Source organism: Gymnodraco acuticeps, unplaced genomic scaffold (assembly GCF_902827175.1).
Source record: "Gymnodraco acuticeps unplaced genomic scaffold, fGymAcu1.1, whole genome shotgun sequence".
In the NCBI taxonomy this organism is placed as follows: Eukaryota; Metazoa; Chordata; class Actinopteri; order Perciformes; family Bathydraconidae; genus Gymnodraco; species Gymnodraco acuticeps.
The window spans coordinates 193,603-337,781 of record NW_022989949.1 but is presented as its reverse complement, the minus strand read 5'-3'; the positions used below and the strand labels follow the sequence as shown (position 1 = coordinate 337,781).

General features: G+C 40.8%; 5 protein-coding genes, 1 long non-coding RNA gene and 3 other non-coding genes across 11 annotated transcripts; 7 read left to right on the top strand and 2 right to left on the bottom strand.

Annotated features, from left to right (window-relative positions):
- The first annotated feature begins 1,608 nt into the window (after positions 1–1,608).
- On the top strand, positions 1,609–1,690 carry trnas-uga. The gene has a single exon. It is a non-coding gene; the product is annotated as a tRNA-Ser (tRNA).
- Positions 1,691–10,125: 8,435 nt separating this feature from the next.
- On the bottom strand, positions 10,126–10,199 carry trnat-agu. Its single transcript has one exon. It is a non-coding gene; the product is annotated as a tRNA-Thr (tRNA).
- Positions 10,200–31,621: 21,422 nt separating this feature from the next.
- On the top strand, positions 31,622–37,338 carry serpine1 (serpin peptidase inhibitor, clade E (nexin, plasminogen activator inhibitor type 1), member 1). The gene is made up of 9 exons (XM_034210573.1): positions 31,622–31,735; positions 33,590–33,828; positions 34,327–34,551; positions 34,635–34,829; positions 35,334–35,532; positions 35,682–35,782; positions 35,908–35,994; positions 36,620–36,703; positions 36,809–37,338. Exons 2-9 carry the CDS (start codon positions 33,591–33,593, stop codon positions 36,844–36,846), a joined length of 1,167 nt encoding a protein of 388 aa, XP_034066464.1. The 5' UTR covers positions 31,622–31,735; position 33,590; the 3' UTR covers positions 36,847–37,338.
- A 4,364-nt stretch (positions 37,339–41,702) lies between these two features.
- ap1s1 (adaptor related protein complex 1 subunit sigma 1) lies at positions 41,703–52,148 on the top strand. Its single transcript, XM_034210553.1, has 7 exons — positions 41,703–41,710; positions 42,299–42,571; positions 43,606–43,615; positions 44,221–44,363; positions 47,086–47,194; positions 47,335–47,472; positions 47,686–52,148. Exons 1-7 carry the CDS (start codon positions 41,703–41,705, stop codon positions 47,731–47,733), a joined length of 729 nt encoding a protein of 242 aa, XP_034066444.1. The 3' UTR covers positions 47,734–52,148.
- Positions 52,149–55,102: 2,954 nt separating this feature from the next.
- On the top strand, positions 55,103–62,039 carry vgf (VGF nerve growth factor inducible). Its single transcript, XM_034210520.1, has 2 exons — positions 55,103–55,366; positions 57,375–62,039. The coding sequence occupies exon 2, from the start codon at positions 57,426–57,428 to the stop codon at positions 59,550–59,552; it is 2,127 nt and encodes a 708-aa protein (XP_034066411.1). The 5' UTR covers positions 55,103–55,366; positions 57,375–57,425; the 3' UTR covers positions 59,553–62,039.
- A 2,036-nt stretch (positions 62,040–64,075) lies between these two features.
- On the top strand, positions 64,076–67,959 carry LOC117542771 (keratin-associated protein 5-3-like). 2 transcript variants are annotated; one of them, XM_034210620.1, is made up of 7 exons: positions 64,076–64,198; positions 65,417–65,569; positions 65,679–65,765; positions 65,881–66,426; positions 66,539–66,622; positions 66,688–66,774; positions 67,028–67,959. In XM_034210620.1, exons 3-6 carry the CDS (start codon positions 65,687–65,689, stop codon positions 66,759–66,761), a joined length of 783 nt encoding a protein of 260 aa, XP_034066511.1. In that variant the 5' UTR covers positions 64,076–64,198; positions 65,417–65,569; positions 65,679–65,686; the 3' UTR covers positions 66,762–66,774; positions 67,028–67,959. The 2 variants fall into 2 exon arrangements, 1 of the variants encoding a protein (XP_034066511.1); XR_004568482.1 differs by lacking the exon at positions 65,679–65,765.
- Positions 67,960–68,431: 472 nt separating this feature from the next.
- On the top strand, positions 68,432–68,513 carry trnal-aag. The gene has a single exon. It is a non-coding gene; the product is annotated as a tRNA-Leu (tRNA).
- Positions 68,514–68,869: 356 nt separating this feature from the next.
- snapc2 (small nuclear RNA activating complex, polypeptide 2) lies at positions 68,870–80,427 on the top strand. 2 transcript variants are annotated; one of them, XM_034210618.1, is made up of 7 exons: positions 68,870–69,735; positions 73,822–73,992; positions 74,482–74,605; positions 75,080–75,222; positions 76,159–76,447; positions 77,224–77,312; positions 80,003–80,427. In XM_034210618.1, the coding sequence occupies exons 1-7, from the start codon at positions 69,529–69,531 to the stop codon at positions 80,306–80,308; spliced, it is 1,329 nt and encodes a 442-aa protein (XP_034066509.1). In that variant the 5' UTR covers positions 68,870–69,528; the 3' UTR covers positions 80,309–80,427. The 2 variants fall into 2 exon arrangements, with proteins under 2 accessions (XP_034066509.1, XP_034066510.1); XM_034210619.1 differs by having other exon boundaries at positions 68,872–69,735; positions 76,162–76,447.
- Positions 80,428–121,747: 41,320 nt separating this feature from the next.
- On the bottom strand, positions 121,748–123,963 carry LOC117542703. The gene is made up of 4 exons (XR_004568476.1): positions 123,837–123,963; positions 123,051–123,176; positions 122,105–122,332; positions 121,748–121,865 (listed from the first exon to the last, which is right to left on the bottom strand). It is a non-coding gene; the product is annotated as an uncharacterized LOC117542703 (long non-coding RNA).
- Between the last annotated feature and the right edge of the window lie 20,216 nt (positions 123,964–144,179).

The window sequence follows — 144,179 nt, the reverse complement described above, 5'->3', positions numbered from 1 at the left end:
AATGCTGGCCAGATTGGCAAAGACCGGACGATACATAACAGAGAAGATAATGGATATTAACAAGAAAAAGAAAAAAAAATGTTTATAATTTCTTTGTTGCTGTTTACATTTTGAATTATATTTGTTATTTTTAAATCAAATGCATCTATTTTAGATGATATATTTATTTAGATGTAGGTTTTTTTTGTAATATTATTGTATTAAGTATAATTTATTAAATAAAAATACTGTTATGAACACTATACAATGTCTTTATTTTGATAGTTACCAGAATACATTGTATATTTAATACTAACATAAACTGGTGATAGATAAATGCTGGTCTGCTGGTATGCCAGTAGACACATATTTATAAAGAAAGAAACAGAAGGGAGGAAATGATGATAGCTAGACTCAGAATGAATCACACAGCATTGAATGGTACGCTGCATGTCATGGGGAAAAGTAACAGTGACAAGTGTAGGAACTGTGGAGTTAAAGAAAATGTGGAACATCTATAAAGCTGAAAGAGAAAAGCTAAAGGATAACGTTTTAGAGGCAGAGAGGGAATGGAGTGTGGTTGGTATTTTGGGAACAAAAGGAGAGGGAGAAAGAGCTACCAGAAAGGCACTGTTTACCTTTAGTGAAACTGGGGTAGGTACAATTATCTAACATTAGGTCAGGAAAGATCATAGATTGTTGTTTTGTTTTATTTATTATGTTTTTTATTTATTTATTTTTGGATTAGATCATAGATCCGTCCATGAGTTAAGAGATGGAATGATATGATGATTCACACTCATGTACAGTAGGTGGCGGTATGCACCTTAAAGTTGTTTGTTATCCGCCAAAAAACCGAGAGAAGAAGAAGTCAACTGGTTTGCCAACGGACAATTTACACCAAAGAAGAAGAAGCGAACATTTCTGGCGGGTGACATTTAGAGTATCAGATTACATGCGATGTCTGACTCTGAGAATTTAGTAGTTTGCCTTATAGTCCTTCTCCTCCATTTTCTTCCTCTTCTCGAGTAGTCAGTGTGGTGCTGTTGCTTTGGTCTGGGTCTCTGGACCTGTGAGCTAACCACGCCCCGTTCATTTGCATATAAGGAATGGAAATGTCTCATCATGAAATGCAAGTCACCTGAAATAAATAAATGCGTCATTATGAAATACAAGTCATCTGAAATAAATAAATATGTCATTATGAAATACGAGTCTCTTGAAATAAATAAATGTTTCATTATGAAATACAAGTCTCTTGAAATAAAGAAATGTGTCATTATGAAATAAAAGTCTCTTGAAAGTCTCTGCCTCATTTATTTATTTCAGAATTTATTTCATTGGCATATTTATATATATGTATTTATTTAATTATGCAAATATTTATTTATTTATTTAATTTTGGCTTAAATGGCATTCCATAGCTGTTGTCCATGAACTTCCACTGACTGGTGACTGAGTGCAGCTAGAAAATGAAATCTATATAATTCTTAAAATGTGTTAGGTGACCAAAATAGTCCATAGTTCAACTAAACAATTGACAAGTGATATCTAAGAAGAAGACGCAGGTATTTGTGTTAGTTTAAAAATATGTTTAAATTGACAAGGACTAACTATACACCCTCACTAGCTGCGATGGCCGAGTGGTTAAGGCGTTGGACTTGAAATCCAATGGGATCTTCCCGCGCAGGTTCGAACCCTGCTCGCAGCGAATCTTTTCGTGTGTTAATTTGCAGCGGAGTAGACTGCACAGACCGTGTTCCGGGCAAACATTTACTGATAAACTGCAGAACAAGATATAAATGTAATATTGACATAACATCCTAACAACTTCATTGTTACCTTGTATTTGTTCAACTTTGGATCATATACCCGTGTTTAGTCTAGAAAAAACGGTGTGCATTTGATTGTAAAGTGTTGTGTAACAGGGACTGTTGCAAAAACTAAGCAATTTATAAACATCAGATGTTAAAACAAAAAGAGGTGTTCCGTATGTTATTATTTCAACACACATCCAAACGATTCCTAACAATTCCTAACAGCTTTCCTACCAATTCCTACCCATTCCTAACACTTTAGCGACCAAGTCCTAACAGGTAACCGACCAATGACAGGGCAGTGCATCATCAAGTGACGTAGGGCAAAAATGATGGTACCGCCCACTCCATCTCCGAAAGTGTTGACAAGGAAGTAACAGAAGAAATGAGGTATTTTCAAGCAAATTACAATAAACATGTATGCATTTCAGGGTTATTGTTAGGGACACAAACTTGACTTCGCGGAATAGATTATGTTTATGCGCACTTTGCGGCTCGTATAGTTTAGTAACGATATAGCGGACAATGTTAACTTGTTAGTTAATACAGCTCGAAACCGTGGATTTGCTCGGCGGAATATTACAGCGTATTCTTAGGTTTGTACCGGTTTGTACACACGCATTATTTTATGGACAAAAACAAGTCTAAAAAGTGTCCGGACTTGAGAACATAGTCTACAACGTTAGTGCTCCGGTGCCATTACTGTAATCGACTGTAAAGGTATTTTAAATGTTTTGGTCACGTAGTATTCAGCTATTCTTGGAGAAACAAACACAGCATCGTTGAAGCTATACTGTGTACTGTGTACATTTCTACATAAAGCATGTATTGTACCAGGGTCGGCGTCATGGGGGGTCATTCGCGGGCCATGCCCCCCCAAATGAGTCACTGTGCCCCCCCAACGCAGGGTGGGCAAGCCTTGTCACTTTGCCGATTTTTTCTTTTTTTTTAATCATATAGGCTAAGTGAAAACGTTTCCACTAAAGGTTTTTTGTGTGAAATACATCAGAAATAAATAATACAAATATAAAACACAGCCTGAGGTGTGCTCACTGCTGCTCTCTGATTGGTGTGTTGCTTGACCAATGACCCCCGACCTTTTTTTTGTTATCATTACGTGGCTGAGTGTTTAGATGAAAGCCCAGTGGCGATCTGTTAATCTGTTACACTGATTATACAGTAAAGCCATCAAAAATAATATGATATACAGTACAGTACAAGTACATGGGTCTCTGTGTTTCATTCAAGCTCTGTGTGTGTGTGGCACGAGCGCATTGTGTGAGTGCGCGAGCGGTAACGTGGAATGTTGTGGTTAGCATCTGGTTAGCTAGCTATGCTAACGGATATAAAGGGCTGTTTCTACACCAAGGTGGAGGACAGTCCTCTCCTGTCAGACTGAGAGGATCTTATAACGTCAGCTCAGTGAGGTAAGGACTCTCAGTGTTTAGATAGTTCACTTTAGTGTAAGTTATCTCAGTGGGTCTCAAACGGTTTGGTCACCATTTATGTAAGTATTTTCGAGGAATACCTTTATATGATCATTATAGTTATTAAAGAGAGACTAAATGAAAAACGGGTATGAAATACTATAGGACAGTAACACAAGAATACAGTTTAAAAGGGGAATGATTAGTGAAATATCCATAAAGAAAAAGTAAATCTGTGTACAGTTCTGTTTCATATGGATGCTGAGAGATGTAGGCTATCCATAGATCTCTTCACTTTGCTCTCAAAGTGCACCAGATTGATGCATTTAACTTCAATATTTTAAAAATAATCTTCCCGAGGGAGCATGCCCCCAGACCCTCCTAGAGGAGGTTAGGTCCACCCCCACCTAAAACACGTTCACATGGATAGGATACTAAATACATTTGCACACTTTTTATATGGTGGCCTATGTCCATATCAAATCAGATCAAGTTTTATTTATATAGCACATTTTTCAACGATTTTTGGTCGAGCCAAAGTGCTGTATATACAGTATAATACAAAAATAACCTACAGTAAAGACACTTTACAGCAAATACAACAGCACAGTTTGTGCAGAATATCAGTATGAGAAAACGACACCCTCTGTCCTTATATGTTTCTGTTTTGGTGGTCGTGCCACAACCGTGCATGTATGCACAAGTCATAGGTGCACTATACAATAGTACTACACCCCTGCAATGTGTGTGAAAGACAATAGACTTTACAGCATGTTTTTTTAAATTGAAGTTGGTGTTTGTGTGTTGGTTGTTGACGGCAGTGTGTGCCCCCCCTTGGTAAATGATTTCCCCCCCATTCAAGTTGTTCTAGAGCCGACCCTGTATTGTACTACAGTATTGTTGTACAATTTGCAGAAACACTCTGACTTTGTTGTTTCTTTGTGGAAAAGTAGTACTCAGATATTTTAATTGAGTAAAAGTAATAACATCACTACTCTGTTACAAGTAAAAGTACTTAAATAAATGTAAAGTACATGAGCATTCCCATCACATTAATGTGTTTTAGTGTATCAAAAGTGTTCGTTATGTAGTATGCCCCATTTTACAACGATTTAAATGAAATTACGGCATTATAACTCCTGAGACCCAGAAACAAAAAGGTTTCAAATTTCATTTTTTGTTTAGATCACACAAGTCTTTAGGGTGGTATTATGGAGCTATTTCAGGGTCATAAGTTTTGATCATTCAAAAAAATACAATTTATTTGAAAGTTCAAGTTTTTATCCTGAACTTTGAAAAATACAATGATGTATTCAAAAATAAAAATAAGTATTTGAAATTATTTTTCAGGTTGAATATTATTTTGATTCAGTTCAGCAATTTTTTTGAATAAAATATTTATTTTCAGATTTCACTTTTATACATATTTTGATATTTGAATCCTTCTTTTTTTCAGTTGCAGATTTTTCATTTTGAAAAAACAAGATTTGAAACTGAAAAAATTGTTGTTTTGAATCTGAAAACGAAAAATCTGCAACTGATAAGGTTTCAAATATCAAAATATGTATAAAAGTGAAATCTGAAAATAAATTGTATTTTTTTGAATGATCAAAACTTATGACACTGAAATAGCTCCATATGGTATTAGCATAATGACTAACACAAAGCATTTATTTCAGCAGGAAATGTGCAACGTAGGTGACATTTACCAACACAGACTATAGGGCTGCACGATATTGGAAAAAACTGAAATGTTTTCCCCCTGCGAATTGCGATATGAAAATATACAGGAATTGAAGAAAAGACCGTTTTTTATCCGCAAACCATCCTTTCTTGAACTTTGATGCTATACAATTGGTATTTTTTAAACTATATTTCACCGGATGAAGGATTTTAGTCACGGACGTCTGGATCTTAAGTTATCAGAGCAACAAGCTGAGCTAGCTCGGTTAGCAGCGCCGAACTGCCCTGGAGAAACACATGAAACTACTTTATTCAGTGTTTTTACCTTTAATCACCGGGTCCGTTTGCTTTGGAGATTTGATTGTGATTGGTGGTTGGCTGTGCATGCAGAGCCTGCATGTCACTCACTCAAGTAACCCTGACATGAGAGCCGTGCAAGTTTTCCTTTTGTAGCAAGCAGCAAAATAATTGTAACATGACGTGTTTGAGTTATTTTGCCTACTTAATATCGCAAGTCCTAAAAAAAAAAAAACCGCACGTCCGGCGATGTGAATATCGCGATTATCGTCACGACACGATATATCGTGCAGCCCTACTATATAGAAATATTTGTAAAAGTTGTTCATGCGTTATTCAGTGAATATGGCATTAAAACACCTATGCTTTTTGACGGTCACATTTTTACATTTCAGCATTGTGTTGCAGCTGCCAAATGTGCACCATATTTTTATTAGGCGTGTGGCGCAGTGGAATAGTGCGTTGGTGTTCGGATCACGGGAGCACAGGTTTATGGCAAGCCATTTGAGTATTTATTCAATTTCCTTGATATCAGACGACAGCGGACTACACTAGTTGGCTCTTTGATTTCACTTGTTAGATATATGGTCAAACTAGTTAGGCACTCTGCTTTACTAGTTAAATAAAACATTTCACTAGTCGCTCTTTTTCAGCAACTAGTGGCACTTTTGTCCGACTAGTTAACACGTATGCCTTACTAGTGACGCCAGGAGCAGCACTAGTAGCGCCAAAGTCCCAACGTGTAAGCTTTTTGATGAACTAGTGACCCTCTGACCGTACTAGTGACCCTAAAAGTCTTACTAGTTAACTAGTGCACTGCAAAAGCTCTGACATGTTAACTAGTCACACAAAAGAAGCACAACTAGTTAACATGTCAGAGATTTTGCAGCGCACTAGTTAACTAGTCGCACCCAGAATCACTCACTAGTTAACTAGTAAAGGCAAAATGTTCACTAGTTAACTAGTTGACGCCTCTTTTGATCTTACTAGTTAACTAGTGGGGCTCAAAATGTCTACACGTTAACTAGTGAACCCTTTGCCCTTTACTAGTTAACTAGTGAGATGCGTTTAAATTTCACTAGTGAACTAGTGAGGCTTAAAATGTTCACTAGTTAACTAGTGGATCCCAAATGCGCACTAGTCGCACTAGTTGCACAGAATGCTAATGAGGAGGAGGGGAAAGAACGCATAGAGGTTTCCTATTGGCCCTAAGCTATAGAGCGCCACCCAGCCCAAATAGTTTATTTAAGAGCTTAAATACACTGTGTTTTAAAATATGACCATATTTACAAAAATATAAAACAAAAGTATTTGTGTAATTATGATCATTGTATATCAAATTAGGTAAGAACATTGAAGACTTTCTTAAAATTAAAAAGTTGCCTTATGACTGCAGACACGAATATAGATCCTCTTTAAAACATTTTATTAAGCTGCAATTTGAAAGGTGCTTGGATTAGATTAGCATTGTGATAACAGAGGGACATTATTGATGGATAGAAAGAGGAAGTAACCCTCTTCGGATCACAGCTTTGAGAGATCGCCGTGACTTCCGTAAATATTAGTCTTGGCAAATATGGAGAGGTTGTTTATCTTCATACGGATCTATCGTTACCCTGATTTTAAGATCTGTCCAGTGTTTCTGATTTATTAATGAGCACCGCTTATAAAATGTCCCACGTTCATATACGTTTGTGTCTCGAGTACCGGTGTTCTCACACACAAGCGTGCGCACATTCGCACCAACAAAAACACACACACAAAGCGGAATATAGCAGAAGCAGAAACATGTATATTTCTAGGTAAAACACACACTGACTGACTTCCCACGGACAATATGTTAACAGTAGGCACTAAATACCCGACTGATGCACCTCACGTCTTCAAGACCTTGCTAAAAACATCGCAGAAGAACGCCCCCTCAGGCTCTCCCTCACAGAGCTGAACTGACCAATCAGAATCTGGGTCCCGCCTGCTTCATTTGCCTATGGCTGACTAGTTAACGTGTTGGCCATATGAACGGCAACTAGTTAACTAGTGGATACATATTGCAGCTTACACGTTAACTAGTGAAGGCAAAATGTTCACTAGTTAACTAGTTGAATCCTGTTTTGGTCTTCTAAGCTGACTAGTGAGGCTCAAAATGTGCACTAGTTAACTAGTGAGGTCCAAATTGTCCACTAGATGCACTAGTACAATTGTTTTGACCTTACTAGTTAACTAGTTACACACACTTTAGCTCACTAGTGAACTAGTGAAGCCTTAGAGGAGTCACTAGTAAACTAGTGACACAGATGTTTTTCTTACTAGTTAACTAGTGGAGGGTATTTTTTCTCACTAGTCAGGTTTTGTCATAAACATGTTAGACTTTGACCTGACATGTTACACATTTTTCTTACATGTAAGGCCTTTCCTTCAACTAGTTTGGCTTTTTTTTGCACTAGTGAGCAACTGTATGCAACTAGTTTGCTATTGATTCAACATGTATGGCTTTTTCCAGAACTAGTGGATATTTAGAGCCCACTAGTTGTGCTTTTGTTCTCTCTAGTTCAACACAATGACTTACTAGTTGACGTGTACGTGCAACTAGTTAACTAGTGAATTGTTTAAAAGTCATACATGTTGACTAGTGCATTTGTTGACACATCACTAGTAAACTAGTTGTACGTACACGTCAACTAGTAAGTCATTGTGTTGAACTAGAGAGAACAAAAGCACAACTAGTGGGCTGAAAATATCCACTAGTTCTGGAAAAAGCCATACATGTTGAATCAATAGCAAACTAGTTGCATACAGTTGCTCACTAGTGCAAAAAAAGCCAAACTAGTTGAAGGAAAGGCCTTACATGTAAGAAAAATATGTAACATGTCAGGTCAAAGTCTAACATGTTTATGACAACCTGACTAGTGAGAAAAAATACCCTCCACTAGTTAACTAGTAAGAAAAACATCTGTGTCACTAGTTTACTAGTGACTCCTCTAAGGCTTCACTAGTTCACTAGTGAGCTAAAGTGTGTGTAACTAGTTAACTAGTAAGGTAAAAACAATTGTACTAGTGCATCTAGTGGACAATTTGGACCTCACTAGTTAACTAGTGCACATTTTGAGCCTCACTAGTCAGCTTAGAAGACCAAAACAGGATTCAACTAGTTAACTAGTGAACATTTTGCCTTCACTAGTTAACGTGTAAGCTGCAATATGTATCCACTAGTTAACTAGTTGCCGTTCATATGGCCAACACGTTAACTAGTCAGCCATAGGCAAATGAAGCAGGCGGGACCCAGATTCTGATTGGTCAGTTCAGCTCTGTGAGGGAGAGCCTGAGGGGGCGTTCTTCTGCGATGTTTTTAGCAAGGTCTTGAAGACGTGAGGTGCATCAGTCGGGTATTTAGTGCCTACTGTTAACATATTGTCCGTGGGAAGTCAGTCAGTGTGTGTTTTACCTAGAAATATACATGTTTCTGCTTCTGCTATATTCCGCTTTGTGTGTGTGTTTTTGTTGGTGCGAATGTGCGCACGCTTGTGTGTGAGAACACCGGTACTCGAGACACAAACGTATATGAACGTGGGACATTTTATAAGCGGTGCTCATTAATAAATCAGAAACACTGGACAGATCTTAAAATCAGGGTAACGATAGATCCGTATGAAGATAAACAACCTCTCCATATTTGCCAAGACTAATATTTACGGAAGTCACGGCGATCTCTCAAAGCTGTGATCCGAAGAGGGTTACTTCCTCTTTCTATCCATCAATAATGTCCCTCTGTTATCACAATGCTAATCTAATCCAAGCACCTTTCAAATTGCAGCTTAATAAAATGTTTTAAAGAGGATCTATATTCGTGTCTGCAGTCATAAGGCAACTTTTTAATTTTAAGAAAGTCTTCAATGTTCTTACCTAATTTGATATACAATGATCATAATTACACAAATACTTTTGTTTTATATTTTTGTAAATATGGTCATATTTTAAAACACAGTGTATTTAAGCTCTTAAATAAACTATTTGGGCTGGGTGGCGCTCTATAGCTTAGGGCCAATAGGAAACCTCTATGCGTTCTTTCCCCTCCTCCTCATTAGCATTCTGTGCAACTAGTGTGACTAGTGCGCATTTGGGATCCACTAGTTAACTAGTGAACATTTTAAGCCTCACTAGTTCACTAGTGAAATTTAAACTTCTCTCACTAGTTAACTAGTAAAAGGCAAAGGGTTCACTAGTTAACGTGTAGACATTTTGAGCCCCACTAGTTAACTAGTAAGGTCAAAAGAGGCGTCAACTAGTTAACTAGTGAACATTTTGCCTTTACTAGTTAACTAGTGAGTGATTCTGGGTGCGACTAGTTAACTAGTGCGCTGCAAAATCTCTGACATGTTAACTAGTTGTGCTTCTTTTGTGTGACTAGTTAACATGTCAGAGCTTTTGCAGTGCACTAGTTAACTAGTAAGACTTTTAGGGTCACTAGTACGGTCAGAGGGTCACTAGTTCATCAAAAAGCTTACACGTTGGGACTTTGGTGCTACTAGTGGTGCTCCTGGCGTCACTAGTAAGGCATACGTGTTAACTAGTCGGACAAAAGTGCCACTAGTTGCTGAAAAAGAGCGACTAGTGAAATGTTTTATTCAACTAGTAAAGCAGAGTGCCTGACTAGTTTGACCATATATCTAACAAGTGAAATCAAAGAGCCAACTAGTGTAGTCCGCTGCCGTCTGATATCAAGGAAATTGAATAAATACTCAAATGGCTTGCCATACAGGTTCAAACCCCACTGCAGTCAGCATGTCGTTCTGTCCCTGGGCAAGACATTTCACCCCAAATTGCTCCTGTAGGGGTTGCCCACAGTATTGAGTATGTAAGTAATGTAACATGTAATGTATTATCTTTACATACTACTCGGTAAATGATTGTTTTCCATATACAAAAGGCACCGCTGGGAGTTGAACCCAGGATCTCCTGTTTACTAGACAGGCGCTTTAACCAACTAAGCCACGGCGCCACCCCCCGCTTTTGGCCGGCAATACATTTTATATAGGATCCATAAGTGCGGTAGTGATATTGTTTGTTTCCACTGGCCTTGGTGTGCATATCACCCAAAAACACTTCAAAAAGATCGGGATTGGCTTGAAAAGCTTACAGTGAATGTTCTGTAGTACCTACCTGCTACCACAGAGTGGCGCTAAGGAACCATAAGATGAACATTGGAATGATTAGCAGATGTTTGTTTTGATGGCTTCTGGAAAAAGTCAATGGTCTTACAAGAGATGGAATAAATAATATATGTTCATGTTTAAAAAATCCCTGTAATAAATACAACGTTATTAATGATAAGATGAATCCAATTCTTGACCTTGGTATGATATGTGTGTATCAAGTCAAACTCTCAACACCTGAGCCATTTCCAATTCCTGATTCCTTAATAAGACGATGTTGTTTTCAAGCTGAGAAATGCTTAGTTCAAGATGTACATGTTTTGTCAAAACACAAAACCTCACAAAAAACAGCTTGACCTATAATAGACCTTTATGGTTCTTTTATTTAATTTATTGATTTGATTTATTTTTGGCAAAAGCAGAAGATGTGCCCGGCATATTGCCTTGGAATATCTTATCAAAAACAAGTTGGATGATTGCATAAGGCCCATGCTTTCACAATCCATAATGATGCTTCGGAATCGGAAATCATATCATTCAGTGACTGCATTAAGTTGAGTAGTGAAAATATTCTGAATTTAGAACATTTCTTATTTTTCTATAAATAGGCCTAGAAGATTCACTCACATTTTTCTCCTGCGTGTAACTTTCATTTTCCATGAGTTACTTCCTGTTACTAATCGTCCCTAAGCACCAGGGCACTTCACTTCCCCCGCTTTAACCACACTAAGTCTCTATTTTTAGAACATTCCCTGTTGGGAATTAATCATGTAGTGAACATGATTAATTCCCAACAGGGAATTTTCCTGCCATGGTAGACTTTTCCAGTATTAACAGAGAGTGACTCTGTTAATACTGGAAAAGTCTACCATGGCACGAAAAAAATCTCCTGCAAAAAAACAGAAGAATTCAATGGCAGTTCTGAATCTTTAGTCATATCACAGGGTGGAGTCGTGTTGTTGTCAAAGAGTTGTAGAGGGTTAAATGGTGATCACATCTGGGCTCCTTAGTGCTCACAAATATGGAATTATAAAAATCTTTCCAAGGTTTATTCGTTGTATTTGAGCAAACTCCACATTATTTATGTTATAAAATACACTTACGGCAGGTGTGGTCCATCCACATGTAAATATGTATATTTGTACTAATATTCTGGCAGATAGAATTAGAAATCACATTTCACACTTGCAAAGCTGCTATTAATTCAACCTGAAAACCCACAAGCCAATGTTGAACCCCCCATACTCAAGCCTCCTCTTCAACATTCATAATGTTGGAAAATATCCATATATACACAACATCATCTTACGGCCCGTCCACACACAGGCATGAAACAAATCTTTCAAAGCTTCGCCCATTCACTTGAATGGAGTGACGTAGAAGATTTTGAATCTTCGCCGAACTGCATTGTGGGGAGCGGAGCATGGCTTTGCAAGCATCGTGAGCATCAAAAGTTGAGCAATGTTCAACTTTTGATGCTCCCGATGCTTTCGAAGCTGGCATCAGCCAATCAAATCCTGTTTATGCAAATCCCGCCAGTACAAGCGCTAGCCAATCAAACCGCGTGCAAGCTGGGAGAGCCAGACCGCAGTTCATTTCCTCATATTCCAAACGAGAAATTACGGTAGCAAATCACCCGGTTCTTTCCGACCAGAACTATTTACCGGGATACAAACCGGAGGAACCAGGCATGGAGGGAGGTGGCAGAGACAGTGGGTGAAACTGGTAGGTTTTCGCCTGTTTGGGGAGTTTATATCCAGTTTACTTAGTTTTAACATTGCTATTGCTTTGTATGTCGGGGGCGGGAGATTCATGTGATTGGTTGTTGGTCGCGTTGCTCGCAAAAAATCACCAAGCTTCAGACACGCCCAGCATAAAAAAAAATGTCATGCCCAAATGCCCAAATCAGGCCCTTGGTGGATTTAATTTCGGCCCACAGGATAATGTTTGATTACTATTAGATCTGGCCCGCCGGTATATTGCACGCACACCTTCACTCAATCCTGAGGGTTTCCTCTGCTCAGAGCCTGAGCCCAAACATTAGGCGCATTCACACCGCAGTACTTTTCCTACAAAGGTTCATGAGAACTCTTTAGTTCTCATGAACTAAGTACAGATCGCGTTCACACCGGAATAAGTCCCTGGGGAGTAACGGCCCGTCTACACTACAGGCATCAAAAAATCTTGAAGCTGGGCGTGTCTGAAGCTTGGCGATTTTTTGCGAGCAACGCGACCAACAACCAATCACATGAATCTCCCGCCCCCGACATACAAAGCAATAGCAATGTTAAAACGAAGTAAACTGGATATAAAATCCCCAGACAGGCGAAAACCTACCAGTTTCACCCACTGTCTCTGCCACCTCCCTCCATGCCTGGTTCCTCCGGTTTGTATCCCGGTAAATAGTTCTGGTCGGAAAGAACCGGGTGATTTGCTACCGTAATTTCTCGTTTGGAATATGAGGAAATGAACTGCGGTCTGGCTCTCCCAGCTTGCACGCGGTTTGATTGGCTAGCGCTTGTACTGGCGGGAATTGCAAAAACGGGATTTGATTGGCTGATGCCAGCTTCGAGCAAGCATCGAGCCTCAAAAGTTGAACATTGTTCAACTTTTGACGCCGATAGACGCTCGCGATGCTTGCAACGCCTTGCCATGCTACCCACAATGCAGTTCGGCGAAGTTTGAAAATATCCTACGTCACCCCATTCAAATGAATGGGCGAAGCGTTGAAAGCATTTTTTGACGCCTGTAGTGTAGACGGGCCGTAACAGGCAAATGAAGCCGCTGACGTCACTTCTTCTTCTTCTGCTTTGGGTTTACTGGCAGGCCGCAAACCACTTCACGGCGTATACTGCCGCCCAAAGTCCCCGGCCGGAAGTCCCCGGAGTTGGGGACTGGCTTCAGTAGAAGCTGCTGCGACTCCCAGCAGCGCCTTCCGAGTAAATCGCCAGAACACCGACACCTCCTCATCTCCACCGCTCCCATGTTTTATTTTGTGTTGCCATAAGTTAGTCTCTCTGCGTTTCTGCGCTGGGCTAATGTTAATAATGCTAATGCTAATGCTAATAATGCTAATGCGAGGATAATAAAATGGCGGCTTCACAAAACATTTTGGGAGTACGGGTCGTGGTTTGCAATCCGCCCAGCCAATCAGACATAGGAACCTTTTTCTCCCACGAAAGTCCCTGCTCTCTAGCAGGGACGGAAAAGGGGGTGAAAAGGTTCTCATGAACTAATTTTAGTTCGCAACATTTTGGAACTATATCGGAACTAAAGTGGGAAAAGTACTGCGGTGTGAACGCGGCTAAGGATGAACTTGCACCCGAGATGAGATGGCTTGAGCTAGCATCACAGAGCAGCACACTGAGTTTACATAGATGTTTCCTTCTGCACTTTTTCTCTCACAACAGCAGGGCATGTTTGGTTTTTTCTTTGAGGGGAATAGTTTTGTTGAAGCTGTTGTTGGCCTGTGGAAAAATGTAATCATAAGAAATGACTCCGGAAAAGCTGCAGATAGAGCCATAAGAAATGAATGCAACTGATTATTTAATGTTGTTTTTATAGGCAATAATTTAAGCTTTGCAATATTTCAATAAGTTTTGCAATAAACATTGAACCAGTCCGGCCCTCGACTAGTACCGTTTTTTTTATTTTGGCCCACTGTGTATTTGAGTTTGACACCCCTGATCTAAGGTGTAGCAATTCACTTTATATGTTGTTCTTTCCATATTTATGGAAGTTTGAACATACAATGCCAGTGCATTAATAGTACTTTACTAGATAAATAGTTTCCTTTATGTATACCTGAGCATCTGGTGTTCCTCTCCAACCCCAGTGTCTCATAAACATGATATGTCCATAGCAAAACTGCAATTTGTAATACATTTAAAGGGAAACAGATTTAGTCCCGAGTTACAGTCACAGTTTTAAACATGTGGTAACATTTGTGAATTGAAACAAAAACACTTGGATTAGTAGGATCAAGATTTGGGCTCAAACAAGAATGTGTTTGTATAAATCTGACGTTAGTAGTAAGAGTTTCATTTAAAACAAATAAAACATATATTTGAAATATAGAAATAAAAAAACATGAAATCATTTATTTGATATGATGGGGTTTGTGTGTTGGGGAAACATACTGTAGACCACAGTGTATCTGAAAATCCTGGCTATGGCCCAACAAGGTGACATGTGTTCATTCTAAAAACATTCAATGTATTAAAAAAAGCTGGATCCAATTGTAAGGCATGCAGTGATTCAATGTGTGTTTTTGGTGTGCACAAATGTTTCATTTCTCACTTGTTCCCCAGTGAAGCCCAAGTTATTTCCTGCATATGCATCAAGGAATATGCTATATACTGTAAAACATCATATGTTTTCAAATCAATCCCTCACCTCCAATGGGAGCTGATGAGTCATATCTGTCAGACACTCAGTAAAAATCCTGTGTCATGTTTAATACAGACAGGGGAGATATAAATGGTGACCCAGCACATTTCTGGCTCAACTTTAAATCATGGTATGACCCACGTCTTCATCATCCCTCATTCTTCTTCTGGGTCTTCTTCTTTGGTCTACAGTTTACTTGAATTGCTTTAAGTGTTTATTATGTGTAATGTTAATTTTCAGTAATGACTGACATGGAATCAATACTGATTCACCCAATATATATTGAATACATTTTATACTTGAATGCTATGAGAAATCACATATCAAATGGACATTTTTAGAAGTGTTCCTTTCATAAAAAAGCAAGCAATATTTCAATCTTTCCAAAAACTAAATAATGTTTTATTTGTGCTAAAAACCAAGATGGCTCAGCTAAAACTAGCAGCAATTTCAAATGTCTGTTAAATCCTGAGAAATAATCGATAACAATTTTCCCTTTAACGGAAATAATTACTTTAAAAAAAGTCAATCTGATTTGTTTTTGCTAGACATATCCATTTGTATCTCTTAGATTGGAAGTATACATGTATAACATAGATTGTTGTCTCTTACAGATCAAGGAATTTTAGCTTTTAGCTTTTTTCTCTGCTTTTTTTCTTTGTATTCTGATTATTTTGTGTTTTGACTGGCTAATTGGTTTTTAATTTCTTTATTTCATCACACAATACAAGTATGATCCATACATATCATGTGGTTTGGAAATGGGACACATCTGGTGGTGTAATGGCTTCCTCCCTGCTGCTCCTGTCTCTAGGTGATATCTAATATGAAGCCCAGCTGGATTTGATTTCAGGTGCTTTACAATTGTTTTCCCTTCATCTTTCCTTTCTTTTTCCACGTTTGGTGCTCATATGAATGGTCAAGGGGGGAGGAACTGTTGAGAAAGTCAGAGGGGTATTCCTCAGAAAAGTGCTGTATGGGAGAAGTGAGTAAGACTTTATAAATACATGGTGTTCTCTGACTTTAATACTTTTTTCCAAGGCATGCCCAGAGGAACAAGCTTGCACAGTTGTGTAACGTGCTTTTGTCAGGGCTGGGTTAGCACATACCCTTCAACTGCATGTCTGTTTATCAGAAGCAGCATTGTTTTTGTGGTAAAACTCTCACTTTACTGGAAGGGTGTGAGGTTTGTTGAGCCTTCATGTGAAACACGCATAAGCAAGAATGCTCACAAGGTCGAGTCTTGACTTGAACCTTCACCGGGGCGCAGAGGAAGATAGGAACCTCAGCGGGGGAAAGCTGACTGTGGTCAAAGGGGCATGTTTGTCAAAGTGCTGTGAGAAGGGAATCACTGCAGGGAGGTGGCCAGAGTTCACACTTGTAGTTTTTGTAATTAAAAGTCCAGTTCACGTTAGAATTCAAATCAGAGTTGTTTGAGGGTCCTGTAGAGCTTTAAAAACATGGACTCTCTCTGATGAATCTTTTGATAGGACCGTAACCAGGAGTCATGATCCCTCACATTTATTCTACACAAAGCCCCACATTTCATTATGAAACCTGTTGAAAGTGCTTATTAAAACATCAAGATTTCCAGTAATGATTGCCACTGTTTAATTTATTTATTGATGTAATTATTGAAATATAATTAGGATTGTAAAAAATATTGATATCTTTCAATAAAAAAAATGGTATTAGGGTTGGCAAATTCCCGGAAAAATACAGACGAAATAACATCTGTACTCCAGGCTGTTATCACTCTGTCTGCCTTCTGTTGAGTCTATCGTCTTATCAGGCCTTTTTCTGTAACAGTGTTATGCTGCTGTCACTGGAGCCACAACAGCAGCAGGTCTAAGTCCGATATCAGAGAGAATAGGAACAAGTGATGACAAATAAAAGGCTGAAACCCAAAACCAAACGAGAGAATTCTGCTCATATTTGGTGTGCACACAATGTGTATCTTTTTATATAACTGACTTAACAGGAGCTCAAACACATTTATTTTTAAATCAGTGTCACACTATCAGTTTGACATGTTGCACAGATATTGATTTAAATACATACATATATGTGTGTGTGTTTACAGAGGTACAGTATATGGGTGGGTGTGTGGTTGGTGATGGTTTTTGTTTGTTTGTTTTGCAGGAGTAGGGATGCACTATTATTTGATGACAACCATTTTTCATCTTTGTTGTTCTTTAATTAATTAATACTTTTTTCACATATGTGCTTTTTTTGTATTATTTTTGTATTTTTTTAGGAGAAAGTCACATTTGTTGCATGTGTATGCAAAACCCCTACTCATTCAGTAAAATTAAAATTATACAAAAAAGGATATCACTAAACACGATCCATGTTAATACAATTTTTTTTTAAATCGATTCATTAATCAGATTGTTAGGTACAATGACATGTCTGAGCAATGACCCCACATTTAAATATGAGCCAGTATGACCAACACGTTACATTAATTTGTCATCTGTCTGTATTCCTCTCAGCTCCAAACACATCACTCCAACACCAAGCCCTTTGTGCATTTATATCATTAACTACACTTTTTCCAAGTGAATTGATTCATCTAAATGTTACCTACAATTAGAGACTGAGGCTAAGCTTCCAGATGTGTCATTAGATGAGGAACAGGGTTGGGTTAGGGGTCAATGAATTTGTGTAGTCTGTAGAAAGTATTCTTATGTAATACTGATGTGTGTGTATATGTCCTGTTTGTGCACATAAACACACACCTAACTACACTGCAGGAAAGAGCTCCAGACTATTTGTTTTGTCTACTTACAAGACACTGTTATCAAAGTTATAGGACATGTGGGTACACAGCTTTACTCTCAAACACTGACTCATTATCGGATGGGTGGGGCAAACGTGGTCAAAAGAGACAGTGAGTCACTCTCACCTGCAGGGAGGAGGGAAGGGTGGGTTAAAGGTAAGTCAGTACTTGTGGCACAGATACAAATTAGGAGGGATCATGCAAAGACCAAACAGAGGTTCAGAGAACAGTGCATTTGGCCACATCTTACTAGCAGCTGCCTAAACCTTATTTGACCCCAACCGTAAAAGGTGGCAGATTGAAAAGTCAGTTTTTACAAGTGTCAGTCAGATTTGGAAGACCCTGAAAATGCTACAATCGGTGGTTCTACAGAATATGACAAAAGACCTGTATCATCGATTAGGTTCAATGTCAACCTTCGCGGGATTTCAGCATGACAAGAAAACGTTCAACACTAGGTCCAACTTTGCTCCTCTGAGAACTTCCCTAAGAAGAAGTTGGGTGTTCTTATTTTGTCAATCTACAGCAGAATGATGTGTTGTCTAAATAACAAAAAAAAAACAGAAACTAAACAAGTTCTACATCGTTTTAAGTTTCTGGAAAAGGTTCCGGTAAATGATTGTCCTGTCAGTTTCGTCAACATGTTCTCATTCCTAACTTGGGACATGAGGATGCTTGGTCTTGACCCCTTGGCAAAACGTATTTAGGTCTTTAGCGCCTGATTTTAATGTGCAGGCTAGGCTGATATTCAACCTGTGGTTAACAAACGTAGCTGGAGCATGTATGGCATAGAATGGAGATACAGTCGTTGGGGTTGGATCAAATGCAGTGGACCTTTAGACGATAACCACAAAAGATATTTCCCGTATTTCCCAGAACTCTAATGAGCTACGCTAACATAGCTAGTAGCTGGGGCTATGGCACTACTAAGCCTACTCCTAGCTGATGTCCAGTCTAGGGAAGATATGATAAACCAAGGAAACACTGGGAGGATCAATTCAAAGTCCAGATCGGGTCTAAGATACCAAGAGTCTTTTGTGTGTTATCTTTGAAACCACATATTTTCAAGATTGATACTTGCAGTGTTGGATATCAGGCAAGTACAAGTAGTTCCAGACGTTTGAGTTTTGTTTTCATGAAGGGTCAGCAGGAACCAGCCAGTTTATGTAACTGGGTGTCAAGATTAATGCATGTGTATTAATCATAGCGTATTTCACCATAACCTCTCCCACTTACTCACTATACACAGGTTAACACAGGCCACACCATAGAGTTTCCATTCTTTTTAACTCCTCCTGTGGTTCACCATCAGGTATCATTCTGTACCTCCTGTTGCTTTCACAAGAACCTCATTGAGCACAATTCCGTTCAGAGCGATTATGTAATAAAGTTACTAAGAAGAATATGTTTCCATAGCAACCTGGGATGGTTAGCATGTGTGCTTGTTTGTTTTTTTGAGAACCAAGGATTACTGTAGTTACTAAATATAAAAAAATATGGTTGTTTTCAAACCTCATTCATTCTACCACTAAACTATCAAGCACTGTATTAATGTACAAATTCATAGTACAATGCTGCTCTTACTTAACATTGCTGTGGATTTACAATAACATTTAACATTTACAACAATACATTGCAACATACTTATTAATACAGCCACATGTGTAATCCAATAACACCAAATATGGTAGAAAAACATTGAAAAGGATAATGTGAAAATATTAATAAGAATATTTTTGCTTATCAAACATACATACTTCAACTTCACTCAGGGATTTGATTGCAGAACTGTACTTGTAGTAAAGTATTTCAGAACCATAAAATAAATATAGTAAAATCAAAATCAAAATGTGCTTATGGCATTAAGGCCTAGTTTCCCCCCGAAAATATTGTTATACTAAAATATAAATACATTTAAAACCGTAATGTGAACGCTAACTCAGGTAAAATGTAATGTATGCTTGTAAAATCACTGATGTTACTTTACATGTTAGACGCTTTTATCCAAAGCAACTTACATACTCAATACTGTGGGCAATCCCACAGGAGCAATTTGGGGTGAAGTGTCTCAGGGACACAACGACATGCAGTGGGGTTTGAACCTGTGTTCCCCTGATCCGAACACCAACGCACTAGTCCACTGCGCCACAGCCTCCCTGTTACCATTATGTGAATCTGAATTATTATTATTACAGGATAGTCTTTGCTGAGTGTTACTATGTTTTTTTATTCCTAACTACACTACAACCTAAAAGCCGTCTTATTTGTCCTGAACATGTTGAGAAATGTTTGTTTTGCAACTTTCCTCAGATCAAGATCCATATTTGTTGAGCCAAGTTAAATATTCCCAGGTTAATTAAGTCCTTGTTTGTATTAATATCAGTTCAGTTATATGTTTGGCAAATCATTTGATTTTGTATGTTGATTTTGTTGTCATTTCAAGTTTCAAACTGACATCTTTTTCGTCCTTTCACTTTCCAATGTCCCAGTAAACGTTCAGTTTGGAAACTCTTTCCACACAGCGGGCTGTTGGGGTTTACTCAGCAGCATGAATAACACTACAGTGCGCTCAGGTCAGACTTGGTCATGGAAATCGACTGTTGCTTATCACGAATGAATGTGTCATTTGGACAAATTCTTTCAGTGTGAGATGATGCATTTACTGGTCACTGCAACGGCTTCCCCCTGCGTGTTGTTATCAGCAACAAACACCCTTCTTTTACTTCCCTTTGTAAAGGCACGCATTTCATGATGACCACAAGAAATAGAGTATCAAAGGTTCATAAAACTGATGATAAACTGTGACTGAATCGTCTGGTGACAGCTAACAAGGCGTATTTCATAATTTACATATACTAAATTTTGCTAGATGAGTTTAACAACAGCCAATTCGAACTTAATCAGTGGCCGATTTATTCCCTAGCAGACCTTACACAGACATCTACGTAAATCACAGTAGTTCTGTTTGTACCACTGTTAATTAAATGTACACAGATGTCCCCACAGAGCCTACCTGTATACCCTTTAATGACTAAATGTATGCTACTTCAAGTGGAACTTCACGTACTTTCGGAAGTGGAAAGAATAATTTTACTTAAGCTCTCCAGTCATTTCAGATGCAGTCTTTATGTCCTGCAGCAACCCGTTTCCCGCCATTACCTGACTTTCCCCGCCCACTTGCTCGCCTGCTTCCTATTTCGCTTATTATTCCTGCAGCATATTATATATCAGTCAATGACCTACCGGATGTGTAGTTAGCTTACAGCTTAGCTTTCCAGCTTGTGTTTGGCCTTCATGATCCACAGCAGTGATGGTTCTCTGACTTAATCCTTCTCAGATAAGTTTGCCTGTTCTTACTTCCTGCCTGGTTTTGACCGTAGCCATTGAACTAGTGTGGTACAGCATGACAATGCAATCCAACAAGAAGCTATTGTGATATTTACACCTCTTTTTCAATCTTGTAATGATTCAAAATGAGTTTGTATTGTATGTGTCAGGGATGAGCGAAGCAGGCAGGACCCAAATGCAGATTTCTCAGAAAAAACACCTTTATTCCAAGGCTAAATGAAACAAACTTGGACAGTGCAGTCGACGGGACCCCCAATGGGACAGGACATGGAGCTGGCAGGAACCCCAGCGGAACCTCCAACAGCACAGGACATAGGGTTGGCAGGACCCCCCGCAGAAGAGTTGTCGGCGGGACCTCCAACGGGACAAGACACAGGGTTGGCAGGACCCCCGGCAGGAGAGTAGTCGGCGGGACCTCCAACGGCACAGGACATAGGGTTGGCAGGACCCCCGGCAGAAGAGTAGTCGGCGGGACCCCCAACGGGACAGGACATAGAGTTGGCAAGACCCCCAGCGGAACCTCCAATGGCACAGGACATAGGGTTGGCAGGACCTCCAGCGGAACCTCCAACGGCACGGACATAGGATTGGCAGGACCCCAGGCAGAGGAGTAGTCAGCGGGGCCTCCAACGGCACAGGACATAGGGTTGGCAAGACCCCCGGCAGAGGAGTAGTCGGTGGGGCCTCCAACGGGACAGGACATAGAGTTGGCAGGACCCCCAGCGGAACCTCCAACGGACCAGGACATTGGGTAGGGACTTGAGACGTGGGGACTCGAGTAGGGACTCTGGAAGGGACTCGGGAAGGGACTAGGGAAGGGACTTGGGAAGGGACTTGGGAAGAGAGGAGGGACTCGGGAAGTGACTAGTGGAGGGACTTGAGAAGGGACTCGAGAGGTAACTTGAGAGGGAACTCGAGAGGTAACTCGAGAGGGGACTCGAGAGAGGACTCGAGAGAGAGGACTCGAGAGGGAGCTGGAGGGGTGACTTGAGAGGGGACTCGAGAGGGAACTCGAGAGGACACTCGAGAGGAGACTTGAGAGGGAACTGGAGAGGGGACTGGAGAGGGAACTGGAGAGGGGACTGGAGAGGGGACTGAAGAGGGGACTGGAGAGGGGACTCGAGAGGGAACTGGAGGGGTGACTTGAGAGGGGACTCGAGAGGGAACTTGCGAAGTGTCTTGAAAGGGGACTCGAGAGGGGACTCGAGAGGGAACTCGAGAGGAGACTTGAGAAGGAACTGGAGAGGAGACTGGAGAGGAGACTTGAGAGATGACTCGAGAGGGAGCTGGAGATGTTGCTTGAGAGGGGACTTGAGAAGGAACTTGAGAGGAGACTTGAGACGGTCGGTTTCGCCAACAGAACACGGGGGGCTGGAGTCGGCCGGAATGCCGACAGGACACAGGGAGCTGGCGTCGGCCGGAGACGAGGGGCTGGAGTCGAAACCATGGCTGCTGGGGCCAGGACTGAGGCTGGAAACATGGCTACATGGCTGCATGGGGCCAGAACTGGGGCCGGAACCATGGCTGCTGGGGCCAGAACTGGGGCCGGAACCATGGCTGCTGGGGCCAGACCTGGGGCTGGCTCTTGGTGTTATATTTGATCAGGATTTATCCTTTAACGCCCACATAAAATCAATTTCAAGGACCGTCTACTTCCATCTACGTAACATTGCAAAAATCAGGCATATCTTGCCTCAAAACGATGCAGAGAAACTAGTCCATGCATTTGTTACTTCAAGGCTGGATTATTGTAACTCTTTATTATCAGGGTGTACCAAGAAGTCAGTCAAGTCGCTTCAGCTGATTCAAAATGCTGCAGCTCGTGTACTAACCAGAGTTAGGAAAAGGGACCACATTACTCCTGTTCTGGCTGCCTTACACTGGCTCCCTATAGAACACAGGATAGAATTTAAAATTCTTCTTCTTGCCTACAAAGCCCTTAATGGGCAGGCGCCATCTTACCTTAAAGAACTCATTATACCCTACTGTCCTACTAGGGCATTGCGTTCCAAGAATGCAGGGTTGTTGGTTGTTCCTAGAGTCTCTAAAAGTACAATGGGAGCCAGAGCCTTTTCTTATCAAGCTCCACATTTGTGGAATCAGCTTCCAGTTTGTGTTCGGGCGGCAGACACCCTATCCGTTTTTAAGAGTGCGCTTAAGACCTTCCTTTTTGATAAAGCTTATAGTTACGGCTGATTAGATTCAGCCCCTAGTTTTGCTGATATAGGCTTAGTTTGTCGGGGGACATCTTACTTCTTCCTTCTCTCTGTCTATACCTGTGTACTCTCATGTTCCGATTAACCCAGCTTCCCCAAATGTCTTTCTTTTTGGTGTCTATATACGCCGGGATCCGGAGTCATGGATGATCCTGCGCTCCTCTGTCCTGGATCGCGAGCCCTGGATCTTGCGTCGTGGCTGTGGTCCTGGATCATAGGTCCTGGATGGATATCCTCGTGAATTCATCTTCCTATTATACACACATGCATTTCCAAACATTTGGACTACCTATGTTGCAAATGTATTATCTTTTCAATTTACACACGGCATCTATTGCACGTCTGTCCGTCCTGGGAGAGGGATCCCTCCTCTGTTGCTCTCCCTGAGGTTTCTCCCATTTTTCCCTTTAAACTGTGGATTTTCTTCGGAAGTTTTTCCTTGTACGATGTGAGGGTCTAAGGACAGAGGGTGTCGTATTGTCATACTGATATTCTGTACACACTGTGAAGTCCACTGAGACAAATGTAACATTTGTGATATTGGGCTATATAAATAAACATTGATTGATTGATTGACAACACAGACAGATCGTGACAGTCTGGACTGAAGCTGATGCATTAGAATGTTCCCTTCCACATTGGGAAATCCAGTACAATACCATATAAGCTTCTTGGAAACTCTCTGCGTGCCTTACCTTCCAGCTCACAATTCCATTTCATATCTTGTGTTTTCCAACATACCACAGTCCTAAGAATGTCATAAACAAATAAGATAACCTTTAGTCTTCAGTCTCTGCCGGGACGTCAGGAAGTGACTATCTCTGCCCCTTGATTCACTTCCTGTTTTTAATCCTATGAGGCATTGGCATTGATGTTTGACGTGACATTGCAAAACCTGACACAAACAGGACTGCTGCCGTTTGTTTCTCTTTGTATAGGGGGTTTCTCCCATCCTATTAACACCCTTGGTGGGATGAACGTCTAAATGTCATGCTTCCAGTTAGTACGCTTGTTAGGAAACTACATTTGTCTCCATCCTAATGTAAATGTCTGGTCACAGGCCTATTCCTGGTTAACCAAATCATAGTCATCCACAGTTTTACTGTATCATGCTGCTTAGAGATATATTTTTAACTAGGGCTACTGACTGCACATGGTACAAAAAACATGCATTTACAAACTTAATCGGCTTAATACAGATGTACACACAGGCTAACTGTACAACAATTAAAGCAGATGGATTCCATGATTATACACCTGGAAATAACTGCCTGAAAATACACACTTAAACAGAAAAAGACCACATGTGCCACGCCAGACCAGTCCGAACTGGTGAGTTTGGATTTGTATCAGCTTATATATCTTGCATTGCAGCAGTCTATTCTTGCTGACTAATATATATTTGACAAAGCACCCTACAGAAACTACACTTGACTTTTAAATATCCATCCAAATGACCAGGAAACACATGACTTACAAACATCAGAGTCATGAATTTGCAGTTTTTGTAACTTTTATTTATTAGTAGTTAGCAAGAACAGACTGCAGCTATAGCATGTTTTTTTGCTGATCCAAATCAAAAACCAGTTTAGACCGGTATGATGACACACTCTTCACATGTGCAGTATTCTGTTTCTGTGTGTATTTATCAGTGTGTTTTCTCAAGTGTTGTTTTTTTTCCCCTTGTGGTTGGAAATGTTTTGAGTACACAAACATGGATCAAACACCGACACTTAAATCCACAATGCCATTCTGTCCAAGGCCAAAACCTCAGGGTCGAAAGGTCAGCTGTTAAAACAGGGAATCCCCTCTTTGTCTTTTTCTCCTCTACCATATGTGGTTGGATGTTAAGAAACCCATAAGAAAGTTTCTTGTTTCGCAAGAGCTTTCCCTTTACTTTCCTATTTAACATTATGCAATAAAACATGTGACGTAACTTAAGTCAGCACATTTGGTCAGTTCCGTTTCTATGACCAATGATTATTCAGAGTCTGTTTCTTTTCGTTTGAAATCATGTCATGTATTACAAAATATGAGCGGTAAATCTATTGACACACGTATATTTTATTTGTTAATCACCCTCTTAAATCCCTTTATTATACAAAGGCATTTTCTCACCTTTTCTTTCTATTGATTTTTAAAATTATTTTATTTAGCTTACTTTGCTAGTTGCTTTACTCAATATTGTATATTTTTTCTGTATTTTTCTTTAGTTGTATCTTGTAAGCTCTTTTTAACTTTGAAAAGATCAGCTATTATAAAGGTATATATTTCAAGTTCTATGTCAACTGTCCCAATTTTTCAGAGTAAGAAGATCTTGAATTGTTAAGGACAGGATGTCTTGTCTTTCAAAAGTGCCTGGCAAGTTAAGATGCACTTTTGTATATTTGTCCTGTCAACCAAAATGGTATCTTAGTTTATATTCCTCATATTGTTTTTATAGATTGTCCTTTTGATTCTGTGGGTGTAATGTTGTGTATTGTCTTGGCAACAGTTGATTCCCATGTTCCTGAAGCCCCCGCAGAGAACTGGGTGGGTGGAACACGCCAAATTTCCATTCACATCCGTATAAGGAATGAACCAAATCTGTGGGGCTGGTGGGGGTTTTATCATGCCAAGAGACGGTAAAGAAATGTGTTAATGCATGTGTGTATTTTTGGCAACATTATCTAAACAAACAGCAGGATGACATGCAGTGAAACAAAGGCTCCATAAATGACTCACCAGGTCATCGCTAGCATTCTCTCATTGTGTGGTTGCTAACATTTAAAGTTATTTAGTGGTAGCTTCAGCTCTTTACGCTTGGCAGTAAATTAGCTGTATGATGTGATTTTACAAGGCAATTAAAGTGCAATAACGCTAGAACAGCAAGACAAAGACCGCTCATTTACACTGTCTTGTTTGAAAGACAGTGTAAATGGGCCTGTAAACGTCCCTCAGACACACTTGTCTTGACTTTGAGGATGATGAAAGCCAGAAGACAATGACATCAGGCCAGTCTAGTTCCCAAAGCGTTTCATCTCACTTTGTAGACTGGGTTTGTCTTTTTTTTTGGTGTCTCACTCTGCTAGACTTCATGTAGTTTCAGAAACATTTTCTGTTCCATGCCTTGCCCACTAACCCAGCGATGGTCACCTCTTTTTTTGTGAACAAGTGTGTCTGCATTCACTAATACTGACTTTGACACTTGTACAGTAGTTGTTATAACAAACACTGTTTTCCCGCCAAAATGTCAATACGAAAATACCCACTAAAAATTTGACAATCGGCTTCTTTCCCATTGCCAGAAGTAAAGTATACGTTTGCAGTTGTGTAAAGTAGATTTCCTCAAGTACTGTACTTTTTTCAATTTCAAGGGACTTTACTTCAGTATTGACATTTTTCGTATTTATTTAATACCTTTAGTTACTTTGCAAAAACAGAGTCTAACAGTGAAAATGCCACGGTGGCAACCTGTTTTTCACACCTGCTCCTTAAACATTATCTTTCAAACTCTCAAACCAGAGTTGGTTATTGTTGAAACAGTGGAAAGACTAACAAATACAAGTTTTTTATTTGTTTCATTTTCATTAGAGTCTGTTGATGATCAGAAACGTAAAATGATGTCGTCTGACTAAAGTCTGGTCGCTTTGGAGAGCGTATTAGGTGCATGTATTACAATTTAAGAAATGGTCTATTGTCTTTTGTATTAAACCTTTATATTCACTTCAATGCGTAAAATTGTGCCGTAAAGGGACAAAAATGTGTGTGACCACGGACTTGTCTCGGGAAAGAATGCCTATAGTAACCTTTACCGCTAAACAGACAAGCCAGATGTTTGTCTAGTGGCATAGGGCTCTATTTAATGAGACTTTAGTTTGTTGTCGCCTAGTTTGACATATGTCTCCTTGCATAAACTGGATTAGGTCTACTCAATGGAGACTCCAATCACCACCATCCAACAATGCATCATGGGACTTTATATTGGCTGATTCTCCACCTCAATATTTACGTTTATTGCAAATTTACAAAGGATTTTGTTCTTTATGAAATAGGCAGAAATTAAGTGTTGAGTTGCTTTGGTTAAAAGCGTCTAACAAGTGACGTGTAATGTGATGTTATACACAGATGTAGAAAACAATAATTAAGACCAACATCTCATAATCATGAGTAAATTCAAACCAAAAACTGTTTGTACCATCTCAAGAAAAGGACAGCATGTGGGTGACCCATCCCTTTCCTCCCCTTATTTGCCATGCTTGAACACCTTCTGGATATGTTCATTTGTCCTTTCTCACTGATAGAACTCAAATATGAAACCAAAACAGGTGGCTTCAATTAAGATTTTTGAAGGTCTGCCAGACGCTTCATTCCAGATCGATTTGGAAAAAGTGTGTAAATTCCCATTCCCTGTCCTGTCTAGCAGATGTCTGTGAGTCGTCGGATCAGGAATGCTGGAACTCACGACCAAATTTGGTGCTTTGAAGTGTCATTCCCAAAGAGAGTCAAAAGAGTGACTGTATGAAATATAAGCAAAAGCTCTGCTAATAACATTAAACGCCTGATAGTCAAAATGTAAGCATGAACGTGTGGGCAGTACATTTTCTTTCCTCAAACCCCTTTATATGCAACAAGAAAAGACAGTTGATGCTGACTAGAAACAAACAGTCATGCAACAACTTAAACAAGTGTGTTGTGTGTACAATACTTTAAGAGTACATTTAGTCAGTGCTGAGTGGTGGAATGTAACCAAGTACATTTACTCAAGTAGCGTACTTCAGTATTATTTGACAACATTTTACTTTACTTTAAGTATTTCCATTTCATGCATTTTATGCTACCCTATACTTCTACTCCACAACATTTATTTACCACCCGTTGTTCCTAGATACTTTTTATATATACAACAACACTATATTATATGATGCATTACTTATCAATCAAGTATTTTAGGAAGTCCCCAAAATTGGCTCCACATTGACAAACTATTAAAATGCTTTTACAAGTGATAATATAATATTATTCATAAATACTTAGCAAGAGCCTTTCTGCATTCCCTTACTTTTTATACTCTAGTACATAGAGTGGTGCAGGAACGAGTCAGCATTTTACCACTATGGGTTCCCTCGTCTCAGAGCCAATGGGATTTCTCCATAGGATTTTGGAAAATAGCTGGAAATAAGGTCTGTGGTTGAAACACATTTAAGAGACGGATCACGTTTTGTTCTACGACATTAAATACATCAGCAGTGACCCCACTGGTGATTTTTTAAGAGTTTACGTGTCTGAAAAACGATGGTTGTTAACAAGTGGCTGAATAGGACTACAGAAGTTGTCGAGGACGTTGTACGTCATTACGCCGAACATGTAAACACTCCTCTAAATTTGTTTGCCCCGGTTCTGCTTGAAAGCAAGTACCTGCCTCCTGCAAACTGTTAAAACAAACACTTCAAACGTGCATTTATCTACAGACCTTATTTTGAGCTATTTCCCAAAATCCCATTGCTTTTTTGTCGAGGGAACCCATACGCAGCTTACTTCCGGGTAAATACGTCATCCCTGCACCACTCTATTTGGCTGTTACTGATATGGGTCATTGTGCAGAATGATTACTTTAACTTTTTGTACTTACTTAAGTACAGCACCTGAGTACTTTTCCCGCCTCTGTCAGTACTATAAATACATTTCAAATAGCACATCAAAACAGGCTCGATCATTTATATGTGGGACATGCTCTGTGTTCTATGTTGTTATGATGAAGTATCATTTGAAGGTATAGTAGCAACCCTTTATAAGTAAGAAGTCAAGTAAACCAACCTAATTGACCAATTTTAATAATTCCTTAGAGATAATTATCTAAAAGTCTTGCCAAGTCTGAAAAATAAGTATACTATTTTTTCATACTTTTAAATGTGCATCGCATGTGTAGAATATGCATGTTTTATTAGTTGACATTGATTTGGAAAAAGTAAATTCCAGATTCCTGAAGACAAGTTCTCAAAAAAAAAGTAGATGTTTTACAAACTGCAGGGAACCAGGTATATTTTCACTTTTATCATTAGATTTATTGTTTTTAATTTGTTTCACAACTTAGCAAAATTGGCGCGTTGACATTTGCCGGTAGTTAGAACACATATTTCGGTCCTACGTCGTGTATATTGAACAATCATCAGAATCTCACAGGTTTTTAACTAGTCATCACAAGAGCTTGGGTTGTGTCAAGATAACAAAATACTTATAATACTTATAATAATTATTGTTTGTTTGTATTTGTTTGTAGCCTTTATTTAACCAGGTGAAGCCCCTTGAGATCAAAAGATCTCTTTTTCAAGGGTGACCTGCAGGACATTAGTTACACATGTAACATAAAAACAACAGAACAACAATAAGGATGACAAACAACATAATGTACAGGGTACAGTTTACAAACTCTATTTACAGAGACAGGTACCATGAGTATCAAACAGCATGTCACCCAGCTGAGTTTTAAAATGATGCAGGGAAACCAAAGTGCTCAGTTTTAAACATGTTTGCAGACTGTTCCAATTTAGTGGAGCTGCACAACTAAAAGCTTTCTTCCCTAAGACAGTCCTAGCACTTGGCACATTTAATAAAACAACATCATGAGATCTCAGGCAATAAGTACTTTCAATTCGTCGAGAGATCAGAGAGCAGATATAAAAAGGTAGTTTACCCAACATGGCTTTGTAAATGAACATGTACCAATGACTGAGCCTCCGTACAGTGAGTGAAGGCAGACCTGCCTTGGCATACAGGGTACAGTGATGAGTAAGTGCTTTACAGTTAGTAACAAATCTCAGGGCACTGTGATACGCGGCATCTAACTTTTCCAGGCAATGGGCAGGTGCATTCATATAGATCAAATCACCATAGTCCAGCACAGGTCAAAAGGTCACAGTGACTAGCCTTTTCCTGGCTTCAAAAGAGAAACAGGACTTGTTTCTGAAAAATAAACCTAGCATAACCCTCAGCTTTTTAAGCAGGTTATTGACATGAAGTTTAAAAGTAAGACAATCATCAAGCCAGATACCTAGGTATTTATAACTGGTAACCACTTCAAGTACTTGTCCTTGCATAGTAACAATATCCAAAACAGGCTCTGGTATCTTTTTAGCTTTAGAAAAGAGCATTACCTTGGTTTTCTCAACATTTAAAAGAAGCTTTAGTTCAGAGAGCTGAGTCTGAATAATGTTAAAAACAGCCTGTAATTTAACACCAGCCTCCTGAATGGAGGGACCTGCACAATACATCACGGTATCATCCGCATAAAAATGTAAAGTAGCTTCATCCACATTTTCACCTAAACTGTTGATATATATGGAGAATAAAAGTGGACCTAAAACAGAACCTTGGGGAACACCATTAGCAATGTTTAACCACTCAGAAGACAGCCCATCAAAGTGAACACATTGGGACCTTTCAGAGAGGTAGTTCACAAACCACCCACTGCATGGCTGGATATACCGATACTGAGTAGCCTCTGCTTTAAAATGCGATGATCGACGGTGTCAAACGCTTTGGAAAGGTCAATAAACAGAGCTGCACAACTCTGCTTATTATCCAAAATACTAGTAATGTCATTTACCACTTTCATTGTCGCAGTGATGGTGCTGTATCTCTTTCTGAATCCTGACTGATGTTTAGACAGGATATCATTTATACATAAAAACTCCTTTACTTGTTCACTCACAAGTCGTTCGAGCACCTTCGCCAGAACTGACAATTTGGAGATTGGCCTAAAGTTATTTAATAAGGTGGCCTCCCCTCCTTTTAGTAAAGGCAAGACATACACTGACTTCCATACTTTTGGAATTGTGTTAGTACTGAGGGAGAGGTTAAAAAGAGTAGTGAGAGGTGGAGCAATAAAATCTGCAGCTAACTTTAAAAACAAAGGTTCTAAGTTGTCCGGGCCAGCCGGTTTCCTAGGATCTAACTTGGATAATGCTTCATGAACAATACCAATAGTTAAAGGAGTAAAACTGAAAGGGTTTTCCAAACCACATTGTTCAGAGTCAAGGATTGGAGCGTTATAAAACCACACATAAATAAACATCACACCTATTACCCTACAGGCTGCAAGACATGTTCTGACTGCCTCTCCTCTGAGTACTAGGAATGTGTGTGTGTGTGTGTGTGTGTGTGTGTGTGTGTGTGTGGTGTGTGTGGTGTGTGTGTGTGTGTGTGTGTGTGTGTGTGTGTGTGTGTGTGTGTGTGTGTGTGTGTGTGTGTGTGTGTGTGTGTGTGTGTGTGTGTGTGTGTGTGTGTGTGTGTGTGTGTGTGTGTGAGTGTGCGTGTGAGTGTGAGTGAGTGTGAATGAGACAGGGTAAACAGCTAAGTGACTTTCCATGTGCTCTGTCATGGTTTGGTTGAAAACAGACACACAGACAGAGAAAGGGAGTGAGAGGAGAGAGGACGTTAAAAGGAAGCCTGTCCAGACAGTGTCAGATGACATCATCCTCTCTAATAACTTCTGTGTGTGTGTTTGTGCGTAGGTGGGGGGGCGGGGCTTCGGACCATGCAGCTCTGCGCTATAAAGAGAATAAACTCATTCAGACGTTCACACTCAAGCAGCAGCAGCAGCAGCAGCAGACTGAAGCTGAAACAACTAACACTTGCTGAACTAAATCTGAACCATCTCAACCATAAGGTAAGAATTCTACTTATCTAATTATGAAGACTTTTGGAAAACCTAAAATGAAAACACTGACAGATGTCGTTTTTTATTTTAAAGTGCAATTTTTTTATTCACCGTCAATTAAGAGCAAAAAGGTTTACTTTGATGTGACTTTCAAGGGATAACATGGTGGTTTTATATATATATATGCAGATGATAGCATTATGTCAAATAATATAAGACTACAGTATTAAAAGATGGTACCAATAAGAGGTGGCATCCTTAACAGCATCCTACACTGAAAATGGACTTTAAAATGTATTATGTCACCAGATTTCACATAACTTTAAAGCAATAATATTAAGTAACCCTAACCCATATTATTGCTTTCAACCAACCTAATTCTATTATGTGTATTTTGTTGACATAATACATTTAATTAACCCTTAGATGTAAGTGGGTATTTTTTGACCCGGTGAGGTGGTTTTCTTGAAGTATCTTTGTAATTACATTTTTTTTATCATTTCATATTCCAGCTATTCCTCAAAAACATGTTTTGGATATCGCCATTCTCATTTTAAATTGACATTTTATACATTTTAAGAAATTGTAGTTTTTGTATTACTACCCCAAGCTTCCATAAGTGGGTCAAAAATGACCCGCATGCATTTTCTATGGCATCCTATGGGAACCTTTTATTCTTATCACCTGTTGCTGTCAGGAATACATTCACTGTAGACCACACAGACTACATCATAAGTGAAATAAAAAATATAATACTAAATATTATACAAGTGATTTTTCTTAACCAAAATGACAAAAATGGCATAAAAACACATTCCAATACGGGTCCTTTTTGAAACACTTATGGAAGAGTGTAGGGTCCAGTCACTCTAAGGGCATCTAAGGGTTAAAGTCAACGGTTTAAGTTTTTCTGTGCAGAAAAGGTACTAAAAACTCTTATTTCTACTGATGTGGTGGAGTTATAGTCAGTTTGATCCCCTTAAAAGACTTTCAATTAGTTTTATACCACATTAAATACTTGTTGTGGTGGAAAGTAACTAATTCTGAGTCACTATAGTTACTCTAACCATGGCAGGAAGTAGTAAACCAGGTCTTCTCTGAGCTGCTTGTGAAGGCTTATGCAAACAGAGCTGAGGTCAGCAGCATCTCTGATGCTGCTTCATGAAGTCCAGCTCCTCTTCAAACACAGTACACTCTATTGATGTCTGCAGTGGAAAACCAATGTTACCAGCACACACACACAGGCACATTTTCCAGCTGACACACAGATGTGATTGTGTACACAGTCAGCATGAGTCACACATGTCTGAATATCTGGGAAGATGGAGTTTGAATGTGAGGTCCACAGGTTTAAAGCACAGGAGGATTTATTGTAGGCAGATGGAGGCTGGATGTGATCACATATTTATCTTGTTTTGTAAAGCAAAAATATATTTATGATCGTGGGAATCTGACATTTTAAGTATATGCAAATTCTTTATTTTACGATTTTCCTGGAAGCTACAGAATTTCTTTGGAATTTTCACAACATTTGATTCAAAACATCTGCAAGCTGTTTAAAGTCTCTTAGTGTTGAGCAATTCAAAGTACTTACGGTATCTTCTTAATGGGAAACAGACACAATGTGGACAATGTGGGGTGCATTGTTTTCCAAGCTTCTTTATCCCTGACATTTAACACATTTAACATATTTATACTCCTTTGGGATAAAGTGCTATGGATGCCAGTCACAGTGTGTACTAATACAGCAACATATGTTTGTTTTTGTTAAAATATGAATACAATTAAATTAAGTCTAAATTGTACCCGAAAAACCCACCTCAATCCAACTCATACCTCCTCTCTTCTGTCCGTCCTTCCCAGAATGCTTTGCGTGTATGTCTCCCTGCTGCTGGCTCTGAGCACAGTGGCGCTGGGCTCTCTGACGGACAGACAGACGGACTTCGGCCTGAAGGTCTTCTCCCAGCTGGCCCGGGACTCTGTGGATCAGAACGTGGCCCTGTCCCCGTACGGCGTGGCCTCCGTCCTCGCCATGGCTCAGACCGGCGCCGCTGGAAGCACCCGGAAGGCCCTGACCGCTGCCATGGGCTTCTCTCTGCAAGGTGAGATACATCTCCACAACCATTAAAAAACAATGTTTTACAGATACAGTATACAACTGATTCAATATTTTAACTTATACATATCACCATGACACTTTAACGTTTTCTAAAATGTTAAATATGCAAACTAAGCATTTTCAAATGGTTACTTTTGGTGAATTAAGGAGAAATCTAGAGAAGTAAATAGACAAAGTGTATTAAAAAAACACCTTAATGTCTAAAAGAAGACAATGCTATGTGAAATCACCCAAAATCTCAAAATGTAGCAGTGTATGAAAAACGTATTTGCTTAGGGTGTCTTGGGCTTTACATACAAGATGAATAAAGCCAATAACAAACACATTTTAACAAGTTACATGACATGGTGACAAAAAAGAAGTGCTATGGAGGTAATAGACCTGTGGATGAGGTCAACTCGAGCATGGGAGGAGGGAAATATAACGATGTATTATTGTTGTAAGATGAGTGTCAAACCAACCCTGACCTCTTGTCCCGCAGAGCGAGGAATGTCCCGACAGCAGCGCCTCCTGCAGCGGGACCTGTCCAGTGAAGAGGGGGTGGACACCGCCAGCGGGGTCATGGTGGAGAGGAAGATGAGTCTGGAGAAGGGGTACCGCCGGGCCCTCATCAAGGCCTTCCAGACCCACCCCAACCAGGTGGACTTCACCAAGCCGGAGCAGGCGGTCAACATCATCAACTCCTGGGTCTCAGACCACACCGGAGGTACCTACCGCAGAGATGTTTACTTAAAGTGCTGACTTCTTCTGAATCATTCCTGACTCATTTGTTGATTCTTTATTCTGCAGGTGAGATCCCAGAGTTCCTGGCGCCTGGCTCTCTGAGTGACGAGACTCGCCTGGTCCTCCTGAATGCCCTCCACTTCCAGGGTCTCTGGAAGGTCCCCTTTGACCCCAAACTGACCCAGGAGAGGATGTTCCACTGTGCCAACGGCAGCAGCGTGCCCGTGCACATGATGGGACTCACCAACCGCTTCAACTATGGTATGTTCAACACCCGGGCCCAGTCAGAGGCGGAGGAAGTACTCAGATGTTGTACTTGAGTAAAAGTAGAAGTACCAGAGTGTAGGAATACTCTGTTACAAGTAAAAGTCCTGCATTCAAAATGTCACTCAAGTAAAAGAAGAAAAGTTATGTATTTTATGTTTTGATTATAATGATTGATCATGAAAGTGTTCTCAAAGCTGGTAAAGGTGCAGCTAGTTTGAATGACTTTGTATTCTGCAGGGTAGCTTGTGGATTTACTCCAGGTGGAACTAAAGTCTGATTTAACACTTGATTATATTTCACATCATTCATCCAGATCTGTGAAGTAACTAAAGGTATTGAAAAAAAATTGTCCGGTAAAAATACACAATTGACTTCTGAAATGTGGTACATTACAGTTCTTAAGCCAATCTACTCAGTTACTTTACACCACCAGCGTGCTTGATCTAAATCCAACACTGGAAGATGACTAATAAAAAAAACATTCTCCTATATCAACAGGCGAGTTTGTGACAGCCGATGGCGTTGACTATGATGTCATTGAGGTCCCGTACGAGGGTGACTCCCTGAGCATGCTGCTGGTGTCGCCCTTCGAGCCTGAAGTTCCTCTGAGCACGCTCAGTGCAGATCTGAGCAGCCAGAGGATGAAGCAGTGGAGAACAGAGCTGAGGAGTGTCAAGAGACAGCTCGCCATGCCCAGGTAAGGGAGGACGGGTCAGAGAGTATGGGTAGATAAGAGGAAATTAATGAAAATATACTTTCTAAGTGTAGTTTTATTGGTTGTTTGTGTCATATGAATTGTTTAGTGGATACCAGGGTTACATTATATTACTGTGTGTGTTTCCACAGGTTTACTCTGAACTCTGAGGTGGATTTGAAGACTTGTCTGATCAACATGGGTCTGGGAGACATGTTCAACCTGGCTACTGCTGACTTCTCACGCATCACCAGTAAGTTAAAATCCTAAATTAACCTTGAACTTTACCATACAAGTATATGAGCATGTTATTTTCCAGAATGTGTGGAAAGCCTTCTGATAAACAATGTATCTAATCAATGTGTTTCTGCCCTCCAGCTGATGAGAGGCTGTGTGTGTCGAAGGTTCTACAGAGAGTGAAGATCGAGGTGAATGAGCAAGGAACCAAAGGAGCAGCAGCAACAGGTAGACCCACTACTGAAACTCTTCCTCTCTTACACACACACCAACACACAACCGTTTTTTACCAAGGGAAATGCTGAGTCAAATGTTAAATAAAGGATGCAACATAAAAACAAAGCTGCAGTCAAAGCCAGCAACTCTTAATGAAATATGTTTGTAATCTTTTTTAACCATACAAATTAAGATTATTACAACATACAGAAGGATACACACAACAACATCACACTACTGACATGCTAACACTGAGTCACAGGTTTGGTTAGCTTGTGTCAATACTTTTGGAGAGAAATCATGTCATTTTCATATTGGCTTACAAAACTGAACATTTCAAATTGAGTTAAGGGCTGAATTTTCTTGGAAATAGGTTGAAATGTCAAATAATTCTGAAAATGGATCTTAGAATACACACCATAACAAGACACAATCATAGGCATGTGATAATACTCTTATTTGTGGCCCTGTCTTATTGAGGGCCCTGTGTCAGATAGATGTTTTTTACATGTTGTGTGTTTAATCAAATTACTGTAAACACAATTTACATTAGACAAAATGGTATTCTGGAGTATCCAGGGCTTCAGGCATAAACCTCCAGACTCTGACCTGGTTTTTGTATCTCTCCCTCCTTTAGCTGCTGTGATGTTTTCCCGTATGGCAGTGGAGGAGCTCACTCTGGACCGACCCTTCCTCTTCCTCATCCAGCACAAACCAACAGGTAACACTCTTTTTTCACATTTTATTTTTAAATCCAATTTTAGAAGTATTTATCTGACCTGAGCGTGTGGGATGGTGTGTCTAATGTTTGACTTCCTGTGTTCAGGTGCTGTTCTGTTCATGGGCCAGTTCAACCAGCCTTAACAACATGAACCCACTCTGAAGACCCGCCTTCATTCCACTGCGTCTGACTACTGCTGCTCACACTCCACATGACGACCATACACACACCACACCTACTGTACACAGTTTATATGACTTATTACGACTCAATAGACTTATTCACTGACACCTTTATTTATAAGATACTTAATACAAGAAGACTGGGGCAAATGGATACACGCATGTATTACAACAGACATTGGAAACATCACTGACTAGGAGTTTATTTGTTGTTATTTATTTCTCTAAATGACTAAAGAGAAAGAAGTATGAAGGAAAGTTAACTAATTGAGTATTTTACTGTTGTCTGACACAACAGGCACCGATGCACTGCAGTACTAAAACAAGATGTATGTTTATCTATTTGTACAATGTTATTTCGAATATCTATTTTTGTTATTTCATTGTTGTTGCCAAATAACATTTGTATTTTGCTGTATTTATATTTATTAAAATACTATGTTTTTACAAAAATGCAGTCTGTGATTACTCTAGTGTTAAGATCTGTGGAAGGTAAACACTGACCTCTGGTGTTTAAACAGCCTAAGTAATGAGGACCCTATTTGAGCTGGGTCATGAAAAACATTTATTTGGTATCTGGTATATTCCAACCCACAAACTGTCAACTAAATCAACCCTATCAGCTTTGTGTGGGCTCAATTGGCTCTTCGTCCCATATCACATGCATGTCCATTATAATAGAACTGATTTAATCAAATCAAAGACTGGGCTTTTCGAAGGGTGTTTAAAAAGTTGGACACTAAAATGGTGCTATTCAGATGGTGGCGAATACAGCTATATTCAGACAAAAAGTATATGAATTATAATGTTTGCTTTCTTTACATTAAAGAATGTAAACATGTCCTACACAAGTATGAAGCTTAAAATAAGCACAATGCAAGATGTACTGTAGAGATATCCATGCTTAACACATGTGCCTGGCTATTATATAATGCTTTAATTACAATTTATATACGTATTAGGAAATTCAAGGTAATTGTATTTTTAGAAATGTGATCTTCTGTGGTTTGCAGGACTTTTTGTTTTAAAGTAAAACAATAACAAATAAAGAAGAATATGACTATTCAAAGTGGATACAATTGTACAAATATATATGTACAGAGGTGGAAGAAGTACACAGATTTTGTACTTAACCCTTGTGCCCTCCTCGAATTTTCAACCTTTCGACCCCTTCGTGGCAAAAATGTACACGCCCCAAATAACTTCTATTAAATCATCATACATCAATATTTTCTTCTACTTTTTTGCCATGAATCACATAAACAACTTATAACTACTCAAAACTACCAAACATGTAATCATTGTCAGGATTTTAACCCTTTAAATGCCCGTTTCATTATTTGAATCATTTCATTTCTCTCAAAAATGCCTCATTGACTTCCATTCAGACCACATTTGTTGATCTCACTGCCATTGCAGTATAAAGCCATGCATTTTGTAATGTCAGCATTTCATTTAGAAGAAAAGTAGTGATATTTGATATTTCTACTCTATTCCAACAGATTAGGCAAGGCAAGGCAAGGCAAGGCAAGTTTATTTATATAGCACTTTCCAACACAAGGCAATTCAAAGTGCTTTACAAAAAATGAAAGAGATTAAGAAAATGGCATTTAAAATCAGTCATTAAAAAGAAAAGCTAATAAATAAACATTAAAAGAAAAAATACATGGATTACACCATTTTGTAGGCCGAAAATGGAATTCTTACATTTTTGCCAGTTATATTATGGAGCCGTGTGACTACCAGGGGGCCCCGAGAGTGGTGTATGTGTGTGTGTGTGTGTGTGTGTGGTGTGTGTGTGTGGTGTGTGTGTGTGCGTGTGTGTGTGTGAGTGAGTGTCTGTGTGTGCGTGTGTGTGTGTGTGTGTGTGTGTGTGTGTGTGTGTGTGTGTGTGTGTGTGTGTGTGTGTGTGTGTCATTTCCAGCAGCAGACCAGCAGGTTCTGCAGCATGTGACCTGGTGCTCTCTCAGGTGATAGAACATCTATTTTTTAGGCCTGTGCACAACCAGCACACACCTCTCCTCCCTCTCCGTGTGTGTGTGTGTGTGTGTGTGTGTGTGTGTGTGTGTGTGTGTGTGTGTGGTGTGTGGTGTGTGGGTAGTGGTGTGTGGTGAGTGAGTGTGTGTGTGTGTGTGTGTGTGTGGTAGTGTGTGTGTGTGTGTGTGTGTGTGTGTGTGTGTGTGTGTTGTGTGTGTGTGTGTGTGTGTGTGAGTGAGTGTCTGTGTGTGTGTGTGTGTGTGTGTGTGTGTGTGTGTGTGTGTGTGTGTGTGCGTGTGTGTGTGTGAGTGAGTGTCTGTGTGTGCGTGTGTGTGTGTGTGCGTGTGTGTGTGTGTGTGTGAGTGAGTGTCTGTGTGTGCGTGTGTGTGTGTGTGTGTGAGAATCTGTAAGCATGCACGGATCATTTCATGGGTAAAAAAGGCCATCTTCTAAGGGATGCTACTGATGTCAGTTCCTCTGACCCTTTCTCTGAAAGTGGAGAGGACAGTTGTTTGGGGCGTGTACATGTTTGCCAGGAAGGGGTCCAGAGGTAGGCTAGGAAAAAAAATCATTTTTTGTATTTTTTTTTTAAGATAAATTAAATAATTCAAATAATGAAACAGGCATTTAACGGGTTAAAATCCTGAAAATGATTGAATGTTTGGTAGTTTTTAAGTGATTAATGGAAACAAAAGTTAAAAGAAATATTGATGTATGATGATTTAATAGCAGTTTTTATGGGCGTGTACATTTTTGCCACGAAGGGGTCCAGAGGGTGCAAAATGCATCACGAGAGTATACAAAGCATGTAAGAGTAAACGACATTGGATTTTAAAAAATGTGACTCAAAAGAAGACTTCTTGCAAAAATCCATGCCAAAAGCTGTAACACAGCTGAAATGATCACCAAATTTAAAAAAAAGTCAGGAAAAATGAACAAAAATGCCCGAGGAGGGGTAAAAGTAGCATTACTAAATTGTAAAAATACTCAAGTTACAAGTAAAAGTCCTCCATTGAAAATCGTAATCAGGTAAAAGCACAAAAGTAGTGGCATCAAAATATACCTAAGTGCCAAATGTGGCTCATTTCATAATAGACATTACATTACTGGATTATGAGTATGCATTAATGGTAATTATGTATTTACTTTATATACTGCTGCAAGATATCTTAACATAAAATTATATTTAATTGTTATTGAATTATTATGATTTTTTTGGTATTTAGCTAATCTAAATCTAAAAGGTAAAAAGAAACTAAAAGCTGTCAAAGAAATGTAGTGGATTATATAATGCTTTAATTAATATACTGTATTGGCTTCTCAAATTTAGTTGAGTGGAAGTATAAAGTACCATCATGTGAAAATACTCAGGTAGAGTAAAAGTACCTTAAAATTGTACTTAAGTACAGTACTTGAGAAATAGTTAGTTACATACATTCCACCACTGCATTGTGTTATATTTTTTAGACATGACGAAATGGGTGTTACCTGAGAGGCAAAATTCAGGGCGAAAAAAGTAATTTCCCGCGCATGCTCAGTAGAGGCGAAACTGTTCAGTGTAGCGGTGAATGGGTACAGCTCAATTTACCTCGTAGTATCTCACACTGACATGTACTCTGTCAACGTTAGCTGCGGTGTATTTGTTCACGCGGACCAGGCAGTGTATTCGTGTCTTCCGTCACGGTAGTTTAAAAAGTAAGAGAAATGGTAAGTGACTGCTTCTCTTCCGCTTAAAAAGGGGCAGGAGCTACGTGCTAAGCTAAAGCTAGCAAGGTGTATGATTACAGGAAGTGTCCACCTGCGCTACCTTCACCTGGCTTCTGTCAGGATAGCCTGCGAGCTAACAGACCGTATATCAGCATAAGGTGGGAAATAATCTTGTATTTCTAACACACTGTGGCTCCTTATTCAGCACATGACCCTTGAAATGTTAGCTGTATCCTATTGACATTGAGTAATGTTGAATGAGCCTTGCATATGATTTTCTATCTGTATAATTGGCGAGTTTCCTTGTCGCAGGTAACGACTTTAGGCCCAGGTGTTAGTCGGTGTCATGGAGGTGACAGTTAGACGACTGTCAAACAGCTGCCTTCTTCTAACCAGTTAAATACACAGCAATGGATATGACAGCAGATGACATTGTAGCCATTTATTTGTTAAGTAAATTGTCATATCAACTATTAAATAACTGTTAAATGTATTAGTACACTACATTTCCAAAAATATGTGTCCCAACTAGTATATGTAAATGGCCACTAATGCTTTTGGTTTAATGACAACTGTTGCTGGCAAATACACTCAGATGTTGGTACCTAATAACAAGATATATTATGATTATTGTTTGACTATGTTAAGCTGTATATATGTCATTTAGCTCGGCTATACATGTTTTTCTTTACAGCAAATCACTGTGTACAATATCAATGTTTTACAAAATATAAGCTCTGGGTTCTGTTTTCTTGCTGTTAAAAGAAGACACAATATAAGACTGGCATTGTTGAAAGCGGTAATCTTTAAATGCATAATTCAGTCATTGTTGTTAAATATTCAAACAGTGTTGGACCAGACTTAGCAGTTTGTCATTATTGCCAAAAGGGTTGAACCGTCAAGTTGTAAATAATATGCAGTATAAACACCAAAGTCTCCTTTGCACTAAAACACATAGTCCATGTTGGAATAGCTCTTAAGACTATATTTAGATGTATTCCATCCAAGCATCCTGCGCCGATAAAACAAACAGGAACCACACCTCCCACATAGTCTCTTTGGTCATATAGACCCTAAAGAGGTTTCGCATACGCATGTAATTAAAGATAAATAGTAGTTGGTGTGGTAGATCTATGATCGTGTGAGTCGTTGAGTTGTATTGAAGCTGTAGATACACTGTAGCAGTATGTGTTGATATTCATTGTTGCATAGACTATTTGCCTGTGAATAAATGCACCAGACAGTAGGCTAGGATCCGTTCATATGGGTGTATGCTGTATTTCTTTTTCTTTGTGGAGAAAATATCACACCAAACTCTATGTAGAAATCTGTTTATTTAAGAGGCTTTATTATGCTTTATTGGGTCTTCCCTTTTCTGAAGTGTGTCATAGGTTTGTATGCATGTCAATGGTCTGCAACGGCTAAAATCCCTACGTCCCCCTTGCCTGAAACGCCTCCATTGGACTCCTTTTTCTTTTCCGTAGTAAAGTGAAATCACTGTCGAACACTCACACTTCTATTGGCTAGCACTCCAACACATTGTAAGTGATTTGCTAAAAGACGAGACATTTCTAAGCTGTCGACCAATCACAACAGAGCCGGCCAGCTAACCAATCGGAGCAGACTGGGCTCTGGTTTCAGACAGAGGGTGAAAAGAGGTGCTGCAGCACAGGCAGTATGAGAGAAATAAAGAGCTTTTTGAACATTAAAGCATGGAGACATGTCACAGTAGAGACACGTCCCAGTGGAGACACGTCCCAGTGGAGACACGTCCCAGTGGAGACACGTCACAGTGGAGACACGTCCCAGTGGAGACACGTCCCAGTGGAGACACGTCCCAGTGGAGACACGTCACAGTGGAGACACGTCCCAGTGGAGACACGTCCCAGTGGAGACACGTCCAGTGGAGACACGTCCCAGTGGAGACACGTCCCAGTGGAGACACGTCCCAGTGGAGACACGTCCCAGTGGAGACACGTCCCAGTGGAGACACGTCCTATAAGTATGAACCTGAAAATGAGCAGAACGTCCTCTTTATTAGAGAGATGAACCAATAAGGTCAAGTAAAACATCTCAATATCCCCTGTTAGTAAAGTAAGTTGCCTTCGTACATACCCAGCAGACACAGAGAAGCATTATCATCCAATCGTCTGTTACCTGGCACAGTGTAGGTTCTAATTGTGCCTCCCTTAACTCCTGGGAATGATTTCTGGCTCTTAAGACGCTATATGTAGCACGGAGCCAACAGCGTGTGTCTGTTTTAAGACTTGTGGAGGGGTAAATGAAATAGTGCAGACTTAACCGTGGGCTCTAACATTAAAACAGTGAGCGTATGTTCTGCCTGCTACTCAGTCCTGTGCGACTGCAGACTTTAAACTTCCATCAGATCTGTTCAGAATGAAAAGAGAAATATAATAAGATGATGAATTAAAGCACAACTTGCTGCAACTGTACTGATTTGGTCAAAACTAAATTGTCAGTAATCAGAAGATATTTATATTATTAATAGTTTCAAAGATGGTTGAAGGAGTTTGATATGATATTCTATATTGTGGAATGTTTTTATCAGGTGAGAAATGTACTAAGATCAAATATAATGATGTACATTTAAAATAGAACTTAGAAAGAAATAGAATTGACTCTCAAACCTTCGGAGTAAACTTGATGGACTGGAAGTGGTTGGAAAATAATGAGTGAATTGTAACTATATTGGTGTTAAAGAGAGGAAGTAGGAGCAGCAGAGTGGTGAGTATTACACGACTCGACTTGTTTCTGTATTTAGCACCGTCATGTGATGACAAAGAACAAACAAATGTTTTCACAATTTCTTCTCAGAAATGTTAGAAATTCCTTTTCCCCAATAATACTCATTTAATCATGGAACATACTGTATATCAACCCCGCTCTGCTGCCTCTGCTCTCTCTCTCTCTCTCTCTCTCTCTCTCTCTGTCTCTGGTTTCCTGTCTCTGTCTAGTTTGTCTCTGTCTATGTCTGTCTCTTTGTCTATGTTATCTCTCTGTCCTCTTCTCTTATAGCGAGGAGCCGGTATGATCTAGAGCTCTCGCTGTTTGCGAACTCATGATCGAGAGAGAGAGAGAGATGAGAGAGAGAATAAGAGAGAGGGAGCTCTCTCGCTCTCTCGCTCTCTCTCTCTCTCTCTCTCGCTCTCTCTGTCTCTATCTTCTTCCTTCTCTTCTCTCTTCTCTCTCTATCTCTCTCTCTCTCTCTCCTCTCTTCTCTCTCTATTATCATCTATATCGCTCTCGCTCTCTTCTCGATCTCGTCCCTCTCTATCGCTCTCTTCTATAGATCTCTATCTATCTCTATCTTCTCTCTCGCTCTCTATCTCTCTATCTTATCTCTCTCTCTCTATCTCTCTCTGATCTTCTCTATCTCTTCTCGCTCCGCTTCGCTCTCGATGCTCTCTCTCGCTCTCGCCGCTCTCTGTCTCTTCTCTCGTTCTCTCTCGCTTTATCGCTCTATCGCCTCTCTCTCTCCTCTTCTATCGCTCTCGCTACTCGACTCTATCTCTATCCCTCAGCTCTCTCTCTCTCTCGCTCTCTCTTCCGCTCTGTCTCTCTCTCTCGCTCTCTCTCGCTCTTCTCGCTCTCTCTCTCGCTCTCTATCCCTCTCCTCTCTCTCTCGGGAAGCTGCGGCTGCAGAAGTGGTACACCGCCACAGCGGAGCGCGACAAGAAGAAGATGGTCAGGGAGCTCATGCAGATAGTGCTCGCCCGCAAACCAAAAATGTGCAGCTTTCTAGAATGGAGGGACCTCAAGATTGTCTATAAAAGGTACTAATCAAGAACTGTCAAAAGGTTGCTCCTGTTTCTGCCCGGCAACTGGAAGAGTCTTCCATAAGTGCTCATGTCAGTGATTCCTTTAATGAGTTACTGTATTTAAAAGTATATATAATGGCATTAAAATATACTTTACATACTTGAAGTAAAAGTACTTATTGTGCGTAATTTAAGAATTGCATTTAGGAAATTATTAGATTCTGACTATTTGTGCATTTTTGTGTTTATAACAGCTGGTAAAGATGGAGCTCATTTGAATTACTCTATTTACTGATGCTGGAAATATGAACCTATAATAATATATCAAAGTTGATTTATTAGTTTAGTTGTCATTTGTATTGAATAGTATTATAATCTGTAACTAAAGCTGTCGGGTAAATGTAGTGGTTAAAAATAACTTTATTAGTGTGATGAGCAGGAGCTTTGATGGCAAACACTGACGGTTTATTTGGAGCTTCGGCTGACGTGTGCTGTGCCACGAGGTGACACAGCTGCTGCCAAACCCATTCTGAAGAGCTCTACCCCAGACCCGTGTATTTGGCTGGTTCTGAGAGAAGAATCAACATTGAGCATAACAAGATAGAATCATGACACCTCTATCAGCTGACGCCAGCAGGCAGGAGCAGGGAGACAACACACTGAGAGCACAGCAGCCAAGGTCGCAGGCTAACTGGGTCAAAGGTTTGGGCCTAGGAACATATTTCCCCAACAATTAGCTTTATAACATGTAGTGTAATGGTAGCATCAAAAGAACATGGTCCCATAAAGTAGAAATCCTTAAGTGCAGTACTTAAGGATTCCCTCCTCCTGAGACAAAAGCAAAGAGTTGACTTTTAATGTTTGGCCAACTTCATTAATGTTCATTGTTCAAAAAAAGCATACCATTGTTAATGAACATAACCTGTATTAGCTTGGCTTTGAGGCTGAGCATATCATGATGATACAAATGAACAAACAATTAAATGCACAAACAATTTGTATAAAATATCCAATGATTTTATTCATTATAAGCAAGAGAACCAAATATATAGAATATCTAAAGTGATATTGTATACTAACTCATATTACAAGTTTCATTAAGAAGATAGATTACATAAAAACGTATTTAGTTGGTAATAAACAGTTTATCAGTATTCGAACCAGCGAGCAGAAATCCAGATTGTGTTAATTGTGACTTATCAGCTAGGACACGCACAGACAATCATAATGATGCATTCGGTTAACTGTTGCATTCCGTGTTCCTTGTAATCGAGTATAGCAAATCACTGTACATGTATTTCTACTGCACTAAATGTATTAAAGTAAAATGTTGCACTACAGTGACAGCAGGAACAGAGGAGGATGATGATGATGGCGTATTGATTTGCATTTCATTACTAGGGCTGCAGCTCATTATTTCCCTCATTATCCCAGGGGCACGTGAATGCACCAATAGCCTTGGAGGAGCCCCATTGTACTTATCATTATTAATCGAGCAACATTTTAGCGTCCAGCATATCTTTTAGTTTCTTTACTTTGATATCAGGGATGAGTTCCATTGTATCAGTGAAAAGTATTGATGTGTCTTAAAGGAAGCAGCAAGTTTGACTGCGTGGTCTTTCTACTTCAGCTCCCCTCCCACAGACCAATACAAGTGTGTTTCTATGTGGGCTGAGCAGCATTAGATTTGAGGTGGGTGGAAAGGGTGAGACCCAGCATTCCTCTCTCACAGCTCTTTCTGCACACACACACACACACTGTGACATCAGTGTGTGTCAGGGCTCATTACTGTGCGAGCAGAATGCAGAGGTGGACTACCAAACGAAGAAGCCTGTGTGCGTGGGCGGGAGATGAGAGGAGCACACAGGGATTTCCTGCAGTGGAGTTGAAATGAGGGAACACTGCACTCACAATACAAGCTCTGTTGTATCAGAAACTCCCTGTTAACCCTTTCTGTGCAAGCCTGGTGTTTTGAATACATGGAATCTGTCCATCTGGCCTCCTCTGTCGAGTGTGTAGTAAATGCAAACATCAGTTAGGATGGACCTTTATTAATCGGTTGGAAAATGCAGTTTTTGGCACATCTCCACCTCCCATTTCTTTTGGGTCCAATCGGGACTTGAACCGGCAACCCTTCAGTTCCCAAGTCCCTACAGATGGAGCGGTGTCTGTGCGTGAGCAGATCGGCCGTTTTCCTAGCTTCAACAAACACTCCAGTATTCATTCAACGGAAACAGATAGGCAAATATCTTAATGTACTTCTTCACACAAAATGCCTGAAATGCCATCGTTTCTTGTCCTCAAATGTGACTTTTACTTTTTAGGGAATGAAATGTTATTAGGTCTGTTGGTTGGATAAAACAATCATGGATAATGATTTCATTTCTCCAAGCTGCTGCGGTTTGTTTGTTTGTTGTGTGAGAGCAAAACAGACGCATGATTTAACGACCGTGGATGTGTGACGTGTGGAAGAATTCACATGGCTTCCATAAGGGCTGCACAGTTCATTGAAATATGTGTTAGAATACCATTTTGAATGAAGTGCTGCAGAGATATCCCAGCTTACACCAAATATCACACCATTGTCATTTATTTATATTTTTCGATGATAATGAAGATTTGAAAATGGATTACTCTCATATGATTGGAATCGGTCGGAAATAGTTGGAACTCGTTTTTTCCCCTGAATCTTCCAGCCTGACTGTTTCTATGCATCTTTGTGTGTGTATTCCTGCAGGTACGCTAGCCTGTATTTCTGTTGTGCAATTGAAGAGCAGGACAATGAGCTGATCACACTGGAAGTCATCCACCGCTTCGTGGAGCTTCTGGATAAGTACTTTGGCAGCGTGAGTCACATGTGTTGTCCTCCTGCTCTGTGTAGTTGATTTGACTGTGCTAAGGCTACAGAAGTTGTACCTCCTAACACAATGTGAATGTGTATTTCCCTGCTGTACATAGCATTGATGGCCTGTGTGTGTTTGTGCAGGTGTGTGAGCTCGACATCATCTTTAACTTTGAGAAGGCATACTTCATTCTAGATGAGTTCCTGATGGGAGGAGAGATCCAGGATACGTCTAAGAAGAGCGTCCTCAAAGCTATCGAACAGGCCGACCTACTGCAGGAGGTAACTACCGATCCACCACCTCTACCATGGAGGGTTGGGGTTTCAGTGCTGTTTCTGTACAAGGCTATCACTCAAAGCGAACACATGTATGACATTAGTAGTGACTCATTAGTTTTAGAAATGGCAGCCCCATGAACAGTTAATGTGCATATATATATATTTGTTTTAAATAGTTCTTGAGTACACAATTCTAACGCCTGTTTCCCTCCACAGGAGGACGAGTCACCCAGGAGTGTGTTGGAGGAGATGGGCTTGGCGTAGTACACAGCAGAGTTGTGAGAGACTACAGATACTAAGGCTGAGGGCTGGATGAGAAGTGGGGAGGGGGGGTCAATGTTGGATGGAACAGGCTTGGACTGACGGTGTTTGGGTCTCTGGTTCTGGGGCCGACATTCGGTGTTTCACTGGAAGAGACTCGGTTAAGAACGGAAGACATTTTCACTGACAGGCCTTTCAGCTGTGTGTGTGTGTGTGTGTTTGTGTGTGTGTGTGTGTGTTTGTGTGTGTGATCTGAGCGTGGGCTTGAGGACATGGGATTTTAACTTGTGTGTGGCAGCAGGGGGGGTTATGTGGTCAGATTTGAAAGGGCTGAGATTGAGTCCACTTTATCAGAGAGTTAGAATAAGAATCTGCAATCGATACTGTCGTTAAATCGCAGCGAGGCAGCGCCAATGAAAAAAGAAGTAAACAGTCAGGTACTGAATGTGGTACAGCGCAGGATTTGGGTAAAACACAATAAGTGAGCGTCACTTAAATGATCATTCTGATGGTATTTTTATATATTTTGTATTTTCAACTACTCATGAAAAGACAAAACAAAAAAATGTGTTGGTCCATCTCGCAATACTTTCTGGCGTATATATGCTGTCTGGGACACTCAACTTAAAATCCAATGGTTCCTACTAAAGACATCACATTTTAAGAAAAGCTTACAGATGTATAGTTTCATAAATAAATAAAATGCTGGCTACTATAGTTTTTAACAGACACTCAAACAGGAGATTTACTTAATTTATTTAGTGCAACCAAGTAAAAACAAATATGTTTTACAGTACAGTAAAATATCATAAACTCTTTATATAAACTCATTCATAAACATACATCCTGTAGGTACAGTAAGGAGAACGTAACAGTTATACCAGGAGTGAATAATGCATCTATTGGGGACTATTTTCAGCTACGGATTTATCCACCTTTTCAGCGCTGGTGTTTATTCCTTCAGTGAAAATTAGCCCACTTTGTTTTTAATAGTTTGAAGACAACGATGCACATCTATGGTGCAAAGGAATTCATATATCTCGCTTTTAGATGCATACAAAACACTAAGATATATTTATTGGTGATTTAGGTTTGCACACGACATTGGAGTATAAAATAAATATGAAATTCCGCCTGACCTTTTTAAAGTAAAATTCTGTGTTTATACAATACTGCTTTCATAGCGTTTGTCGTTATTCCTATTGGTATGTGCGTTATCAAATATAATACGGAAATAACACACAAGGATGTCTGTTCCTCCACCGATCTATTTTAGGACACGGGAGAGCCATCCTCACATTTCCAGTCATGCAACAACAGTGACTCTCTTTAAGACTGTCTGTAGTTCAAAGGTCACTCGAGAGTCCATCCTTCAAGTCACGTCATCATAACCAGGAGGACCGATGGTCATAAGACGACAGAGTTGGTAAGAAAACAGAAATGTAGTTTGTTTTCTGACTCCACTCTGTAAATATGATCAGTTATTTAAACTACACTTAAAGAAGTTCCTTCGAACTTTCTCAAAAAGGCAGGTTTGCATAGTTAAGAATTCTTACCTAACACAACAGGCCCAGGGTGACACACTGCATTGTGGGTTGTTAATAATGAACCAAAGACATTTGAGATGTTCATCGCAGCCTAGAATAACTTGTTTATCAGCCATGCATATGTACTGAGTGGACTGATGCACCAGACCAGATGGAAATGTCAAGTCTGTCTTATGCAATTCAACAAAGTGCAGCGGAGAATCACATCCCACTTAGTTTTAATAAAGAAAGCAAAAGTAACCACTGAGATGGAAGGAAACATTCAGCATTGAGTTGGAATCATTGTTCTGCTGGTACTAGTTCCAAGGCATGAGTATCAATCGAGTTTTAGAGAAGTATATCATACATATTGAATGTGTGGTTGATGCCGTGGATCACTTGGTAATGTTATTTAAGATGAGTAACCGCTGCTTCTGAGAAACTTCTCATTTGACTTCAACAATCGTGTGCCTAAAACCTTTTTGGAATTCTTTATTTAGTGGTGTAACAGTTCACCGGAGCTGTGGTTTTGTTTTTTGGTCCATAGTTAAAGAAAAAAACTGGATCCTTTATCAAGTGGAAAGATGTTTTTTCATATCAATTTGCCTCGACAGGATTTGTGCAGATTGGCTCGGTTTCAGACAAATGATTTAGTGTCGTTGCAGCAATACGTTATGCGCTCTGACGCTAGACTATTACTAATCAAATGAACTATTGATCTGAGATGAAAGGAATGTAAACCGAGAGATTTACTTTTGAATATTAAGGAAAATAATCTGTTACTTCGATTTGAATTGCCAAGGCACAATATTCTGGTGATCTGAAACATGCAACTGACTCGGAGCTCTACTCCCCCAATAACACAAAGAGTGTATACTTAAACTGTTACACTACGTATATCGGCTTAAACAGTGTATAGTGTGATCTTATGTTATGCATGACATGTTTACTTCATAACAAGAAGTGGACAGGGAACTGGATGTTAGCCGTATAAACTTCTTTGCAATCAGATTCTTTGTAGAAAAGAGTTGATTCACGAATGATTGAAAGATAACCATTTCCACTCAGACTTCAGCTTTTTGAAATGAATATATCTGGAATAAGTCTTAGTGACCATGCAGTAGGGTTCCTCTTTCAGTAGACCACTTTGAACATTATTTATACTGTGACGCTGTAAGCTTTCAGAAGAAATAGAGCCGGGTGATAGGCTATCTTTAGAAAGATGTGTGATTAATCATTAGATATTTTTGGAAAATAATTCATAAGCTGTATCAAAATATTAAATCCAGATTTCAGTGGTTGCCGCTTGCTAACGTTTAGTTTGATTTTTCAATACTATGTAATCCTACAGAGGGAATCTTCCTTTTATTGCCCCAAAATATATGCATGTTTTTCATTATACAGGGATTCATTTATATAACGTCCTCTCAGGAGTTCTGGACAAACCACCTCTAATTGGAGAATTCATTTTCTTAGTTTAGTGCTCTTTTGTGAACTGGTTTAACCTGATCTGTTTATTTGTACAGAAAGAATAAGTAAATAGTGTACTGCAACACAATGTCCTCACATGACGTTTGTGCGAGCGTTTCTCCTGGACAGGGTGGAGGTCAGGCTGCAGCCCTGTTGTCTGTACACAGCAAGGACTAATCCTTTGTTTTCCTCCGCTGAACTCTGAATGTTGGTGCGTTTTTTAAGAGTAAGGGCTCACTGTGTGATCTGATTGTTTTCTGTTGGCATGTAGTGGAACAAATGCATCAAAAGGGCACATGGGGAGGAGGTCAAACATGCTGAACTTCTGCAAGACAGAGAGATTGTCTCAAATGTATGTACAGCATGGGTAGCAGAATATTTGACTTGTATTCAATTATCTGACTCATTTTAAAGGGGACATATAATACAAAAAAATCATGTTTATTATGTATTTGGGTTTCTATTAGACCATGTTTACATGCTTTAATGTGAAAAAGACACATACTTTTTCTCATACTCTGTCTGAATATACTTGTATTCACCATCTGTCTTAAAACACGCCGTTTCAGCGCCTGTCTCTTTAAGACCACATCCCTAAAAAGTCTGCTTTAATTGGTTTAGGAGAAAAACAAGATGACTTGTGGATTCCCATGTTTCCTCACCACCGTTTCTCATCAAAGGCCACCTTTAACACTTGCCTTGTAATTTAAATAAAAGAATGGAATTATGGCCCTAAAGTTTTAAGTGTTAGCACTATTTGTTGTCCGATCATGTCTTAAAGCCTGTTGCTAGCTCTACTGAATGTCCACACTGTACGGCTGCTGTCACACTGCCTGCCTCTGGTTTCTCTTGGGTATCTTTGTAGTCATGATGCAATAACAGCTCGTAATGGTGATGCACGAGTAATGCTCAACCGCGCCTCCTCAACTCCAAACTTGGCTCATTGCTGCATGACGTGGCAGTGCTTTGTTACTCTGTGTGATTTTGCCTTTTAGAAAGTTCTGTAAAGCCTTTTTCTGAAGCTTCATTATCCATCCTCACGTTCTTTTGTACGTTTGAGCATATTGCTCTTCCTAAGATGTCATCTTTGACCTCTGCTTTCCCTCCATTTTGAAAAGTGTGTTTCATAATGTTTTTCCATCTCCATTGTGTGAAATTCTACTTAATTACCCAGTTTGATCTTTGCCTTTATCATATGCTCAATCGATTTGGTGATTTCCTTGTTCATTCATGTGAAAGACAATAAGCTTTTGATTTGAAATGTCTAAGGTTTTCTGGGGAGGAGGAGAAGAGGACGGTGTGTGGCTTAAAGAACTGTTGTAGGATAGCAGAAACGCACAAATCTGTGACGCAGGCAAAGGCTAAAGGGACTCGGTGTGTGAATGTCATTTTATAAAGAAATAAAACATTTTAAGCGAAATAGAATGTTGTCCTGGTGTTATGTACCCATGCTCACGTGTCTGTTGATTTAGAAGTATAGGAAAGAGTTCTTGCAGGATATTTAACGTGTTCCAAAACTACAGAGCTTTCCAAATGATTCCCACGAATGTCTGCTGCATACTCCTTAAGCTCAATGAGCAGATCGCACCATTAGGGTTGCCATTTTTAGACTTATTTCCAGGAATAATAAAATGATCATGTATTTATTCAAAATGTCTACAATAAGCTGTGTTCATGCTTTACTAATGATGGTAAAGGAGGACGTTCAGGTGAATAGATGTGTCAACAAAGCATATGAGTTTAACACTACACATTAAACCAACATTTGTTTTAATGTTGGCTTCTTTTAATCCTGATCCTTCCCTAACCAAGTGGCCTAGGGAGTACACGTGTTGACACACTTTTCTAGTATTTCCATTTCATGCTACCTAATACTTTACTCCACTACATTTCAGTGGCAAACATTCCGTTCTCCATCACACTATCTGACGCTCTAGTTTCTAGTTCTTAGAGAGATTTAGTTTTTTTAAAGCTTAGTTATTTTATGAAGTATAATACCTATTTACAGATTAAACTCACGTATATTTAAAAACTGTGAAATTATATTTAGACGTTTGTGATAATCTAATAACATTAGTTTTAATAGCCTACTTTTTCACTGAGGCAAAAATAATACTTACACTTACAGGGAGACACGCAGGTTAACATGATTTTTTTTAAAAGGATAAAACAATTACACTCCAAGTAGATTACTTATAAGAATTGTTGTTTGAAAAGTTTTTTAGAAATGTGTAATTGTTTGATTATGTTAATTAGGCTTACATTATTAAATATGTGGCATTTGTGATACATTTCAATAACATTCGGCAAAGCCAGGTTGACTTTTTTTTCTTTTTACATTCTAGTTTTTTTTTACAAGTTTAGTCGTCTCCATTTATTACCCCTTAAAGGAGAAAATACTGTCCAAAACAGCCATTTAAATAAATCAATTTCTCCATGTTTTTAGGAATAAAAGATAAATGAATAAGATTATGAACGAAATATGAACAAGCCTTTCGGTGAAAGGAATCAGATAAGAAACATGTCACTCATTAAAAATACAATATTTGCCTCTGAGATTAAGTGAAGAAGCTACAGGCATATACTCAGTACTTGAGTACATGTACTTTCCAAAAACAGTTTATATAACTATTGTTTCCTGCAGTCTAGATGTAGTTGAGTTCAAGTAACTTTCCATATATTTTCTGGGAATGTAGCAAAAGTAATACTTTTCCTTTCCACCATCTTCTTTGTTCCCTGACACTGAGGCGGTGTAATGAGTGGGTTCCAACACTAACACCAACATGCAGCAGTGTCTCCTGCACTGAGGTGACTCACTGTGATTGGTCCCTGACTCAGAGTGCTGACCAGCTGCAGCTGCTCTCTTCATGTTTACCATATGTTGTTATGGGCTGCACATGCTTATTTTATCTTTCATTATAGCTGCTTCTTTATCCCACCGATACAAATGAAGCAAGAAGAGGAACAACATGGAGAAATAGGGAAATCATGATTAAAGGGTGAAGGAAAATGATAGATAGCAGAAAGAAATAGGAAAAGGTATATCTGTCTGTACATCTTGGAAAACAATTTCACTACAAAGTGCTCCTACATGTTAAAGGTAAAGGTTTCCATCCTATCACTTGATCTTCGTATAAAATGAAGAAGTCAATTACATGGAAATATTTAAGGTCATATTTTTTTTGTCTTCAGAACTTTTCGTTGATGATGGCTTAAGTGTCAAGAAGGAAACTCAATTTTGTACTTTTATATATTTTACAACTTAATTTAATGAATTAATGCTCGTCATATTAGTAGACAGTCACAGGGGAAATACTGTATCAGTGCACTGTGCATTATTATATATGTGGTTTCATTAGCAATGTGTAACACAGGTTCTCCATATAAGACGTGCAATACATCTCTTTGCAAGACAATACATTATTCCTTTGTAATTTATAACAAATATGTTTCCCATCTTTGCTTATTCTTTTTGTGACCAACTTTGTATTTCTTTCTATTTGCCCTTACAGAGGGACACAAGTATACAACATGATGTCAACGATAATACAAAAGGATTTCACAGAAAACATTCATAATGCTTGTTAGCAATCGTCTGAGTTCATCTGTTCCACACCATTTAGCATAACAATTCATAATCCATACGTTCTTTTCTTTTCTTTTCACTGAAAATGTCCTCTTCTTAAACTAAGTTGACATTGAGTCCGCTCAGCAGCTCTTTTAATAGCCTCGAGTGTTTCTCCTTTAGCACTTTTAACAAAAGCAAATCACAGCTCTGAGATCAGTAGGTCATGGAAGGAACATATCCTTTGTTTGATAAATATAGCATGTGGGGTTTTCATTGTGTTATGAGAATCATTTTGGCTAAGGAAACCAGCGAACCCTTTTGTGATGGTTTAATACGTTGAAAGAGGAATCATCCTTCAGCAATACAACGTTTGGGAGACATGGTGAACTCAAATCATCAGTATGTCAATCACTTGTTTACAGAACTCTCTACCTGCAGTACATTCATAAAACATGTGTGTACATATATACCAATAGTAACACAAAACACATATGGGGCTGATCATCCTCAGCTGCCAGCCCTTCCTGGTCCACATGTAAGATCTGTGTATAATTGTGTACTGTATGAATTGTTCTGTATCTTTGCTTATTGTTGAGAAAAACAACTCCACATGCTGTGTCCTCAGAAAGGCTGGTAAATTACGGATTCATTCAGCAGCTTCTGTTCATTCAGCAGCGCGAGCACTGCAGCTAATTGGTACGATCAGAGAGGGGAGGAGAGGAGGAGGAGGGGGGGGGGAGACAGCAGTGCAATCTTATGAATGAAACCCAGTCGAGTGACGTCAATGGGGATCGCTTGACGCATGAAACACGTGGGCCGGGAGGACCGAGCTATAAGAGCGGAGCAGCCGCTGTCCGTGGTGCTGAAACCAGACGAACCGAGCAGCGGAACCCCGGGAGAAGAGGTGACCGAGACTCCGCGACAATAGTGAACACATTTAGCCACGTTTGCGCAAAAAAACAACCACTTAAGGTGCAGAACAGCGAGTTCAGTGCATGACAGCGGGACTTCCAGGAGCGTGACGTGACCAGCAGGGAAGCTGGAATACCCGCGCCGATCCCTCTGACTGCCAGTGAGTACAAACTTATTTTGCATTACTTTACTTTTGCTTCTGAACAGGGAAATATGTTGCTTTGGATGTGTTATTATTTATAATAAGATTATTTATGAAAATGTTAAACAACTCCGAAACGTCTGTTTTTGTTTTGTTTTTTTAGCTCTGCACAGTGCAACCCTTGTTTTTTTTTTTAAATTATAAACATTGTTATTAAAGTATTGGGTTATAATGATCAAAAATGATGATGAGTCACCTTTAGAAATATTTGTCAAAATACAGTTATATTATAAATTATATGTAAAAAATAGATAATTGATACATATAAAAAAAAACTATTTTAAAGTTAATAGTTTATAGACTTTTATTTTACTTCGCATCAGATGAATTACACCCAGGGCATATTTCTTTATTTGTGGTCTGCAGAGGTGGCTGTTATCTTCATCATGTTCTTCCTCCTCCCCATCATCATCATCACCATCATCACCATCATCATCACAATTATCGTCATCTCCAGCCATTAAACGCTACTCGCCTTGCCAAAAATAACCCAGTAGAAAAACGAACGGTTCATGTGCTTTAAGGTCGTGAAAGTGAAATGAATACATTAAAATGATAAAACAGACACTGTGACATTCCTATGTCGTGTCTACAATGTCTGCACCTCTGACGTCCGTGCTGTTGGGGGTCTGGAGGTTACTGTTGGTGTGTGGGCTGTGGTGGGGGGGGGCACTGCTGTTGACAGAAGTCTGGAGGTGGCTTATGTGGGCATATTTTTCTTGATGATTGCCTCAGAAGCGGATTATAAATATGTGTTGTGTGACCTGCTAGGACAGATCTCTATACATTCTGTAGTGAAGAAAACAGGGCAGATGCAGAGATGATCTGTTTCATGGAGGATGAGATAAGAGCATCTGCTGCGTGTTTGCACATCACGCATCACAGCCACCTCCACTGCAGAACATGCGCCACCCAATCATCTCATTGGCCCTTCAAATGTTTGTTGTTTCACTGAAAAAAACATCGAAATTAAACTTGTTTTTGACATTTTCATGTTAAATCCTTTTTAAAATTCAGCCCATATTTCTGCAGCATCCCTGAAGTAACTGCAGCAAACAGTGGCTTGGTGCCCTGCATTAATAACAACAGGTTATTACGGCCATGTAAGCGACCTGGAGCCAAACAGGGATATTTTAGACCTGTTTGTGCACTTATCCTAAAGTCGAGGTGTTGCCAATTGAAAAGAAGGAACGGTAACATACGTCACCTGTAGCCCTCCCCCCTCCCCCCTCCCCCTCCCCCTCCCCCTCCCCCTCCCCCTCCCCCTCCCCCTCCCCGTATGTTTTCTCCTCCCTCCCTCCCCCCTCCATTACATACGGCTGATCAGTCCCTATCGGCTGAATCCTATAGTGTCGTTTTTTAATGCGTGAAATATGACATGCAGTGGTGGAAAGTATCTAATTACATTTTCTCAAGTATTGTACTATTTTGTCATATAATTGTACTAGAGTAGATTGAATGCTACTTCACACTTCTACTTCTACATTTATTTAACACTCACAATTACTGTGTACATTTATACAGTTACTAATATACGCAGTATTTCAAGTATCTGCATTTGGTCCACATTTATATGTATAAAAACAGGATAATATATTAAAAAAAGATCCAATCAACTTTTACTTTGTGTACTTTAAGTACATTTTTTTGCTAATACTAAGTAGCCTAATATTTTGAAATTAGCCCTCTAACATTGTAGTAGAGTATTTTAAGACTATAATATTTGTACTTTTACTTTAGTAAAGGATATGAGTACTTATATATGATATATGATTGATTTTTTATTGAAGTTTGGGAAAAATAAAAATAAATCTGGGAAATTAAGAATCATTTATATTAAGGGGCAGATATTAGGAAAAAAACACCTTTCATACACTCTTCATTTCTACTCATCATTGTGATTTGCTGCTACAGGGTAAAAAGTCAGACTTTGAAACTGATGACAGAAATGTTGTTTCTCCTCCAGGCAGTTCTGACCCCCCCTTGCTGCGAACAGTGGACCCTGTTCTGACTGACCATGATTGGGTACCACACAGCCTCAAGTGCCCTTACCCTCCTTGTCCTCCTGACAGGGGCTTCCCTCCCCCGGCTGTCCACCCCCAGCCCGATCAACATCCCCGGAGACGTCGTTAACCCACATGGAGACCCTCCTCCTGGAAGAGGAGAGGAGAGGCGATCGATACCGAAAGAAGAGACTGAGGAAGAAGAAGATGAGCTCTTTAAAGATGTGGATCCCAAAACACTAGCGGCGGTTTTACTGGAGGCACTAAATCGCTCACAAGTGGGGAAAAGAAGGGAGGGAGGGGGGCGCGATGGGATGAGAGAAGAAATAAACGCTGAGACGGGTGAAGTTAATAATGAGGAGGAAGCGAGCAGAGAAGTGAGAACGATGGAGGGATCAGACAGAGACAGAGATGGAAGGAAGGAGCTAGAGCTTCTGATGGCCGCTCAGGGAAAGGAGCGGGGGAAACAAGAAGAAGAGGAGAGGAAGAGATCTCAGGAGGAAGAGGAAAGGATGACGGAAAAGGTGACGAGTCGCACCACGAGTCAGACAGTCCCGGTCCAAACTGAGAAGCCCGCAAGTCAAGATGCAACAGGGGACAACAGTCAGGGTTCTCTCCTACAGAACCCTGACCAAGAGAGCAGCGAGGAGGAGCAGATCAGCCCCGAGGAGCTGAAGAACCTGGAGACCATGATGAAGGAATTCCCACGTTTGAACGCGGCCACCAAGAGGGAAGGAGAATCAGAGCAAACCCAGAGAGAGAGCAGAGGTTACAGCAGCTACAACAACGTCATACCGATCCACAAAGGCAACGACCTCGCCATGTCCAAGAAGAAGCTGAAATGGCAGGAAGAGACGCAGAAAGGCATGAACTTCCCAACATTCAAGGGAGGCAACTTCATGGACGACTTTGAGGACAATAACGCTGGCAGTAATGCTGCACAGTCCAACCCTCCGTCTGACCAGGAGGCGATGGAAGGAGATGAACCGGAGGAGGAGGAAGAAGACGAGGAGGTTCTGAGTCCTGAGGAGGAGGAGGTCCAGGCTAAGGCGGAGCAGGAGGAGATGAGAAGGCAGGCGGCCGAGGCTCAGAAAGCCAAGATGGAGGAGGAGAAGTTGGCGGACATCGCCTCGGACATGCTGCTGCGCTACATGGTCAAACAGAACAACGGGAACAAGAAGTACCGCTCGTCTCTGTCCAACGCCGCCGAGGACAAGAGGTCCGACGAGGAGCAGGAAGTGACAGAGGAAGACGATATCGATCCCCAGACTATTGACAAGCTGATCGAGATCTCCAACAAACTCCACCTCCCCGCTGACGACGTGGTGGACATCATCAGTGACGTGGAGAAGAAGAAGAAGAAAGACGTGTCGCCGGAGATGCCTTCTCGATGGCAACGACCCCCAACTCCTCTGTCTTCGTCGTACTCATCGAACAACGCCTTTTCAGCGCCACATATTCCAACCGATCAATTCCCGGTTACTAAGCAACCCTCTCCATCTGTCAATCTCCTAAAGAACTGGTTACAGGAAAAAACGCAGACCAAATCGCAAGATTTCTGGAGCAAACCTGCAAAGCCTCTGTTAGCCAATCCCAACCGCTGGCCCAAACCTCAGAAGTCGTACAAACAGGATCTTTGGCTCCAATCGCCCAAGCCGGTTTGGACTGGCTACCCTTCGTACCCCTACAGATACCCATCCTACTACCAGAGGAAGCAGTACCCAGCGTACAACCCCATCTATTACCCTCCTCCCCCCAGACCCAAACCCCGTTACTACCTCACCAAACCTGCCCTCAACCTCAACAACTACCTGAGTAACTCCGTGGACGACACCTACTCTTTCCCTCCCAGACGCCGGTACCACAGCTGGGTCCAGCCTCGGCTGAGGAGCCCCCCCGCAGGCCCCCAGCAGAGGCCCTATTACAGCAGCTATCGCTTTCAGAACTACCCCAAACCACGTTCCCCTCCCAGAATGCCCGTGATCCCTCCCCAACAGAAGTTCTATTACTCACCGGCGGCACCTGCAGTGGCGAGAAATGACGATTTTTATATGGCTGCAAAGAAGCCAAACAGCAGTAACCGTGACGATCTGGAGAAATACATAGAGCAGATTCTCATGAAGAGACCAATGTTAGACTGAAAGGGTTGGGAAAAGAGCGGGAATAGGTTCAAAGAGGAGAGAGGAAAAGTATCTCTAGGATTTTGATTTGCTGGTTTTGTTTTACATATGTCTCTTTCTCCTTTTTGAAATGGTTGCTATTTGGAAAGGACATTCAGGAGGACTTCTTCCAGAGGTAGTCTGAATAAAATGTACCTTTTGTAGGAAAATGAAAAGAAAGATGCACATGTACACTCCTCCTCTGGGAAGAGGGGAAGCGGGATGAACGTTCCGTTGGGAAGCATGACTCAGCAAAGATTTGTATCATGCTAAAACTCTTCATCCAAACTCCCGGCATGACAACATTCTCCATATGGACATTTTACAATGCCAACAAAGGAGGACGCTTAAATATGTTGTTACCTGTACCTTTAAAAAACATATTTTTCACAGTCAAAGAGTCGGGAACATCAGAGGCAGTGGTGGATGCTGGGAAATGTTTGATGGCAATCAAATAGAGATTTGTGTGGCAGGGAACTTTTAAAAATGATTTATCAATACACAATATTTCCCCTATACTAAATGTCCAAAACTATGTGGACCCCAAACATTCCAGTCATGTGTTATTCAGACACATTCAGAGCATTATGAAGTTCCAACAACAACGGCAATATTGTATGTCTCTGCGTACATGATGAAAGAAATCCGTAATCGGAGACGTCAATATCTGTTGACCTTGTGGACCAACAAGTGGTGGCCTAGCCATTGGCTGCTCATGTCCTCCAACAAAACAGTCACTATATCCTAATGTCCCATCATTGGAGCGAAGGAGCCCCAACTCATGCACCTATTGTCTCTTAGAGATGACATTAAATCATCATAACTTTGAAATGGCCTCTTGCCGCAGCCATTCACTATCTCATTGTTTTTAAAATGAATACATTTAATGCAAATGTGTCATTTTGTGTTATTTGTATAAAATTGCAGCAAAGCATTTCTGCAGAAACGCACCTTCTCTATATGTATACTCACACAGAGCTCTTTATAATGGAATATACCGCACCAAAAGAACATTTCATACAAAGGGCTGCAGAAGCCACCATCACTATAATGGCTTGGATGACTCATACTTTTGCATAACTTCAATTACCTTGTTGCTATGGTGCCAAAGCCTGGCCAAACTCTATATGGCATTTGTTGATGCCTTCAGAAGAGAATGCAGTGGTGAAGGCACACTGCTCTTTTTACTTAACACGTGCATTTGAAAGGATAAGGCTGGTGTTATTCCTTTATTAATCTATATCACCAAATGTGTTCCATATTTTCTTACTCCCCTACCCTGTTTGTATGTTTGTAGCACTCAGTTTACATTTGTGATATAGAAAATCCTCAACCTCATCCTTTAAAGAAACCATCCATGGCTTTGATATAGGACCCCAAAGTTTCATTCAGCTAAGAGAGACCATTTAGTGTCATCTTACCAATCAACATTTGTATTGACCATTATCAACTCAAAGAGTATTTTATTGGTCTTGTTGTCCACGTGTTGCACAACCATCAATCATACATGTTATACATTTTTAGGTAGGAAGTTCTTGGGCTGATATTTGCTGCCTTACATGTCACTGTGACATTCTTAACATTATGCTTTCTTTCCCTCTTTTGTACCATTTGATATTGTCAATGAGATCAAGGATGTAATCACTTTTGTAATGGAAACTGGTGGGATGAGAGCATTGGAGTTTATTGATCATTTTGAAAGCATGATAAAGGAATTGCTCTTGGATTGGACAGCGTTGTAAAAAATGTTTTTAACGGGCAGAAAAAGGAGATTGGACTGCTGACATTTCCTTTCTTGACTTACTGATAATCAGTAATCAATAAACACTTCCTTTTCTCCCGGTTTATCCGTTTTTAAATGCGTCACTGGGAACAATAGCAGCTGTTGCTCTTTGGTTTGTCCGTATTGTTGACCTTTGAGGCCATCTGTTGCTAAGGGATGAGCAAATCTCAACATCATTGTGGCCATCCAAAACAGATTAATGGCATCGACAATCTCATACTGAAAGAAATGTCAACACGAGGCCATTAGTCAAAAAAGAGTTGAAGAGATGGAAGTAAAAACAAAGCCTTTTTATCATTTCTATTTTAAATGTGTTGTTTTTGATGAGATTAAGAGAGGAGTTACAGACAGATGAGAAAAAGGGGCTGAAATATGAAGCGACAGACCAGAGGCGAGGGTACAGTGTCTGCACGTTTATGTATACTTGCATCTAAAAATTGCTTCTTTGAAGACGTACAAGCATCAATTAAAAAAGTATAAAAAAATCAAAGATGACAGAAACAATGACGTCAGTGTACCTCAAAATGAGTCCTGCGTGCGGCGAGTGTTGTCCGTGATCTTTCTAGATGTACCTTGTTGTAACCATCGTGATAAACATGCGTTTGCTGGATGTAAATATGCGCATGTCAATGACTACTTTTGCTACACGTAAAGAAACAATAAAGTGAACTATTTTTAATACAAAATGCTTCATTGTGGACAATTATTGGATGGGTGGATTTTGAAGTGTAAGTAAAAATGTAAATCTAGATCTCTCCATATTTTTGCTTTTATATGTCAAGGTTTCTCTGATCATTGTGCCTGCTCAGAACGAAAGTGCTCAGAGCTTTAAAAAATGACCTTTTAAAAATGGAGCAGAGTTGTCTGGAACTACTTTTTACAGAAAAATGGTCCCCATGAAAACTGATGATGGTGTGTGAGAGTTTACTGCCCAGAGTAACAGGGACCAAATAGATGTTGCCGTTGAGAGGACTTGAATGCGACATCACTTGTTGATATAATGTGACGGCCATTCAAATGTCTAAGTGTGCATTTTGAGTAGATTTATTTGCAAAGTAAACAGCTGTAAAGATGAACAGGAAAGTCATTGGTCCAAACTGTGATCAGATAAAATGACATTTAGCTATTATTTTGGAAGCAAGGTTAGTTAGTTACTCCTTTAATAAACACTTGTCACTATATTGAAAACAAAACCAATTATGCTCCGGTGCTTTCAGGAAAGTACACCATCTTCATGATACATAAATCACATCTAGGGTTAAGAATGATAATCCCCTGTGTAGTCCTTGGGGGCCGATTATAGCACAGACAGTAATTAAAGGTGGGAGGGAGCAGAAGACAAGATTAGGCTTGCTTTGATACGTCGTGCTGCTCAGGGGTGGGGGCTGTGTTCAGCAGGGTGATTAGATGTTGGAGCAGCCATCACAGGAGATGGTGATTGTGGGCTGCAGGGATGTGCTTACACCCATGCAGACCAATAACCACAAATGCATGGCTGTCAAGGTTTGAGAAACACAACAACTATCGAAAGTCAAGGACTTCCACGGGCTGTCAATGGAGCTCCAGTCATTCAATCTCAGCACAGACAACATGAATGGATGCATTTACTTAGGTGGTTTGTGTGAGTGGCAGAGATGCACACAAATAAATGGTGTACAATGCAAACGTGTATTAAGTGATCAGTATTTTGCTGAGGCTGCTCTGCAATGCAACGGAAAGGCTGCTGGTAAAACAATAAAGAGAAGGTGGAGAAACAGAGAGGGTGCCAGATGACAGGGTGAGGAAAAAGTAACACAGGGCTGGGCAGAGGCAGGGGATGGGGGGGGGGGGGGTGAGATAAGGGAGGAGTGGTTGATGGTTGCAGCTCTGCCAATGGAGAGGTGCAGTGATTCATGATGTCACGTGGTGAAGACTGTGTGACTCATCCACCAACATCATCATGCAGCCACTGCAGAGCACACACACACACACACACACACACACACACACACACACACACACACACACACACACACACACACACACACACACACACACACACACACACACACACACACACACACACACACACACACACACACACACACAGTGCACACATGCATGCATGTACATAAAACAGTAAGATGATCAAACATATTCATGTGCATACACATTTTCAATGAAGCAGCACGCTCATTAAAACACACACACACACACACGCACACACACACACACACACACACACACACACACACACACACACACACACACACACACACACATTGGACATACTGTTGTGGAAACCTTTAATAGCTCTCATACGGCACAATCAGTGTATCCACACCAATACATGTAGCCTAGATTTTTTGTATAACTTAAATATTCTCAGACTTAAACACTCTTTATGACGTCATGATGCAATTAATTGAAATCAATGGTAGCATGGCAGAGCGGTCTAATCCGCTGACCGTCAAAGAAGGGGAAGAAGGGGTGATAATAGAGAAAAGGGGGAAATGTGTGTCTTTTTAAAAACAATATCTACTTGATCTACTATCTGGGCTCACATGGGAAACTTTTAATGTTTTCCAATTACGTGGACACGCCGCCGACGGGAGTCGAACTAGCTGCCGCAGGCTCGGCTGTCTAATTTTGAGAAATGTTGAGAATATGGCCAATCAGAGAGCCAGCTCCAACATTCGTTAGCCAATGGCAGCGCCAGCTCCATAATTCGCCGGCCAATCACGTTCGCGGCTCCTACATTCGTCCAAAATTCCTCCATAATTTGACCAAACACGGCGGAGAAATGTTGGAGCAACGAACATAACATCGACGACATCATTAAAGTTTACGAGTGGTTACAAACATGGTAAGTCTTATAACAGTGTTGTATATGATATGACTATAAGTGTGTAATTAATTCAAACTGTTGTGTCGTGTTGTCATATCGATTAATTAAACTATTATCCTACAAACTCTCCGTTATCTGACCCCCGCTGTTTACACAATGGACGCTAACAATGTTTACAAGTTTTTACGTTTTTATGAACATGGTGAGTCTTATTACAGTGTTGTATATGATATGACTATACATTTATAATTCATTCAAACTGTTGTGTTGTCATATAGGCCTAGATTAATTCAACTATTAAGGTCACAAAACCCCGTTATCTGACGCTCTTATGCTTTGTTAGCCGGCCGCCGGATACTGCTAACTTTTACTGTTAATGTAATTTAATTAGGTGCTGATACTATCAATTCAGAAGCGGAAAAGCTGAAATAACGTTAATTTACTACGTTATATGGCACATTATTAAGTAGCCTACTAGGCCTTATTTACATAGGCTTTGCCCAAGAAGGTAGCTGACGCTAATCACATGCTTTTCTAATTCATGATATTTTCAAACACACAATTTACTTTTTAGATAAAACCTCCAATGTAAAGGTCAAGTATATTTAACATTTATATTGTGTTTTTTGTTTTTAATAGAGGGGTGTTCTGTGCTTACCTTTCACTACAATGGACCAAACGTTTTTTATATGTTTTATAGGAACTACAAAACCATGTTATATATAAAATACGTGTCATTAATTAGAAAATGCTTTTTGTATCAAATAAATCATTAGGAAATTATTATTACATATACAAATGTGCCAGGGCCTGGTATTTTAGTAATGCAATTAATTTTACATTGTGTTTTTTTAAAGCATGAAAACATTCTTAGGTATGATATATGTTAGTCATAGTTTTACATGTCCTCTATGAAATTAAATATTCACAATCAAGAGCAGGTTATTATCCCCCCAATCATAGTATTGGAAATGTATACTGTGTTAAAGGTCCCTAAATGTTTTCTTATACAATATTTTATATGATCATAATTTTTCAAACACATTGGAGAGGCTTTCTAGGCTTACTGCCAGAAAGATATTTTTAACCCAAACAATAACATTTTCACACACAATTTCTGGCATAAAGGCCTGACAGCTTACTCCTCGTAAAAGTGTTTCACTTGATATGTATATGTTTCTGCACCTATGTTGTTTCTATGCATTTAAAAATGTTCTCACATTTATGACTCTAAAGGAACAATCGAGGAAAGCAAAAGCATACAAGGCCATGTCGGACTCAGAGTGGATGTCCCGCCTGAGGAAGTTTGCCAGCACGGGGGCCAGGCCTGCAGGGGAGGGAAACAGGCCGGCTCCCAGGCAGAAGAAATGGTGTGAGCTGTATCAAAGGGTACGAGTATATTCATGGAACTATGTATTTTAATACATTTTATTTACTGCACCAATTAAATGATTCATCCTTTTTTTAACTCAATCAAATGCACAACTACTATTTTCAGATTGAGAAATGTCCAATGCAGGCACATGGACAGAAATCCTTGTTTGGCCAAGTGCTGCAGTGTACCTGTGGATTCCACCCTCAGAAGGTAACACTCTCAAGAACTAAATGAAAACCTCATGTTGTCTGTGCAAGTGTTTATTTGCATTCATATCATTAAACAAACTCATTACTGATCTATGTTCACTGTCATGGAACAACAGCCAGCTGCAACTCCTGTCCAAGGTGCCGTGGGACAGTAGAGTGCTGCATCTGGTCCGGTCCACAGAGCTGTGGGGCAGCAAAGTGCTGCATCTGGTCCGGTCCACAGAGCTGTGGGACAGCAGAGTGCTGCATCTGGTCCGGTCCACAGAGCTGTGGGACAGCAGAGTGCTGCATCTGGTCCGGTCCACAGAGCTGTGGGACAGCAGAGTGCTGCATCTGGTCCAGTCCACAGAGCTGTGGGACAGCAGAGTGCTGCATCTGGTCCGGTCCACAGAGCTGTGGGACAGCAGAGTGCTGCATCTGGTCCGGTCCACAGAGCTGTGGGACAGCAGAGTGCTGCATCTGGTCCGGTCCACAGAGCTGTGGGACAGCAGAGTGCTGCATCTGGTCCGGTCCACAGAGCTGTGGGACAGCAGAGTGCTGCATCTGGTCCGGTCCACAGAGCTGTGGGGCAGCAGAGTTCAGTAGGTACTGTCCAAGGCGCTGTGGGACAGCAGCAGACTGCAGCAGAAGGACACCTGCGAACACCACTAAACTTGTCAATGGTATTTGGACAGTTATTTAGACTCATGTATTAACCATTAACATTTTAAGACGAATTATATCTTGACAGTATCATCCTCTCATGACACATTTGTTTGCTTTATTGCCTTTCAGTTTACCAAGTCAAGATTTGGTGGTGCACTCGCTGCTCTTGCAAAGCCAAATTTGAGTACAGCCAGACCCAGAAAGGCAACAGAGGTAAATCGATTTTACAGTTTAACTTAGATTATTTATACAATTGACTCATACTGAATGTTTTACAGACCCATGTCACGGACCCCACAGAAGCATCTACCGGCACTTACCCCACAGAAAGAAGCTTCAGCACTGCACTTAGCGCTGCTGTCTCAGTAAGTGATGATAAACTCACTTTTGTGTTTGTATTCCTACACCATTTTTCCCAAATAGTATTAAGGGAATTAAAAGCCATTTTAATGTTTTATTAAATAATGTGTTGTTACACATTCAATTCTGAAATGACAATTGAAAGCTAAAAACAAATAGTGTTTCCTTTAGAGCAGCTGAAAAATAACTTTGAATCTTTTGAATGTAAATGCTATGATTTCTTTAAACACATGTCAGTATATTTCTTGCCTTTTACAGGCTGCACAGCCTCAGACAGCTTCAGTGCCTGTCCTCAGTCCCGGAGCAGTGAGTGCCACTGTGTCGTTAAGTCATTTAATATTTCATTTCATACTGTGTAGAGCATCAGCAGTGTTTGTACCTGTGTTAAGGTTGCTTATGCTCTGTTGTTGTTAGTATCATTGAGTCATAATACACTATTTCTATGGCACTTTTCACAAATGAAATCCCCAAAAGTGCTTTTTAACAAGGGATCATATTTTAAATAATCATAAAACTGTGATAGAATGACAAATGTATGTACAATGAGAAGGGAAATTAAAACGGCGGAATATATACTACATATAATAGTGAAAAATAGATAAAACAAATGAAAAAGAAGATAAAAAACGATGAAATGCATTCTACAATTGGTCACACGTTATTTACAAGGTTTTTAACTTGACACTTGAAAAAAAAGAAAACAACGCTATGTGACAGACAAAAAATAAACATAATTGAAAGAGGAATTTTCAGTTCTTCAGAATGAGGGTCAGCTATGGAAAGACCCTATACCCTATAGTAGCTGGCATTCATTCAAGTCCTTCAGGAAACTGTGGGATGTAAACACATTGCATTGACCCAACACGAAGAGATTTAATTTGTGCCATAGAAATAGTGTATTATGACTCAATGTGATGTTGTACTTAACTTAAGTTTTTCCATTATATGTATTCTTTAATTCTACTGTGCTACATCTTTAGAGGCACATATTCTACATTTTACCGCATGTATGAATGCAGGACTTTTACTTGTAATGTAGTATGTTAAGTCTGGTATAAGTACTTTCACTTAGGTAGAGGATCTGAATACTGCTTTCAAGAGTGAATGTTAATACTATTAAATGTTGTCATCATCACCATTACTAATGTGCTATCCTCCACAAACCGTAATTAAAACACTTACTTGTTCAACTGCTGTGCACCAGTTTTGTTTGTTCAGAGAAAAATAAATAAGGAAATACTTTTTGAAATATGTATTTAAAACACACCACAACGGTACAATAAATACAACAAAGACTTCAAATTTAGAAGTAATTTGATAAATACTGAGATTACTATTCTCAGCAAACTAATAATAAATAACTACAATTACAAATTACAATATAACTATACGTTTCAAGTATTAACTACATTACAAACAAATTATATTTAAGTAGTTACACTATTATAAGTAGATATTTACAAAACAACTACTATTTAGAAGTATTGAGCATTGAGCATAAAATGTTGGACGAATGTTGGGGCCACGAACGTAATTGGCCAAAGAATGTTGGGGCTCACACTCTCATTGGCCGAAGAAAGTTGGAGCTCGCAGTCATATATTCCCAACATCTGGGAGAAGTTGGACTTTATGAAGTCATGATGCCTTGAACAGATTTTTAACGGTAGCGTGGCCGAGCGGTCTAAGGCGCTGGATTAAGGCTCCAGTCTCTTCGGAGGCGCGGGTTCGAATCCCGCCGCTGCCATAACATTTATGCATTTCTAAAATTCTATTATTGTTACGTATGTCAAAAGTAAAATACCGCATACCGCTTTCAGTGCTTTTCCAATTTTATTATAGAACCCATTAGTAGGTCAGGGTGTTTTCTCCTTTGTATTGTTGAGGGTTTCTCCAGGCTGCAATTCCTGTCGTAAATTGTAAGAAGAGAAGAAGGAAGAAGAAGGAAGAAGAAAGAAGAAGAAGGAAGAAGAAGGGGGAAGAAGAAGGAAGAAGAAGAAGAAGAAGAAGAAGAAGAAGAAGAAGAAGAAGAAGAAGAAGAAGAAGAAGAAGAAGAAGAAGAAGAAGAAGAAGAAGAAGAAGAAGAAGAATCCCCCGACGGGGCCTGTAAAGGAAGCAATACAACATACTGTATTAAATAGAAGACACATATAAAACAATACCTGTGAGTAAAAGTTCAGGGCGAATTATTCCCACAACGGATTGAGGAACCCGGAAACAGTTAGTCTCATTGCTTTCAAATTAAAATGAGAAATTAATTTGACAGTTCACTTTTATTTGAACATGTTGATTATCGATTCGAGGTTCTTTCTATTGAGGGGAATTATTACATTTGCATTTAAAAAGAGCAATTCCATTTTCAATTTTCTTTCCTCTGCCTTGAACGAAAGTTTAAGAAAACTAACATCGTTTTTTATTAATTATCCATTTGAATAAAAGGTCACAAGCCAGGGAAAAAACCGTTAAAAGTCCTAGGAGCGTTTCAATGTCAACATCATGTTGCAACATATTTTGTTTAAGATAAATGTGGTCTAGGGATCTGAATTGCGGATGACGTTTTACTGTGAAAATATTGCACCGGAACCGATCAGAAGACGTTTTGTTGTCGTTGTGAGAGAAAACAGTAAAGGCACGTGTTATAAATTCAGTTTAAGGTAACATTTAGTTTTATGTCCAGTGAGTAACGGTACAAAAACTACTCCAGTTTTCACGGGACGAGCCAGCCAGGGGCAGTTTAGGTTGTATCTTTGACGTCATTTGAGATGAAGCCTCCTCCTCGTAAACGCAACAAAAAGAATCTGAGTATTGAACCACCATCGGCTCCACGGAAAGGGTCCGGTACCTGGCAGCGGCTCGAGCAGAAGAAGCTCCTGAACGCCCTGACGGAACTCGGCAAGACCAACAACGTCAACGAAGACATTGACTGTGAATTCCTGAGAAAACATGTCCGCACCCGCTCCATTTCAGAGGTACGTTTCAAAACCTATACATTCAGCAATATGCCATCTGAGTATAGGGTAGTCAGGGGCGCCGCCAGGGATTTTGGGCCCCATGAAAATATATCACATTGGGCCCATAGACTGATGGGCCCCACCACCAGGCACAGGCCACGCCAACCAAGCACAATTCCTGTAACCACACCTCCAGAACCCAACCGACTCATTTATGCTTTAAATAACTCTACCTGTACAGGCTTCCATCTATCTTGTAGTCCAATACTAACAGCACAATATTTACTGACACTGAGCTGTGAAAATACAACACTGTGCAGACGTGCAACATTCTGCTGCAGTATAATTCACTATTTGATATAAGACTTAACATTCCTGACAATAGATCAATAGTCATCTTTTATGGTGTAAATGCATTTTTAATAATAACATTTTTGAATGGAACATTCTCAACACGAATGCATAAATCCAAATAAATATAACCTAAATATGTGGAAAATTACTGTGTTTGAAATGTATAATTGAAATTATATGAGATGTTAGCTTTTTGTTTTGATATATATATATATATGTTGTATTCCAGTCTCCCTTCAGATATGTTAAGTGGCATGGCATTCAACACAATGCTACTCACCTCCTTCAGTTGGGAGACAAGCTGGTGCAGGTTCCTAAGCTAAAGGAGGTTATAAAGGAAGTTTGAAACCTCCTTTCCTTTCATCTAGAGAATTTGAACGGCACTTATCATGGCTGCCACTGAGGGACTTCCGTGTCATTTCACTCCGTTAGGAAGGTTCCTAAGCTCAATGGACTATTCGACTTCAGCCAGGGCTGCTGAGCCTAGAGATGGATCTGTTGGTCCTGGCACCAGGGGGAGGGACAACTGATTTAGTATGAATAGCTGCTAAAAATGTACCTGCATTTATTAAATGTCAGCTAAAAGAACAGTGAAATGATAAACCTCTGAATTTTCTGTGAAGATATTAACAGTACTTTATGTCATTACAATTATTATTTACAATGGACTACGCTTAGCTAACAGTCTAATTTCCACCACTCATGGACCACACTCACCTTTTCTCTTGAAAAACTTCTCTCCTTTCTTTTCTTTTTTGAAAGCCTGACTTTTGCCCCTTTCACACCAATGCGTTTTCAGCTCCGGCTCGGAGCTGGAGCCTGAAAAGTACCGGTTTTTCCTGTGCACACCGCCTCTTAGCTCCGGAATCCGGTTCACTTCCAGCTCCAAAAAATTGTTGGTCTAGAGGCAAGAGCTTCGGAGCTAAGAGGCGGCGTCGCTTACGTCTCTCTTACGTCGAGGCGGGGGCAGGGGCATGGGCGGGATCAGCCTCCTGAACAACAACAAAATGCTTGCGTGTGATGTTTGTAAAGTTCCAAGTAAAGTCGTCCCTTGTAAAGTCGTCCGATGCCTTCCATTTCGTTTCGTAAGAGGATAACCAAAGCGAACAGCGCTTCAATACAATCGGTCATTGTTGTTGTTGTCGATGTGAGGGATTTCCGCGTGGTTTGGATTTTATGAAGCAGGCACGTAAACGGTGACGTCATGACGCAGCAGCGGCAGCTCTGGGCGGTGTGAACAGAGCGGGAGCAGAAAAGGGAAACCGGAGCTGAACCAGAAAAGCTCCCGCTCGGAGCTAGAAAGGGAAAAGCGCTGGTGTGAAAGCCGCATCAGTTAGTCATTGAGACATGGTACACACAGTACCATGTCTGGTGCCGCACCGCGTTTGGAGGCAAGACCAAACATGTAAATAGAAGGGGGTGTACAGAGTAGGGATGTGCATCTCCATCACTGAGGCCGATGTGATGCGCATCTCGATACGATACATTAACGATACATTTGAAACACCAGGCGATGCGATATGATACGATTCACCCCTGTTGCGATACAGTTCGATACGATTTGATTCAACATTATGCGATACGATGCGATTCAACACGATGCCAAAAATAATGATACTTCAATATGGTACGACAGAGGATTTTTGTTTTATTCCTTATATGCAGCAAATCATAAATTAACGAAAAAGTGCGTTACATATTTGGTTCTCTCTACTAGTACTGCACATCCCATCATGCTGTTTCTTTTTTACCTTAAAAAACTCTCCAGAGTACAGTTCAATGTTATAACACCTCACAGTTAAATAATTTAAGGATGCATTGCCTATGATTAACAATGTGCAAATACCAGCTACCATAGATCAATGCCCATACAGCTGCCAGCCTGATGTGCTTAACACTCATCCAGAGGCTAACTCACCAGTGAGCAGAAAGCACTGGTTTCTCTATGAACAATAAAGAATACAAATAACCTTTCACAAACAGGTATTTCATAACTGCTTACAGTAAGGAAGACATTTAAACTATTATTGGCAGTCACAGGCTGCTGTAAACTAAACACCTCTCTCTGACAGAACACCTCTCTGAGTGATTGAACTCATATGTCTAACTTTCAGGTTTCTCTTTTCAGCCGCAGACCCCATGTCGCTTCTTTATGTGCGTCGCTAAGTTCCTTGTACTACTTGTGTACTTTAAAGCGGCATGGCATCGTTTACAATTTGCGAGCGATTTTTCAAGTTGTCCGTCTTTCTTGAAAAATCTGAAGTATTGCCAAACGTTTGATTTGTAGGTATTTTTCGTTGCGCTGTGTTTCTCTTTCTCCTCGACTTCATGTGTGTTGATAACTGAGACTCTCGGCCTCCATAGCACAAAGCAAAGATCAAAGATCGTCTCTGCTGAGCGTTGACAGGATGAGAGGATATTATATGAATAAATCGTTTTTTTACCGATGCAAAGGCGCTACAATCGATACATCGCGAGTTCAACCCAAACTGTAGCCGATGTGCACTCTTTCAACCGGTGCACTCGCATCTTGAACGTTTATGCTGGTGTATCGATGCGAATCGGTGAATCTTAACATCCCTAGTACAGAGGCTTTGGATAATTAACTTTTGGAAGAAAATAAGTTAAATGAATCGTAAGTTTAGTGAGTACATTATCAATATAACGTTCTATTACTGTTAATTATTGATGAATGATGAAAGGTTACTTACATTTTTTTTTCTTAATGTTCTAAAATAGTTTGGGCCCCTGTCAGTCACGGGCCCTTAGAATCGTCCTAACTTTTCACCCCCTTTACGGCGCCCCTGAGGGTAGTAACTAAGTACATGTTCTCAAGTACTGTTCTAAAATACACATTTGAGTTACTTGTTATTTACTAGATTATTTCAATTTCATTCTTCTTTATACTTCTACTCGACTACATTTTGGAAGCAAATATTGTACTTTTTACTCCATTACATTTATTTTACAGGTTAAAATTAGGATTTTGACACACAATATTTAGCAAAAACGTTTAAAATATGATTGTTTGATATAGATTAATAGACTCGCAGCCAAGCTGCGGGTGAGTGTGTGTGCTCGAGGTGGTTTCGGTCTGGGTTTCGCTGTGTCTCGTTGTCTCGCAGACGGCCACTGGGCTCACAGGGAGGGGGGGCAGCCGGCAGGAGCTCCATCAAGCCGTTTAGGACAGAGAGTGAATACACATACTATACAGAGATGCTGGATGAGAAACCAATGTGATTTTGGAACATTGAACAATGTAAATCTATTCTAGTAGACCTCAACAATGGAATTATGATCAGTAGAAATGGCCATGACATGGGACCTTTAATGTATGTTCATTATTTGGTTTTATTTCTTTAATTCTTTTTTTTAATTACATTTTTGGTGTCATGTTGAAATCTTGAATGATAATTAAATCCCTACCAATTCAGTAAAATTACAATTATACAAATAGATAAATAAACCATCCAACACTATATTTAAGTAACTAAAATCATGAATTGGCAGCAATTCTGCTAAAAGCGTTAAAAAAAATATTCCACAGCTCCAGCTTGTTAAATGTTTCTAATCGCACTTAAATACTTTTACCATTCTTGATGCAGTACTTTTATTAGAAATGTTGTATTTTTAAAGAGTGGTATTGGTTCTTTAACTCAAATAAAAGGTCTGAATACTTTTTCAACCCCTGAGCAGTAAACACTGCAGAGTAGCTCTAATGTAAAGACGTGTGGTTTGTCATTGTTTCAGATCAGCACTATGGTGGAACTTCTGAAGAGCCAGGTGATCTCCTTTGCCACCTTAGAACTGAAGAAGAAGATGCAGGAGGAGAAGGGCAGGAAGCCCATCGAGGAGTGGACACGCATGGCCTCTCTGGTGGCTGGAGCCCAGGAAGAAACCGTTTCAGATGCTTTCTCTCAGGTACTGCAAACATATATACAGTATTTATTTTTTCAATATTTTGTTTTCAAAAACACTTTACATTACATAACATTCCGTGTACACAAAGAACATTATTTTTGCAATATAAAAGCACGAGTAAACTAAATGAAAACAACACAAATGCATTGATAAAAGACTATAAGAAATCAAAAATGCTTGCATTAAGATTTTTATAAAATCTAAACTATGATTCAGATATAATAACAAAAGAGAACAATTAAAGCACATTGAATTAAAGGAAACAGAAGTCCAGTCTCAAGGATAAAGAACAATGAATAAAAAACAACAACAACAAAAAGAGAAAAAACGGAAAAACAACATGGACAAAAATGTTCAAGAGATCCCTTTGAAAGAGAGGAGTAGAAGTGCTAGATATTGACGTGACGAATCCAACCTGTCTCTACCTGCTGGTCTGAACTGATTGTGTCTCTCACCATCGTCCTCTCCCTCTGTTCCTCTGTTCCTCAGATGCTCACAGTGTGCTCCACAGAGCCTAACACCCTGAGGTACTCCAACCCCCCCCAGGTCTACAGACCCCCCCCTGTAGGATGCACCGTCCCTCTGAGGCCAGTTCCCCATCAGCCAGTCAAAGGTACGGACCTCCAGCTTCTCTATGTAGACACATTTACTAACACTTGACGGACAACAAATATTGATACCAGGGCCCTTTCTCATTTCTCGATTTCCCTCCCTCGACTCCCCTCCTCGACTCCCCTCCTCGACTCCTATCCTCGTGTCTTAGTCCCGCCCACAGGAGATGCGAGCGGAGGAAAAATGCACTTATTTTTATAAGAAACTTCAGGTTGTTCATGGTATTTTGTTAAAAGATAATTTATTAAATGTAAACTGAACTTATAGGTTATTAAGCTATTATTTATGTACTGGTCCGGCCCACTTGAGACCAAATGTGGCTGTATGTGGCCCCTGAACTCAAATGAATTTGACTCCCCTGCACTAGATGGTTATAATTAATGAACCGTAAGGATGCATTGCTAATTTCCTTCATGTCACTGATGATAGGGCATATTACAGTTTTTTTCATTTTGTGATTTTTTTCCTCTCTTAGTTGAGAAGTTCAGAACCAACACAGCCCGTCCAATCAGAGCACTGAAGAGTCCAGTAGCAGCCATGAGCCGAGGAGTGACCCCACGACCGCTCTCTACTGCAGCTGGAGCCTCACCTGCTCCCCCCCCCACCTCTCAGTCTGCGGTCGGTCAACTTTATTTTCAAATGATGTGCAATGCCTTGTTTTTTTTGCCATTGTTGAGGTCTACTAAAATAGATTTATATTGTGCAATTTTCCAAAATCTCATTGGTTTCTCATCCAGCATCTCTGTATAGTATGTGTATTCACTCTCTGTCCTAAACGGCTTGTTGGAGCTCCTGCCCCCCCCTCCCTATGAGCCCAGTGGCCGTCTGCGAGACACCGAGACACAGCGAAACCATCCCTCACTCACCGACTCACAGCCTCGCCGCATCCCGCCGTCTCAGGGAGGGTGTGTGTGTGTGTGTGTGTGTGTGTGTGTGTGTGTGTGTGTGTGTGTGTGTGTGTGTTGTGTGTGTTGTGTGTGTGTGTGTGTGATGTGGGTGTGTGGTGTGTGTGTGTGGTGTGTGTGTGTGTGTGTGTGTGTGTGTGTGGTGTGTGGTGTGGTGTGTGTGTGTGTGGTGTGTAGTGTGTGTGTGTGTGTGGTGTGTGTGTGTGTGTGTGTGTGTGTGTGTGTGTGTGTGTGTGTGTGTGTGTGTGTGTGTGTGTGTGTGTGTGTGTGTGTGTGTGTGTGATGTGTTGTGTGTGTGTGTGTTGGGTGGTGTGTGTGTGTTGGGTGGTTGGTGTTGTGTGTGTGTGTGTGTGTGTGTGTGTGTGTGTGTGTGTGTGTGTGTGTGTGTCGGTGTCGGAAGATTATAATTGAAAATAAATCTCCAACGAGGCGTTCTGGGGCAGCATAGACAGGTATTTTCTGTGTTAGAGTTTTACTCGCTACAGGGTGTACTTTGAGGGTTTGTGACTCTGCAGACCGTTTACATGCAGAAGCTACATAACACACAAGGGGATGGGTAATAACCGGAAAAGCATGACATGGGACCTTTAACATGCTGCTGTAACAAAAAACATTCCTAATTTAGTATCAATATCTCTTTATCACCCAGCAGCCCTCAGAGCGACCCCCCACCACCACCACCACCTCGTCGTCAGAGTCCCCCTCATCCAGTCCTCACACGTCTCCCACCAACCGAGCTCCAGCCCCCAGTCCTGCACCATCCTCGGGGGCTTCCTCCTCCACCCCCGTGCGGCAATTCCACTCCAAGCTAACCAGCAAATTAGCCCTCAAGTGCACTCCCTCTGTGGGCGCGCAGAGCGTGGTGCACTTTGAGAGGATCTATCACTACCTGAGTATCATCAACAGCCCCGGCGAGAGCTGTACCCTCACGGCTATGGGTGAGTCCAAAGTCCTCTGATTGGTGACGTCTAAAATACGGCAGATATATCAACCAATCATCTGCAGTCCGCTGGAAACAATGTTAGTGGAGCCATTAACAGCTCTTTGATTATGAAGAAAATATCTAACGGGTGTATTCAAGTTGCAGCATTATTTATGAACTGTTAAGATAGGGCTGGGCAGGAAGACAAAAAACTCATATCACGGTATTTTTCCAAATGATTACGGTATATGACTTTATTTATTTATTTTTCGATGATTGGAAATGTATTTACATTTATACATTTTCACTCCACAAAAAACACCTGATCAGTGGGGGCCCTCATGAGTCTTATGAGGTGAAGGAATCAGAATTATTAACCATTAACCATTATACTGTGCAAATGTTGCCTAACACACAACAACATAACAATTAACAACAAAAGCACTGTATGTAAAATGTAAACAAATCCCCCTTTCCCTGAAACTTCACAGTGCACATTTAAATACTTATTTTAAGATTTACGATTGACCTTCAAACTTAGATTCAGAATAAAATAATAAAGTGCAAATTCACAACTTAATAAACCTTGCTTCTGAATTTTTTTAGGATTATTTGTGTTGCAAAAGCCATTCTGACCTCTACAATACCATCCCATGTGTAGCACAGTAATGTATTGGCCACAATAATACCTGACTGTCCATGTTTGTGCAGGTGTTCCTGTTGTTCTTAGGAGCACCACATCTCCCCCCCACTGCATCACATGATCTAATCTCAGGTTATTTGGTCCTCCAGAGAGTGCGATAGTGTTGGACCTGTTGATGTCTCTTCCTGAGGAGCTGCCCCTGCTGGACTGCAGCAAACTGAAGAAACATCTGCTCCAGGTACAACACGCTGCAAACCACTTATTTGGTTGGGGGTCTTATTGGCCCTAAATTCATGTTGTGCACCTGATTGGCCTCTAGAGGTCAGGGCACTCTAATAGTTTGAAGTATTAATACTTTTTCTCTGTCTTCTCTCCATGTTTTGATGGAGAAGCAGCAGCTGATTTGATATAACAAGATCATTTGAGCTCTTTATGCATTCTTCTCGTAAGTTCACATGTCTGCAAGCTCAGAGACTACAGTAGGGGAAAAAATGTAGTAAAAAGGTAAACAAAGGATGACACATGGCGTAATAAACGTTCACAGAAACAATAACATTATGATTTATGACGGAACAAAAACACATGAAATCAGAGGAAGCACAGGCTAATAAACGCATGTCATTAATTCATAAACCCTTTAATGGTGAACTTTTGACAAAAATAACTAGGAAGAAGTTCAAATCAGGCAGTAAAAACGTGTTTGCCGTTTCTGGAACTGTGATATGTTGCCATGTAATGTCCCAGTCCTGTTTACATCATTCCAAACCCTGATGGTAAGCACTGGGCCCTTGTCTTGTCGGAAATTAGTTATATTGACACACAAACGGCAGAAAATAGGACACCACTTGATTTAAAATAATTTTGAAGATGGTATCCCCTCATAAATAAAGTGGTGTTGTACAGTATAAACCTATGCAGCTCTGGCGTAGGGCTGAACGATTAATAGATTTTAAATCGAAATCGCGATTTGAAATGATGCGATTATCAAATCGCAAAGCCAGCCATTTTTTTTAAAAACTTTTATTTATTTATTTATTTTTAAACAATTTTTCTTCTTCTTGTGTGTCAGTCATCCACACCAATCAGAAGTGCTGTGCTCCACATGTACCAGCCATCGTTAACCAATCAGAAGTGGCCCATGATTTAGGGCTGTACGATTTTGGGACAAAATCTAATTGCGATTTTTCTGACAGATATTGCGATTCGATTTGCGATATTTGTTTTTAAGCGACCCAACGGAAGTTTATTGTAAAATGCGGCCATAACTCCGGCTAGGAAGGTCGTATCAACGTGCTCCCGTCTCTAGCACCCCCGCAGCCCGAGCTACGAGTGAAATAACTAAACTTACATGAAACTTCCGTTGGGTTGCTTTAAAGTCAAGCTTCAGTTTCAGATTCTCCCTGTAATAGAAACATGTGATGGAGCAGTACTGACCTGACTCAGATGCTTTCACCAAACCATCTAAAGCTCCATTGGAAGCCATTTGGAAAGGGCAGGCACTTTCAAAAATACTTGGCAGGTGATTGGATCAATCTGTCAATCACCTTCTATCATGGGCCACTTCTGATTGGTTAACAATGGCTGGTACATGTGGAGCACAGCACTTCTGATTGGTGTGGATGACTGACACACAAGAAGAACAACAACATTTTCTTTTAAATGGCAGGCTTTGCGATTTGATAATCGCATAATTTCAGATTTCAAATCGATTAATCGTTCAGCCCTACCATGATAGAAGGTGATAGACAGATTGATCCAATCACCTGCCAAGTATTTTTGAAAGTGCCTGCCCTTTCCAAATGGCTTCCAATGGAGCTCTCCTAGATGGTTTGGTGAAACAAAGCATCTGAGTCAGGTCAGTAATGCTCCATGTGACGAAGGTAACTTCGTCACTATGGACTGACTGCTTCAGGCCGGGTAATTGTGTGCACCTGGTGTCCTGTGTTGTCTCCTCCCCCCCTCACCTGTGTCTTGTTGTGCTGATTAGTGTGTGTATTTAGGCTCTGTTTCCCTGTCTGTTGGGAGGCTGGTAGTGTTTTTGAGATCTTTGTGGCTGCAGGATGGGTGGAAGGAGAACAGCAAGATTGAGGCTGTGAACTTTGTGCCCAGGATTTTAATAAATGCCCACGTCGGGTTATATTTTTGGACGTTCTGCCTCTGCCTCCTTGCTTGGTCTGGGCCGCTCAACGGTCAGCTTCACACTCCATCACATGTTTCTATTACAGGGTGAGTCTTAAACTGAAGCTTGACTTTAAAGCAACCCAACGGAAGTTTCATGTAAGTTTAGTTATTTTACTCGTAGCTCGGACTGCGGGGGTGCTAGAGACGGGAGCACGTTGATACGACCTTCCTAGCCGGAGTTATGGCCGCATTTTACAATAAACTTCCGTTGGGCCGCTTAAAAACAAATATCGCAAATCGAATTGCAATATCTGTCAGAAAAATCGCAATTACATTATTTCCCCAAATCGTGCAGCCCTACTCTGGTGCGTACCAAACTTGCAAAGGTTTTGGTCAATTAGAAACCCCCAGGTCGGAAAATGTAAGCCGATTTAATAGAAGTCTATGAGATAATTACATTAACTGTCACATGATTTATTCCCTCATTAAGCATTTTCCTGACGAGTTTATGGTCTCATTGACTATTGTTTTTCAATACAACATGATCCTTTTGGAATGTATTGTCCTATTTAGAGCACAATAGACAATGAAGAACCAATGCTTTGGTAAAATTGTGATTGACAGGTGGCTATCGTGGTGTTGTCCAGTTTGCAGGTCATTAACCCTTTCATTAGTTTTCAGTTTGTGGATCTTTATTGTTAAACTTTGTTCCCTTTAAAAAATGTTGTATTCACAACTCGGGTGCACGCTATCATGTCACAGCTGGTTAGAAAAACAACCTGACAGCCCTCGTCTTCCTGTCTTCAGGTGTACCGATTTCTCTCCTCCACCGCTGACTCTAAGATGGCCAGAGAAATGTTGAAAGAGCTGAAGGGGGGACTCTGTGTTCAGACAGACGGCACCAGAACAAACGGAGAGCAGAACGCCGCTGGGTCAGCTGACAGCAGTGATGTCACGGACAGTGGAGAAAAGAGACTGCAGCCAGAGGAAGCTGAGAGCCAATCATCAGGGAGCAATAACGCCACCGGCCAATCAGGGGATCTGGACTTAACGGGACTCTGTCCGCCCCTCAACCCATTTATGGTACCTCTGAAACTCTTACAGCGCAAATAGGCAGTTTAAAATGTGTTTTCTTTAATACTTGGTATTGATAGTTCATGATTTAAATGTAAATGTTGTCTTTTTTTTAGCTGCTTTTGTTAAGACAACAATAAACACTGATGCATCAACAACTTTGGCTGATTTCTTCTTAAATGATAGGGCTGAAACCCAAAAATGTTTTACAGAACTAATTGAACTCCGGATTATGTTCCTTTTATTAATGGATAAAATATCAGGAAAAAAGGCGAAGCACAATTTCAGTCATGTTGTGCCATCAGAAGAGTTTTCTGATTTATTGATGTAGATTTTCTCATCTATTAATTCACTATTTTTTCTAGTCTCCTAAAATGTATATGTATTTGTCGAAGTACAGAAGCGAAATGTCCAAATAACACAGAATGGGTGTCTGGGTTCAGATTTCACCCGGCATCTTTGCTCTTTGTCAGCAGAGGGCAGCAAGAGCCATTCTGCACTTTATAATGAGTTTCTAGAAAAAGACAAGCAGTGGTCAAATAATGTTACTTAAGAATATTAAACATAACATACACTACAAGTGAACCATTACAAAAATATTCAATCAAATCAAAAAATATATAATTTTCTTTGTTTTTGTGATACACAGTTATAAGATGATTGCTGGGTCAAATATGTTGATACTGTCCAATGCCGTGTCTCTATTTAAAGGGGACCTATCATGCAAAGTGCACTTTGTAGACATGTTTTTATATATTTTTATATATCTGAGACCCATAAGTTATGCCTAAAAATAGCATGATAGGAAACCTTTAATGATGGGACAAGACAACCGGATGGTGTGTGTTTGGGCTTTATTACAGCGTACACCGGGCCCTCTGTAATGACCTAACACCACCCTTCAGTACCAGTAAAGGAGCAAACCTTCTAAAACGCCCATTTCTTTAATCCCAGTCCTGGTTGTTGTCCAGGTCTCATCCCAGGTACTTTGGTCCTGCAAAGTTTCCACGTCAACACACTTGCCGGTGACAGGTTTAGGGTGTGTTCTGTGGGCGCTTAAATCTCCCACCATCTCCTTTATCTTACCAGTGTTGGCTGTGGTGCCCCACAACACTGAACGAAAACATTATTAGTTTTTTGGAAAGATGAAAGGGAACTCTTTCTTTTGTCCTTTTAGTGTTTTTCATGACCAAATAAAAAAAAAAAAACCTCATTCACCACAGCTGGGAACTCTGCTGGACAACACTGAAATCCAATACCCCTCTTCTGTGCTGTGATTCTATTTCATTAATTACTAAGACCATTATTTGTTGTGTTCTGTTGAGCAAGGATTGTTGCCTTTATGACTGGATGTCATTTGAAATATTATGGCGATACAGTACATGTCAAACCAAAATGTCAATAGCCTATCGCTGCCGAAGTGTAAAAAGAATGATCAGATGTTATCAAGATCATTATCTAACTTTAAACTAGATATTAGCGTGTTATAATACTTTTCATTTGCTTGTATATACTCTATACAAAACGATTTCCTTTCACAATGAGCTGACATATTTTTATAGCAATTGGCAAACGTTTCCTTCATATCGAATGATTTGTGATGTGGTGCATGGAAAGCTCACTGCTGTTGGGGAGGTGCGTTTGATTTTATGACCAGTTTCCATCTGTTAATCATTATTTGAAGATGAATTATTAACAGTGGCTTTCTGAGCCTCTGTGATCGTATGTTCAGGGAAACAGGCGTTCTTCATGATGGTGCACTTGAGGTGGAGCAGCATTGCCATGGCATCAGTGTTGTGTTGACACCAATTATATAAATAGCCAGCGATGATGTGTAGCGTTAGGAGGGAGTGTGCAGAGGGCAGCAAAGGCCATTTGGTTTTTTATTGATTTTCTAGAAGAAGACAGGCCAGTTGAAGGGCTGGGCTCTAACAGTAGGCTGCTGGGAATCAAACAACTGTTTTCTTTTACTCATGTTACTTTACCGAGTATTAAAACCTGATGTTCTGAAATCTTACATTGAAAGTCTTAATGTAACGATGTGGAAAGTAACTAAGTACATTTACTCAAGTATTGTGCTTAAGTACTTTTTTGAGATATTTGTAATTGACTTGAGTTACGTATTTCCATTTAATTCACCTTTATACTTCTACTCCAATACATTTCAGAGGTGAATATCTCTCAGTTACTATTTACATTGTACACATAATAACTCACAGTATTTGCTAATATGGTACAATGCAGTGCTGTAGAGGTGGAAAACGTACTCAGATCTTGTACTTGAGTAAAAGTAGAAGTACCAGAGTGAAGGAATACTCTGTTACAGTAAAAGTCCTGCATTCAAAATGTTACTCAAGTGAAAGTAGAAAAGTATTCTCATCAAAATATAGTGAAAGTAGCGACAGTGAAAGTAGTCATTGTGCAGATTGGTCCATTTCAGAATAATATATATGATATGTTTTATAATGATTGATCATGAAAGTGTTCTCAAAGCCGGTAAAGGTGCAGCTAGTTTGAATGACTTTGTATACTGCAGGGTAGCTGGTGGATTTACTCCAGGTGGAACTAAAGTCTGATTTAACACTTGATTAGATTTCACATCATTCATCCACATCTGTGAAGTAACTAAAGGTATTAAAAACATGTAGTGGAGTCAAAGTACACCATTTACCTCTGAACTGTAGAGGAGTAAAAGTGCAAAGTAACAAGAAATGGATATACTCAAGTAAAGTACTTAAGTACAGTACTTGAGTAAATGTACTCAGTGACGTTACACCACTGTGTACTAGTATCTTAATTTGGTCCACAAGTATAGAAACAGGATGAATAATAAAATACTGTGTTGACACTATTGATATTAACAGCCTGCGGTGACGTGTTAGGAGGGAGTGTCAGGGGTCAATTATTTTCTAACTGCTGTTCAACATTGGTCTTGTGCAAAGTTTACAACTGGGCTTGCTGAAACATCTTAATCCTGATGTTGCAATCTTGCAGCAGAGTGTGTCACTTTCTGAGAAACGAAACATACGGCACATTTCCACAGAACTAAAACTGAGCTGTCATCCTGCTGATCTCTGCGCTGATAATGTTCCATTATTTCCTTCTGTTCAGCAAATGGACAGTTTTCAAATTGTTTTATCTAATTACTTATTTCATAGCATTATTTATTCATATATAACTATCATGGGCCATGGTGCCCAGAAAAAAGCTCCACCACCAAGACGCACGCTTTTTAGTAGTCACTCTCTTTTTGTAATTGTTTTGTCTTAATGTAGTTATTTTGTGTTGCTTTGCATCACTTTGTTGTGGCCCTCTTTGTAGGCATGTTGCATCTCTCTGGAGTTGTTCTGTGTATGTTGTTAGATGTTTTGGTCAATTGTATATCATTTGATCTTGTAGTTATTTTTTGTTAGTGGTTGTTGAGCGCCTCTGTGGTCGCGTTGCATCTCTCTGTAGTTGTTTCATCTCTTTGTGGTCATTGTGAATCTTTGTAGTGTTTTTTTGTCCATTTGTTGTTTCTTGTTGAAGTTATTTATTGTCTGTTGGCGGTTTGCCCCTTGTTGTTGTTGTGTGCATCTATAGTTGTTTTGGGACTCTTGTAGTTATCTTGTGTGTCTTTGTAGTTCTTTTGTCAATTAGTAAATATGTTGGTAATTATTTTTGTCTGTGGTTGTCTTGCTCCTTTTTGTAGTGGTTTTCATTTCTTTGTAGTCATTCTGTGTCTCCTTATAGTTGTATCTTTTCAATTTTGTAGTTGTTTTTTTCTCATTTTAGTTATTTATTATCTGTTTTTGTTATGCCCCTTTTTGTCATGTGTGAATTTTGGTAGTTTTTGTGATCATGTTGTTTTCTATTTAATTGTCTTGCCCATTAGTCACTTTCAAATCAAGTACTTTGCCGTACTTAGTTCCCAGCACTTAGTACCCAGCACTTAGACCCCGGCCACACGAGGACGAAAACGGCTAAACGCATAGGATTAACGCAATCGCAAACAAGCTTCCGTCCACACGTTTTCGTCCTCGTGTGGCCGGGGCATTAGTTCCCAGCACTTAGTTCCCAGCACTTAGTTCCCAGCACTTAGTTCCCAGCACTTAGTTCCCAGCACTTAGTTCCCAGCACTTAGTACCCAGCACTTAGTACCCAGCACTTAGTACCCAGCACTTAGTACCCAGCACTTAGTACCCAGCACTTAGTACCCAGCACTTAGTACCCAGCACTTAGTACCCAGCACTTAGTACCCCCATGGAACTAAGAGCCGATCGCGTTCACACCGGAATAAATTCCCTGAGGGAAGATTACGCAAATGAAGCCGCTGGGTCCTTCTCACTTCGGTTACAGTTTTTCTCGATTGCTAACACACTAAAATTATACATGAAGCACAATTCTTTTAACTGGCACTCAAAGAGCAAAACATCGGCTCAAATCTCCAAAACTCTAAACACGTTTTCAGCTTTTCACACAAATTGCAAATCAACATGGCACTTTCTGCAAACCACTGCACACGTCTCTCCACGTGATACACAGGAATCTGACAAGTCACGTGTTGGCAGGTTTAAAACACTGATATTCAAAATGCCTCACACATGGACCAATGATCAAGAAGCACGTTCCACCTGACCAAACACCTGATGGCATCATTGTTGGCTCATCAATCAGGATGTTAGCACTATAAAAAGACCACAGGTGAGTACATTCTTACAGCAACAATGGAAGCCAACATGGAAGCAAGAGGAAGAGCAAGAGGAAGAGCTGGGCTGAGAGTGAGAGGAGGAGGAAGAGGTGGGTGAGAGTGAGAGGAGGAAGAATGAGAGGTAGAGCTGGAGGGAGAGGACGTGGACAAAGAAGAATACTCTCATGATATATCAGAGCTTATATCTGTTGTGTGAAACGTATTTACTTCATTACTGTAATTGAATTGTTGGCATGTTGCAGACTATAACTACAACAATCCTGCACAATGTACTGTGGTGAACTTACTTTGATGCAACACAGACACTGACCGACCCACTATGTCTTTGTTGTTTATCTGAAGGACTGAGAAACAAAGAGGTGGAAGGCTAAGGATGTCCAATGAGGCACAGGAAGCAGCAGCTACAAACTGGGTTTTGCAAACAATGCCATCACACTTAGAGAGATCTGAAGCATAGTAGCTATGTGCTGAGATGTTGCACAAAGTTATCTTTGAATAAAATGTGATTTTTTTCAACAACTCATTTGTATTTCTTCATTTACTGTATTTTTGTAAACTCAAGCAAATCTTTCTCTGCAGAAACCTCTCTGTACAGAGCACAGCCCATTACAGGTGAAAGTGCTTTAGAGTATGCTCAGCAGTATGTAGCTGGGTGGTCAAACCATCTAGTATTATGAATGAAGTGCGTTATATTTGGTGCAAAAGTTTGCATTTGGTAAGTGTTTATAGTTTTGAGGGCAGTTCTTCATTTAGCAGGAGAAATTAGGAGTTTTGCCCTTTGGGTGTGTGGTTTTGTGAATTGTGTTTAGTGTTCTGAGAAACTGAGCAATTAAAAAAAAAAGTGTGTTAGCAATCGAGAAAAACTGTAAATGGATTCCTTGCGTCGTTTCCCTGCGTTTAGTCCCTCCCTCCAGGGAAGCATGGAGGGACGCAAGGAAACCACGAGAAGCAGGGAAATGAGTTTTAAGAGCAATGGGACGTCCTTTCCTCCGGAGCGTCACGTGAAGCGACGTCTGTTTGTGATGACACTGCACAGCTGATCGTCTGACAGCAGCTCTGTCCCCGTTATTTTCACACACACCCCCGCCTCTGTTACAGCCCGTCCACACAGCGGCGTGCGTTGAAGCTTCCAACGCTTCTGCCCATTCACTTTGAATGGGGTGACGTCACTTTTAGCCGAACTGCATTTTGGGAAGCGACGTGGAGCGTTGCTGGCAAAAAGTTGAGCAATGTTCAACTTTTGACGCCTCGACGGAGGCGTCAGCCAATGAAATCCCGTTTATGCAAATCTGCCAGTACAAGCGCTAGCCAATCAAACCGTGTGTATGCTGGGAGAGACTACGCAGGTCATTTTCTCATATTACAAAAAATGGAGGGAAAATTCATTATAGCGGTAGTGAATCACCCGGTGCTGTATTCTTTCACACACAGTGACGTCACGAGCTACCCACAATGCAACGCGTGCCATATATATATAAATACGCCATTTTCCTGGAGGTGCTAATATAAACAGCTAGCTAACGTAGTCAGGCAGAGCGCACTAGGTTTTTTTTCTGAATTAACGACCGAAGAAATCGCTGCATGTCTTCGGATTACATCTCTGGACTTGAGGGGTGTGCTCTAGGTCGTTACCAGCGTAAACTAGAGCTGTGTGGGTTGTCCGATTGCCCTTACAGACTGCCTGCAGATGTATGGAAAAACGACTCTCGAAAGTGGCCTTCGGTCGATTTTGGCAGCATCTACGTCTATCTTCTGGAAACACCAGGTGAATACCCCACTTGTCACAATAATATTATCATGCCAATGCATATATGTGGTATGTTAGAGTTGACTATATTGATTAAGGCAATAGACTATGATATTCAGCTTGCACCTCGTGTGAAATGGCGGATACCGGAAGTACGGTGTCGCCCTCGGCCCAAAACCCGTATGTGTGTGTGAAAGAATGATCAGTCTCTGTTCATCTACCGGGATACAAACCGGAGGAGCGAGGCATGGAGGGAGGTGGCAGAGACAGTGGATGAAACTGGTAGGTTTTCGCCTGTTTGGGGATTTTATATCCAGTTTACTTCGTTTTAACATTGCTATTGCTTTGTATGTCGGGGGCGGGAGATTCATGTGATTGGTTGTTGGTCGCGTTGCTCGCAAAAAATCCCCAAGCTTCAGATACGCCCACCTCCAAGCGTCAACGCACGCTGCTGTGTGGACGCTCCAAGTACACATTTACTGACACAAACATTTGTATCATCTGTTGTAGACTCAAATAAATAAAATAAAATAAGAACTCATTCTCAAAAAAGATAAACGCCATTCTTAAAATGTATAAGCGAACATTAGTTTAATTAATATTGATTAGAGTGCACAATAGAAATAAAATAATTGAGAGAAGAAAAAGAGATATGTTATCTATCAAAACCCAGTTAGATTAACATTAATTGGATTGCACACTTTGTTTGTTTGTGTGGATATGTAGCACATTAACATTTTAATAGCACTTAATGACTGACTGAATGGAAATGACAATAAATGAAAATGTGAAACGAAAAAAGCGATCATAAAAATGTTTCCAAAAGATGAATAAAATGATTTTTGACCACTTTGTTGTTCAGATATATCACATATTTGTAACTAAATGATACATTAATTGAAACAAAACACGGTATAAACTGAGGAGTGAGTCCCGTGAGGTTCGTGTATTTTCTTCACTCCGCTGGGAAACTGCTCTCATGTCAAGAAGCATCAGATCAGTGCATGCACTGCATCGTCCAATCAGTGAGCGATACACAGTAAGGGGGCGGGGCGAGTGTCTGAAGATTTCCTCGAAGTGGTTCCTCGATTATAGGTCCTCCATTATCGCTCCTCGCTACTCCGGCAAAAATAAGGCCATTGGGACGCTACTCAAGATGGCGCAGACAAATCAACTTCCGGTGAGACCGAGACCGAGGAGCGAGGAAATGAAAAATAAGATAAGTGAGAAAGGGCCGCTGACTTCACTTCTTCTGCTTTGGGTTTAGTGGCAGGCCGCAAACAACTTCACGGTGTATCAGTGGCGGTCGGCCCATAGGGGTGCTATGGGCGCCGCCCCCCCTCTTCCCACATGTTTGATTGTCATTAAAAAATAAAAAATATTTATTTTTTATTTTAATGAACAAGGTAAATATTATATAGTTGGTATCAGTAAAACGTATAATCTACAATAAAATCTCGTTTAAAATTGTTTTACGATGTCTAAAGTTACTGATAAGTCACATGTTTCCTGCCTGGCCACAGCGTGTATCATTACCCTCTCTCGTCCGGGCGGTAGAAAGGAGCCCTCAGCCAGAGCAGCAGCAGCCAACTGTTGCTATCTGTATACTATGCCGCCGAAACATAATTTCAGCCAATCAGCGTCGTCAGATCTGATGCTCAAAGGGCGCCCTGTCAGCGCCCTGGCCTGTGTGTCTGTGAGTTGTTTGGACTCGTATCCAAGGTGACGCTACAGTAGTTGTCGAGGATGGCTGCGTCTGCAGGTGGAGACTCCGGTGCTAGTGGATCGCCGGAGCTGTAGATTAACTGTTACGGTTGCTGTTTGTCTGCTCCTTAATCTGCTGGGATTGTTTGCAGCTGTGTGCGTGTGTGTGATTATGCAAATGAGCTGTGTGGTTGCCCCAACATCATTAGCTGCCCATCCTCTGGTCCGCCTCTGAAGATCGGGATTGGATTGACGTCGTCCAATCGCAGCGCACAGCCGGCGCACACCTGCTGGGGAGGAGTACAAAGGCTGCGGACTATCACCACTCTGGAGGCTCTGCTGTATGAGCGGAGGCCTCTCGCTTGTTGCTCTCGTTTGTGTGCAAATGTGTAACCAGTGGTCAACTAGTGTGATCTTGTGTGTTAGTAGTGCCTAGAGTAGCTTAGTTAGAGTAGTTTATATCGTGTTTAGAGTAGCTTAGGGTTTTGTGTAGTGATGGCGAGATGAAGCCTTATGAAGCTTTGAAGTTTTCCAGCCAATTGGTTCGCAAAAGGGTTCATCTCATGAGGCTTCATCATGGGCTTCATTTGAACACAAACCCCCCTGTTGGTCAAAGTGTGTAAAACAGGCAGATTGGACATCTCAACAGTGTGCTCTCTCATACCGAGTTCCCATTGAGTAAAGCCTTAGAATACATCTAAACAACGAACATTAAATCATATTTTCATGTTAACAATATTGTATTTATTCCAGTTTAATGATTGTGATTGAAAAGCCTAAGGAGGCTGGTACACATTGCAAAGAGGGATTTGTATTCCTTAATAATATTCATAAACTTAACCATGTTGTAGCCTGAGAAAGGCTAAACCATATCAAAGAATACATTCATTAACTACATGATCTCATTTAGCTGTAGCTTTTATAAACAACAAAAAAGACGTATTGTTCAGTCGTTGAACTAGGGACCCTGCAGTCACGAGTCAACTGTTTTCCAGCTGAGCCACAGCACACACACTAAAGCTCCCTGAAAACACTGCAAGATATGTATTCCTGTATTTATTCATGTTTTTATTGATGTTTTTATTCCTACATTTATTTATGCTTGTATCTATTTATACTTATGACATGTTCCGACCTCTAGTGAGGGTCTGAGCTCTTTTGATTCCATCGTGTCACCGGGCCCGGGTACAGGACACAGGAGGGGTAATATGGTTCTTGTTATACATCCATGGGTATTATGAGCGTTGTGGTTCAACCATGGATGTATAATAAGAACGCTTCAACGGTTCAACTGATCTGAATGGCTTCCTGAAGCAGTCACGTGGTATCGACAGGCAGCGAGGCTTCGTTTGTCATCGATGACGTCACTGGCCCAAAACGATACAAGCCTTGATACATGCTTCACAAAAAGCTTCGGGGATTACTCGACACACGCTCCGAAGCCTCGGCGCAATACATAACATCACTAGTTTTGTGACCGTTGCCTTTAGTTTAGCTGTGTGTTTTGTATAAATTCCCGGTGTTAGTCAGTACCACTTTTAAAGTGAGGTTTTGTTTAGTTCTTTATTTAGTGTGAGTGTTATTTCTTTGTATGTACACAGACTCCTTTTCAAGAGTCCTCCCTTAGTTTGGTTATCTGTCAATCTGTGCCCTTTTGGCCCTTTTGTTTGTTCCAGGCTGCATGCCTTCCATTTTGTTTACCGCTGCTATTTAAAATAAACCACTTATAATTATACAAATACCAATCTGGTCGTGTCGCTTCCCTTTGGTTCCCCTAGCCCAGGGGTTCTCAAATGGCGGCCCTCGGAAATGTTTCTGGCGGCCCGCGATAGTTAATGTGACACGCTGAAATGCATGCGTTATATTTTAATCCTCCATGGTTGTATCTAGTAAGAATTAGAATGAGTAGCTTTCCAGCGGTATCTCCTGTGAGACTGTAACCAGGGCACAGCAGCCAATATGGCCGCTCAAAGCAGCTTGACTTTACACTGTGTGGGATTGGTGGATTTATGTGTCCGTCAAGGAAATCTCGGCCGGCAGCCATCATGATCTGAAATGACCAATGGACATCGAGAAATCACTAAGGACCTACCCACCAAGTAAACAAAACATAAACTACGTGTCTCCCATCAGTTTACGTCTGTGAGGGGAGAGAGACAAAGAAAATGTCTAAAAAAAACTTTACAGTTGCCAACTTCGCTAGAGATTTTTTTCGCTAGCAGCAGTGAAGAAGAAGAATACAAAGACAACAACAAGGATCCATTTGGACATGGGTAGGTGTAAATATTACAGTAATAGTGTACTGGCAATGTGTGGGGAATACCGCGAAAATGAACAATAGGTTTATTGATATATATTTTTTATCGATAGTCATGAACTTTTTATTGGGACAAAATAGACTCTCCATTAGCAAACGTTTACTCTGTGTTAACGTTATTTTGGTGTGTAAAAGTGAGATTACATGTGTAGATGATTAAATTAATCATTTATTCGTCCCACAACGGAGACATTTACAGTGACATGTTTTTGCCATCGATTATTTTATCATACTGTTCTGTCCAGATGAGCCTTTGTCATAGATTTATTTATATGTGTGCCTGTTATTATTTTACCGTCCTGTACAGATGAGACTTTGTAATCAGATGTAGCCTATGTATGTGTGTCTGTGATTTTATACTGAATGTAAAGTAACTGGAAATACTGTGTGTGTGTGTGAGTGAGTTAGTGTGTGTGTGTGTGTGTGTGTGTGTGTGTGTGTGTGTGTGTGTGTGTGTGTGTGTGTGTGTGTGTGTGTGTGTGTGTGTGTGTGTGTGTGTGTGTGTGTGTGTGTGTGTGTGTGTGTGTGTGTGGTGTGTGTGTGTGTGTGTGTGTGTGTGTGTGTGTGGTGTGTGTGTGTGTGTGTGTGTGTGTGTGTGTTAGGGCTGTACCCGAATATTCGACTATTCGAATATTCGTTCGTTGGCCAACTATTCGGGTTTCAATGTCATTATTCAGATATTCGTTTTTTTATTTTTTTTCAATTATTTCCCCCCCCCCCCTAAATGTATGCTATTAATAAAGGCGAATTGCCATATTCTTATACTATATTTATACTTTTGAATTGCACTGTTAAAATGCGGAATATACAATATCAGCCTGTGCTCCTGACATCGCGTTCACTCACAGTCACGAACGCAAACGGCTCGCTTCACCTCACTTCACCTCGTTTCACACACCTGAACACAAAATGCCGAAGACTTCAGCTGTGTGGGACCATTTTAAATTGGACGACGGTAAGAAGAAGGCAGTGTGCCAAATATGCGACAAGAAACTGGCCTACCACGGTGGCACAACAACTCTGAAAAGTCACCGGATGCTGTAAATACTAGCTTAGTTTAGCTGTTGTCAAGTTGCCATGATGAAGCTGCTTTATCCGCCGTTTAAACAGTAGCATTAGTCAAAAGCTCCTGCAGCAGAAACCTATCTGTTAGTGCTATAGCCAAATTTAAGGAAGAGATTCCACCAATACTTAACTCGATAGCATGTCTGCATGTAAGGGAGGAAACTTATACAAAATGTACACCACCCCAAATTGATCATGTTGTTGATAGTGCTACAGATGCGCTGCGAATAAAATTAGACTCTGTTGCTCCTTTGAAAAAGAAGAAAATAAAACAACATAGATTAGCTCCATGGCATAATGCCGAAACCCGCAAAATAAAGCAAAAGTCGAGACAACTTGAAAGGATATGGCGTTCCACTAAACTTGAAGAATCTCGTTTAATTTGGCATATTACTCTCAATGAATATAAGAAAGCACTGCGTAAAGCGAGAGCAGCCTACTACTCTTCATTAATAGATGAGAATAAGAATAATGCAAGATTTCTTTTCAGCACTGTAGCCAGGCTGACAGAAAGCCACAGCTCGATTGAGCCTTCTATTACCATAGCACTCAGTAGTAATGATTTTATGTGCTTTTTTAACGATAAAATTGTTACTCTTAGAAACAAAATTAATGACCTCTTGCCTTTGACCAGTATAGTGTTATCAACAGCTCCCGGAAACGTAAGTTCTAATATTACACTAGATAGTAAACTAGAATGCTTTTCAGCCATAAACCTTGAACAATTAAATTCAATGATTCTCTCTTCTAAACCATCAACGTGTATGTTAGACCCAATTCCAACTAAGCTGTTGAAGGAAGTTTTTCCATTAATTAGCACTTATTTATTAAATATTATGAATATGTCTTTATTATCAGGCTATGTTCCACAATCATTCAAAGTAGCAGTGATAAAACCGCTTCTTAAAAAGCACAACCTCGATCCAGAGGTTTTAGCCAATTATAGACCTATTTCCAATCTTCCGTTCCTCTCAAAAATTCTTGAGAAAGCGGTCGCAAAACAGTTGTGTGATTACTTAAAAAACAATGATTTATTTGAAGATTTTCAGTCTGGCTTTAGAACACATCATAGCACAGAGACAGCTCTGGTTAAAGTCACAAATGATATTCTAATAGCCTCTGACAAGGGACGTGTCTCTATTCTTGTTTTGCTCGATCTCAGTGCTGCATTTGATACTATCGACCATGATATCTTATTGCAAAGACTAGAGCACTTAGTTGGCATACAGGGAACTGCTTTAGACTGGTTTAGGTCCTATCTATCTGAACACTCTCAGTTTGTACGTGTCAATGATGAATCTTCCACGCAAACCAAAGTTAGCCATGGAGTGCCACAGGGCTCAGTGCTCGGACCTATTTTGTTCACATTATATATGCTTCCGTTAGGCAATATTATAAGGAATCATTCTGTACATTTTCATTGTTATGCGGATGATACTCAACTATATTTATCAATCAAGCCTGATGAAATTAATCATCTAAATAAAATTCAAGACTGCCTTAAGGACTTAAAAACGTGGATGACCTTAACCTTTTTGATGTTAAACACGACCAAAACTGAAGTTATTGTACTTGGCCCGAAGAATCTACGAAACAAATTATCTAAGGATATACTAACTATGGATGGCATTAATTTGGACTCCAGTGAGACTGTAAGGAATCTTGGTGTTATATTTGATCAGGATTTATCCTTTAACGCCCACATAAAATCAATTTCAAGGACCGCCTACTTCCATCTACGTAACATTGCAAAAATCAGGCATATCTTGCCTCAAAACGATGCAGAGAAACTAGTCCATGCATTTGTTACTTCAAGGCTGGATTATTGTAACTCTTTATTATCAGGGTGTACCAAGAAGTCAGTCAAGTCGCTTCAGCTGATTCAAAATGCTGCAGCTCGTGTACTAACCAGAGTTAGGAAAAGGGACCACATTACTCCTGTTCTGGCTGCCTTACACTGGCTTCCTATAGAACACAGGATAGAATTTAAAATTATTCTTCTCGCCTACAAAGCCCTTAATGGGCAGGCGCCATCTTACCTTAAAGAACTCATTATACCCTACTGTCCTACTAGGGCAGGGGTGGCCAACCAGTCAGAGGTTAAGAGCCACATGTTTTCTATGTTACTGCAAAGAGCCACATCAAACACACAGTCACTGATATTGTTTCAGTTTTTAGTTTTCTGGAGACAAGATTTCAACCACGTCACTGATGCATTTTTGTGGCATTGGGATATATATTTTTTAAATCCTCTGGAGCAGAGAGAGGAGCTGTGGATTATTGTTATTGATTAATGCATCAGTGTTTCTTAGGGTCAAAAACACTAAACCCACAACTTAAGATGAAAGCGTTTAGTTTATTTAATAAAAGAGCACATGTTCAATGTGAAAAGTGACAGTAGTTATAGATTATTTGCAATTTGGTGCTATATATATATATATTTTTTTTTTTTAAAATTATATATATATATAACACCTTGAATTTCATGTGGGGCGCGGGGCTCCGTTGGCGGGGCGCAGCGCCCCTCCAAGACAATGGTAGGGGAAACACTGGATAGTGTTTAATCAACGATAGGTTTCCCCCCCCCTCAAAGGTGATTGGTTCACTGCATTGCAGGTATTATTGTGATTGGCTCTTGGGCCACATCAAAATTAGACGCCTGTCATCCTCTCATACTGACACCTGACACCACACATACACACGTAGGGAGAGCCGGAGCGATTTTATCCGAGCCCAAACAACTTTGAGCGGCCAAATTACGTCAGAATTATCAGCATTTAATACTTAACAGACCTACTAAATATCAGGTTTAACTGTCAGGAGTAGTGTTGTCACGATACCAACATTTTGGTTTCGATACCAAGTCAAGAATTGCGATTCCGATTCTTTTTCTTAAAAAAAGGGAAACAGTCTTAAATGTAATTGTGCTTTATTTCACACCAGAACCATAACCATAACACAAACTTTTAAACAATGAGAACAATAAATAAAATAAAGGACAAGAATTCGTATTAAATCAAATTAATACATGTCTGACAGACAGGCCTCGTGGTGTCCGTAGGCTTGCCCTCACTGTCAGAGATATAGCTAAAATACATCAAAATGTCGCTTCTGGCGTCTTTTTTGTCAACAAGCCGAGGCGCAGCAGCAGCTGCACTCCCACTTGCAGCCATGCTTCTCGTTTTCTCACATGCTCTGGCAGCTAGCGCGTGGCCGCGTGCACGAGAGAGGGGAGGGACTTAGAGCGTGCTTGAGAGGGAGGGACTACAGGCACGGCTGCAGTGCAGGGAGTGAAAGCAGAGCGCTGAACACACACGGCTCTTATTAAAACAGCGCTTTCTCACCGGAGTACTTTCCCCCGTCACTCTTAAAGTACCGATACTAATGAAACGGAGGAATCGTAACGTTTTTAACGGCAGGGTATACCTTTCAAGTATCGGTACACCGTGCAACACTAGTCAGGAGTCAGTGTCTCTCCCCCAAACTCACACATACAATTCGATATGAACTGAAGAGCCGCATGAAACTAGGCAAAGAGCCGCATGCGGCTCGAGAGCCGCGGGTTGGCCACCCCTGTACTAGGGCATTGCGTTCCAAGAATGCAGGGTTGTTGGTTGTTCCTAGAGTCTCTAAAAGTACAATGGGAGCCAGAGCCTTTTCTTATCAAGCTCCACATTTGTGGAATCAGCTTCCAGTTTGTGTTCGGGCGGCAGACACCCTATCCGTTTTTAAGAGTGCGCTTAAGACTTTCCTTTTTGATAAAGCTTATAGTTAGAGCTGATTAGATTCAGCCCCTAGTTTTGCTGATATAGGCTTAGTTTGTCGGGGGACATCTTACTTCTTCCTTCTCTCTGTCTATACCTGTGTACTCTCATGTTCCGATTAACCCAGCTTCCCCAAATGTCTTTCTTTTTGGTGTCTATATACGCCGGGATCCGGAGTCATGGATGATCCTGCGCTCCTCTGTCCTGGATCGCGAGCCCTGGATCTTGAGTCGTGGCTGTGGTTCTGGATCATAGGTCCTGGATGGATATCCTCGTGGATTCATCTTCCTATTATACACACATGCATTTCCAAACATTTGGACTACCTATGTTGCAAATGTATTATCTTTTCAATTTACACACGGCATCTATTGCACGTCTGTCCGTCCTGGGAGAGGGATCCCTCCTCTGTTGCTCTCCCTGAGGTTTCTCCCATTTTTCCCTTTAAACTGTGGGTTTTCTTCGGAAGTTTTTCCTTGTACGATGTGAGGGTCTAAGGACAGAGGGTGTCGTATTGTCATACTGATATTTTGTACAAACTGTAAAGTCCACTGAGACAAATGTAACATTTGTGATATTGGGCTATATAAATAAACATTGATTGATTGATTGAGTAACGTTACACATGATAAAATCGTGCACTTACTTTGCTTGGAAAATCGTTGCAAGCAAGCAACCGAATTGTTTTTTTACATTAGTTTTTCAATTTTATCCGAATAGTGAAAATAATAGGAGCAATGTGGGAACATCTGGGGCTAAGGCAATTATTGGCATACAGTTCGTTCATTTATTTTTCGTTCTTCATTTATTTAAATATCGGTAACAAGTGTTACACTGTTAGGCCTACTGTTACGGCTATGTTATTAAAAGTATTGTTGTTATAACAGAAATATGTGTTTTGTATCTTCAGGTTGTAAAACGTTATAGACGGAATTTGGAACCAGATTTGGTCCCCGGGCGCTGCACTGCGGCTGGGTTAAATGCAAGAGGACACATTTAGTTTTAATGTATGCGAGTACTGAGACAATAAATAAATATAAATCGTAATAGTATGCTCTTTCTGCGCTTCTGCTTAACATCGTGTTGTCAGGTGTCTCGGAGCGTGTTATGAAAAAATGTTGGCAAAAAAATATTTTATTAAAAGAAATAAAAGATCTCTCCGCACCGAATATTCGAATATTCGCTGTTGATTACTACCGAATATCCGGAGCCCGAAAAATGGTATTCGGGATAGCCCTAGTGTGTGTGTGTGTGTGTGTGTGTGTGTGTGTGTGTGTCTCCTTCTGTAACCTCCCAAACTTTATTTTTATGTGTGCATTGTTATTTGTGCTTGAGCAACATTTTACTTGAACTTTATTTCAATGCAATTAGTTGTAATTATTGTCCTACACAGGCGGCGTTTATCCAGCAGCCACAACATCCATCTGTGCCGGCCCCCAGGTCAAGATCTACTGTGGCTCAAGGGCCTTCACCAGAGCCATCACCACCAAGGACCAGCAGACCATCATCACTACAGCTGCCTCCACCTCCATCTGCGGCTGCCACCAGGTCAAGATACACCTCAGCACAAAGGCTCCACCACAGCCATCACCTTCAACCCAGCCAGCAAGGAGGTCTCGTGGAGGTCTCGTATAGCACTTGTACACCCCACCTACACAGCAGCCCATGCACCATCACCCCCATCTTCACAGCAGCCAGACCCACTGTCTTGGAAGACAGACAAAGACCTTGACACTGTCTTGACATTTATAATGAATAGTTGGTTGAAAGTTCTGATGTTCAATATTGTAAATAGTGAGATTTTCCTGTTTCTTATATTTATATAAATAGTTGGTTGAAAAAACCATATTTATAATAAATTGTTGGTTGAAAAAAAAAAGGTTGAATGCTCAATTTGTATTTGTACACATCACATGAACCTTGGTATGTAATATGAAGTCATTATTCAGTCCTGATGTATCTCAGTCCCTGCTGTGGTGAAAGTAGAGTGATAAACACCTATTTCACTCAAAATTTGAATTTAATGTTTTTCATTTTAGACAGGAATAACACATTTATATACAGTGTAATTCAAATATTTCACTGCTTTTGTGATCCTAGGACTTTGGTAACCAAATCTAAAATACCAAAACATTTCGATCACATGAGTAAATTTGTGTTTTGAAGATTTTCCAAAAATCGGATTTCACATTTTAAGCTTTTGAGCTACTTATCTCATCAAACAGTGCTCTAAGGTGAGCAATATGCATATATAGCAAGACCAGAGATTGTCCTGAACATTTTCATATTTAACACATGGGGTGTGTTGAGATCTTCATATGAAGTGAATACTTAAAACGAAAGTTAATTGAGATCATGGTATGAAGTGAATACTTAAAAACGAAAGTTAATTAATAAATCATACATGATCAATCATATTCTTGTATAAACCCATAATGAGAATGCTTCTTGACGGTTTTTGAATATGTATGTGCTTACAATTTTTTCTGTTGCTATTTTGATAACTTTGCGTTTTGAAAAGAGGGTGTTGTGAGTTTTCATAGTATGTTTAATACTTAAAAACGAAAGTTAGTTATAATCAAATATAATCAATTATATTCTTGTATAACCCACAATGAAAATGCTTCATATTTTAGGTTTTTCTATAGTTACAGTATAAACAAAACAGTAGGCCGTTTTCCTCCCTCTCCTGTGACAGCAGTACACAGGGAGGGGGGCTCCAGGCTTAAGGAGAAACACAGAGGCCAAAAAGAGTTCATGTCCTTTTCACACTAACATGAGAAGGTGGGTCTTATGTCATAAAGCTATGGAACATGTCGGGACATGTTTAGCCCTGTACATTATAGGGCATGCGCAGTTTTCCACAAATTGGGTGTAGAGGAGGAGTTTGTTTTTTGGGTTTTCGATCCAGTTTTTTTAGTATAAAGAGACTGGTTTTTTGAGAGAGGGGGGTTAACCCCTGGTAGACTCTCTCCCGGTAGGCTGTGTGCTTCAGAGCTGGGTAACTAGCTCTCGGTAAGATCCTGCCAGACGGGGTAAATATCTCTCGAATTTCTTGGTTGTTGGCTGAGTGGAATGATTTGATGAGAGATGTGTTTGTGAATATTATAAATACCGCTACCTGTGGGGAAAATCTTGCCCCCCGAATTTTGCGGACAGGTATGGGTTTTTGAGTGTTAATCCGCCGTCTGTGTCGGAAAAAGTGTATGAATATTATAAATACCGCTACCTGTGGAGAAAATCTTGCCCCCCGAATTTTGCGGACAGGTATGGATTTTTGAGTGTTAATCCGCCGTCTGTGTCGGAAAAAACGGTATGAAACTGATGTGAATTGAGTTGGTGAAATGAAAAAGTTGAATGCGCTTTTTATTGTCACCGGTCTTTTTACGAGGAAATACCTCTAAATTCTATCGGGAGAATTTTAAAATGTCACAACTGAAATGGGCAGTTGAAATTAAAACATTTTGGTAATAAATGTAAGACTGTGAATTAAAGTTTCATTTGAACATGATCACAGCACGGTTTTTTTTTAGTATGATTATAATGTTGTAAAGAGAGAAGGTAAAAACCCTGTATTAGTTGGACATATTTTTCTTCAAATAAACTGAATCCCACCAGTTGGATTGGGATACTTTAAAAGACACCTGTGCTCTCCTCTCCTGCTTAAAAGGTAAGATTGCACCCTGCCACACACACTTAGGTAGGAGCACACTCCATTTACTGATATCAAAATCCTTCGGGATCGCTTAAACAGATTAAAAAAGAGTTGTCTGAATTGAAACAGCAGTTAATTGAACCTGGTTTTTCGGGGGGTTAGGAAGAGGTGAGATCTTGCTGACGTTGGTGGATCTGAGCCAAGCAGCAACCTTACATAGACTCAATAACTTCGGAAAGGTCAATTAGTAGGTCAGAGTAATTTACCGGAATAAATTATCAGGACCTCTCCGACTCTAAACATGGCGCCCAACGTGGGGCTCTGTGAAAAGTAATATTTTTACAGAGTCAAAATACAAGAACCAAAACAACCTAGTAAAAAAAGTCGATGAGTACAAATCAGCGAAATACAGGCTGAAAGTCTTGTTAAAATACCTACCCCAAATCCTAGAATATATAATTAAACCTAAAAGTGTAGTAATTTAAGTTAATACTATTGCACCGGACTGAGGGTTATATTATATCGGATATTGCTGTCTGTTAAAGAAGCTAAAAGTAGGTTCTTCTTCCCCTAGCCAAATTGAGAAGCCCCTGTGGTCCCTTTAACACAGGTTTAGGTGGATATAGTGAAGTCAGCTGTAGGAGCACTGCTCGGTACCTGTCCAATTACTTTGAAACTTATAGGTAGGACTTAACAAAGAGCTGCGGTTTGAACTTTTGCGTTAAAACATAACGTGGGGAAGAGTTAATGCGAGATTTAATAAAGATAAACATAGGTCTAAAGGTCCCTATGCTGTTGAAAAAACTCGAAGTTCGGTACATAACACTCTTAGCTGAGGTACCTGCATGTACTAGCTGAATCCAGAAAGAGAACCTAGAACCAAGTGACGGTATAGTCGGACTGATCACCCGTCGGGAGTAAAGCCTAGGAACTTGCATGTGTATAAAAGAGTGAACGTAAATCCTTAAATACATTTTTGTGTTGTTTTTTAAAACAAACAAAAATAAATAAATGGCAGACGAGGTTAGAACGCAGTTTTTAATGACTCGGAGCCAACCACACAGGGGGGATACACAGAAGCAAAATCCGGAGCTTCTGCCCGCCCTGGTCAGCTTAGCCCAGACCCACGGGCGTACCGCGACCAAAATATGTTTCCTGTCAGACTACCGTTTGGACAGAGAGCAACAAGCAGGTGGTATAATGTCTGAGACCCTACCTCCACCATACAGGGATAAAAGCTCACAAAATGCCATTTAGGAGTATCCCATCTACTACTCCTAGAAGAAAACACATTGTTAGACATGATGTTCGGAAAAGGAATGTTGGAAATAATAATGGCAAATTTTGAATATCTCAAACTAGATCAAACAAACCATGTTAATAAACCCTGCTAATAGGAAGCTAAAACATGCAGGAGAAATAGCAGTAGCTCTGGCAAAGAGAATAGGTCCTAGCATGCAAGCACAGAGTGATAATATGATAAGGACTATTAAACTGTCAGAAGGCAATGTGGTGATCAGATGACCCACTCATACCTGTTGTTTTACATGTACCATTTAAACCTATGTGGGAACTAACAGAAGAAACCAAATTCCAAGAATATCTTCAAAACAAATATGAGGAGGTTTTTCGTGAAGCTAAAGCTCAAATACTTTACCAAAATCAACTAAACTATTTACTTTTGACCCCTTTTTGGGAATGGGATTTTCCGTTACACAACGGAAAACTCAATTCAAGCCTTAAAGAACGCTATAAATACAAGTTAATGAGAGTTAAATGTGGTGCTATTTTGCTCATGAATGGAGCTTGCACTTTTGGAAAAAAGGTTTCCTCTTTTCTCTGCTCCCGAGGTGCTGCAGAAACACGCAGCACACGGGGTCAAAGACAGGCGTGACCTCTGGAGGGGAAGAACATTTGAGCAGACCACGAAAGACCATTACAAGTTTTATGGCCTCAGCACAGAGGAAATAGTGTTCCTCTCACCAATGAATAAATCAACTCTTAACCAAGTCGGATCTAAAATAGACATAGCTCCAGTTGTTAAGAAAAGAGGGAGATTCAAAAAATTATCTTAACACCAGAACAATAATATCAAATATCAAAAACCAAAATAGTATGTTGAGACCAATTCTCAGAAACTAACAGTGTGGAGATAAGGAACCAGGGTGATAGAAAATCTGTGTTATTCATGTCCATGACTTGATCAGGAACAGAGGAAAAATTATCACCTGAAGAGAGGCATCTTGCACTTGCATTAAAAATGTATCCAGCCCTGAGGGAAATGTCTCAAGGTACCAAAATGTGCATATACACTCTTTATTTTTCAATATCTGAAGCTACTAAACAAACTGTTCAGGGAGCAAAAACAATGATGAGTAGATGAAGAAAATGGAAGATGATAATGTCTGATCCAGGAAGTATGCCACAAAGGGAAAACATTGAAACCCTTACAGAAAACCGCTACTCCACAGATAACACTGTTTACAGATGGGAGTTTGCGAAAAGGTGACCAAGCAGCCACTTGGGCCTTTATAATGAAAACTAAATCAGGTGAAGTACTTTGCAAGCAAAAGGGTGCAATACCAGGTACAGCCTGCTGAGGAAAAGGCCATTTGTTGAGGGACTTCCTTTTGCTAAAAAAGGAAATATAGCACACATCCGTATTATTACTGATAGTGATTATTATTAAAAAGCGGGTAAAGAAGAGCTTAATAATTGGGAACAAAGGCAGTTCAAAAATGTGAAAGGTGAAGCGCTGACACCCCATCTATTGAGGGTCTTATTGCAGAGTTAAAGGCAGGCATGTAGAATGGAATCATGTCCGTAGCCATACAGATAAGATATAATTTGACTATCAGGGTAATAGAGAAGTTTTACCTTGCTTAAAGCACGGGACGAGTTAACCACCTGACTGCCATATTCCCTAGTATATGGAAAAAGGGTGGAAGCATTCACGTACCACCTGAAGAAGCTCCTTAGGTTGTGCGTGAATTACACAGCAGTTTAGGCCATGTGGGCCTATTTCAGATGAGAAAATATTGTCTCCACAATAAAATCCTCTTACCAAAACTGCGATTGCACCTACAACACACATGGTCAACATGTCTTCAATGTGTAGAGGTGGATGGGTTTAAGAAAGTTCATCCTGAGCATCTTAAAATAATAGAGGAAGGACCACTAACCATTTTTAGTGCTGACATAGCAGGTCCTTTTCTGACCCGCACTCCCAGTGGGAATAAGTATTTCCTTGTGACCTTTGATAAATGGAGGGAGTCATAAACATGTTTATCCTCTGACCAAGAGTAACTGGAACACAGTGTCTGCTAAAAATGGTGGAACATATAAGTATTTTTCCTAAAAACTGAGAAAGTAGGAATGGATAATGTCACTCACTTTAAAAATGAGAAAGTTTTTGTCACCCTTGCAGGATAAAGGGAATCACACCTATCTGGTCTTTACCATAGAAGTATCAGGCGTTAGAGCCAAAGAGTGGAGTATAAAAAACTGTAAAACAAATTGGGACATTCCAATCAATTTGACAAAGCTGAATATATTCCTATAAGTATGGAAAAGCTACCTATAGGGCAAAGGTCAGGTCATATCTAACTATCACACCTTTTCCGTTTAAATTCAGAAATCGTGTATGGGTGACCAGAAAGGGGAAAAGTCCAGAGAAGGGTTAGCTTAAAACTAAATCAGAAAGTTTGGATACAGTGAAGTCAATTTCTGGGAAAGTAGTTTCACTCCAGAGGAGAGGACCGGTTCACCCTAGCCAACTGAGTTTAGAATCCAGATAGGAATATGACTGCGGCCTACCCATCCACTGTTGATGTGATCAGTCTCACATCACATGACATGTTTTGCACACACACGTGGCAGTTAATGTGCTTTCTTCCACAGAAGAGGATGGCTTTTTGTGGGATCTTCCCGCAATAAGTTAGAATTTGTCTTGGAAAATTCTGTGCCAAGGGATATTTTATAGAGCAAAAGAGGGAATTTAAATCTGAGTAACAAGCAATAGCTCCAATGCAAAGGATTTAGCAGTAGAACTGTTAGAATCTATAGTGAATTATGCAGAAAAATGGCAAGACGAAACTCTGTCTATTAGCATATGGATCATTAGAGCTTGAATGGAGAATACCTCAGTATCAAAGAGGAAATGGAAAATAACCTTTATATTATTTTTCTCATTGTTTTTTAACTTTACACTATTAGTTTTCTTTTCAGTTATTTTTAATTGTTATACGCTTACACCCTAAAAGAGTATTCATTTAAATTTGATTTTTTTTGAGCAGATCTCTCCTTCTTTTTTGCTGGTTCTCACACAGCATGAAGGTGTAGGGCTGTCAGGTCGTTAAACTGATAAGAGTAAATTATGGCCCAGTGCTTTCTGCCATTAGAGGCCAACTGAGTAAGAGGAGAAACAATCACCTTGCTGTATATAGAAATTCCAAAGCAATATGGAATACATGACCCCCTTGAGAAAACCCTTGGGGAAGTTTTTATTTTAACTGAAACAACTTTTTATGAATCAGAGAAATGATTTAAACTTGATTTTAGCTATATTGTTGAGATTAATACCTCAGCAATCTACCAAGAGGATTTGAACCTGCCTAGCGGGGAAACTTCAGTCACAGTGCCTCAAGTGAAGCCAAGTAGACTCCTGGACCCAGGAAACCTGTGCAGAAGGACCGGAAGGGGCAAGCGGTGAAAAGGAGGAGACTCATAAGAGAAAAGAGCGATCTGATTCAGAGGTCTCCCCGGGTGCCCAAGCCAAAAAGATGTCCTTGCTGTCAATAAAGGAACATGGAGTAACAGACCCCTTGGAAGGATTCCTGGGGGAAATTGTTTCAAATGAAACAATTATTAATGAATCAGAGGTCGCATACGTGTATGATCATAACTATATGGATGATATTAGTACCTCTGGAATCTACCAAGAGGAATTGAACCTGCCAAGCGGAACTACTTCAGGCACAGGGTTTCCAGTAAAGCCAATTCCTGAAACCAGAAAACTGGTGCAGAATGGATCAGCGGCTGAGTCACCTATGACCCCGCCAGAGGAGGAGGACGATTCTTCCAGCTCTGTGGGACAGGCTGCACCTCTACCCGCTGAGCCACTCAGATCGCAGTGGATTTCCCAGAAAAGGATGACGACTACCTGATAACTGCATGGTCAGATATCAGACGCCAGGTAGCAGCAGCCCTACCTACCCCCTGCCACTGGTCCACTTCACCATCTCCAACCCGGTGACTTCGTGCTGGTCAAGGACTTCCGGAGAAAGAGCTGGAAATCCAACCGTTGGCAAGGTCCCTACCAGGTGCTCCTCATCACCCAGACAGCGGTCAAGGTCACCGAGAGAGCCACGTGGGTCCACGCCAGCCACTGCAAGGTCGTAGTCACAGGCCAGGAGAGACGGTAGAAACAGACGACAACAAGTGATGTGTCCTAGTCACCAACGAAAGACGACAACAAGTACCACCAGCACCACACTGGCACCACATACACCTAATCTCACACTGCACACACAGGATGTCATGAGCGAGTGCCAGCTAAGCTGTTTCATATGCCTCTGGTTCCTCGTTTGTGCTATCATTGTGTGGGGACTCATTGACCTTGTCACAAAGTCATGAGCGATTATTGACGAGGTCTAAAAAATCCATAACAACTGTCGACCGAGTTATCTGGTTTTCGTTTGGAGATGTCGTCCAGCGAAAAACTGCAACCCCTCCATGGTCAGGGTCAAGGATTTACATCAGATAGCAACATGGATTTAGGAGTCTACAACAGATGGGCCCCTCGCCCAAGGACATTCCTGTACGGTACTATGTTTTCGGTGTTTTTTCACACCAGGTTCATCAAAGGGTCGTCCTGATTACACATACTGAAGAACTTTTCATGATATTGATGCTTGGAGTTTTACGGATGTAATATGTATGTGTGTTTACGATTTTATCTGTTGATATTTGATAACTTTGCGTTTGAAAAGAGGGTGTTGAGATCTTCATATGAAGTGAATACTTAAAACGAAAGTTAATTGAGATCATGGTATGAAGTGAATACTTAAAAACGAAAGTTAATTAATAAATCATACATGATCAATCATATTCTTGTATAAACCCATAATGAGAATGCTTCTTGACGGTTTTTGAATATGTATGTGCTTACAATTTTTTCTGTTGCTATTTTGATAACTTTGCGTTTTGAAAAGAGGGTGTTGTGAGTTTTCATAGTATGTTTAATACTTAAAAACGAAAGTTAGTTATAATCAAATATAATCAATTATATTCTTGTATAACCCACAATGAAAATGCTTCATATTTTAGGTTTTTCTATAGTTACAGTATAAACAAAACAGTAGGCCGTTTTCCTCCCTCTCCTGTGACAGCAGTACACAGGGAGGGGGGCTCCAGGCTTAAGGAGAAACACAGAGGCCAAAAAGAGTTCATGTCCTTTTCACACTAACATGAGAAGGTGGGTCTTATGTCATAAAGCTATGGAACATGTCGGGACATGTTTAGCCCTGTACATTATAGGGCATGCGCAGTTTTCCACAAATTGGGTGTAGAGGAGGAGTTTGTTTTTTGGGTTTTCGATCCAGTTTTTTTAGTATAAAGAGACTGGTTTTTTGAGAGAGGGGGGTTAACCCCTGGTAGACTCTCTCCCGGTAGGCTGTGTGCTTCAGAGCTGGGTAACTAGCTCTCGGTAAGGTCCTGCCAGACGGGGTAAATATCTCTCGAATTTCTTGGTTGTTGGCTGAGTGGAATGATTTGATGAGAGATGTGTTTGTGAATATTATAAATACCGCTACCTGTGGGGAAAATCTTGCCCCCCGAATTTTGCGGACAGGTATGGGTTTTTGAGTGTTAATCCGCCGTCTGTGTCGGAAAAAGTGTATGAATATTATAAATACCGCTACCTGTGGGGAAAATCTTGCCCCCCGAATTTTGCGGACAGGTATGGGTTTTTGAGTGTTAATCCGCCGTCTGTGTCGGAAAAAAACGGTATGAAACTGATGTGAATTGAGTTGGTGAAATGAAAAAGTTGAATGCGCTTTTTATTGTCACCGGTCTTTTTACGAGGAAATACCTCTAAATTCTATCGGGAGAATTTTAAAATGTCACAACTGAAATGGGCAGTTGAAATTAAAACATTTTGGTAATAAATGTAAGACTGTGAATTAAAGTTTCATTTGAACATGATCACAGCACTTTTTTTTTTAGTATGATTATAATGTTGTAAAGAGAGAAGGTAAAAACCCTGTATTAGTTGGACCTATTTTTCTTCAAATAAACTGAATCTCACCAGTTGGATTGGGATACTTTAAAAGACACCTGTGCTCTCCTCTCCTGCTTAAAAGGTAAGATTGCACCCTGCCACACACACTTAGGTAGGAGCACACTCCATTTACTGATATCAAAATCCTTCGGGATCGCTTAAACAGATTAAAAAAGAGTTGTCTGAATTGAAACAGCAGTTAATTGAACCTGGTTTTTCGGGGGGTTAGGAAGAGGTGAGATCTTGCTGACGTTGGTGGATCTGAGCCAAGCAGCAACCTTACATAGACTCAATAACTTCGGAAAGGTCAATTAGTAGGTCAGAGTAATTTACCGGAATAAATTATCAGGACCTCTCCGACTCTAAACAGGTGCCATGTTAGAAGAAATACATTTAAAAGGTGATTTAAGAAAACATCTAAAAATCGAGAAAATACCCTTAGACTCCAGAGGGTTAAGAATGGTAAAACTGCGCCCCCTGGGTTGTCATTCCTAAATTACGAATGACAGCTTGTGGAAAGTTTGCTAGACTACTGGTTGCATGGCAACTAGGCATCTCGCGAGTTGCGGTAATTGGTTAGTACAATAAAGAAAGGATTTGTTTTGGAATTATTTTGTGTTCCGTTTTTTCTTGGGCGGCCCTCAATCCAATATTGGGTACCTAAATTGGCCCTCACTTATCAAAACTTTGAGAACCCCTGCCCTAGCCCAATAGGGAACGTAACCCGTGGGGGCTCGTCCAGGATATTAAATACTTTCCTGGGGTTATGAGTGGGTTTTTTATAGCTAAAAACAAATTGGTAAGGTGTGCAGTTTTAGCTGAGTATGGCAACTTTTGATTTGGAGTCGTTTTTGGTCTGTCCTTTTCATGAGCCGTTAGTTCAGTGTCGTAGAGACGACTTATATGAGATGGCGCAACATTTCAGTCTCACAGTGAATAAGCAAATGGTAAAAAAAGAATTAAAGGCTTTGGTGGTGGATGAGTTGGTGGAAAGGGGTTTTCTGGTGCTGTCTGCACAAGCTGAGCTCACTGTGTCTAATGTCCTGGCTAAAGGAGAAGGTGGTGACGGCGAGGGCGGCGGGCAGTTTGAAGCACCGTCCACGCCGCCTCGTTACAATCCACCGTCTCCTGGCAGCTCAGACTCTCGGGAAGGGAGTAAACTGAAGGTCCGTCTCGCCCGTCTCCAGCTGGAGGCGGCGGATAAAGAGCGGAGCAGGCAGACACAGTTCCAGCTAGAGGTGCGGAAATTAGAAATTGAGGCAGACAAGGAAGTCCGGATACGTCAGCTGGAGCTAGACTCCGAGCTGCGCGCATCCGGTGCTTTTGGCCGTGTCGGAGAAAGCTCTCCAGTTCATTCCCGTCCACCTCCTCCACCTGCCTTTGATGTGAGTAGAAACATTTCGTAAGTGCCAATCTTCCGTGAGACTGAGGTGGATGCCTATTTTGGTGCCTTCGAGCGCATTGCTACAGCGTTGCGGTGGCCGGCTGAAGTTTGGGCTCTGATGATAACGTGTAAACTACATGGAAAAGCTCAGGAAGCAGTTGCGGCTCTCACGTTAGAGGACAGCCTGCAGTATGACTCAGTGAATGTTGCCATTCTCAGAGTGTATGAGTTAGTTCCTGAAGCTTACCGGCAAAAGTTTAGACACCTTAGGAAGGGTCCTCACCAAACTCATGTGGAGTTGGCCAGAGTAAAAGGGATGTGTTTTGCTAAGTGGATTGTCTCATGTAAAGCTAGAGATTATTCTTCCTTGAAGGAATTGATTATGTTGGAGGAATTTAAGAAATGTTTGCCTGAGCACATTGTTATGTACGTGAATGAGCAAAAAGTAAATTCCCTCTCTGCTGCTGCTGTGTTAGCCGATGAGTATGTGCTGATGCATAAATCTGTGTTTCCCCTGGTCTCTACTGAGAGATCGCGCCGTGTAACAGCCGCACCATCTACTGAGCCGTTGAATGTGTCTAGCGTAGCAAGAGAGGAAAGAGAGTGCTACTATTGCCATCAGTTTGGACATGTCATCGCCAACTGCGCAGCTCTGAAGCATAAAGAGCAGCGGCAGAATATGTCCCCGCCAAACGGTATTGGCCTGGTCACCCATACCCGTGCACAGGTGAGTAAAAGTGTTCCTAATGTCCCATTATCTGAGCCTGTGATTGTGCCTGTGTTTTCAGATGAAGCTGTGTCCGAGGAGAAGCCAGAAATTGTGGCTCCCCCTCCTCCTCGTGAGGATGTCGCGAGACCGGCGCAACACGCCGGCTCAGACAAGCCTCTAGACTTCTCGACACTCCCGGTAACCCGAGAGCGTCAGCTAGGTTATCGAATCCTGGTGTTGGTGTTAGCTCTACAACATGTTAAGGTTCATGTTGGACCCAGCCTTTGGCCAATTGTGATGTTTACATGTTACGATTCCTTTATATTCTGCCCCAGCGTGTCTAAGCACAATCAGCGTCTCCTGCACTGGGCTCTGATTGTGCGGGACTACCACAGTAGACACCCGTCATTAAAGGGTTCAGAGAATGTGTTGGCCGATGCTTGTCCAGGGTGAGTGTGCGATGTTAGTGTGTGTTATTTCGTTAGTGTGTTAGGTTCACAAAACTGTGGGTTTGTGTTTTAAGGGGGGGGGGGGTGTTACGGTTGCTGTTTGTCTGCTCCTTAATCTGCTGGGATTGTTTGTAGCTGTGTGCGTGTGTGTGTGATTATGCAAATGAGCTGTGTGGTTGCCCCAACATCATTAGCTGCCCATCCTCTGGTCCGCCTCTGAAGATCGGGATTGGATTGACGTCGTCCAATCGCAGCGCACAGCCGGCGCACACCTGCTGGGGAGGAGTACAAAGGCTGCGGACTATCACCACTCTGGAGGCTCTGCTGTGTGAGCGGAGGCCTCTCGCTTGTTGCTCTTGTTTGTGTGCAAATGTGTAACCAGTGGTCAACTAGTGTGATCTTGTGTGTTAGTAGTGCCTAGAGTAGCTTAGTTAGAGGTTAGAGTAGTTTATATAGTGTTTAGAGTAGCTTAGGGTTTTGTGACTGTTGCCTTTAGTTTAGCTGTGTGTTTTGTATAAATTCCCGGTGTTAGTCTGTACCACTTTTAAAGTGAGGTTTTGTTTAGTTCTTTATTTAGTGTGAGTGTTATTTCTTTGTATGTACACAGACTCCTTTTCAAGAGTCCTCCCTTAGTTTGGTTATCTGTCAATCTGTGCCCTTTTGGCCCTTTTGTTTGTTCCAGGCTGCATGCCTTCCATTTTGTTTACCGCTGCTATTTAAAATAAACCACTTATAATTATACCAATACCAATTTGGTCGTGTCGCTTCCCTTTGGTTCCCCTAGCCCAATAGGGAACGTAACATTAACATTTACATGCTTATTGTAGTTGTAAGGGCAATGCCTGTAGCACCATGGAGCATATGTGTGGGCTGGACCTGTATTTTACAGGAAAGGAGTGAGCAGAGGTCGATTCTTGTTCAGTTTTCATCTTCCTCACCCTCTCAAACTTTGAGTTGCGCGCGCTGCTAAAGAGACGCGCTACCATGGAAACCAAACAATGGTGTAGCTGTATTAAAATCCGAGTGGAAACAGTCGTGAGTAAATCTGATTTTGTCAGGAATCAGAAGAAATGCGGGAGAAATATGACCCCGGGAGGAAACCGGGAGAGGGAAATGAAATCGGGAGTCTCCCGCGAAAATCGGGAGGGTTGGCAAGCATGGCAAGCATGACACACACACACACACACACACACACACACACACACACACACACACACACACACACACACACACACACACACACACACACACACACACACACACACACACACACACACACTCACACACACACACACACACACACACACACACACACACACACACACACACACACACACACACACACACACACACACATAATGTTCGTATTTCGTCTCCTGATTTTAAATGGGAATTAAATAATTTGAGTGTTCCCAAAGCACCAGTGTTCTGCAGTTTGTGTGGGCCTACTGTACTGTTGCACAGTTTTGGAAGATTCATAGCTAAGCTAACCACACTGAAGATTATGGCTTATCTCATATTTTTAAGCCTCAATTTGTCCCCCCCCCCCCCTAACTTCACCAGAAGTCATAATTTAAGGGGTCATTTCTCAAAAATGTCTTCCGGGGGAGGATCCCATGGATGTATAATAAGAACTGGATATAGCGTGGGAGGCGGGGCCTCATTCATTCCTATGAGAGTTGCTCATTGGCGCATGATGATAAAATGGCCCAACTTTTGAGAGAGTGAAACGTCACAGATTACCCGGCATGCCTGAGAAGTACCCGTATGTGCGCTCATAGCGCATGCGCAACTTTAACCAAAATGCTCGTTCACATCAAGCACGTCAATTTGCGTACACGTAACAGCACCGCACGTTCATGACAGCATGGTAATGATTTGTTATTATGATGGATTTGATATTAACGAGGCGGCAGTTAGCAGCTAGCGGCTAGCTAGTAATTATGCTAATGTAACATAAATCGTTATGTACTTATATTACGCTGTAACAGGATCTAGTGATATCCAACAGAGCTTCATTTAGCATGAAAGAATGATTGCACTGTATATATATATATATATATTAGGGCCGGGACTTTAACGCGTTAATTAAGATTAATTAATTACAGAAAAATTAACGCGTTAAAAAAATTAACGCATTTTAATCGCACTTATTTTTGCACCGCGGAACGTTTCTCACTGGATGAGTTTCAGGCGTATCGATTATACTGGAGCACCAACTAACGTTCATGACTTCAGACAACAACAAACCACAGTGAACAACAGTGGGAAATGTTGTTTTAAAAAACGGACGGATGGAAGCGTTGATAAGAGCACGGTTGTGTGCAAATTATGCAAAAAGGAATTCGCATATCACCGCAGCACATCAAGCCTCAAGTATCACCTCAATGCAAAACATATAGCAGCTAGCGTGGAAGCTAGCGTGGACGTTAGCCTCTTTTATCGCGTTCACACCATACAGTCTATGGTTCACACCAAAAAGAGCCGGTACTAAAATTAGTTAATGAGAACCTTTTTACCCCCACGAAAGTCCCTGCTAGAGAGCAGAGAGCTGCTAGAGAGCAGGGACTTTCGTACGGCTCTCTTGTGAGAAAATAGCTATATTTCTGATTGGCTGGGCGGATTGCAAACCACGCCCCGTAAAACTCCCAAAAAGTTTGGTGAAGCCGCCATTTTATTATCCTCGCATTAGCATTATTAGCATTAGCATTAGCCCAGCGCAGAAACGCAGAGAGACTAACTTATGGCAACACAAAATAAAACATGGGAGCGGTGGAGATGAGGAGGTGTCGGCGTTCTGGCGATTTACTCGGAAGGCTTCAGTAGAAGCTGCTGGGACTCCCAGCAGCTTCTACTGAAGCCAGTCCCCAACTCCGGGGACTTCCGGCCGGGGACTTTGGGCGGCAGTATACGCCGTGAAGTGGTTTGCGGCCTGCCAGTAAACCCAAAGCAGAAGAAGAAGAAGTGACGTCAGCGGCTTCATTTGTTCTCATGAACTAAGTTCTCATGAACCTTTGTGGGAAAAGTACTGCGGTGTGAATGCGCCTAATGGTATACTAAAATCCATGTGAAAAAAATTGCTTCTCACTGTTCTCAGGTCAAATATTTATATGCGATTAAAAATGCGATTAATTTCGATTAATTAATTACAAAGCCTCTAATTAATTAGATTAATTTTTTTAATCGAGTCCCGGCCCTAATATATATATATATATATATATATATATATATATATATATATATATATACTTATAATAATAAGTAATATTAACTTTATTTAATACAACATTTACGGTACAAGATGTAATCATACAGCCCATGTAGTATGATAATGAATTACAGCAAACATGTGCAATATATCCATTATTACAGCTCCGTGGGATGGCAGTAAGACGATATGGATCCGTTCTTATCCATGGGTAAAGATAAACGCAACTCACATTGGTTTCTCAAACAGCATCTCTGTAAACTACGTGTATTCACTAAATTTCACTTTCTGCCTTTAACGGCTCGTTGTAGCTCCAATAGCTCCAGCCCCCACCCTCCCTGTGAGCACAGTGTGCTCTGATTGGTCGGGACACGTAACATGAATGTGCCGGGTGGCGCGGTCCCGTGGGTTAGATGCGCGTTCATAATGCAGAGGGAAATAACTCTCAGAATAACGTTATTAGCACATTATTACAACTTGAGGAACGAATGTTTTTAATAAGGGCTATACAAGTGTTCATACTGGGTAGTTTATTTAGTTTAAAATACATTATCCAACGATTTACAGACCACTCTTTCCCCATGTAAGTCAATGGGAAAAAGTGTTTCCGGGCCTGGCAACCAAACGGAAGTGTATATTATTTATCTGAATATTTTCATCTGAGTCCGGCGCACTTCCTTGGGGCTTGGAGGATCCCCCCGGACCGCCCTAGTATGGTTTGGTCCCTATTTCCATAGCCCCACTGTGGCGTATACTGCCACCCGAAGTCCCTGGCCGGAAGTCCCCGGAGTTGGGGGAGTAAATCACCAAATCAAATCAAATCAAGTTTTATTTATATAGCACATTTATAAACGATTTTTGGTCGAGCCAAAGTGCTGTACATATAATAAAAATAGCCTACGGTAGAGACACTTTACAGCAAATACAACAGCACAGATTGTTCAGAATATCAGAACGCCGACACCTCCTCATCACTCCACCACTCTCATGTTTTTTTTTGTGTTGCCATCAGTTATTCTCTCTCCGTTGGTGCGCGGGGCTAATGCTAATAATGCTAATGCCAGCAAATACAATGGCGGCTTCAAAAAACTTTCCCGAGTTTTACGGGCAGTGGTTTGCAATTCGCCCAGCCAATCAGAAATTGGAACTTTTTTCTCCCCAGGAAAGTACCACCTCTCTAGCAGGCACTAAAATGGGGGTAAAAGTTCTCATGAACTAAGTTATCTTTTTGGTGTGAACGCAAAATCGGAACTAGACAAGAAAAGTGCGGGGAAAAGTACTCCGGTGTGAAATCGCCTAAGGTTATAATCATTGTGAATCTCTTAGTGTCTCTTTGTAGTTGTATCGTGTTTCTTTATGGTCACTATCATCTCTTCCTGGTTGGTTAAGTACCTCTTTGAGTGAGATTATGCAGAAGAAGTCTACTATACTGATGTATAGTGCATGTATACTATGTTTCAATGTTATCAGTGTGTAAGTAGCTTTATAGGTGTTGAGGCCAAAGGAAATGCACAGCGGTTTTTATATTTTTTGCTCTATTTATAATTGGAGGGATGAAACAGTAAGATATAACTCAGAAGGATGTTTTGTCATGCTTTAGTGTCTGATAAGACCTAAGTGACTTTCTTTTACAACGTTATCTTACTTTACTATCCCTGCCCTTCTGTTAGACTTTAACACACCTCTGCTTTGACCTCTCAAGCACAAAGAAAGCGGGAATATCCTTGGTATTCAATATTCTGTATTAAGTGTCGACTCAGCACAGGGTACTGCAGTTATTATCTTGGCTTTGATAAGGCACGCCACATCTAAAGCTATTATTAAATCTAAGCAAACTCACCTTTGTTCACTAAGAACACTTCCTCCTGTGGCTGCTATTACACCAGATTTTCCGTAACCATTGTCTCTGGATGATCAAATTTGAATGTATCTCTTGTTCTTTTTCCATTGTGTCATCAAAATACATTTTTAAGTTTCATTTTTCCGGAAGTTGAAAGAGCCACAAGATCTCAGGAGTTCAATATCCATGCAGTCATGAGCCATGATGGTCATCACATGCTATTATATTGGCAAGCTATTTAGTCATATATACCAGTGATGTTGCCATTGCATTTTAAACACAATATATAATTCATTTTGGAAAAAATAACTTTGTTCAAAGAGTGGAAATCCAATATTTATTGCTGCCAAATTGGTTTGTCCGAAAGTGAGGGGACATATTTTAAAACATGTTTAAAAACCCTTTTTTGATTTTCAAACAGAGCTATTTAATGCTGTGAAAGTATAAAAAAGCTTTATCCAGGGAGAAATGCTCACATCCTGTATACAATTATGCACAGAAGCATTGAGGATCGAACCCCTCCTGGCAGAGGCGTAACAAGGTTGTGATTGGCCCCGGTGCAAATATTGTTTTGGGCTAAATCCAGCCTCTCCTCCTGGCTGGCTGGAGAAGGAGGTTGCACAGCCATGGCCACGGATACAGCTTCACTTGTGGAGCTAGATGGCAATGATGGTGGTGAGGCAGGTGAGCTATCGTTAGCCTCCGGCTGCCGCTGCACGTCAACATTGCTAACGTTGCTCGATTTCGAGGACGATGTATGACAAAAAAACTGTCTAATTTCGTCAGTTTAGCTGTTACATCTCCTTGTTCTCTCTTGTCCTTTCTCTTTTGAGCGCTGCTCTTTTGCTTTAGTTTGCCCTACATTATAAATGCAAGCTATTACATTTGTTATAATGCTACCAAACTTGATGCTGCTAGCTACAGTACAGTACAGGTTGATTAAACGGTTCGCTCGTCATGCAAGGTATCACATTACATGAAAGGGAGCAAGGTCATTGGACAGACAAATTACAAATTAATTTAGGTTGCTTGGTTACTTTGAAGACTGCATGAACGGCAATGGCATTGACCGGTTCATCATCCATTTTTTTTATTTTGTTGCATGGGCCCCTGGCCGGCTCTGGGCCCCGGTGTGTTGCACCGGCTACACCGTCGATAGTTACGCCACTGCCTCCTGGTAATAAATATTATTCACATTATGAATGCTAAATGCCACAATAAGCATTAAGATAATTTGTATTTTTTAAGAAGAAAACCCTCCTCAATTAAAAGCTTTTTAGGAAAACATGTTATAGGCACTAAATGGCAAAGAGCATAGTTATTACCATATGCATTCTGTATCTTAAAAAGGAAACAAAGAAGAGTAATTTAAATGTGACAAAATATACATCCATATATACATTTTTCTCCAGAAAAAACATTTTTGCAATGATGAAACAGTATTGGTGTTGTGTTTATTTTACGACTGTCAAACTGTTCAAACTAATAATAATGTCACAAATGTACTGTAATAGTGTCATTACATATTTTATTTTTAACCATACACTGAATTTATCAAAAAGACAGTTGATTAAATGACATACCTGCATGTAAAGTAAATAAAAAAAGTTAACCCACCATTTTCATGGATTTTAATTCAAGTTTAAATAATGTATTGATAGAAAAGAGATAGTACTGTCAATACCAGTGGTGAGCCGTGACTTTTATACCTATGCCCTCTGACCCCCCCGATCATATAATTATTTACTTGCATCTTCTGCAGTAACTGAATAACCAACCTGTAGTGTAAAAGAATGTGATGGGAGAGAAATGAGGAAACGTTTGTATGTGCAATAAAGTTCGTGTTCGAGTGGTTTTATATGATCGTCAATATAAATGTAGCTCCCCTTATCTCAGTCAGTCCTTCTATCTGTGACGTTTGTGTGCACCTTGACACTGGGTATATGTGTTTGAAAAGCACTGACCAACTGAAGATAGCCACTTCCACAGAGTGTACTGGTACACTTTCATACACACATATGTGGCCACTTCCATTGTTCAACTTTTGGATTTTGGACATTTTGTTTCATCGATCACTTGTAAACCGATGCCTTGGATGAAATCTGGGCATGGCGTTTTCTTTACATTTCCTGATTATATCAGCTCTACTTATCTGCCTTTGTCCTGCTGATGGTAAGATTGATGACGTTTTCTACTTATAACATACCACACTTTGAAGAAATTAGGCATTTTTCAGTCAACTATTGACTTCATCACCTGTCTGTCATTTCCACTCACGTGTAACATTTAGAAGTATATGAAATGGATTTCCCCATTAATGGTTGTTTCAGTGTGTGATGTGGTCAATGGGTAGAATACCCATTTAGTTTACATCAAATGAAGTAACTTAAAATATGGGAGCCATTGGAATATGTCCTTTCACCAGGATTGCCATGTATTCATATTTTATTTGAGAGCTGATAAGAAACCCAATTACAGTGTTTTAATTCCCGACAGAGCTGTCCGCTGTCACGTCAAACATCTCAGCTGGCACACATTTGTAGTCAAAGTCATCCTAGATGTTATCATACATGGCTGTAAATGACCTAACATGCCATTTAATCCCAGGTTTATCAGTTCTTATTTATATTTTAGTTGTTTTGCAAACATGGTGTGGGCCAAATGTAATGTAATACATCATCCAATCACCATGTCTGCATCACCCTGTGGTGAAATCTAGAAGGTGTTTGTATCCTGTGTGGCAACATTATTATTAAGTTACTATTAATACAAATATGAAAATAAATGTCGTGTATAGAACCATGCAATTTGGTACAGCTTTAATTCTTTAATCTTGATCATGTGCTTTGAGTTGCTTAAACAGAACCATAAAACATTAGTTAGGACTGGCTCACTTTATGCTGCGTTTCCATTACAGTTTAGTAGCTGGGGCAGTAACTACAGTAACGCAGTGTAGGCGGAGCCGTGACATCATCTTCCATGAGAACCACAGAAAAACAACATCAGCCGTTAGCTGTTAGCACTCAAGCTCACAGCTCCTCGTATCTGTTCAGAAACTAGACAGTACAAACCACAGACTGTCTGTGTCATGTGTCTGTGTCATACAGTCGCAGGTTTATTTATGTCTCTATAGGCCGTTGTTGTGAGTGTGGACCGTCGGAGCATATACTGCGTTAGCTTAGCCGATCTCCATTTAGAAAACACGCATTTAGAAAACACGCATTTAAAAAGGTTTTTTGCCTGCAGACTTGTCAAAGCATTAATTCATGGTTTTTACTAACCGGTATCAGTATGTTGTTACTTCGGCATCATTTTGAAACGTGTATCACAATTAAATCACGGTCAAATATGTTCATTTTAGTTGTAGCCCCCTTGCCAGCGATTCTCTCTCTAGTTTAGCATACTCAGCCCGACTCAGCCTGGTTGTTGGCCCGGAAAGAACCTCGATTTTAATAGTACCCGCTAGCCAGTACTACGCCAAGTGGAAACGCAACCAAAAACGGGCCGGGCACGCTTAAAGCAAGATCCGCGCTGTAGTGGGAATGCGCTATAATACTACCTAAATTGACAACTCACACACTGTAAGCCCGGATAAGTTGAATCTACTTTAAAAAATAGCGTAAAGTGGTTGCCTTTAAAAATTTAAGTAAAGCATTATGAAAACTTGAGTAAATTAAACTTAAATTAATCAAGGACTTTAATTGTTATTTGAAGTACAATCCACTTCACGTCAAGTTGATTTTACTTAAATTTTTAAGTCAACCACTTTCTATTTTTTTAAGTAACGCATTAGGAAAACTTGAGTGAATTTAACTTAAATTATTCAAGGACTGGAATTGTTATTTGAAGTACAATGCACTTCATGTGAAGTTGATTTTACTTAAAATATTGTGTAATATCAATTGTTTTTTTCCAATTATTTAACTTAGAATTTTTTGTTGAAAGTGGTTACATTTCGTATTTATATTTTTTATTCCGTCAACTACAAAAAAGAAAAAAGACACAAAAATAAAGTTTTACCTTTTATTAAAACTTGAGTGTTTCATTTGGATACAATGAAATTGAGCTTCCTATACAAACTGTGGCAAAAATATTGTACCATACATTTTCCTGAGAACATTTTTCACATGAAACAATAGCAATCTCTATATATATATATATATATATAAAGATATATAGATCTATATATTTATGTAGAGCTCTGAACAAATTAAGAGACCTCTGTAAAATTACCAGTTTCTCTCGTTTTACTATTGGTAAAAACTGGATTAACATTTGTGTTTTATTCTATAAATCAGGGGTGGCCAACCAGTCAGAGGTTAAGAGCCACATTTTTTCTATGTTACTGCAAAGAGCCACATCAAACACAGTCACTGATACCGCTTGTTTCCGTTTTTTTGTTTTCTGGAGACAAGATTTCAACCACGTCACTGATGCATTTTTGTGGCATTGGGATATATATTTTTTAAATCCTCTGGAGCAGAGAGAGGAGCTGTGGATTATTGATTAATGCATCAGTGTTTCTTAGGGTCAAAAACACTAAACTCACAACTTAAAATGAAAGCGTTTAGTTTATTTAATAAAAGAGCACATGTTCAATGTGAAAAGTGACAGTAGTTATAGATTATTTGCAATTTGGTGCTATATATATATTTAAAAATAAAATTATATATATATTTTTTTTAAACACCTTGAATTTCAGGGGGGGGGCGCGGGGCTCCGTTGGCGGGGCGCAGCGCCCCTCCAAGACAATGGTAGGGGAAACACTGGATAGTGTTTAATCAACGATAGGTTTTCCCCCCCTCAAAGGTGATTGGTTCACTGCATCGCAGGTATTATTGTGATTGGCTCTTGGGCCACATCAAAAATTATACGCGCTGTCATCCTCTCATACTGACACCACACATACACAACATACATAACACGGGACGAAAGTAACGGAGCGATTTTATCCGAGCCCAAACAACTTTGACCGGCCAAATTACGTCAGAATTATCAGCATTCAATACTTAACAGACCTACTAAATATCAGGTTTAACTGTCAGGAGTAGCTAGTGTTGTCACGATACCAACATTTTGGTTTCGATACCAAGTCAAGAATTGCGATTCCGATTCTTTTTCGATACTTTTCTTAAAAAAAGGGAAACAGTCTTAAATGTAATTATTGTGCTTTATTTCACACCAGAACCATAACCATAACACAAACGTTTAAACAATGAGAACAATAAATAAAATAAATGACAAGAATTCGTATTAAATAAAATTAATAAATGTCTTACAGACAGGCCTCGTGGTGTCCGTAGGCTTGCCCTCACTGTCAGAGATATAGCTAAAATACTTCCAAATTTCGCTTCTGGCGTCTTTTTTGTCAACAAGCCGAGGCGCAGCGGCAGTTGCACTCCCACTTGCAGCCATGCTTCTCGTTTTCTCACATGCTCTGGCAGCTAGCGCGTGCACGAGAGAGGGGAGGCACTTAGAGCGTGCTTGAGAGGGGAGGGACTTAGAACGTGCTTGAGAGGGGCGGGACTGCAGGCACGGCTGCAGTGCAGGGAGTGGAAGCAGAGCGCTGAACACACACGGCTCTTATTAAAACGGCGCTTTCTCACCGGAGTACTTTCCCCCGTCATTCTTAAAGTACCGATACTAATGAAACGGAGGAATCGTAACGTTTTTAACGGCAGGGTGTCGCGGTACCTTTCAAGTATCGGTACACCGTGCAACACTAGTCAGGAGTCAGTGTCTCTCCCCCAAACTCACACATATAAAATTCGATATGAACTGAAGAGCCGCATGAAACTAGGCAAAGAGCCGCATGCGGCTCGAGAGCCGCGGGTTGGCCACCCCTGCTATAAATTAATGACTGACAACATTTATCCCAAACTCCAAATATTCTCATTTAGAGCGTTTATTTACAAAAAATACCAAATGAGTGTTTTCAGACCTCGAATAGTGTTTTCAGACCTCGAATAGTGTTTTCAGACCTCGAATAGTGCAAAGAAAACAATTTAAAATTCATTTTTCAACAACACAATACTAATGTTTTAACATAGGAAGGGCTCAGGAATCAGTAATTGGTGGAATAACCCAGATTTTCAATCACAGCTTTCATGCGTCTTGGCTGCTCTGCAACACCTTTCACATTGCTGTTTGAGTTTGTGTGCCAGGAGAGACATAAAGTCACCCAGCAACAATGTGACAGACTGGTGGCGAGCAACCAAGACGCATTGAAAGCTGTTATTGAAACATCTGGGTTATTCCACCAAATATTGATTTCTGAACTCTTCCTAAGTTCAAACATTAGTATTGTGTTGTTTAATAATGAAGAACTTGTTTTCTTTGCATTATTTGAGGTTTGAAAACACAGCATTTTCTCTGTTATTCTGACCAGTTGTAATGTTCTGCAAATAAATGCTCTAAATGACTTTTGGGAGAGATGTTGTCAGTAGTTTATAGAATAAAACACAAATGGAAATGCCAACAAGCTTAATAGGTCAAACAGTGCAAACATGCAACAACAACAAAATGCAATATGGAAGCCTAAATACTTGCCATATGTAACAGTAGCCAACTTTTCAGAACCCCGTTTCACAATGTAAGCTGATTTTTCAAAGACTGAATTTTGGGTGCCAGCTCAACTTTACCAAGTTTTAATATTACCTGCTGAACAAGGTGGAAAGTGTTTTTCATGCACTTTGGGTACTCCAGTTGCAGGGCATAAATGAGTCTGAACAGGACACCGAAGGCCTGAGGCAGGTTAGCCGGTCCATCCATCACCACATTCCCCTCCAAGACGATTGCCACACTGGATGGGTTGAGCTGAGGATTTTCTCCAACACAGAGGATTCCCAGTGGAGTTTGACTGTACACCTCCTTATCAGCCGCATCCTAACAGAGAAATAAAGAGTGACAGATCATTCTACATCGTCCACCAAAAAGTAGCTTCCACTGTTTATAATGAAAAGCATCATACATATTTAAAAAACATATCATATTTCATTTATATTGTTGGTGAATTAGTTAAAGACAATATATATATAAGGAATAGTGTAAGCTAAATTTAGTTCCGTATTTTTTTAAACTGAAATATGTCCCGGGTGAATTTCACCCAAAAATTACCAAAGGGTGCAAAATGTGAACATAACACAAGGGTTAAAGTAACTTACGGTGCAGGTCTTGAAGAAGGCAGAAGGCTCATCCCCCAAGATGATTGGCAGTCCCCGAACACAAAGGCATCTGATTGGCTCAGTGGTCTGGAATATAGTGGAGATAACAAAGAATGGTCATATATTCATCAAAATCAAATACATTCTACAAACTCTACACAATTACTTTATTGCAAATATACTTGAAAGTAAAGGAGAGGATAAAAGGAGATGACATGATGGGAGAATAGAAAAGGGAGAGAACATAATTTCTTCTTGACCAAAGAATATAATAGGAAACAAAACAAGAGAGCAAAGCAAAATGAACAAGGGAAAAGAGGAAACAATGACACATGAAGAGATGCAATTAAATTGACAGGACAAGAGCAGCAAATGAGAGAAAAGAAGAGATGAGAAGGAAGTCAAAGGGACAGAAGAGGAACAAGGAGAGAGGAAAGAGATTGGGTAGACAGATGTTAAGTAAACCCACCTTAGTCTGACTTAAAAGCTCAGACAGAAATTGGCCAGTGACTCCTTTCTTCTTCCTAAAGAGGTCCATCAGGCTCGGAGAGAAACGGTCAAGTGCATCGAAGAAGTTGTCCTTGAGATTTTCCCCCACCACTCTGTTGAACTCGCAATAAACCTGAAACACAAAAGAGAACAAACCATGTAAAACTGTCAAATGAAATCATCCTTGGTGAAACAAATAAGTGCATTTTTTTAAATTTAGACAGCTTTTGCTTGCTTCACCATCTGATTTTTCAAGATGCCTCTGTGCACTTCTCACAGTAATATCTTAATAAAATCAGATATTTAAGTAGGTATGAGGATATAACTACATTTTATGAACATTACATTTAGAACACAAAAGGACAAACAAACCTGGGGAGGTTTCAGCCTGGAACCTCCACCCCGCTGCGGGACCCGTGGTGGGACCCCCGAGTCAGACGATGCGTCTTGGTCATGCTTCATATCGGCCCGGCCCGGGAAGAGACACGCAGCACACCCTCGCGGCCATCAGAGTCGAACCCGCAGTTCGGAGGAACCGACCACCAGGACACCGGCACTAGGCCGGTGGAGGCCCTCCGATGGTGGGTCGCGTTTGCCATTCTATCAGTGAGAAGAGAGGACAAAAATGCAACAAGAATTGTCAAAATCGGTTAATATATGGATGAGTGGTGGGGGTAGGGGGAACGGCTGGACACAGGCCATAGGGGGACACCCGAGACCGGGCTATGTCCCCGTTAGAAGGAACCAGGTGAAATAGCCAAAAAAAGAAACATTTATAAAACCGGGGAAAATAGGGGGGAAAGTGACAAAAAGTGTCCGAAAATAGGCACTCATGAGGCGGGCAGAGCCCCCTGTTAACTCCCGTTACATTCCTCCATGGTTTGAGCGAAAAATGGCTAAGTCAACTATTACGAGAACCAGGATGGGGGGTTCAAAAGGCCTGCCCAAGGCCGACCCAAAGTGCATGGTGAGCGGACTCATCACCTCCGTGAGAGTGGAGGTGTCCTGAGAGTGGAGCCTGCAGGCAGACCGCTCTCAGGCTGACAGGCAGGTAGGCCATCCAGCTATTTTAGCCGGGCCGGCTAAAATGATTGGTCGTGCTTTTTACAGCGCTACGGCTTCCACAGATGAACATTTTGTATGTATTTATTGTCAAAGCATTTCATATATGCATTGCTATCGGGATGTTAAGAGCATTCCATGGAATATAACAATAAGTGTTTCTGAAATAAATTACATACCCCACCTTTAAGGGACGTTAATCAACAACATCTGATAACGTAATGTGGTCGCTAATGTTAGCTAAATGGCGTCTCACCTGATGTAGTAGCACAAAGCAGCCGTCCAAGCGCCACCCTCCTCTCCCTATGATGGAAGCCTGAGACAGCCTGTGGCAGGGTTCGAGCGTCCGGCGTTAATGTGGGGTGGTGTCCGACTCACACGACTAAAAGAAAGGTGACAAAAACAGCAACTGGGTGAAAAAAAATCTACGTCTTTCAGTGAACACGAACAAGTGAAAAAAGTACAGCACTATCTGTTTAAAACTATCTGCACCTCGTAGCCTACTATCGCTCAGTAAAAGTTAACAAAAGCGAGGGAAACACACATTGCCTGACTGCAGTAGAGTAGAATTGCTGCAGTTAAGTGAGGTAAATCAACTGAAAACTTAATGCGGTCGCTATTAAGATTTAGATCCCTCCGCGGGCTCCATGATCACACTGCGGGGATTCCCCCCCCCTAGTGACCACCTAGCAGCACATTCTACCGCTTATTACACGGCTACATACTAAAAAAACAAACAAATTATTCATAATATCGATTTTTAAATGATTTAATTGACTTAAAAATGATCGTAATGCTTCCGCCAAAATAAAAAGTCCGCTCCACGAAACGAATGGAACTTTAATTCAGAAAATAAACTGCAGCATTATTCGAATTTACCTGTAACTGTCAAAGTCTGTTAACATTTTTATTTTCCTCTAACAAGTACTTAAACAATGCGAGAGAAGCCCACACCGTGTTCCCGCCAGTTGATACTTCCTGTGGCTGTGTTACACCCAAAAGTACGAGAATTCAACCAAGCCCTGTTAGCTAAATCACTCACCAGATTCAGTAGATAAGGCAGCCGTGCAGCGTCCTTCCTTTGGAAGCGTAGACAGCGCGGTGAAAGGGTGCAAGTCCGTCGTTCAACGTGGGGTTGCGTCCGACTGAGAAATTGCGAGCTGGAAACGTGGCTGCGGCACATTAAAAGATCCTTCTCTTTCCCATAATGCATTGCGAACATGACTAAAACTTAATAATGTGAAGTGACTTAACTTAAAATTATTGACACATTGCTTAACTAACACATGTAAGTATTATATGCTTACATTTGGTAGTCAGCAAGTAGAATAAGCTTACATTTGATAGTAATGCAATGAAACTTAAATAATGTCAGTAATTTGTAATTCATTATTTAATTAGATATGAACTCCGGGCTAACAGTGCAGTAATGTAGTCTGAATTAGTGTTAATCACTGAGGAACTTATCAAAGTGTTTTATTGGGTGTGTTGTGGACCTCTAGCTAATTATTTACCACACAAAATCCACAGAGCTCCCTCTACTAACACTGTTTAAGTAAGTTAAAGAGGACATATTTAGCTCATTTTAGGTTTATATATCCGTTTTGTGTCTATAACTGTTCAAAAGGCTCTTTTATTTTTCTCATACTGCCTGTGCTGCAGCACCTTTTTTCACCCTCTGTCTGAAGCCAGAGCCCAGTCTGCTCTGATTGGTTTGGTGGCCAACTCTGTTGTGATTGGTCAACCGCTTAGAGATGTCATCATGGCCCTTAGTTTATCAATAGAGTGGCGAAGTCCCTCCCCTTCCGGGGGACCGCCATGGGATCTTATTTCGGAAATATCATGTATTGAAGTCAATGGAGAGAGAAAGATTATCTTTTGATCCCGTTTGAATTGTGCAACGAATTACACATATGATGTTTGTCAATTTAAAAGATAATTTTGCAAGTCAAAAAAATAAAAATGTGTCTTAAAACTGTGAAGTAACACATTTTTTTGTGTGAAGCGCTCAATTAATTACATCTCTGGTCTTGCATACATCACCAACACCAAGATGGCCGTCACGTTAGCACATTTCACCTCTTTCTTTCAGAATGAGGCGAAAAGTATTAAAAGAGGTGAAAATCACTACAAGTCTGGGCATGTTGAGAGCTGTACATACACACAAGGGGAGTTAGTCGGTTCCGTAAGAGCCAGCATGCGGGACCGGCTTTACAAGGTTTCGGTGAGTAACACGAGTGTAATGTGTAACGTTAATGTACGTGACTCTGGGATTTGTAGTCTTTTTGTAGTCGTATTTTTCATAGTCTTATATTTCAACAGTTTTAAGACAAACTGTGACTTTTTTTACATGGAAATGATTTTTTTAAGATTAACAAACAGATGTGTAATTCATGGCACAATTCAAACGGGATCGAAAGATACGTTTTCTCTCTCCATTGACTTCAATACATAATTTTTCAGAAATAAGGTCCCATGGGGCGGAAGTAGATGGGCGTGACTTCGCTACTCTATCAGTAGGAGAGAAACTGGAAAGGAAAACACAAAAAAGCATATGCGGAAACCTTTTAAGACCCTCAAACTCTGCGGCCTGTCTACTTGAGTTAAGCTGAGTATTATCAGCACAAGGATGTTCAACAGCTTACCTGAAAAGAATCAGCAACATTGTGTATCATATGTAAATGAATTTACAGTAAATGATACATGGCTCCTTTATTATAATATGTATTATTATTATTATAATACGTATTATACCATTATTGGATTAAGGTTATTGTCAAGCCCTTGGGTATATTTGCAGTTTTCCCCGCTTGAAAGGGATGGTACAGTCCATAGGAGGTTTTCACTGGGTTTCACTCATACAATGACCACAACTTTGTTTCTTTTGAGTTCTTCTTTACTTTGGTATTTGTTGTTGCAGTACATTTTAGGTTGTAAGGTTGTAAGTTGTAAGTTGTAAGGTAAAAAACCTTAAATGAAAAATAAAAAATAATTACTGTAAATACAATGCACATCAAATAATAAATGAAAAAATACATGCTTTACATATACTTTTTAACACTTGTGAATATTGTTCTTACTTTCTTAATGTATTTTTATGAATTATGTTTTAAACAGTTTTTTAACTTATGCAGTCTCATTAAAAATGCAAATATAATTCTTAGCAGCATGCAGACCGTTTTTACCAATCTACATATCTCAATAAACAAAACACACTCGTTTTAAATCAACAATCATGTTGCTTTAGCTTGAGGACATCAAACAAACAAATGACACTGAACTAGAACGCACGTTCTAACGTGCGCCATGAACGGTAAGTTGTATGACTTGACTAAACACACAGTTCGTCTCTCACCGGCCGCTTCTCCAGCTTTTTATAGCTGCACCTAGTGATGGCAGTTTGACAATGAAGCTTCGAACGGAGCTTCAACCCTGGACTTCCTATTCCATAGAAGCAGTGCTTCGAAGCTTGCTTCAAATCACGTGACATATGACGTCCGAAGCAGCAACTGCTTCAAATCACGTGACATGTGACGTCCGAAGCAGCAACTGCTTCATTTCCTGAATGAATCACTTGACTGGTTCACGGTCCATTCACGCGATTCAATGCACTGCCTCGTCTCGATTCTGACAGGTTGAAACAGTTTCAAACTTGAGTGCTTCAACACTTTATGACCGCTCTAAACAATGCACAATGTGTGGGTTGTTGTCGTAGTTTGCGTTGTTGCTGTTGAGTTGTTGTTGTTATTGCATTTGATATCATTATAGAGCAAGCCAGGAAGTAAGATAGGTCGTTCTGGCTCGGGAAACACTTCGAAATGTGGAGAAGTTGTGAACAAAAAGACAATTATCAGTAATATGAAAACAGTTAAATATTTCAAGGAATAGATAGTCCAGTGGATAGAGCCGGCGGCCCGAATGCGGCGATGTCCTCCGCGCAGCAATGTCCTCCGCGCAGCTGGTTCAAATCCCGGAATGGACATATTTTAATCATTGCTTTTCAACTTTAATAACTGATAAAAGGCCCTCTCCGCCCAAAAACATGTCTAGCACTCTCTAGTCTCTTCTCAATAACCCAATACACACAATTATCAATCTTTAATTGCAAATAGAACATGATATTCAGTCTTTGTGTGTGTGTGCATCGAATATTTTTCAAGGCAAAGATACGTTAAACCCACTGCAGCCTTGCACTTCGCCAGGAGAGGTCGCTGTAACTGAAGCTTCGAGAAATGAACCTATTTCCGACACAATTGTCCAAGTGGTTCGACGCTTCATTCAAAGCTTCATTTTGCCATCACTAGCTGCACCAGTGCTGCTTCTTCAACGTTTATTCTGCTGGTTCGTTGCTGCTGCTGGACGCACGCTCTTTAGTTTGTCCCTTTCCAGCTTTGATTCCTGCCCTTCTTTCAGGTGCGTTGCTTTTAAAGGTGCAGCGACGCTGATTAGCAATTAGAGACTGATTTCAGACAGCTGCCACTCTGTCAATCAGCCCGACTTTTTAACCCCTTGATCTCCTGTGAGGATTTTCCAAGTTGACTTCACACCTCCCACTCGACTTTCCAGTGGAGACACCTGGGAGGTCGCATGTTACAAAGGTAAACTTGGGTCAGACGCTTTGTTCTGCTCTTCAGTGGGAAGCAAGACGACCAGTCGCCTGACGTCTCTGTGAAGGACTGTCGCTGGGATCTCTTCGAGTTTTTTCGATCTTTGGTGATTTGCTTTTGCTGTGGTAGGCCTTGTGACAGGAACAGGGTAGCTTGGGAATGTTCTGACGTTGACATCCCTCACAATTCCTTTGCTGTCCGAGTTGACACTGACCACTCTTGCAATCCTGAACTGACCCCTCAGGGCGTTCTGGTCTGCAATCCAGACGATGTCTCCGACTGCGACATTTCTCTTGGCTGTATGCCACTTGTTCCTTACGAATAGATTAGGGCCAGCGAGTTGACTCCAGTGCCTCCAGAACTTGTTCACTTGCGCTTGCATTTCTTTAAGCCTTTTGTAGGGATAGTCACTGAAGTCCAATGTTCTGAGATCTCCACTCTGCGATGCTCGTCCGAGCAGGAGACAGTTAGGAGTGATGAACTGAACGCTGTCTTCTCGGCTCTGTGTTCTGGCGTCAATTGGTCTTTCATTCGTAAGATTGGCTGCCAGACTCTGCAGTGCTCTCTTGATGATGCGCACAGCAGCTTCTGCAGCACCGTTCCGGTGTGGAGAATCGGCTGGATGAATTTTCCATGTCCATTCTGTGCCATTCTTGGCAGCTCTCTCTTCTAGTGAAGCTTTGTCAAGATTGGCAAATAATCTGTACTGTTCTTCTAGGACTGGCTTAGCCCCTACGAAGTTAGTACCTGGATCTGACCAGATCTTCTTTGGATGACCTCGTAGTGCTGTGAACCTCTGGTAGGCGAACAGGAAACTTTCAGTGGATTGAGAGTTCACCAGCTCTGTGTGAATAGCTCCATGCAACAAAACACAATTCCCCAAACCTTCAGTGACACTCTTTTCTTGACATCATCCTTGACTTGGTACGGTCCGAAGAGGTCCACTGTTGTGTATTCAAAGGGGGCAGCTGGTTCTGTCCTCTCTGGAGGTAGATCACCCATTATTTGCTGGCATTTTTTTTCTTTAATTTTTCTGCAGAGCATGCAGTTTTTTACCACTTTCTGAGCAATCCTCCGACCCTTCACGACCCATGCTCTTCTCCTCATCTTGAGCAAGGTTCCGGCCACTCCATCGTGGTTCTCCTCATGGGCTTCTCGTGCTAACAGCGTTGATACCCAGGCTTCATACGACAAGATAGGGACAGCAACTTTATCTTCATTGAAGATCTGCACGCGACCCCCACAGACCAACAAGCCAGTCTCTTGGTCTCTGTACACCACTAGCCTGTCTGTGGTTGTACTTGGGAAGGATGCACCTTGCTGTGCCGCAAGAAAGATGTCTCTTAGGGCATCTTCTCTCTCTTTCACTGAGATGACTTGCGAAGACGACACTGCCTCCCACTTTGGACCGTTTGCAGTTTGCTGTTTCCCTCTAATGAACTTCTTCGCTGCTCTCCAAATCCAAGCAACTGTCTTGACGAGTCGATTTAGGTTGCTGAACCGCTTGACGTTCACAAGGTTTAGGACAGCTGATCCTGCTGGTGGCCTTTTTGGGTGTGTTTGGGTTTGTTGCTGATCTAGCTTTAGCTCTGATGGGTTTTGTGTGTTGGCATCGTTTGGATCTGATGGCACTTGTGCCTTGGCTCTGGTTAGTGCTGCAACAAACGTTTTCTTTTGCAATCTGTTGACACTGTCTCTGGCAGCTGTCACCAAATCTTTGGCAGATTTCATTGGCCAGTCATCCACTGGAAACTTCAAGAACGTTGGTCCGTTCTGCCATTCTGAACTTTCATCCAGGTCTTGAGGACTGGCCCCTCTGGTTATGATGTCAGCAATATTAAGAGGACCAGGAACCCACCACCAATCTTGGATCGCTGTTGTGTTCTGGATCTCTCCGATTCTGTTTGCGAAGAAGGTCTGATAACCATAGCTCTCTCTCTGGATTGCACCGAGGACTGTTTGGCTATCAATCACATGGAACCACTTTCCAACCTGGATCTTGCTGTGCTGCTCGAAGTATGTTTTGAGACGTGAGGCAAACACTGCTCCGCATATCTCTGCCTTAACAGCATCACCTTTGTGGTCTAAAGGAGTTAGTTTCGCCTTGGACTCCACCAGAGTGACAAATGGGCCTTGGTCGGTGTTCCACCGGAGGTACATCACAGCACCGTAAGCATGCTCGCTTCCATCGGAGAATGTTATTGCCCAAGGTTTTCCAATGAAGCTTGGAGGCGTTATGGCCCTGGTGAATGTAACCTGCCCGAGTTGCACATACTCTTCGAAGAGTCGGATTGCATCTTCTCTGAGGCTGTCTGACAATGCTGTATCCCAGGTGTCTTGGACAGGGCAGTTGTCGCTCTTTGCCTCCTGGAATGCTCTCCGCACAAGGATGGCACCCTTCTGCTTGGCAGGAGTTACCAGACCAACTGGATCATACAACCCTGAGACTTGACTCAGGAGGTTCCTTCTTGTCAAAGGGTTTGGGGTTTGCGCTCTTACTTGGTCTAGTAGAAGGTCTTGGCCAAGTCGCATCTTCTTCTTTCTCTTTGAGAAGTTAATGGATGCCATTACATGGATCTTGTCTTCTTCCACAAGGTAGCCTAGACCAAGCACTTTGTTATCTTCATCCCTCATTTGATTCGGGAGGACCATGTTATTAACTTTGGTCTTCATTGGTTTGTTGTTGTTCCCCTTCCTTCCACTTTGGCCTGAGAAGACCCAAGGCTTCAACAGGAAACCTCCAGCTTTCAGGATTTGCTCCACGTTTGCTGTGATGGTTTTCAGCTTCTCGAAGTCGTTGTGAGACGTGAGGATGTCGTCAACGTAGCTATAATTTTGTAGTACCCCTCGCTCCTCTTCAAGGTGGGCGAAAGGAGGTAGGTTGGCTGTTTCTCGCATTGCGAGCTGTGCGATGCATCCTGCAGGCTTGTCACCAATATTGACTCTGGTGATTGCGTACTCCTCCAACTCTTTGTCCTCAGAATCCCGCCAGAGGAACCTGTGGAGGTGCATCTCTCTATCTTCCAACCATACAGAATTGTACATTTTCCTGATGTCTCCTAAGGCAGCGTTGGTTCCCCCTCTGAACCTCAGGAGGACAGCACGTATCTGGTTAAGGACGTCTGGCCCTTTCATCAGCAAGTCGTTCATGCTGGTGCCTCTGAACTTGTGACTGCTGTTCCAGACAAGCCTTACTGGGGTTGTTGTAGAGTGTGGGTTTGGTGCAATAAGGTGACTCACGAACCATACTGGTCCTTTCCAGGTCATGATCTGCTCTTTAGTCAACTTGATTGCAGCTCCTCTGTCGATCATGTCATGCACTTGAGCTTTGTAGGCAGACTTCCACTCTGGTGCCTTGGCTAGCTGCTTCTCTGTTCTTAGGAATGTTGCTTCAACTGCACCTCTGTTGTTCGGCAGTGAGGCCGGATCCTCTAGCCAGGGATACTTTGCATGCCAATGTGGTTCTCTGCTGTGATCATCGCTCATGACATAGGTGAGTCCATCCTTTACCACCTCAAGCTCCCTTTCCTCTGCAAGGGTCATTTCTTTACCACCGGGCTGGCAGTTTACGCACCGGCAGCCTCCACATCTGGGCTTGCATGCTGCGCCAATGCTGTCCCATTGCCACCATTTCAGGAAACTCTCTTTGCTGGTCGAAACAGTTGATCCCTGTATTTCAGCTGCTTCTTTGCTTGAGGGGTTTTGTCCTGGAATGGGGTTAGTGAGCTCTTCATATTTCACAGCTGCTGCTCTCATTGATCTCGCAAAGTGCGTCTTTGACATGTGGGCTGACACTTCAACCTCCTCAAACAGTCTGGGGTGGGTTCCTCCAACTGTTTTCCAGAGTGGTCCGTCCCACAGTACGAGGTCTCCCACGACTCTGATCCTCTGAGGAGCTAACTGGCCTTCTCTGTGGCTAATGAGAAGCTCGACTTCTTTGGGCCTCACAAGGTCATCAAGAGGTACGTCTGGGAAGAATGGCTGCAGTTGCTGAGGTGTCACACTTTTGTGGACGTCTGCAATGTTGTCAAGCCCATAGCAAACCAATTGATGTGCTCTCAGTGTGCCCTTGGGGGTGGATACACGGATTTTGAGGAGATAGCGCTTTGTCTTTACTTGAAACTTCATTCCGCCAACTCCATGTACAACGAGCATGATATCTTCACTCTTGAGATCCAGGCGGCTCGCCGCTCTGTGAGTGATGTAATTTGTGTCAGATGCTAAGTCGATGAGTGTTCCGACTTTCTGTCCGGCGTTAGCTGTGACGACGAGTAGCATCATGATCACTGGAATCTCTTGCATTCCACTCTTTTCAATTAGACTTTGTTGGTCATTTGAGGTTTTGAAGACTCTGGAGGCAACATTTGAGAAAACCTCCCTACACTGCTTTGCTAGGTCTGGTGGGAGATTTTTGATGAAATCTTCTTGACCCTCTGTGTACTTCTTTTTGCCTTTATCCTTTTCAGATCTGTCACCAGACCTATTTGACACAGACTTGGGACAGAGGTAGTAGTGATGCTCAGCCTCTCCATCTCTGCAGTCCTCGTTTCTGCATAGAAAGCCAGGTTTGCAGGATGCCTGGTCGTCGTGAACCTCAAGGCACCTTGTACATGCACCCAACTTCCTTACTGAAGCCTTCCTTTCTGCTGCACTCAGAGCCCTGAACTGCTTGCAGAAGTAGAGCTTCCTCTTGTGTTTGACATCGCCGCAGACTACACAGCCTTGGTCATCAGCTGACTTTGTAGACTTGGTTCTGGCACTTTTCTGCTCAATTCTGGTGTCTTTCCAACTCGGCTTACTTGGTTTACTTGGCTCCTCATCTCGTAGCTGCTCGAGCTCCTCATAGATAGTCTCTTGCTGCTTGAGAAACTCCAAGAGATAATCAAACCTTTTATCTGGCCTCACACCATTTTTTGGATCGGCTACATATACAAGCCACTCTTTTTTGAGGGACTCAGGGAGTTTACTCTCCATCGATTTTGTTACGAGAGGATTCTTTATGGCGCCTGTGTCTCCGAGGTCACTCAGGTCCCAGAGTGCTTTCTCCACGGCTTGGTAGCCTTGGTTGGCTACTTCTGAAGGTCTTCCACTATTTCAATGGCAATAGCCGTTCGATTGCCATAGCGGTTCTCCAAGACACAGAGAATGTCATCTGCGGTGTTATAAGTAGTGAGGTGAAAGTCTTTCTTGATCCTGTCATCAAGACTGTCTAGCAACTGTATCTTTTTCACTTCTTTGGAGCCTGTTGGTTCTCCCTGTTTTTGAAGCGACTCCCAGTCTCTTCTCCACCTGTGAAAATCACGCTTGTAGCCAGAGAATCTGGGGAGAGCTGTGGGTTTTAGCCTAATGGTTGGGGTAAAGATGGGATGACTGGCAGTACTTGTTGATCCTGACCTTGTGTCTTCCTGTCGTCCCGCCATGATGAACTCAGCCTTTCTGGAAACCAGACTGGTTGCTTCCCGTTCGATGTCTCTCAACCGATTAAGGAACTCCTTCTGGCTTTCCACTGGAACCCACTGCTGCCACTTGCAATGAGCTTCCTTTGCGGTCCCCACCAGTGACTTCAGATGGCTGAGCATGAATTCGTAGGCCTCATGGTTGCCATCAGGACGCACTTGAGCGACACGCTCACACTCAGCTTCTGCTAGTTCTACAGCTGTGCACAGTTCATCTCCAAACTTTTGCCAAAGCATGTCTCTAAGTAGCTCTCCAACCTCCTTCAGCTTCAAGTCACATTCATTTGTGGTCCTTGCTATGTCGGCTTCTTGCTGTTCGGTTAGTTCGACTGACTCCTCCTCTTTCAGCTCTGCCTCCTTTACTGCAATGACCTCTGCCATGACTTCGTCATTGGTTTCCATGACTTTGTCTCCTCCCATGGAGAGTTTATTGAAGCTATATTGGAGCTGGTCTTCTGACATGCCGTCGTGAGTTCTGATGATACTGTTAGCTAGTCGTGTGAAGGATCGTTTTGCTGCAGTCCGCTCATTTTTGAGCTGCTCAACTGTTTTCCTGACTGTTTGATCAGCCATGTTGGATTTGGGTCCACTGACTGTTTGCAGGGTGGTATTTTATCTTTTTCCAGGTCACTGTTTTCACTGTTCCAGCTTACAGCCCCGGTTTTTTACTGTCAAGCCCTTGGGTATATTTGCAGTTTTCCCCGCTTGAAAGGGATGGTACAGTCCATAGGAGGTTTTCACTGGGTTTCACTCATACAATGACCACAACTTTGTTTCTTTTGAGTTCTTCTTTACTTTGGTATTTGTTGTTGCAGTACAGCTTAGGTTGTAAGGTTGTAAGTTGTAAGGTAAAAAACCTTAAATGAAAAATAAAAAATAATTACTGTAAATACAATGCACATCAAATAATAAATGAAAAAATACATGCTTTACATATACTTTTTAACACTTGTGAATATTGTTCTTACTTTCTTAATGTATTTTTATGAATTATGTTTTAAACAGTTTTTTATCTTATGCAGTCTCATTAAAAATGCAAATATAATACTGAATTCTTAGCAGCATGCAGACCGTTTTTACCAATCTACATATCTCAATAAACAAAACACACTCGTTTTAAATCAACAATCATGTTGCTTTAGCTTGAGGACATCAAACAAACAAATGACACTGAACTAGAACGCACGTTCTAACGTGCGCCATGAACGGTAAGTTGTATGACTTGACTAAACACACAGTTCGTCTCTCACCGGCCGCTTCTCCAGCTTTTTATGGCTGCACCAGTGCTGCTTCTTCGACGTTTATTCTGCTGGTTCGTTGCTGCTGCTGGACGCACGCTCTTTAGTTTGTCCCTTTCCAGCTTTGATTCCTGCCCTTCTTTCAGGTGCGTTGCTTTTAAAGGTGCAGCGACGCTGATTAGCAATTAGAGACTGATTTCAGACAGCTGCCACTCTGTCAATCAGCCCGACTTTTTAACCCCTTGATCTCCTGTGAGGATTTTCCAAGTTGACTTCACAGTTATTGTGTAAGCATATTTTATTGTTGAAGCCATTTAAGCTAATTTTAGTTATATATGATCCGACCTACACTGTCACTCATAAGTATCCCTGATATGTCTTGGGTAAAATCAGAACATATTTTTGAAAAAGAAGTTGAAAACGTACACTGAACAAAAATATAAATGCAACACTTTTGTTTTTGCTCCCATTTTTCATGAGATGAACTCAAAGATCTAAAACATTTTCTATATACACAAAATAACCATTTCTCTCAAATATTGTTCACAAATCTGAAAAAATCTGTGATAGTGAGCACTTTTCCTTTGCCGAGATAATCCATCCCACCTCACAGGTGTGGCATATCAAGATGTTGATTAGACAGCATGATTATTGCACAGGTGTGCCTTAGGCTGGCCACAATAAAAGGCCACTCTGAAACGTGTAGTTTTGCTTTATTGGGGGGGTCCGAAAACCAGTCAGTATCTGGTGTGACCACCATTTCCCTCACGCAGTGCAACACATCTCCTAGATTTGAGTTAGATCAGGTTGTTGATTGTGGCCTGTGGAATGTTGGTCCACTCCTCTTCAATGGCTGTGCCAAGTTGCTGGATATTGGCAGGAACTGGAACACGCTGTCGTATACGCCGATCCAGAGCATCCCAAACATGCTCAATGGGTGACATGTCCGGTGAGTATGCTGGCCATGCAAGAACTGGGATGTTTTCAGCCTCCAGGAATTGTGTACAGATCCTTGCAACATGGGGCCGTGCATTATCATGCTGCAACATGAGGTGATGGTCGTGGATGAATGGCATAACAATGGGCCTCAGGATCTCGTCACGGTATCTCTGTGCATTCACAATGCCATCAATAAAATGCACCTGTGTTCGTCGTCCATAACATACGCCTGCCCATACCATACGCCTGCCCATACCATAACCCCACCACCACCATGGGCCACTCGATTCACAACATTGACATCAGAAAACCGCTCACCCACACGACGCCACACACGCTGTCTGCCATCTGCCCTGAACAGTCAAAACCGGGATTCATCAGTGAAGAGAACACCTATCCAACGTGCCAGACGCCATCGAATGTGAGCATTTGCCCACTCAAGTCGGTTACGACGACGAACCGGAGTCAGGTCGAGACCCCGATGAGGACGACGAGCATGCAGATGAGCTTCCCTGAGACGGTTTCTGACAGTTTGTGCAGAAATTCTTTGGTTATGCAAACCGATTGTTGCAGCAGCTGTCCGAGTGGCTGGTCTCAGACGATCTTGGAGGTGAACATGCTGGATGTGGAGGTCCTGGGCTGGTGTGGTTACACGTGGTCTGCGGTTGTGAGGCCGGTTGGATATACTGCCAAATTCTCTGAAACGCCTTTGGAGACGGCTTATGGTAGAGAAATGAACATTCAATTCACGGGCAACAGCTCTGGTGGACATTCCTGCTGTCAGCATGCCAATTGCACGTTCCCTCAAAACTTGCGACATCTGTGGCATTGTGCTGTGTGATAAAACTGAACATTTTAGAGTGGCCTTTTATTGTGGCCAGCCTGTACAATAATCATGCTGTCTAATCAGCATCTTGATATGCCACACCTGTGAGGTGGGATGGATTATCTCGGCAAAGGAGAAGTGCTCACTATCACAGATTTTTTCAGATTTGTGAACAATATTTGAGAGAAATGGTTATTTTGTGTATATAGAAAATGTTTTAGATCTTTGAGTTCATCTCATGAAAAATGGGAGCAAAAACAAAAGTGTTGCATTTATATTTTTGTTCAGTGTAATATTGTGGGAAAATATATATATTAAGAGGTTTTAATGCTAAGTAGTCTAGATCTGTCTAAATTATGATAACCAGTGTCATACTTTTGAATGAATGAAGCGGTATATGTAGATACAAAAGCAGAATCACTGGAAAGTGATCCGGGTATAATCAATTTCAAATGACATACTTAGGAAGGAGTTTTCAAGCTCTCAGTGTTTTGGGATTGTTCAGTCACCACCAGCCTTCTAATTCTTAGTTTTCGTTTCTCCCACCATGCCTTATTTCTTAATTGGAAAAGAAAAGGATGGTGTAGAATTGCTGGTAGAAAATTATGAATAAATAATATTTTCTAACCATCATGACTTCATGCTTGAACATACATGAAACACTATGTGTAATACTTCATGAACAATGACAAATGTAGATAAATGGATAGCATTGCATGTACAGTAGGAACGAGATGTTAATAAATGCAACAACTAATTATGTTTCATATATGATTTCTGAGCTATAAATTATGTTTGTGTCTTGTTGATAGGTAAGTCTGCAGTGAAAAGGATATCGGAACCAACTACTCAAACAAAATCAGTAACATCTGAGCCTATGAAGACCAAATTACAGCTTGAACCAACTTCTCCCAATGACATAGTAATAACTGAAACTGGGGGGAACATAATGGCAGAGTACCAAACAAGTTCAGCTGACAAAGTCACCTCTGAGCCTGTTGGTGCCACCGTAGTATCTGCACAAACCGGTCAAACAGATTCAGTAACATCGGACCAAGCAGAGTCCACGTCATCCCCTGACCAAACCAATCCCACTAACACAGTAACCTCAGAACATGAAGAGACAACAATTGCATCTGAACCAACTTCTCTGACTGAACCAGAAACATCTGATCCTGCCGTGACCACATCACAACCTGAACAAACCAGTCAAACTGAATCAGTAACATCATACCCGGCAGAGACCACGTCAGCACCTGAGCAAACCAATCCCACTGACATGGTAACCTCTGATTCTGGCAAGTCAACCATGTCACCTGACCTCACAGTTACTACAGACACAGTCACCTCTGAGCCTGCTGGTACCACATTGGTATCGGAATCAAGCAGTCAGACTGAAACAGTAACATCTTACCAAGCGGAGACCACGTCAGCACCTGCGCAAACCAATCCTACTGACATAGTCACGTCTGAGCCTTTTGGTACCACCTTGGTATCTGAATCCACTGGTCCAACTGATTCAATAACACTTGAGACATCAGAGACCACGTCAACACCTGAGCAAACAAATCCCACTGACATGGTAACCTCTGATTCTGGCCAGTCAACCATGTCACCTGACATTACAGGTTCTACAGACTCAGTCACCTCTGAGCTTGCTCCTACAACCTTGGTATCAGAATCAATCGATCCAACTGAATCAGTAACATCTGACCCAGCAGATACCACATCAGCATATGAGCAAACCAATCCCACTGACATAGTAACTTCAGATTCTGGCCAGACAACCATGTCAACTGACCTCACAGGTCCTACAGACACAGTAACCTTTGAGCCTGCTGGAACCACCTTTGTATCAGAATCAACTGATCCGACTGAATCAATAACACATGAGACGGCAGAGAGCACAACAGCACAAGAGCTAACCATCCCTACTGACACAGTAACCTCAGATTCTGGCCAGACAACAATGTCACATGACCTCACAGGTCCTACAGATACAGTAACATCTGAGCCTGCTGGTACCACCCTGGTATCTGAATCAGCTGGTCCAACTGATTCAATAACTCCTGAGACGGCAGAGAGCACATCAGCACCCAATCAAACCAATCCCACTGATCTGGTAACCTCTGATTCTGACCTGTCCATGTCACCTGACCTCACAGGTCCTACAGACACAGTTACCTCAGACCCTTTTATAACACCTACAGACACAGTAATCTCTGAGCCTGCTGGTACCACCTTTGTATCAGAATCAACTGATCCGACTGAATCAATAACACATGAGATGGCAGAGAGCACAACAGCACAAGAGCTAACCATCCCTACTGACACAGTAACCTCAGATTCTGGCCAGACAACCATGTCACCTGACCTCACAGGTACTACAGACACAGTAACCTTTGAGCCTGCTGGAACCACCTTTGTATCAGAATCAACCGATCCGACTGAATCAATAACACATGAGACGGCAGAGAGCACAACAGCACAAGAGCTAACCATCCCTACTGACACAGTAACCTCAGATTCTGGCCAGACAACCATGTCACCTGACCTCACAGGTACTACAGACACAGTAACCTTTGAGCCTGCTGGAACCACCTTTGTATCAGAATCAACCGATCCGACTGAATCAATAACACATGAGACGGCAGAGAGCACAACAGCACAAGAGCTAACCATCCCTACTGACACAGTAACCTCAGATTCTGGCCAGACAACCATGTCACCTGACCTCACAGGTCCTACAGATACAGTAACATCTGAGCCTTCTGGTACCACCTTGGTATCAGAATCAACCGTTCCGACTGAATCAATAACACATGAGACGGCAGAGAGCACAACAGCACAAGAGCTAACCATCCCTACTGACACAGTAACCTCAGATTCTGACAAGACAACAATGTCACATGACCTCACAGGTCCTACAGATACAGTAACATCTGAGCCTGCTGGTACCACCCTGGTATCTGAATCAGCTGGTCCAACTGATTCAATAACTCCTGAGACGGCAGAGAGCACATCAGCACCCAATCAAACCAATCCCACTGATCTGGTAACCTCTGATTCTGACCTGTCAACCATGTCACCTGACTTCACAGGTCCTACAGACACAGTTACCTCAGACCCTTTTATAACACCTACAGACACAGTAATCTCTGAGCCTGCTGGTATCACCTTTGTATCAGAATCAACTGATCCGACTGAATCAATAACACATGAGACGGCAGAGAGCACAACAGCACAAGAGCTAACCATCCCTACTGACACAGTAACCTCAGATTCTGGCCAGACAACCATGTCACCTGACCTCACAGGTCCTACGGACACAGTTACCTCAGACCCTTTTATAACACCTGAAACTGCAGAGACCACATCAGCACAAGAGGAAACCAATCCTACTGGCATAGTTACTTCTGATTCTGACCAAACAACCATGTCACCTGAGCTCACAGGTCCTACAGACACAGTAACCTCTGAGCCTGCTGGTACCACCCTGGTATCTGAATCAGCTGGTCCAACTGATTCAATAACACCTGAGACGGCAGCGACCACGTCAGCACCTGATCAAACCAATCCCACTGACATAGTAACCTCAGATTCTGACAAGACAACCATGTCACCTGACCTCACAGATCCTACAGACACAGTAACCTTTGAGCCTGCTGGTACCACCTTTGTATCAGAATCAACCGATCCGACTGAATCAATAACACATGAGACGGCAGAGAGCACAACAGCACAAGAGCTAACCATCCCTACTGACACAGTAACCTCAGATTCTGGCATGACAACGATGTCAGCTGACCTCACAGGTCCTACAGATACAGTAACATCTGAGCCTTCTGGTACCACCTTGGTATCAGAATCAACCGATCCGACTGAATCAATAACACATGAGACGGCAGAGAGCACAACAGCACAAGAGCTAACCATCCCTACTGAAACAGTAACCTCAGATTCTGACAAGACAACCATGTCACCTGACCTCACAGGTCCTACAGACACAGTAACCTCTGAGCCTGCTGGTACCACCTTGGTATCAGAATCAACTGATCCAACTGATTCAATAACACCTGAGACGGCAGCGACCACGTCAGCACCTGATCAAACCAATCCCACTGACATGTTAACCTCTGATTCTGGCCTGTCAACCATGTCACCTGACCTCACAGGACCTACAGACACAGTTACCTCTGAGCCTGTTATAACACCTGAGATGGCAGAGACCACATCAGCACAAGAGGCAACCAATCCTACTGACATAGTCACTTCTGAGCCTGTTGGTGCCACCTTGGTATCTGATCCGACCAGTCAAACCGATTCAATAACATCTGACCCAGCAGAGACCACATCAGCACCTGAGCAAACCAATCCCACTGACATAGTTACTTCTGATTCTGACCAAACAACCATGTCACCTGAGCTCACAGGTCCTACAGACACAGTAACCTCTGAGCCTGCTGGTACCACCCTGGTATCTGAATCAGCTGGTCCAACTGATTCAATAACACCTGAGACGGCAGCGACCACATCAGCACAAGAGCAAACCAATCCCACTGACATAGTTACTTCTGATTCTGACCAAACAACCATGTCACCTGACATTACAGGTCCTACAGATACAGTTACCTCTGATCCTGTTGGTACCACCTTTGTATCAGAATCAACGGTTGCAACTGATACAGTTACAACACAACCTGAGCAAACCTCTGCTACGGATCCACTAACCTCTGATCCATCCCAAACCACATCAGCCATGGAAACATCAACACCAACAGATCGACCCACTGAACCGCCAACTACTTTACTAACTACACAGCCAACCATACCAGACATTGTTGAGCCAGGTAATATCAACCTCCTTCATGCCCTATAATTGTTTGCTGCAATTTATACTTTCTAAGCAAACATTTTAACATGCACTTGAGATACAATATGTTTGAATTCTTTGCAGATACGCTCTCCAGGTCAGTCGTTGTAAAAGTGGTGATCAATGAGGAATACAAAGATGAATATAAAGATGAAAAGTCACCTGAGTACAAAGTATTTGTTGGAAACTTTACCGACAAGGTAAATGAAACATGTGATGAGTTAAGCTGTATGGTACAGCCGTGTACTTACTGAATACATTCAGTCAGTATTAGATACTGTTACCCTATGCAATCTTTAGAAAGTTCTAGTATGTTGCATCTTTTATGGATTTTACAGAAAGTTGCAACATTTGGGACTATAAGACAGTACATTTGCTTTTATCGAAAGCAATGAGCTGAACAAGCGATCATATTTGAAAATATATTATTGTGCTCTAGATACACATTTTGTTAAACTCAACTTCATAACAAATTAACACAACATGCAGTCGGCAAACTACAACATTACACCAACATTTAACATGGCAACATGCTGAACAATAGCAATCAAAGTAATGCGTCCTAACCTTTCTCGTCCAGATTCAGATTTAAATGATGATAAAATATGTCAAAGACTTTGGTTTTATGTTTTTGTCTCAGTGAAGATTATATCAAATTGAAATGGTGATGACTAAAAGACAGTAGTACAAACACAGCTCTTGTAGAATAGTATAAATGAACATATCAGATAATTCCATAAGACCAATGGTGTTCCTCTATTATCAGTATGACTTGAAACATTGTTCATTTTTGTGTTGTCATTATTTCAGATGAAACCATATTATACTGGAAAGATAGAAAACTTTAAAGGGGTGGTGGTAACGAGTGTGAGGTAAATTACCTTCAATTTGTTTTTATTAATAAAGCGATTATCATCATATTTTCCTATACATTGTACATCCAATCAAATCAACATACAGTTTCTCTCCAATTCTTTTTTCTCAGACCTGGAGCCTCTGTGGTCAGATTCTCAGATTACGCTTTAAAAAAGGTAAACCTATTCAGACTCGTTTCAGCTCTGTATTGAATCAGAGATAAGATATTAACAACTGCTCTATCTTGTTTCAGAGGAGTTTACCATCTGAAGTTATCTACAGTATCGCACCAAGAACAAATAGGTAATTTCAGCAAAGACAACTTTAAATATTTTACCAAAACAATTTACAAATAAAGTAATTTAACAGACAAATATAGATAAGCACATGGAAACTTTGAATGTTGGCAATCACAGGTTGAAAAACATTTTGAATTGCCTAAATTAGGTCCAATACGTGAACTTTCCATTTACACACTGACTTTTTGTGGTCAGTTTTATCTCAACTTCAACATGATTACTACAGTTATTACATATAAATAAAACACAAGCATATAAAGGAGATATTGTCACCCTACTTTGCATATATATCAAAAACAAAGCAAAAAAGTCAAGTACAAACAAACTGTGCACATACAACAATTATGTAACATATAGTTTGCATAGAAATATGCCTGCAAATACAGAAAAACTGCAATAATTAAGATTAACATAACAACTACAATAATAACCCCAGTAATTATGCTACTTGATAATAAAATATGAATATATATGGTATTTATACTACTTCAACAACTACTACTACTACTACTACTACTACTACGACTACTACTACGACTACTACTACTACTACTACTACTACTACTACTACTACTACTACGACTACTACTACAACTACTACTACTACTACTACTACTACTACTACTACGACTACTACGACGAATACGACTACAACTACTACTACTACTACTACTACGACTACTACTACAACTACTACTACTACTACTACTACGACTACTACTACGACTACTACTACTACTACTACTACTACTACTACTACAACTACTACTACTACTACTACTACTACTACTACGACTACTACGACGACTACGACTACTACTACTACTACTACTACGACTACTACTACTACTACTACTAATAATAATAATAATAATCCAAGTGGAAACAATAGAACAAATAAATAATAATACAAATAAAGCCATAGACAAATAAACAAATTAAACATACTTTTTAAAACCGAAATGTATTTAAAATATATATGTTAAAACTCATAAAATTAATCAAAACCTGTTAACACTTACTTGTGAGAACTTGAGGATATGGTCTAATCAACAACTTAAACATACAACAACTATCAGTTATAGTATGAAAGCAGCATGTCAGAGTGAAAAGTCTGATGAAAACATCGTCTTTTCAGATCCTCACTAGAGTAATAATAACATTCATTTTTATGGAAGGTGCATAGTTTTCCTACTTACTACCTACTTTTTCTGAAAAATATTGATTTACTTTGTTTACTTCACAATCTGTTTTTTGAATTGTAAAATGTTTACACTTGATTATATTCATCTATTATTACCAACAAAACTAATAATAGAATTATAGGACATTCATAAAGGTAGGTAATAAATTAGCATTGTAATGACTTTACCTGTACTGACATGCTGTATGACATTTTCTCTTCCCCAGTGTTAGTGTCACACATGATGTGGTTTTGGCAATTCCAAACAACTCCGGTTCTAACATTATATATGAGGGAGATGTCAAAGCAGTTGAGGAGGCTGTTGAAGGGCTTGTTCGCTGCACTATGGACTGTAAGCAAGAGAACAGAACCTAATTCACTGAAATACAAGAGTTTTCTTAGTATTAAATTGAAGTATTTTTCTTATAAATTCATCAAAATACCACAAAACCCTTTTATGTAATAAGGTACAATATCATGTTTTGTCTTCTGTATTTTCAGACTGTCCTTACAATATCACAACTACTCCTGAAGTTAATGAAACCGAAACAGATTTGGGAGGTCAGTATTACCGCACTTTGTATGCATTTTTCATTAAATTCATCAACGTCATCAGTGTGATCTGTTGATCTGTTTAAGTATCAAAACAAAAGTTGGGGTTGCCATAGGGCATGGCCGCCAGCCCGAAATACATGCTAAACGAACTGGTCTCACTCTCCACAAAGACATGTATTGACTGCACCAACAGCAGTACAAAAACAATGCACACTCCTTCCACTACTCCTCCGTCATACAATCTGGCAGCAATATCCCAAAGACCCTTTTTTCAACTATTAACAAGCTCCTGAAACTCATAGACAACATCTCCAACTCCTTCACCACCTCAAAGTGTGAATCATTCCTCTCATTCCTCCGAAGCAAAATTGAAATAATACACAGCAACCTAGCAAACACCTCCGTCTCATCCATCACCCATCCTTATCCGAAACCTGCCTCCCATGCTCCTTCCAAGCACCCTTTTACAGCCTTCAGCCAAGTTACCTCACTGGACAACTCAAAACCCACCTGGACTGCAATAACCTTCATGAACCTTTTCAATCTGGTTTCCG

Excerpts from the sequence above, each read along its gene's own strand:
- serpine1 (XM_034210573.1), top strand. The coding sequence starts at position 33,591 with ATGCTTTGCGTGTATGTCTCCCTGCTGCTGGCTCTGAGCACAGTGGCG. Across the intron at positions 35,783-35,907 it reads TGACTTCTCACGCATCACCA|CTGATGAGAGGCTGTGTGTG; the intron begins GTAAGTTAAAAT and ends TCTGCCCTCCAG. Across the intron at positions 35,995-36,619 it reads CAAAGGAGCAGCAGCAACAG|CTGCTGTGATGTTTTCCCGT; the intron begins GTAGACCCACTA and ends TCCCTCCTTTAG.
- ap1s1 (XM_034210553.1), top strand. Across the intron at positions 47,195-47,334 it reads TGGATAAGTACTTTGGCAGC|GTGTGTGAGCTCGACATCAT; the intron begins GTGAGTCACATG and ends GTGTTTGTGCAG. Across the intron at positions 47,473-47,685 it reads AGGCCGACCTACTGCAGGAG|GAGGACGAGTCACCCAGGAG; the intron begins GTAACTACCGAT and ends TTCCCTCCACAG.
- vgf (XM_034210520.1), top strand. The coding sequence starts at position 57,426 with ATGATTGGGTACCACACAGCCTCAAGTGCCCTTACCCTCCTTGTCCTC.
- LOC117542771 (XM_034210620.1), top strand. The coding sequence starts at position 65,687 with ATGTCCAATGCAGGCACATGGACAGAAATCCTTGTTTGGCCAAGTGCT. Across the intron at positions 65,766-65,880 it reads GTGGATTCCACCCTCAGAAG|CCAGCTGCAACTCCTGTCCA; the intron begins GTAACACTCTCA and ends ATGGAACAACAG. Across the intron at positions 66,427-66,538 it reads CACCACTAAACTTGTCAATG|TTTACCAAGTCAAGATTTGG; the intron begins GTATTTGGACAG and ends ATTGCCTTTCAG.
- snapc2 (XM_034210618.1), top strand. The coding sequence starts at position 69,529 with ATGAAGCCTCCTCCTCGTAAACGCAACAAAAAGAATCTGAGTATTGAA. Across the intron at positions 74,606-75,079 it reads TCCCCATCAGCCAGTCAAAG|TTGAGAAGTTCAGAACCAAC; the intron begins GTACGGACCTCC and ends TTCCTCTCTTAG. Across the intron at positions 76,448-77,223 it reads CTGTACCCTCACGGCTATGG|AGAGTGCGATAGTGTTGGAC; the intron begins GTGAGTCCAAAG and ends TTGGTCCTCCAG.